This window comes from Drosophila montana, unplaced genomic scaffold (genome assembly GCF_035044405.1).
Source record: "Drosophila montana isolate Dmon_TW-CO22-7 unplaced genomic scaffold, ASM3504440v1 contig_2178_1, whole genome shotgun sequence".
Taxonomy (NCBI): Eukaryota; Metazoa; Arthropoda; class Insecta; order Diptera; family Drosophilidae; genus Drosophila; species Drosophila montana.
In genome coordinates, this window is record NW_026997075.1 from 1,631,083 (window position 1) to 1,753,353 (window position 122,271).

The 122,271-nt window shown below is 40.7% G+C and overlaps 3 protein-coding genes and 1 long non-coding RNA gene across 9 annotated transcripts; 3 read left to right on the forward strand and 1 right to left on the reverse strand.

Annotated features, from left to right (window-relative positions):
• Positions 1 to 3,665: 3,665 nt before the first annotated feature.
• Positions 3,666 to 61,312, reverse strand: Appl (amyloid-beta-like protein). 6 transcript variants are annotated; one of them, XM_064680857.1, is made up of 12 exons: positions 61,223 to 61,312; positions 59,664 to 59,928; positions 24,886 to 25,056; positions 9,397 to 9,535; positions 9,052 to 9,270; positions 8,341 to 8,978; positions 8,123 to 8,263; positions 6,128 to 6,277; positions 5,394 to 6,055; positions 5,162 to 5,306; positions 4,910 to 5,089; positions 3,666 to 4,127 (listed from the first exon to the last, which is right to left on the reverse strand). In XM_064680857.1, the coding sequence occupies exons 2-12, from the start codon at positions 59,736 to 59,738 to the stop codon at positions 4,020 to 4,022; spliced, it is 2,628 nt and encodes an 875-aa protein (XP_064536927.1). In that variant the 5' UTR covers positions 59,739 to 59,928; positions 61,223 to 61,312; the 3' UTR covers positions 3,666 to 4,019. The 6 variants fall into 6 exon arrangements, with proteins under 6 accessions (XP_064536927.1, XP_064536923.1, XP_064536924.1 ...); XM_064680853.1 differs by having other exon boundaries at positions 8,123 to 8,275; XM_064680854.1 differs by having other exon boundaries at positions 8,123 to 8,275; positions 8,353 to 8,978; positions 9,052 to 9,273; positions 61,223 to 61,311.
• Positions 61,313 to 66,022: 4,710 nt separating this feature from the next.
• On the forward strand, positions 66,023 to 66,814 carry LOC135427418 (lysozyme). The gene is made up of 3 exons (XM_064680931.1): positions 66,023 to 66,191; positions 66,259 to 66,408; positions 66,475 to 66,814. The coding sequence occupies exons 1-3, from the start codon at positions 66,047 to 66,049 to the stop codon at positions 66,618 to 66,620; spliced, it is 441 nt and encodes a 146-aa protein (XP_064537001.1). The 5' UTR covers positions 66,023 to 66,046; the 3' UTR covers positions 66,621 to 66,814.
• Positions 66,815 to 69,639: 2,825 nt separating this feature from the next.
• On the forward strand, positions 69,640 to 71,433 carry LOC135427417 (histidine-rich glycoprotein). Its single transcript, XM_064680930.1, has one exon. The coding sequence runs from the start codon at positions 69,790 to 69,792 to the stop codon at positions 71,338 to 71,340; it is 1,551 nt and encodes a 516-aa protein (XP_064537000.1). The 5' UTR covers positions 69,640 to 69,789; the 3' UTR covers positions 71,341 to 71,433.
• Positions 71,434 to 78,475: 7,042 nt separating this feature from the next.
• LOC135427528 (uncharacterized) lies at positions 78,476 to 80,441 on the forward strand. The gene is made up of 3 exons (XR_010436083.1): positions 78,476 to 78,796; positions 78,940 to 79,621; positions 79,674 to 80,441. It is a non-coding gene; the product is annotated as an uncharacterized LOC135427528 (long non-coding RNA).
• Positions 80,442 to 122,271: the final 41,830 nt, after the last annotated feature.

The following is a 122,271-nucleotide window of genomic DNA, read 5'->3' on the forward strand; positions in this document are numbered from 1 at the left end:
TATTTCGAAAAAGAACACAAAAATTCAAAATAAATTATATGATTATACAATGAAAATTATTTTGTTTGCCATTTAGTTTTTGTTTGTTGTTTTTTTCTTTGTTTTGCATTTGGTTTTTTATTTGGTTTTGTTTGCTTAAGTTGTATGTTTTGGTTTTGCATTTTTTTTTGTGAAACATTTTACAATTTGTATGCATAATTTGTCATGGCTTTTGTGTGTTTGTTTCTCCTCTTGCAATTTGTTAGCTGCATATTCCATTTTGCATTTGCTTGCCGCACTCGGGATCTGTTTGACAAATTCAAGATTTGAAATTCCAAAATTTTAAATTGCAATTACAATTTTTCAGCTGCATGGCGCAATGTTTACACTTTTCCACATTAATAATAATATATATAGCGTACAATTATTGTTGCAATTACAATTGTCTTGAGTACATTTAATATTTAAATTTTTCTTATACGTTTTCATTTCAAACCTATGCAAAAATCATAGTTGACAAAAAGAATTACACATTTTTTTTTTGTTTTTGGTTTTGCATTTGTTTTATTTTTATGATGAGACTACGACAAAAACACATGCGACTTATTACACGTTTTCTTATATTTGTGTGTTGTTCAATTTTCTTTTTTTTTTCTGAATTTTTTTTTTTTTTTTGTAATTTGTTTATGTTTGCTTTTAAATTTTGTGTAAATTTTTCATTTATGATATTTTTTTTATTTTTATGTTTAATTTTATTTACGCAGGACGGGGTTTATTTCTTACACATTTGCATTTTTGCTTTCATATTTTTCTCTTCTCTTTTTCTTTTTGCTTCACTAAGTGTAAATATCAATTGTTGTTTTTTTTTTTTTTTTTGTTGCATTCTCGCATTCTTATATATATGTATATATTTTGTCATTTTTAAATATTAATGAATAAATTAAAAAATATTCAAGCTTTGACTAGTTAGATTTTCTTTTATATTTATTTTTTCTGTGAGTGTGTGTCTTGAAATATATATTTTTCTTGTAATACTCTAATGCCATGTGTATGTGTATGTGCGCGTATATATACGTGTATGTGTGTGTGTGTGTGTGTTGTCGGTGAGTGTGAGTGTGTGTGGGTGTTCAAGTGCAGCGTTCATAATAAACGACTTCGCTTAACACTTATGTCGATTTGCTGCTTACGTGCCGATCTTGGGACTGAATATGACATAATTTATGTATATGTGTTTACGTATAGCGAAAAAAAAAAACAAACAAACATATGTTTAGCGTTTAGTGGTTTGCTTGGAGCGTAGAAAAGCTTTATTATATATGCCTTAAAGCATTCTGCCATGTTTGCGCAGTTAGCTAGATGGAGGTTATGAAATATTGGTGTCACAGCAATATCTTGTGGGTGGAGGAGGGGGAGGGGCGTGGTAGTTGCCTGAGAAATGCAACCGAGACGTGAAGAAACTAATAGATATGATAAATCAAAGACATATGGAAATCGAATAGAAATCATATGAAACAGCTTGAATATCAACATCAAGTGCTATTTTAAGTTATATACTCATTTATAATTGTTGCTTCACTTTATGGTTTTGCTATATATATACATAAATATATATATATGTATATATATATCAAATACAAATTAGTATATATATGTATGTATATATATATATATTTATACATATATATATATACTTTATATAGGTATACAAATAAAGTTACAAACTTTGATTTATAGCAAAAAATGTACTACAAATTACATTTATATAAATTGGATCTGCTCGTGTTTTTTTGATTATATATAACTGTATGGGTACATATATATATATATATATCATTGTGTATACACACACATACATGTGTGGGTGTGCGTGTGTGTATGTGTGTCTTTCTATTAAATAACAAAGCGTTTCGAATCAAGCATTCGGCATACACTTGTCCAATATTTGCCAAGCAATCGAGCTGAAAAATTAAACTAGCAATTTCTGTCGGTTTATCTGTAGCCCTGCCTATCTGTCCCACTGTCAATTGCTTTGATTCAGTCCGTCTGTCTATCTGTCCCGTCTGTCGCATGCAGCTTTACACTATATATATATATATAAATATATATTGATATATAAATTTGCCGTTATAATTGTTCTGCTGCCATTGTGCAATCGGCTTGAAGTACAACTGAAGAACTCGAGCGAACCCTGACTACAGCATAAGTATACTTATGAATGCACTCATGCGAGTACCCGTTTTGGCTGCATAATTTCAGTTCAAAAATTTGTAAAATTTATCAAACTATTTGATATAAACAAAAGCCAACATATACCAAATTCTAGCTGCATGCGCAAAATCCACATGTCTGTGTGTTGGTGTGGGTGTGTGTGTGTGTGTGTGTGAAGGTGCCTTCTGTGTGTGTGTTTGTGTGTGTGCTGAAAGAAACAAAAGCCAGTTACAAAAATCTGGAGAAAATGTTCTAAAAGAGCTTTTGCCGTTAGCTTTGCTTTTTGTTTTGAGTTTTGCGTTTTGCATTTTGTTGCTTAATTTGCTGCTTGTTATCTGCTTGTTAATTTTATTTGGTTGGCTTAATAGCTGAGTTTTATCATTATTTAATTCTTTTATATATTTATTTATTTTCTGGGTGTTGTGTATAGATACATAAATACATTTATGGACATTTTGCGTTTGCGTTTTTGCGTTTTTTTTTCTTTAAATATATGTGTATATGTGTATATATATACATATATATGTATATATAATTTGCCTTTTTGCCATTTATATAGCTGTATATGTGAGTATATATATGCTTAAATACATATATATATGTACATACATATAAAGTAAATGTATATGTATATATATATAGATATATATTTATATATATATGTTCATATAGAGATTAGTACGCGTAGGTAGCTCTTAGGTTCACATGTGTCTGTGTCGCTCTGTTTTGCAAGTGTGTATATGCTTGTATGTGTTTATGTGTGTGTTTAGTTGTTTGCTTACGTATTCGCCTTGCTTTTGCTTAATGCATTTAAATTTTTAGCAACTACTAACTTGCATGCAGCGCAGGTTTTAACTTTTGCTATGCTCAATAATTTTGTATAGTTCATTTTGTTTGCTGCAAAGTATGCAACACTTTGTTGCCTGTGTACTGTGTGTGTGTGTGTGTATTTGTTGGTGTGAGTGTGCGCGGTGAGTGTGTATTGACTAGGAATATATATATTTGGTTTCATATTGTTCGCTTCTGCTCAAATTTCTTGAAACGCTGCAATTCAAGTGTTTTACTTGGTTTTTTGATAATAATTTTTATGATGCCAGTTGCGCGGTGTGTATGTGTATGATTAAACTTTTACATTAAATATGCTTGAAATTTTTTCGCGTTACACTTTTAAGCTTTTAATACTTTTCTAAACAAGAACAACACAGTACGAAAGGAAACAATTCGTTTGACTTCTTTAGTTTCTCTTAAATTTCACTTTTAGCAAATGTTTTCTTTCTCCTCAAGTAATGTATGTTTGTGTGTTTATGTGTTTATGTGTTTATGTGTCTGTGTGTCTATGTGTGTGTGTTGCAAATGAAAGGTATTACCTTTTTCACTGTGGTTTGTATGTGTTGCACGTTTTCCTTATGAAACTCTTACATTTCAGTTGAAGCATTTTTTCATTTTCTTACGTTCAGAATGTGAGAAAGGGAAAGAGCTAGAGAGAGATGTTTATTTTTTCATTTTACTGCATTTTGTTAAACATTTAAATACTTAAATTTAATTGCTTGCATTATATTTTTGCCTTTCATTAATTTAATATATAGATGCATTACATTTCACGTACATTGCGGAACTGCGGTCCTTTAGACAAAAAAAAATTTTTATTTTGTTTATATTAATATCATTTAATTTTTGTTTGTTTTTCTTTTATTTTTTTTAGTGATGTGCCATGCTCTTGCTGATTGTTGTTGCCTTTTTTAGGTGCATGCATTTTGTTGTTGTTGTTGTTGTCGTTATTATTGTATTATTTGTTATTTTTATTATTATTTTTCTCTTTTTGCTCTAGGTGTTTACTCTTTCACTTCGAAATATTTGTAGGTTGGATTCTCGTACCCATTGATTTGCATATTGGGTACAATTTTCTCCTCTTGTACGATGGGATGATGTGTGGTTACATTCTGCAGGTGTAAAAGAGAGAGAGAGAGAGAGAGTTATTGAGTATTTGTGTTACAGAGAGAGAAGTAAGTGAAGGATACTTCACACAAAAGAGAGAGAGAGAGAAAGGTCCATTCTTAGAGCGAGTAGTTTGCAAATGCCTCAAACGCATAACCATTAAGCACAGTAAAAACTCTCTTAATAAACATTCCTATTGGGCGGGCATTCCTCCTAATATGAGTTCCTATCTGAAGGGTATTCCTTTCTAATGAATGGGAGATTGCCGGTTTTTACATTTTCCTATGTATAGTATTTAATAATTTAATAATCTGTATTTAACAAAGGAAATAGTTGTTTCATGTCTTCAAGTTTTGCATAGTAAACTTCATAAAAAACGTTAGACGAGTTTTCACTATATATATACACAGTCGGATGTCAAATTAAAGCCATGAAGGTTGCATAAAGATCGGACTATGAACACCGAAGTATTCCAAGAGTAAAATATTCATGATTTGCTGCGGGGGTAAGACGAAGCATGGTAAGTTATTTGACTCCTCGGATATGTGTATGGGGTATTTCCTGGTCGAATATTTACTGTTAAGTTAATGCTTTGCTCCCCATAAACTTTAATCGTTTTATCGAAGGATCTGTTCTCCCCTTAGCCACCCTTATCAAACATGCTTATATCCGCAATGCTTCTCTACGTGTTGCACAATGTTATACGAAAGAGCGTGCAGAAATGATCTCATATGGTACAAAGCTCTCTCTTTTCTCTCTCCGTGTAGAGATGTGCTTGGTCTGATACCTGATCGACTTCAATGAAGCCCTGAGCGTGCGGCGAGCGAGATGTTCGCCATTTGGCAACGGCCACGCCCACGAAAACGGCAGCCATTAGGGCGACGCCGGCAAAGGAGAGCGTGAAGTAGACGTTGCGTCCTTCCTTGGCCGCGTGCGCGTGCGCAAATTCACGTCGCAACGAGAAGCTCTGTAAGGAGAACGAGAGAGGATAGGCTTTAGGCAGATGCGACGTGAGATGTGAACGCTGCAGCACAAATACCGATTCACGGTGGCCCAGATCGTGGGTCATGAAGTGCTGCACCTGCGGCTCAGCCTCCTGATGGGCCACTGCGGCGGCCACATCCTCCACCGCGCGCTGCACGGCATCATCATCCACTGTTGGCAACACGGTCTGCACCTTGGTGCTGAGTGTTAACGCGAGCGGGGAAGAGGAGAGAAAATATGTTAGATGATCTGTAAAAAGGGGAGAGGCGTGATTAAGAGTAACTAACCTGACCGTAGCCTCGGCGTACTCGGCATCGGCTAGGTCCTTCTCGCTCTTTGTTGTATCGATGTTAAGATTGGGCACGGTAACCAAGCCGCCAGGACCCTTCAGCTCCTTGCTCCTGTCCTGCAACTGTTGCTGCTGCTGCTGCTGGGATTGCTGCTGCTGCTGCTCGGCCGCCTGCGACTTGAGCATGTCATCGACCTTCTTAGCCTCCATGCGGAGCTTCTCCTCACGCAGCTTCTCGCGCTCGGCGGCGCGCTGCTCCTTGCGCTGCTTTTCGGCCAGACGGAGACGCTCTTTTTCGGCAACCTTGCGCTCGATCTCAATGCGATACTTGTCCAGTATGCCAGCCTCTGCCTCCTCGCTCATGCCCAGGGATGAGCCGGGTATGTCATCCTTGCTGCGCAACGCCAAAATGTAATCGTTCATCAGCTGCGCTATCTTGGCCGACAGCTCAGGATAGCGCTTTAGCATGGTCATGGACTGGTTAACAGCACGATCGATATCAATTAGGCGCTCCAGGGTGCGTGGTCGCTCCGATGCAGCCGCCTCTAGCCCACCTGGTCCGCCCGAGTTCAATAGATGGCGATAGTGGGCCAAGGCATGAGCCCGATCCTTGTGCAAGGCGCGCAACAGCTTCTGCAGACACTTCTCCACATGATGTGCCTGCATTCACAAAAACAACAACGACAGCAATATAAATAATAATTTTCGGGTTAGGCGGCTGGAGATACTCACGTTCGGTGGCTGCTCGGTTAGAGCCTGGGTATAGCAGGTCATGGCCTCGCGCTTGCGCTGGTTGATGTGGGCGAGGACGCGCTGCTGGTGCATGGCCGCCAGCTGGTGCTTCTCGGCGTTGCCTTCTTCCTCGAGTGCCTGAACAGAAGTCTAAAATTACATTCCCATATAAAGACGTATTGCACACCAAGAGAGAAAGATTATCAGCATGAAGTTGAATTTTTTAAAACTTTGGATTGTTTGATTTATCGATAACAATTTATCGATTTCAATTTCGAATGCAGTTATGTTTCGTTGGTTTTTTTTTAAGTACAGTAACGTTTGGCTAAATTGTACAAATTCTTGGCTATAGCTTGTCCTTAGTTAAGTTTGTGTGTGTCTGTGTGAGTGTGTGTGTGAGTGGGTGGGGGATTATAGATCGTTCGATAAGTGCTGCGAACGTTTCACAATACTGTGCAGAGAAAAAGTAGATCGAGTCTGTGAATTGCAAATGCAATGAATGATACAAACAATCCCCAACATCTTCTATGCTCTATATAACATCATGAATGGGCTTAAATCAAGGCAAATAACAGTCATGTATCTGAATCGGAAACTGAATCGATTGACAAAAGTTGCAACAGTCAGGCAACCCAATGGAGTATGTTTTGACATGAGGTTGAATTGGAGTTAGGTTCTTAAGATCTACAATAATACATTTTCTATATAGGCATGAGTATATATGCAAATTATGTACATAACTATATAGGCGATTCATTCCTTACTAATGCATTCTATGAATTGATATATTTGTACGTTTTTTTTTTTAGGTTTATGCTAATGCAGAAAGCGCAGCATTTGAGGCATTTGATTTTTGGTTTAGCATTTAAGCGGCATTTGATTATAGCTGAGTATGCACTTATATGTATTATACACATACAGAGTTTGCGCGCGCGCGTGTGTGTGTGTGTGTGTGTGTGTGTGGGTGAGTGGGTGAGAGAGAGAGAGGGCAAGAGTCATTCATTTGTTTCTATTGAGTTTTGTTGAGTTAGTTGGTTTGTTAGTTGGGTTTGATTTTGGTTAGCGCTAATTGATTATTGGACAGAAATGAAAATGCGTCGAAAACTAAGGGTTATACGAGTACATTATAAAGCCAATCAGTTCAACTACTTAAGCACTTTTTGAGTACAATAAATAAATGTTTTCTTTCATTTGTTTTTTTGATGTTCTGTAGATAGTTGTTTGCTGTACTTGTGGTGGGTTTTGCTTTCGTTATAACGAGTATGATTCATAAATCATAATGCTTCTTTGCTGTTATTATTATTATTGTTATTATTATCATCATTTTTATGATTACAATCTGATGCCTCTTTCGCTCCCATTTGCCATACATGGATACACAGAGAGTAGGAATTACAACTACATACATACAGATACAAAGTTAAGGAAATTATAATTTCAGGCAGAAGTCGTATGTTAGGTACGGCTACAATCATTAAGTGGAAAGCGACAGGTGCATTGATATTGTGCTGTTAACTTAGGCAAATGATAAACCAACACTAATGATAATCATAATGATAGTGTTAATGATAATGATAATATGGATTATAGAATATAGAAATGATAATGATGGTGACTAGATAGAGAATAGCTACTTAAAGGGGGCGCATGGTTTTGCCAAGGCTTCGAGTTGGAGCCAGACACAACTGTGTGCCCCCTCCTAGAAGACAGACGCAGACGGACACACACACATACATACATACATAAAGGTATGTACATATATATGTAAGTAGTTCGATATACATACATATACATATGTACATAGTTTTCATCTTTTTCTTTTTATACAGATAGTGAGTTAGTGCGTGAGACAGAGATAGAGATAGCCAGAAAAAAACAGACAATAAAACTTGTGACAGGTTGGTTGGATTGGATTGGGTTGGTTGGGGCTTGGGTGGTTGTGGCCGGATGTAAGGTGGGTTGGTAGGGGTGGGGCGGGGGGATCGGGGGACAAACCTGGAAACGTGCGGTCATGCGCTGCTTAAAGCTCTGCGCTGCCTTTGGATCGGCCAGACGCATATCCTGATATTTCTCCTCAAGATCGGACCAGTCCTTCATGACACGTGTGACCTTCTCGCGATGCGATTCCTCAAGGCGCTGTTGAGCTTCCTTTGTTTAGAATACGTTTTTTTTTGTTTGATAAATAAACCTGCGCCCTCATCGAAAACACTTACTTTCTGACTTACTTTGTAGCTCTGATGCTCGTAGTGCGGATCGAAGTGGGTGAAATACGGATCTGAGGTGGGCTGTGCCGTCGATGGTGGTGCGCCAATTGGCACACCTGCAGCTACTGCTGCAGCAGCGGCGGACAGCTGCGGTGTGCCAGTGGACAGTTCCTGCTTCAGCAAAGACGGCTTATTACCCACTTGCTCGGCAACGGTCAGACTTGCGGGCGATGAGGCCAGGGCGGGTGCTTTAAGGGGGGGCTTGGCACCGCTTGAGCTGCCATTGGAATCCCAGACATCGGCAATGCCGGCCACTTCGCTATCAGAACCGGCGCCATCCTCCTCGTAGTTGTCGCTGTCCTCACCGCTCTCGTACTCGGCATTGATGTCGTCCAGGGCGCTGCTATTGGCATCGCTGGCAGCGCCAGTGCCGCCCACCGTGGCTGCCTCGTCGGCGACCATTTCGTCCTCTTCGTCATCGCCCATCAGGTCATCCTCATCATCGAGCTCATCGTCATTGGCATCCTTCGAGTAGTTCGAGTCGTTGCTGTCATCGTCCTCATTCACGCTCAGCTCCTCGTTGGCACTGTTCAGCTGTGCTGGCGGCATAACAGGAATATCGGTCTTCTTCACGCGTATCTCATCGGCTGCAGAAGCAGAAGCAGAAAAATGACAGTGAGTCAACAATATTATGCGCCTCAGCTGGAGTCAGCTACTCACTCTTAAAGTGCTTGGGGCAGCAGACGAACTCAACTCCCGAGAAGAGCGAAATACCGCAGGGCAAGAGCATGGCAAAGCTGCGCATCTGCATGCCTCGCTCCTGGCAGGCGGCGGCTCCGGTCTGATTCCATCTTACAAAGGGCCAGCAGCGTGAGGCATTGTGTATGTGGTCAAAGAGGCAACCCTCGGGCACCAGCAGCGCGTCCGATTGGAATGGTCCTTCTGAAGCCAAACGAGTTGCCAAATTGCCAGTTGGTTCGCAGCATTTGTGGAATATAGAAAGCAGATGGTTCACATTGGTGGCGGCCGTCCAAAAAACGGAAGGCTCATCCAGCTGCTACTTACCCAGGCAACGGAATGGCTTGATCCAGCGATGGGCACCCTTGCACTTGGCCGCATTCAAAGAGCCCTGACGACACCAGCCGCCAATCTTCTGATAGTGCGATGATTCCACAATGTTCGTAATATCTCGGTTCGGATAGGCCTGCAACAACAGAGCAGAAAGCACAAGTTAGTTATCTGTCCAACAAAAACATATGCTATATCTATCGTCATTGCTTGCGATTTGCGAATCTGTTGAGTATTGCGCAACGATTTATTAATCTCGATACATCTCGACATCGAAAAACGTAATATTCATCTTAGAATAACCACATTAAGTATTTTAGTGTACTTTCCTCAAAATAAATCTAAGTTTCATCTAGAATCGTTCAGTGTTAGACATTTAAAACACCTTTAATAATTGAATTTGCTGATTAACTGTTACACAACACTGATAACTGATGTGTGCCCATGTTTTGCTCTCCTTCAAAAAGTCATCAACTTTTAATTAACATAAAATATATATAATTTTCCTGCTCCACTACAGCTCTGATATCAACTGATGAAATAACAGTGTTGGGTAACAATTCACATTTCTGGTACACAACGTTGCGGATTGACACATATCAAATGTTATGAAAACTAATTAAACATTTTAATTACTTTCGAAGATGACTTTATGCCACAACCAGTGCACATTGTGCATGGTGTCCCATGACTTCGAAGCACACACATCTACAGAGATTTCAGTGCTGCAAGGTGCATGCATACGACAAGCCCAACACTAGACTCCATATGCATATGCAATTTCTCAGCCAGGCCTGCCAGATCGCCCGATAAGCTGTTGCCGACTTATGCAAGTGGCATTTGCCCCATTTTAGCACTTTGCTGACAAGTTGATGCGAAAAAGAACTGCAAGCCAAATAAATATTTGGCAAGAGTCAATTAGCTTGAAGTATGCAGTCAATGTGAAATTAAATGAAACAGGTTTTGAATTTCGACAAATTGATTTCCGCTTCCTGGAAAACTATAAACTCAAGCCTGACTGCTATTTCGCCTTGAGTCCCAGAAGTGGATTTGCTTATTGAATTCTTTTCGGCAAGGCATTCGTAAACGTTTCAACCTTGTTGGTATGCTATTTGTGAATTGGACAGAGCCACAGTCAACTCTCGTGAGTGGTTCTCAAGATTCAAGATTTTGGTTTTCCCTTTGAGTTGAGCTAAGCAAGTGGCCTTTTCATTATCTCTCAGGCGTTATTTCATGTGCACAATAAATTCGTCAACTAATCCAAATGTTTATCCCTACATGCTTGCGTCTCTGTTTATGCATGTGCTATTTTTGGGCCCTAGCAACAACAACAAAATTATCTCGTCAGCATCAAGAGTGAGTTGTGCCAAGTGGCAGCAGCTTCTTGTCAAGTGCGTGTGTGTGCGTGTTTATGCGTGAGTGCGTGAGCGTACTTGAGGGCACATGTAAATTGAGTGCAACGAGAAGCCTTGGCTTCGATTTTGACACCTGACTGCTGCATACACACACACACGCGCACGCACACGCACACGCACACGCACACTCAAGCAAAATTGGAGCACATACACACACATAAACACACAAGTACCCATAAGTGGGCAGATGAAAGTTTTCAGTACGTTTCGCACCATTGTTGTGGCTGCCTGCAACAAAGCGAGCCACTTGGCGTATACGTAATGTGCGCATTTAGCACTCAAAGATCTATGAAGAGCAGGCTGACATTAGGCCTAGCCGATAGCTCTTAATGTTGATTAGTGCGTATATTTACAACCTTCTGCTTATCAGTATCTACCCATATCCCATATCCTCAACCGTATCCGCATCCGCGTCCGCATCCGTAAGCGCTTAGTCTGCTTCAGTATATATCCATCGTGTGTCTGTGTGCGTGTGCGTGTGCATATCCTCCGGGGAATTTCGAAGTGGATAAGCGGTTAAATCATTAGATATTTATAGGTTCCAGTTTCATTGTCTGTGCCAATGCTTAGCCAAGCATTTGATGCGCTTTTGTTTGGTCAACGAGCAGTAAAACTTTAATTGGCCGCCCAGTTTGATTGACTGGCTAAATGACTGACTAACTGAATGGCCTAATAAAATATCACACACTGCCACGTGTTACCCACATGCATATACTTATGTGTGTATGCGGTATGTGAGTGTGTGCTTGTGTGCTTGTCTGTGTATGTGCACTACATTTGTTTCAAACAATTATGTGCCGAGTGCCGCGCACACACACACACACATACCCACACACACACACGTAACACCAACAGCTCATGAAAATGAGGCCTTTTTAAATGTTGTTTGAGTGTTTCGCTGCAAATAGCACACACACGCAACACACACAACAATGTATATACACATCACACTCACACATACACACAAAATGAGTGCAAACGGCACGTAGGCAACGAATCGCTTAGCGCTGAGCCATACGCCCAGACAGTTAGTCCCAACCGGATCCTCATAGGCCCCCCTTCCCGGCAGCGCCTACGTCACAGCTTTTGACGTCCAGTAGGCCTCCTCAGTCTGGCTGTGAGTATGCGATGTATTGCCGTATAGCTGTTGGCAACCGGGCTAAATAAAACATTAAAAGCACAAAATAATGATGCTGATGCATGTCAAGTCAAACTGAAAACCGAAACCCCAAAGGCACCCAAACCCGCTGAACACTGAAAATAAAACAAGACTCGGCAAGACCCCACATTGCGTGGCCATACATTCATGCAAATACATATACAGATGCAGACGTATACATATTTAAACATATATCTATATATGGCTGTGTGAGTAGTATGTAATACATAATCATATAATAGCACAGTGGCAACCTCTTGAATGGAGCATGTCCTCAGAATTGTTTCAGCGTATTCAAGTGCTTCATTTCAAATAAATGTATTCCATTTTGAAATTTTCTAGAAATATGTGATATTCTTACTATTCATTATTATGCTATAGATAAGTATATTTGAATTTAAAGTCAAGTATTTATTTTACCTTGGCAGCAAATCGGATTTAAACCTAAGCGGCTCAAGCTGCGACCTCTGATTTATTTTTGACTATGAACCCAAAACAAATTATGTGTCCAAAAAATAGCCGAACCCAAAATTGTTTGGCTTAAAATTAAACTCTTTTGAGGGAGATTCAGCTCCAAAGCATTTATAACTTAGGCCCCAAAAAAGGCATTTATTTTTGGTGGATGCCAATTTTGGGAAAAAATCAAATTTAGCCCCCTTTTTGTATATTTATATTATTATTCCAAAGGGCAATTATCAATTATAAATTGAATATGCCAATGCCTGGGTTCAAAGCTGTGGAAATCCTTAAGGCTGGGTTCTGGTTCGATCCGTGTATTGAACCATCTTAAGTTTTTCTTTGGATTAGCAGAATTGAATATATAAAATTTAAAGCCAAGAATTTGAGACACATTGTGGTACGACTGCCGCCCTTCCACGTTCATTAGTTTGCTCAAACTTAACTTATTTATTTGCCTCGATTAGACAAAAAAGATTGCTAGCCATATGCACAGGTGAACATATTTACAACTTAACTGGGCAGTTAACAATAAACTTATGCAACAGTTTATTGTAGTCATGATTTCCTCTCGAAAAGGCTTGCAAGCTCCAATTCTATTATTGGGCCTGGCAATACGATTGAATAGCTCCACTTGAAATCATGTGTCTATTGAAATGTGCAATTATTATTATTGTATTGTATGTATTATGGCAGGCAATATACGTTGTTACTGTCAACACAATTAAATACACCTGGCTGGTTCTTGAAAGCGGATCCACGCTGTTCAGTTGGCCAAGTAAATGAGTCAGTTTGTATTTGTCGCCCGCATTTGTGCTCAGTTAGCCGTTAATTGCTCAAGTGTTGTGTAATAGTTTACGTTACAGTCACGAATAAGATACGACATAAACTGTCAGGTCAATCAGTGGCATCGACTATAACTGGCCAGCTGTGAAATTGATGGCCCACTGTGCACAGTGCACAGTGTGTTAGGCTGTCGCTGCGATAGCGTGCGTGCGACTTGATATATGAGCACCCCTTCCATGCCCCACTTAGTTGCCATTTAAAGGAAAATATAAAAACGCACATCATCAGCAGTGGCAGCAGCAGTAGCAACAGCAGCAGCAGCGATGACGACGTCGACGGCATTCACACAACGGCCTCAGCCTGACCAGCAGCGGTCGCTGCTGCCGCTGCTACCGCTGCAGCTGCTGCCGCTGCTTTTGCTGCTGCTGACTGTGGGTGACTGTGAGTCCGTCATTTGTTTGGTCGTTGGAGTATATAAACGTGCCAACCGAATGCGCAAACCAACACACACGTACACAAACACAAACGCACACATTTACAAAACACACACAAACACATACAAACACACACACACGGACACACACAGAATCACTTTCACACGTACACGTGAAAGTGCGGCGGAGGGAAAGAGAGAAAACACTGTGAGTACTGGCTGGGCTCTTGGGTGTCCTGGCTACCCAAGCAGCCGCAAGCCCTGCCCAACCCGACCCTGTTAGCCTCGCCTCAGCTCGTCCTGGCTTGGACGGGCTTGGCCTAGCCCGGCACGGCCTGGCCGGGCCGGGCTAAAATGTGTTCGTTCTACTTGGCTTAATCAAAACATATTCAACCGAGCGTGAGGCTGTTTAAGTGCTTCGCTCGAGAGAGCTTGCCACAAATACACACGCAGCGAAATTTATTGTAACAGAATTTGATTCTTTTGTTTCTATAAGCATACACTCACACAGCCCACTTGCATGTGGGGTAAAATGAAAAGCAAATTTAATTGTATAAAATTAGCAAAATGCGCGGCTCCCATGTGAGTCTGTATATAATTGTGTCGGGCTGTGTGGGTGTGTGTGGGTGTGTGTCTGTGTGTGTGGGTGTGTGTGGGTGTGTGTGCGCTAATGACAGGCAAACAATTAAACTTGACATTTTCTCTATTGTCCCTCGCACAGAAACACGCATTTCTGCACACAGGACACGCGTGTTTTTCTATTGTTAATCGTGCTTATCCTTGAGCAATGCAATTAGACAAGTTTCAATACAGCAACCAGAACAACAACAATAGCAATTGAAACAACAACAACGGCAGTTGTCACAAAACATTAACAACAAGATGGCGTCTCCACATATTGAACACAAAATGGCGGCCATTGTTGTCAACCTCATCAGGAACAATAACAACAGCCACAGCCGCAGCAACAGCAACAGCAACAGCTTGCGCTCTGTCCTTGAAGGCAACATACTATATTGTTTTAGATATATTTTATTTTTTATTACTTGTGGGCTCACATAGTTGGAACTAATGTGCACACTTGGCCAGCAAAATGCAGCCAGACACAAATTGACATAATAAATAGTTAATATTAAATAAATATGAAGCACGCAAATCCCAGAAAAATTGGAAATTATTTACGTTTTCCGCATGGAACCAAATTCCTGTCTAGAATTTTGTTTTTAATTCAAATCAGGATTTAAGTTTTTTCATATATTCTTGATTGACATCGCTATTTGCTATGCAAAATAGAAACAGCTGCTCGATAAGAAGTTTACTGAAACAAATTTGATTGATTGCTTGAAAGTTTTCAATGTTCGGCTCAATAGATTGAAATTTTCTGCAAATTCCAATGCAATAGGATAAGTGAAAGCTCTTTTGCTCAACTTTATAAAGTCTGAAAAATGATTAATTTTAAACGCGGCCCATATTGATAATGCCAAATTGGCTGGCTTCCCTCACTTTGATTTTAACAAGCTATCGAATTTCGTTCAATTCGCTGGCTAAAAACAATTGCATACTGCGGCGCGCACACGGGCCACGCCCACATATCAGCGCCTGCAGCTGACAGTTGGCGGCTTGGGCTTTGAAGTCGCTGCGACTTCGTTTTGCGGGGCACGCCCCAAATGCCCCAAGTGCTTGACAATGCAGACCAAATGCAAACAATCAACTAGCGTGTGTGTGTGTGTGTGTGTGTGTGTGAGGCGCTGCAGCTGAACGCGTTATTGAAAATGATTTTTTAATGCGGTATTGACGCGAGGCCGCTCAGTGCCGTCATCCGCCGCCCTCCGCCGTCACTTGGCCACGTCACTCTTCAGGCCTTCATATCTAACGCCCTCTGGCCACCAGCGCACTCTCCTCCGCTTGCGCACACTCTATGCGTACGCTGGCAAATCATTTTGTGGCAGCTTCCTATTCGCATTATACAGTTGAAGGTTTTTTTCCTTTTGATTTTTTTGATTTTTTGTGCTATTTTTCGCGCTCGGGCTTGGCTTAAAGTCCGTTGGGCGTGCCTGAGCCGCCAGCGGCATTTGTTTGCACACGCCGAGCTGAGCTTGTTGTAATTTAAGTTCTACCTCTAACGCCACGCCACGCCACGCCACGCCGTGCCTCCCCTTGCCACAAAAGCCCTGCGGCAGGCAGCGCAAACAGTTTGAACTCGTGTCGTATACGTATTTTTAGTTCAGTCAACACTGACGTTAGTAAGTTACAGTTACGGTTACGGCTACTCATGCCAACCGTTGGCCTGTGGCCAACCACCAGTGACCGCTGCAGACCCCCTTCCTCCCTTCCACACACGCACACACACACCCATTCCTTAACTGGCCCCCGGAGAGAATCTGGGCACTCGGCCTTCGCGCGTGTTTGGGCCTCAACGCGTTGACATTGAAATTGTAAAAATAATTTTTCCTTTGCCACGTTTCATTCACACACCCACACGCACACACATATAAGCACACTCACATCCGCTGACACACACCTAAAGATACACATTCACTCGAAAACACACACACACATACACGCAAAGTAGCACACACACACACACATATATTTAAAATAATACGGGCAAAAGGCTAAATGATGTGTTCTTTCCATTTGTTTGTTGCTTTTGTTGTTGTTGTGGTTGTTGCTTTGGTGGAGATTTTGTAGTGTCAGTTCAAACTTTTGTGTCACAAAGTCATTTTTGTCAAATAGGCTAAGCAAACATATTATAAGTTGGGTCTTTTTTTACTTTGTTTCTCTCCTCTTCTACCTATCGCTCGATTTTTTCTCTCTTTCTGCATATTTGTGTGTGTGTGTGCATGTGTGTCTGTGCGTGAGTGTTATTTAAAACTCGTTTAGACATGCGTTGTTGGTCAGGCCGAGCATTTAGTTACACTTTTTAATAGGCTCTGCTTACAATGCGTATACGCCACGTGTCCTGAATAAAACACCTCAGTTTCACGTATACCCCTACGCCATGCACACACCTCGAGGTAAATTTACATATATGATGACTATTACTTGAATTTCTTTTATTTCTCATGATGTGCATGTTCATACTATGAGTTCGTTATGATTAATATCTTCTCGATATTCGATCTATATAATATCGAATTCCTGTTTTTTCTAACATTTTTCAATCATTCGGTTTTGTCTCACTTGCTCTATCACTTTTGCTTTCTCTATCTTTCGCCTGCTCACTCGTTATAGTATCAGTAAAGTCTTTACGACTTACTTGAATTCGTGAGAATCGCATAGTAAGGCAATCGCTATAGTAATTCATATTTATTGGCATATTGCATTAGGCTGATAAATTAATTATATTACTTGCAATTATTTATGAGACTCTTATATATATTGTTATACTGATTTATACTAATCTATTATATTGATGTAGCTGTTATAATTCTCTAAAAAAAAAATGTTAATGGCAACCCACAAACTGAAAAGCCCCACGCTTTCTCCACTAACCGCACAGCGTCCTTTGGTCCATCCTTGCTATCATACACTAATGTATGTATGTGTGTATGTATGTGAATGCAATACATCACCTTTAATGGGCATTTTGTGTTAGCAGGCATTTAGCCCTAAATGGCCCGGCAACGTTACAAACAATTGAATTAAGACTGGGCCGCTGCACAATTGTCCCTCGCAGTGGCCCGCCCTCGTGTTGGGCCTCGAGCAGCCCCCTACCCTTTATTCTTACTTTGTAATTTTGCAGCCATTTAAGGACCGAAGGTCCAGCCCATGGGCCTTGGCGCAGGCTGTGGCCCAGGCTCAGGCCCAGGCCCATTTGTTAGTTGTGGCCAAATGTTTTTATGTATCTATGCCAGCCTCTTTATATACTTATCTATTTATCTCGCTGCTGCTTCTGTTTATTGGCCAACTATATTTAGCTTTTGATATACACACGTCTGTGTATGCTTTGTATGGCTCGCTGGATACTGGGTAAACGCGACTAAACTACTTTTTGCCTGTTCACTGAGTTTCAATGGGCACGCGGCATTTAATTATAAACATATCAAACATATACGTATGCATATAAAATGTAGAATGAAAAAATAAAAACAACAAACGCGCACATTAGCTGTGTTCTTATAAGCCAAGTGGATCAACTTGGCGCCGAGAGTTGTGAGCGCCAACAATTTGTTGCCAACTTGAGTCAAGTACCAATTACAGACAGCAGCAACAACAGTCAATAAAATTATGCAAGAGTATGTGTGTGGGTGCGTGCGTCTGTGTGTGTGCGCGTGTGTCTGTTGCAGTCATATTTGTGCATATTATCAAGCAACTGCTTGCATATACAAATAAAGCGCCATTTTTTGATTCATTAATTTGCACTCAAAGTGCTCAAAATGCAGTCAAAGCCCGTTGCGCATACGGACTTTTAGCGTTTTGACTACACTACTCAAATCAAGAAACGTTTACTAGACAAGTACACTTGCGATTCGCATTTAGTTGTGAGAGGTGGGGGCAAGGCCTACTTATAGGGCTTATAAGGGCTGCTAACAATAAGCTTGTTAACGGGTAAGCTGCTTAACGATGAGAGCAAGTTTCAGCTGCGGGTAGAATAAATGAGTAGATTTGCCTAAAGACAAGTACCAGTACTTTAGAAGAGAGTTTCCGACTAGGGCATACTCCATGCCACAAAGCCTTAACACAAATTTTCCATTTTGGAAGCATTTAGGGAATTTAACAAAATAATTGCAATGCAAGGCGTATCTTTGGGTAATGCACAATAAGCTACATGCCTGACTGTTCCTGGATTTTTTAAAGTCTTCGAGATTAAGTTAAGGAAAAGTAGGTCGACAGCGCTCGACTAGAGAAGCCCTGTACCCATCCAAAAATCGTAGCTTAGGAGACCTTACTTAAAAATTTGGTGTCTCTAACTCTTAGACATGTTGAGCTGTTTAAAATATAAGAACTGCGAATGAAAGAGAGTATTTATATATTTCAAAGGAAAGAAAGACATTACTCCAGCGACAATTCAATTAAATTTAAGGACTCAAGGCGAGCGCAGAATAATTGTGTAAAATGTGAAACCTGTCTATAAGATCTGACCATTTAATGGAGAAGATTGGAAGCATGCGTTATCTAGTCGAACATTTACTCGCGCTGATATATGTATAGCTGTTTGTTTTAAGAAAAAAGTAAGCATTGGAAAATGCGCCACATTTCCTTCTCTAATTTACATAAGTGCACGAGACTCAAGATGCCTAAAAATATGATGCGAATCGACAATTTAAGTGTTTATCATGATTCGCATCTGTGTTAATGTCCTTGGTTTATGTAAGAGAATAGCATATGTGCGTCTGTGTGTGTGTGTGTTTGCCTGTGTGTATGTCTCATATTGCCTGTTTGTCCCCTGTCTGACTTGTGTCCTGCCATTAAAACGAGTAAATTGCATTTTGAAACATAAATCGCATCTAAATTCAATTAGCTGCATTAACTGCCAGCACTCGGTCAGCTTTTAGAGAGACTGCCTTGTCTGCGGAACGTGGACGGGGGAGCGATGTCAGGGCGAGCCTGGCGCCTGGGCTGGAGCGCTGCCCACATTTGTAAACTCATTTGCCGCAAAATCTCATTAACCGAGTGCGATCGAGGCGAGGGTCACGCTTCCTCTTTCATATCGTTAATCAGGAAGGTTCTGTAATCGAATACACTGAACCAAACCGAACTGTAATGAACTGACTTAACCGTTGCGATGCTCCCAGTTGCCCTATGAATGCCCTCCATTGTGCATGCTTATCGGCAACGCTTATCAATTTGCCATTAGCAACCATCTTGGTTGTACACACAAATTCTATCAAATGGCTGTTTATGCTGCTCTGCTTAGGCAAATCATATTTCGAATATGTTCTACACAAATGTATTCCACATTGAATCAAATTGAAATGCCTTGGGGAGCACTTTGTTTTGCTTGTAAAATGTTAAATTACACAAAAAAAATATGAAATAATTGAAGTATTGATAACATGTCAATCTCTACACAAGACCGCAAGCAAAAAGTGAGCTCAAAATATGTTTTTTAATAGACTCTAAGAAGTTGAAGGCGTAGAATTAGGCAAATTAAAGCAAATTGTTTAATGTCTAAAATAAATTAAAATAAATTTATATTGTAATTTTAACAATTGGAATTAATCTAGTTGTCATGTCCTAGCTGAGGTCATCTCGAAACAAAAAGCTACATCAAAGACTATTTGATTTTTTGTTCTCATTTTTTAAATTTAATAGTAATCGACTTTTGCGGTTAACACAATTGGGTTTTAATTAAATAAAAGCAGTGGCGATAAATGCACACGTTTACGTATGTATGTTAAATATTACATAGTCAACGTAATTGAATATTTTAAGCACAATAGAAAATGCCTGAAGAACTTTGTAAAATGCACATTAAGAAAATAAACAATATTGCATTTAATGCAAATGAATAAGTTAAATGATAATGAATAAGTTAAATTCCTCAGCAGAGATTACGAAACTCTGATATTACAAAATGTAAATTTTGAATAAATATTTTATAAATACGTGCGTGTAGGGACTGGAAGGGACAGGACATTTGTAGATATTGTTTGCAAAATGGCCAAAAATCAATGCTTGTTCAATGCAAATGAGTACAAAAGCGACATCAGCTTGTGCCATACGCTTGGCCACACCTCTCACGGCTTGGAATATGTAATTCAACTCATTACTAAAACCAAACAACAAACAAGAGCCAACTAACAGCAGCAGCAGCAGCAACAACAGCAGCAACAACAATAACAACTAAATGTGACTGTTCAAACAATTAGAGAGCAACAACGATTTTTGGTAGCCTGACACCGATGCGGCTAAGTAAACAACATTCCACCGAGCGACCCCAATCGACCCAGCCAATGGCCAGGGACAAACGTAACCACATGTTTGGTCGGCGGTCGTTTGGTCGTTTGACTCACGTTAAAGGCGCTGCAAATTAATTAATTTCCATTTGAATGGCAAACAGCGAAATGAAAACCAAAATAATGCGAGAGAAAAAAAAATACGGGGAGAGAAATCAACAAAGCGGGAAACGTACAAACAAACAAACATTTAAATATGCATATACATAAATGAATTTGTTCTGCTGCACTTGGAGAACTACGTCGTACCCCAAAAGCGCAGCCAGACCGACCAACAACTCAGCACCAGCAACAAGCAAGCAGCGACAACAACAACAACAACAACAACAACAACAGCAACAACAACAACAGCAATCACAAAGGACAACAGGTTCTTTTGTGTGAGTGTTTTTTTAATTAATTTCTTTTTGCGACCGCCATCAAATTTTTTGAACGACTGTTGAAAAAAATGAAAAATGTGTAGCATACTTTTGTGCGGCTTGATTTATTTTGGTTATAAAGGGTTGGTCGAGGGGATAAATGTGCGAAAAGTGCGAATGGTACGAATGAAGTGCAGGGGGAATGAATGCGCAGCATCCGCAGCGGCCTTCTGTTTCTTTGTATGTGTGTGCGTGTTGTGTGTTTGAGTGTGTACGTGTTTGTGTGTGTGTGTAAATTGAGTGTAAACTCTGCTCTGTATGCGTGTTTGTTTGGGGTCAGGGTACTGTCGCCCTCCGCATGAAAATAGCCAAATTAAAAAGCAAGCAAATGTTTAAGAAATGTACATACAGGCACACACACACACACACACACACACACACACACACACACCCACACAAAAAGCAGTAGCCCCTTGCACCAAAACGCAATTTGCTTGCCACGTTGCAGCAACATCAATTTGGCTTTTTGCACTACGCTTGACATTAATGGCCACCGAAGCTCGGCTTGAAAACGCTTTTATTTTTTATATACCCTGCATAAAGGGTTTATAATCAAGTTGTGCATATATGAAAGACACTGAATGCTGCCCGCCAGTCAAGTCGAACTGCTCTCCATCTCTCTCTCCCCCCTCTCTCTCTCTCTCTCTCTCTCTCTCTCTCTCTCTCTCTCTCTCTCTATCACTCTTTCTCCCTATTTTACGCGCTATCTCTCTAGGTTCACTCAGAGCCATCAAAACTTTTGGCATGTAGTTGTTCCACTCTGATGCAAATTAAAACCAACCATATTAAAAGCATTAAAATTAAAGTAACTAACATTATAAATTTACCTGCGGAATGCAGTTAGTGTTGACTCTCTATAAAAACAAAGATTAAAAAGTAGACTTCTAATTCAGCATCATTTTAGTTCCCTGGTAGGTCAATATTATACCAGGAGCTGTGTATTGTGTTCAATTTGAGGAGCACAATAACACTTTGAATAGATGAATTTGCTTTAAATACTTATCTTCGATAATACAAAAGCTGATGTCTAAACATATTGTATGACAGCTTTAACAAATACTGGTGTGGTTTGGCTGAGTTTTACGCATGACAAGTTTCATCAAGATTTTGAGGAGTGAATCATTATAGAGTATATATGTTATATGTTACAAATAGTAGGTAGTAAATCTTTACCAATTACAAGGACATAAGGAAGGGGTTCGACTAATACTAATACATAATATCAGCGCATCACCTAGCATGATACGCTATCATATGAAGACAGTTTCTCAATCAGAGTATAGTCAAGTCGAGTAACCTTTGACTATATTATTCTTACTCGAAATTTTGTTGGGTTCGTTAGTGGCACGTTTCAAGGCTATTGAGGCCATAGTCTGCGCCAAAGCCAAACAAAATGCTCGAATGGAAAATTGCGTGTACGTGAAAAATCAGCACAGGCGGTGGGAGAAGGAGAGTGGGCAGCAGCAGAGGAAGCAGCAGCAGCTCAGCACTGGCTAGCAGCTGGGATTTGTGTGGCTCTGGCCATTTCTAGTCGTTGCTATCGCAGTCTATGTTTCGGCTGTATCAGCAATTGCAACAACGTTGGCCAAATATTTCGAATCCAGTTGCTGCATCTTCTGCAAAAAGCACTCTGCATTCGCTGGCAAGTGCTTCCATTGCGCATTACGCATACGCCGCGTTGTGTGGCTTTCAGTTAATAGACGCATGCCGAGTGGCCTCCAGTGTGGTTGCTCTACCAATAGACTGCCAAAAAAACAGCATGCTCAATTTGCTGAGAAAAAAAGAAAAAAAGAAAACAAAGCAGGTTGTGCAGCTGTTGCTTGCTAGCATTAGATTCTGATGGGCTTGTCGATAGAAGATTTCCGCACGGTTAAGCTTGCTAGCATAAAATTTAAATTTGTTGTTTACTCGGGCCACGAGGAATTCTAATATTTGAATATTGAAAATCTTTGATTGTTTTGCAGTCAGTAGTCGGAAATGAGATAAGAGTATGTTTGCCATTTTGAATAGATATCGTTGCAATTTGATTAAAATACTAATTGCGCACGTATGTGGCCCATGTTACGCAATTATTGTTATTGTTGCTTGAAACGAAGCCAATTTAATGGGGTTCCTCTTGAATTGTCTGTTTGATATGGTTATTATTATTATTACGCGTATATTGCAATTTATTACATTTTGTTTTGGACACTGGCAACGATGGCAGGCGAGGCGATGTCATCAGTAACATGTTCACATAAATTAAGCATAATAAATAAATTAACATAATTATAAAATATGGCAAACATGGAGAAGAAAGAAAACACGCATGAAATAAACAACGTAAATTGCGGACTGGCAACTTTCAACCGGGTAAAAATAAAATGCAAATGTAATGCCAATAAAATATTTGCCGCAAAACCAAATATAGCCAGCCATATATGCGCACACATATATATGAGCACATTATTTCTGTGTAAGTGTACGTGTGTGTGTGTGTGTGTAATTTGATTTATGATGTGGCAAAGTGACAGCAACAGCAGCAGGTCGCAACAAATTTGCGTGTCAAATCAAGTGCGACAGTTTTGACAGCCCGCAAGGCTCATTAGAAACATCCACATAATGTTAAGGCTGTGCCTCTAGCGTCTGATATTGCTAGACAAATGCAACATGAAGAGCTTAACTTGAATTCAGTTCAGGGCTTAAACAATTGAGACATCAACTCATGCAGATTGTTAAATTGGAATTTAAGTTAAGATCTAATGCGAGAATCGTTTGCATTGTAATCAATAGATTTGCAATTCAAAACAAATTAGTTTAGCAATAACATTGTTATATAACTCTCGCGTACTTGTCTTCAAGCACTTACACTTACACAAACACAAACATGGATAGGGACTCGAATGCAATTTCCATTTATTCACATATTTCCATCCATATTGTTTTCGAGTTGTTGCTGTAGAGCATTAATATGAATGCACTCGATGATTCTGCCTTTCGATTTCATTGCCTTAGCATTTCACTTAACACTGTCGCCGGTGTCAACCGGAGGAGCATGTGGCATGCTTTGTCTCTCAACGCTCGACATCCTCCTTCCCATTCAATTGATGGACTATTGTGAGGCTCGATGCACGTCAGAGAAAAGCGCTACATTAGCCGAGTGGAGGGCTAGTGGAATTTAATTAAAAAGCCAAAGGCTGTCGTCAATGCCAATGGCATGCCAATTTATGAGGGCGTATGCGTGATGTGATGTGTGTATCAGTTGATGAGGGAAGGGAATGCACGAACGTATGCAAAAAGCAAAAAGCGAAAATTAATGGAAAATTAATTAAGTGTCGTTTAATGTTGTCTCAATGTAAACGCTTTCAACGCAGCGCAAATTAAATTGTTGATGCTCCACACACATCCAACTACAAAGTTAACTGCCCCAATCCGTCGTGCCTGATATGCCTACGAAATGCTGCTCTTACTGCCTCTTTTGATTTATTGCCTTTCATGTTGCTGCTGCATTTTGAGTGTTTCCTGAGATGGGGACTGCGGCTGGCGTAAAGCATGGAAGATGCTTACTGCCCTGGTTGCCAGGCCACAGAACCCTTTGCTGGTACTCCTGCTGGGGCTGCTGCTGGTGCTGCTGTTGTGGTGCAGCTTCCGGCTAGCCACTTGAACGTTAGCGTGGCCATAAAATTACATTTTGCAATGGGGCCACGTGGCGTATGCGCAATCTCTGCATACTTTTCATATGCAAAGTAAATGCAATAGTGACTGCAAATAGCAATTTTCATGCAGCTTCAATTCAATCAGCAGCGCATTACGAACACGTCTCCAACCAAAACCAGCCCCACTTCTGCCACCGTGCATCCTTTCGCCCCTAGCCACAATACACTTCGCATTTTCATTCCACTTGGATTTCAATTCGAATCGCAATCTCTTTACTTACCTTCTTGCAGTAATCAAGCAAATCCATTTTATCACGCAAACATGTGGCTCCCGTTGTCTTCTTGCTGAGGTCCGTTACCCAGCGCCCCTCCTCGGATAGATATTGCGGCTGGTAGATTTGTCCAGCTTCACAGAGCACGGCTATCTGTGGCTCCCAGCGCGGCGAGGCGGCCTGTGAATATTTGCAAATGCGAATGGACCAGAGATTAGATGATCGTATCACAAATATCAATTCAAAATAGCTACAAATATGGGCATGTGCACATTAAATGTGAGTGTATGTTCTGTGGGTGGGTGCTGCAAACAAATCATATGTATATAAATTTACGTTCATATTTGCCCGGGCAAGGGGCGTGAGTGCTTATCAATGCGATAAACAAACATTCATGTCACGTTTGTCGCAAACACTCTCGGCCAACAGTCGCCGCCACTCGAGTCGGGAACAACATGCAACTGGCCAGCTGTCAGCTGGGTGTTGGGTGTTGGGTGAGTGAGTGTGCGGATGGGTGTGTCTATGTAGAGTGTTGCTTTAATTGCTGAGCCCAACAGCTAGTAAAGTGTTTCAAAAAGGCAAAGGCACAGTGAGGCAAATGCATAAAAATAAGAATGTTCCCCAACAAATTTTATATGCCACTTATCTAGCTATATCTAGCTTTAGCTAGCACCAATCAGTCAGTCAGTCAACTATAGATCACCGATAAGTATAATATTTTCACCATTCAAAGCTTATCAATAGAAACCCCAGTAAATGCGTGAAGTTTTTTTCTCAACGCGCATTGCACTGTGCAGCATCAATTGCAGCGGTGCGTATGCTTAATGTGTCTGGGCCAAGTGGCAAGGACTCGACTCGCAGAATAGACAACAAGACATTAATCATACGCCACATTGTACAAGCGAAGCTTGCCGCCCAGAGCCCGTTTCAATGCTTTGTGGGCGGGCTAAGCGATAAAAAAAAAGCCAGATAGAGAGTAACAGAGAGAGGGGAATCTCATTTGACTATGGATATGACTGGGATACAACAGCAGGCGGCGCATATGGCAATCAAGTGAGACAACTGAACTCATTAGGCGGACCTGGGCGGCTAAGCAGAGGCATGCATGTTGACGACGGCAGCTAAACCTCAGCGATGTCTTAAATGGTTCATTACAGTTGCCATTGCCAGGCGGGAGGCAACAGACAGTTGGCAGTTGCCAGTTGCCAGTTGGCAGTAGGCATGTTGATGAATGGCCAGCTGAATTATGCACAGCAAAGCGGCCTCAACTGACGGATTGATTGAATGATTTCGCTCTGATTTAGATCGCATCTGTTGGCCATGAGTTACTTTGGCTCAATTGGCCCGGTCATCTTCATCTTTTTAGTTCGCAAATCTGCAATTGCTTTGAGGCGCTTTTCTCTGGCACTCTTTAGGGACTTCAACTCTCAATTAGTTGCTTTTGTTTTCATAGCTTTTGCTGTTTTCCAATGACTGTCAAAATGCACACACACTCGCACGCACACTCGCACGCACGCACGCAAAGGCGTGCACAGACATCAAATAAAACATTTCGGAAGCGGCTTATTTTTTGAACCAGTTTTTGTTCCCATTTTCCGTTCTTTTCCTCTTTTGTTCCCATTTCGCAAAACTATGGTAACAAACAGATTAATAGCCAGTCCAACAGCTAGCCCATTCCGCTTTCATTCATCTATCCAGGCTTTGGGCTCGTAATTGTTTTTACTGCTGCTGCAATTTCCATTAGTTGCTGCCATTGTTTGACATCAGCTCTGATAAGCTGCAGGTTGATGTTTCAACAAACTGAATGTTGAATGAATGCATGCATTTTCGCATCTGGTTCCATTCAAACGCAGCATTCATTCAGCCTGCCATGGATTCATTCGTTTAGTGTGCGAACTGAAAACTCGTCAGCGAAATGCTTTCAATACAGCACATGCATATGCAGAGAATGCTTTCACATAAAGCATTGTTTGGCCAGATAAAGCTAGCTCGTCCATAAACAAACTGTCAATTTTCACGTGAATTAAATCAAACTGTTTTTAATATAAATATATATACACATTTAAAAAAAAAAAAGAAGCTCTTTGCGTAGATATTCGGCTTATATAGGGCGCTATTGATTTAAAGTACTAAATACTAAATGCACCGCAACATTTCAATCATTTTCTAAAAACCTCAAACGAAATATTTTAAAATGTACATAAAAAGATTATTAATAAAAAGAACTGACGGATTAACGTAGCTCTATTCAATGCGTCGGCTCTGAAAGAGCTTATCTACTTAGGGCAGGAAAGTCGGTTGTTTTTTACAAAAATGTGTATTGCACATATTTTTAAAGAGTTAATGTCCATTCATTTAGCTTATCCTGCAGCTGCACGAGTCTAAACATCTTTCAGTTTCTTAAACACTTTCTCAACTCTGTGCCGTGCTAACTGATACTCTTGAGCGCTCTTGATTTCATCATCAACTCAATCAACATTGTGCCTTGTTCTCAATCTTTTGAGCTGCGAGCTGTAGCTATACCCACCCACATGGCTTAGCGTGGAGTTTATAATCTAAAATATTCAAGTTTGTTTTTGTTTTTATTATGTTATCATGGCAGTACGAAAATTGAGTTACCCTATGGCAGAGGGCGGGGCTCGGCAGGCGACGGCGTCTATGCAAACTCCATTATCAAAATGCATTTGAGCAACGTTACGTAGCTGCACATCAACTGCGTTAAATAAGACTTCCTGCCTGTCCCACTAATAAATATAATAATAGCCTGCGCCCCGGGCATGTGTGAGCGGCGCGAGGAACAGGAGGACTCCAGCCAGGACGTCGGCTCCAATGGCCCCAGTGCCCGTGCCCGTGCCCGTTTCAATCGTCTCTGTTTGACTAACTGGCTTCTCAGTTCATCCATCCAGCCAGACACACACCAATTGCCATCATTCATGTGCCTGTGTGCGTGTGTGTGTGTGTGTGTGTGAGTGAGTGTGAGTGAGTGTGTGTGCGCTCAACTATTTCAAAAGTAATTAAGTTGGCAAAAAGGCGGCAACATGGTCGTTCTTTAGCTCAACGTCGCCTTGTTTGTGACGTGCCAGCATTTTTCCAGGCAATCTAATAATTCACAAAACAGCACACACACACACACACACACACACACGCATGTACATAGGCAAGTATATATTTATATATGCATACAGATTTACATTTCGCTAGTTGTTTGCATGTGAAAAATTTGTTGGCCCAAGCTTTTGGCTTGGCTTGTGTGTTGCCTTTTCAACGTTATTATTGCAATCAGCTTTGTCGTTGTTGTTGCTACTGCCTTTGTTGTTGTTTTGGCTACTGTTGTCATCGGCGACACCCGAGTCTATGCCAACAAACAACAAACAGCATGAGCTGCAATTGCAGCTGGCTTTGCAGTAGGCGGCATATTTAATATTGCCGCTGTCCGGGCAACGCAATCTACCCAACATAGAGGCAAAGGCAAGCAAAGTTATTGCAAAATAACATTCGTGTCAGCACAGGGTATACCCTGTAAACATACTAAGGGGCTGCTTATCTGCATAGTCTTTTGAAAATACAAAATTGATATCGAGCTTTTTTTCGAATCAAATTCCTATCCCAAGATTCAATTCGCAAACCTGTTTTCCGCAACATTGAAGCCAGGAGTTGGTGCAATTCTTGGTGTGGCATTTATTTTAAAAATGTTGATTAAACAATTAATTGACATTCACAAAAAATAGACATTTGCTGAATATGTTTAGATGAATATAATGGTTTGGAGACCAAGTTATCTTCGCTCCGATGCTTAAGCTTCCTGCAACCAATGCATTCTTGAAGGCTGAATATGGTTCGATACAGAGTTCGGTCGGTTGGTTTTATTTGAAGGTTCGATCCACAGTGAAAAATAATTCAATTTTAGGTGTGATAAAAATGGAGTCTGTTTTATGACAAGTGAATCTTTGGCAATTGGCAAACGCAGGACATTGCGGATTACGACAAAGGTCAGATGCGGCGGCAGCAGCAAATCCTTAGCAGAATTGATGGACTTGAATGTAAGCGAATGCTGCCAATCATCGGAAATGAGTCGGCAACAATTCGCTGGTGGCATTTGCAAGCAGAGGCAAGCGGATGAGTGAGTCAATGGCAGGCGGCAATCCAAATCGAAATTAAACACATCACGAATACACACAAAAACACACACACGCGCGCGCACACAGGCACACACGCAGCAGGACGGGAGGCACATGCAATGCAGCGGAAACGGAAACGGATGTTGCAACGGGGTGGGCCAGGCCCACGGGCAAAAGGCAACGGCAATTGCATTTGCCAAAAGTCTATAGGCTCACATATTGCATATGTATGCAGCTCCGCAGAGGCAGCCCAGGCCGCCCAGGCAGGCAATCAGCCACGCCCACAGCTGTCCGCTGTGGGGAATCAAAGCTGCTGTCGCGAGCCAATAACAAGGCAACAGGGTAATCAAACGCACGCCTTCAATGCTTTTGGGCACATGGGCGTGGCATTTGTATACAGTTCGCGTCCATTCGCTCCCTGCCTGGGCTGTTTCGGCTGGCTTTGCTTTGGTTCAGTTCAGTTCAGGTGTCAGCAACAAAGACAGCCAGGGCGTCGAGTGTTTGTCTGTCAGCAGACAAGCAGATTGTTGTGGTCACCTCGAACCGACAACTGGTTCGAAATGTCCGCTAGAGCGCGTGTAATCATGGCCAAAGAAAGCGCCCAGGTACAGGTGCAGGCCACTTTGAAATAAATGAGTGCACCGTGCAAGTACATAATTATAAGTAGCACAAATTGCAACTGCAAATTGATAGCATATCAATAAATAATGAGCAGAAAAAGCAGAAGCAGCAACCATTACCTGCTGTGTGTAGGCGCTGCTTTTCCAACAGGGCGCACAAGTTTCCCTAAAGAGCTATTCACAGGATTCCGGGAAAAGGGTGCACAAATGTGTCCTGCATCGTTAGAGTAGATGTAAAAATAGATTTTCTTAAGGGGAAAAACAAAGCTGATATCATCCCTTTATCGACTCCAAGGATGAGGAGCACAAATTAAAATAGCTCCCACCCACACAAAGCCCACCCACCGGCAAATGGATGCAAGTGGGCTTTGCTGGAACTCGATTTAAGTCTTGCAATCAGTCTATTGAGAGGTTTTATGCTTGTTGCATAAATCTCAAAAGACTCACAAAGTATTAAATTTGTAAAGGCAGCACTCGCTAGAAGCGACCCCCAGTCATCTAGGCAGGTAAGCAAATCCACAAATCGGTTTGCAAACCAGGCCAGTGTGTAGATAAGGTATTGTCTTAGCCGAAGGCCATGCCAGTTGCCATAGCTACTCTGAAAGTTGGGTGGCTTGTTGCTATATATATATATGTGCTATACCTTTAACAATGAAAGTTTGTGTAATGCGCAGGGCAAAGCGAAAGTTCGGAGAATGATGTTAGCTGAAACTTTCAAGTGGATTAATTAATTCCACTGAAATTAAAATGAGTTTTCAGAACTCATTTTATGAAAAGAAAATTGGTTCGTGTGCTGGCAAATTCCAAGAATTGTAACACATATCCAGTGAAATGCCAGAGGACAGAAATTCTTGCTTAAAATAAATCCATGTCATTTATTTATACAGTTCCACAAATTGATTCCTGTAATCGAATTGTACAACAGTCGATTTTAAATCGAATCCAATCATAAGTATTTTACGCACAGCCAGAGACAGGCCAAAAGTGCTCCAAGGAGAATAGAAGAGAGCTGCAAAAGCAAACTGGGCATTAAGTAGATGTTACTTATAATGCGGCAGACGACGCAGTGGCAATGGCCAGAAACACAATTATGTTAATGTTTACTCGACCGTAATTAACTCAAATTTATGATATTTTAATTTCGCCCCTGAACGAGGGCGCAGGCCGCGAGATGTGGAGCGTGGGCCGACCGGCGACAGGCGACACTTGAGAGAGCGCACAAAAGTTGAAAACGTTTCAAAGCAAAGCGTATACCAAAAGAAACAAAAAACAAAAAAAAAAGAAATTGCGTTATAATGGAACACGTAATAAGTTTTTCCTTTCTTGCCCCATTTTTCCATTTCACATTTTGCTCAGCAGCCGGAACCAGAGCCACAGACAAATACATTTTTAATGCGGGCGCGTTAAAAAAGTAAAAAAAAAAAATAAGACAAACATGAAAACTTGTCTCCTTGAGAAGCCGAAATTTGAATACTCTAGCTGATATATATTTATATATACATATGTATACATATGAAAAGACTAATTGGTCTGATTTTGAATGTTGAGACAAATAAATTGCAATGCTTCTTATTTGGTTCATTGAGCTATTCATATGGGCTCATTATTTGAGTTCAGCCTTTAATGACAGAAATATATTGTATGCTGATTCCATTTAGATGGCTTGCAGAGTAACACACATACAGACAGACAGTGTATTTATATTAATAGATCCTTAAATTAAAAGGGGATCTCTTCGGTGTGCTACACGTCTGGCGACAGATACCTAATACCCCCTGCTAGGGTATGACAAATGTATTAAAATTGGAAAAAATGAGCCAAAAATTTATTGTTTGCCAAAGTCGCTGAAGAGGCGGCACAAAGTGCTGCAGCGTGGCGGCGGCGTTGCCACACAAAATATGTGTATGCCACCAGAAAAGAAAAAAACCCAAAAAAATAAAAGAACAAAATAATGGGAGAGAGGGGAAATGATGTTGTGCATGTTAAATGCGGACAGGCATGAAAACAACAACACGTAGCAAATGCAAGACAAATAGTGAAAAATAGCAAAAAGAAAATAATAAGAATGGGCGAAAATGGGACAGGCTAGCAATTGTGGGTATTGCTGAGGGGGTGAAGGGGTCGCCAAAATGTGTGCGGTGGTTATGGTGGGGTGGCGGTGGGGGGCAAACACACACACACACACACACTCACACAGAGAGGGTCGCCCCTTAAAGTAAGTCAGTTGAAAGTTTGCGACTACAGTGTTGCACTGCACATACACACACACACACTACAATCACCTACACACACTAATACTAATACAACCACACACACACTGTCACACTCTGTGACAATTATTTATGAGCTTTCTACGTTTTTGCCTTTTGTGCATTTTTCGCTTTTTGGCATTTAATTTTTTTTTTGGTTGTTTTTTTTTTTGCCTTTTTGTTTTTGTTGTGTTGCGGCTCAATTTCGAGTGTCAAAGCATTCCGCAGTTGTTGTGTTTTGTGTGTTGCCACTTGCTGACTCAGCAAGGCACAACACACACGCGCACACACGCGCACACACGCGCACACACGCACACACATAGGCGAACAGCCTGCAATTGCGTGGGTTGCTTGTTTTTGTGGCACTTTCGGCTTGCCCCTGGCATTTGCCATAAAATTTCAGCGCTTTGTCTCTGTCCGTTTGTATCTATGGCATCGAACTAGTAGCTGGAGACTTTGTATACACAGACGCACACGCACACTCACGCTCACAACCACTCACAACCACACACACACATGGTCAGTTTTGTGTGGCATATTGAAAATCTGCTTGGGCCCGCAAACATGAAAGAGAAGCCAGAGGAAGATGCACGCAAAACTGAAAAGCCACCAAAAACTCAAAATCTAAAACTTTGGTTCAAAGTTTTCTGCCAAGTGAAATTCGAAAATTGTTGCCTCCAGCTCGGCTGGCAGTTGTATGCGCATGGAAGGGGCATGCAGGTAAATCAGACAAGTGATTTCTTTGATGGAAAGCATACAAGCGGACACACACACACACGAGTGCAAGTTTAAATTTATTTTGCCTGAAAGTATGCAACATTTTTTTGGGCAACTCTCTACCCTGACTGTGTGTATGTGCAGAGCGATTGAGCGTGTGTGCACAGTACTTCTAATTGACGTTGCAAAAAGCAGTTTTAATTACATTTGCTAGCACAGCTTGAGTAGACGTAGGCTGAGGGGCTGTGACAGCTGCTGCCAGCTGCTGGTCTGATTTTTGCTCTATTTTGGTTATTTTACTTTGATTTATTTCTGATTTCCTTGAGAGTGTGCGCGTTTTTTCTTCTAACAACTGCCTGTCGCTAAGTAACATTCTCATCATCAACATAATTATTTTGCCAGCGAGTGCACTGGATAGAAGTGATCGGAAGAAACGCTGGCATTTCAATTACTTTCTTATCAAACCAGAAATGCACTTTCCACTTGCTGCTATCGCAACGTTCATCTAATTGATTTTGCATAGTCCTCTCGGCAGCAGCTGCAGCTGCAGCAGCACTGAGGCAGCTCTTCAATTATCCAACTTTGGCCAAATGAAATTACCTCGGCTTCTTTTCAGGCGAGCGGACTGGGCTGCAGGGAAGGAAATAGGGTGCAACTTTTATTTAATTTTTTCTGTTATCTGAAAAACCAGTCCTGAGCAGTCTTCGTTTCGGATTCGTATTGGATTTTGAGTCTCCCCCTGCATTGGTGTGTGGCTTTTTAGCTGTAGCTATACCCACCTACCGCAGTGTCACAGCTTGTTATTGGTCGATTTGGCAGAGGTCACCGCGCCAAATTGCCTGCCGTTTTACCGTTCTCCCGCTTTCCCGTTTTTCCTTTTATTATTTTGTCTCTTCTCTTTTTTTTTTTTGGAGCTCTGCATCGAACTAATTGAGTGTGATTTGAATGTTGGAAGTGAGGGCAAATGGAATTGTCCTGTTCGTTTAATGGTTATAAAGTCGCTGATGCCGAAGCAATGCCAAGGAAAAGTGCGAAAAAGCGAGTTATTGAGTTATCTCTGGCATCAGAATCTGATTTGTGGCACTTGTGGATGGATGGAAATAATAAATTTCAATTTACCTTGCCAATTGAAAGCGTGTCAACATTAATGTTTTGGTATGGTTAGGCATTTTACAACACTGCTTTATTTAAACAGTGTTGCAGAACGGAGACAGGCAAAGCGGAGGCTTATAGATAAACTACTGAATCTCTAACTACAATCTGTATATAGCTTCATATCTCTATCTGCAATCGATTATCTGTATACGTATCTACAATCTGTATTTGTATCTATGTATGCGTGTCTATATATGCATATTCATCTGTACTTGTGTGTGTATCCTATCTGTATCTGCTTTTTGGATCTACCTGCAACCTGCACCTGTATATGAGCTTGTCAGTCAATGTATCTGCAAGTCTGTACCTATATTTCGAGTTAATTTGCTTGCATATGAAACATCATTAAAACCTGTCAGCTTTGGGCTCTACATAATCAACGTACCGAACAATGAACTGCCCAAATCTATGGACCGCAAATGGACGTGTAAGACAATACAAAACACCAAATATATATACAATATATTTGAAAAAAAAAACCAAAAACACAAAATATAAACTGTAAATTAAGCGCACAGCAAATTAATGCTGAATCAGCAAACCAATCAGCAAAATTACGCAACGAAAATGCGTCTGGTGCGGTTCGGAGTCGGTTATGGATCCGGTTCCGGCTCGGACCCAGTGCGAGCGGGGCTCAAATTATTTGGTAATGGTGCGGCAAAAATGTGAGACCACGACTGTGACCACGTCCGTATGGGATATACATGGACATAAATGGGCCTAAAACGTTCTGCAATGCATTAAAATAAGGCTTACAAATTTTAAGCTGGCCACAAATTGTTGGGGCTTAAACGAGCGGCCCCTGGAAAACAAAAGCGCTACATAATAAATATGATTAATTTTACAGGCTCACTGCCAGCTTCTCTTTATATTTATTTATACATATAACTATATTTATATACATGTGTGTGTGTGTGCGTGTCTGTGTAGTACAGTTTGCCACAAAATTCATAAGCGCTGATGTACTTTGCATGCAATGCATTAAAGCTGGCCACAGAGAATTTCGAATCAAAGAAATATATGAGTGCCGCAAAATGCTGCAACTGCCGCCTGGCCGAGCCATTAGCGTATAATCGAATAATAAAAAACAAAGTAACAAAAAAAAAAGAAGAAAGAAAGTGCTGCTCGCTTTTGGACGCTCTGTCCATGACAAGGCACTGCAATTCAATTAAGTGTAAAAACTAATTAAGTGACTCTGGCAGGCAGCGCGAGGTCGGCCCGAAAATGTTGCCTGAGCCTGAACGCAGCTTTTAGGGGCTTTTAGGCATGGCCACGCCTACAATCCAGATGCTGGCGTGTGTGTGTGTGTGTGTGTGTGCGATTTTGTGTATGTGTGCGAGTTTGTGTGCATGTGTACATTGTGTGCTGCATACTTTTTGGTAAAACTTTAGCGTGCGTCAAAAATAAATTGAAACCGGAAGCAGCCACACACACACACACACATACACAGAGCGAGGTTGTGTGTGCGAGTGAGCTCGTGCGTGTTTCAAGATGGCGACTTTGACAACACTTGGGCCTAATGGCAGTCTGACAGTCTGGCTGGCAGCCTGACAGGCAAAAACTTTGCCCTGACAGCGACTAATTCTCATTCTGTTGATGCACAGTCACCCCTCGGCTCCACTCTGCTGCCACTGCTGCCTCCGCCCGAACGTTCCCAGCACCGGCGCAACCAAATCCATTTCCATACTCGCCCCTGCCCCCTGCACCGGTATTTTGCCATTCCCCCAATTCCCATTTTCATTTTAATCGCAAGCGTAAGCGTAAGCCAAATGAAAAGCTTTTTCAATTTATTTTCTCACATCTTGCCTTACCTAGCAGCACAGTGTAAACCTTTGATGCTTAATCATTTGGCATGGCAGAGGAGCAATGTCTCGACTCCGGCGCAGCTCAAGCTGCTGCCACACTTAATATCCTGCATACACACACACACACATTCAAACACACAAACAAAACCAAACACACAAACACACACACACTCACAACAATAACAATGGCTACAAATCGGTAGATTGTGTTGGCGGGTAGCCTTGGTGTTGCTTGGCATAATTTATGCTTTTTACAATATTAAAGCGGATTGTTGGCTTTTAAAGATTGCAGTGAGTGGAGCTTAGTGCAAATTGCAAAATGCAGTCTGGGCGATGGCACAAGGATGCCAAATTGAGCGCCTCTTATAACTGTAAACATAAAGCTGCAACTTTGTAAGCTTAAAACGAGGTTCCGATAAGCTGGCTGCCAGGCAGCCAAGCAGCCAAGCAGCCAGTCAGCCAGTCAGCAGGACTCTCGAAGTCGCCAAGCCAACGCTCTCCAACTACTAATTGCATTGCCTGCCACTCACACGATGATGCAGCTCAGCTCTAGCCAGATAATTGCAAAGACGAACCCAGAGTTACCGCACTCACAGTGGAGCACCCTGGAGAGAGGGTAGGATGAGCGAAAGAGAGAGGGAGTAGTTGTCAGAAGGGCGCGAATAGACAGAAGTCATTGCAGTGGCTTCGATAAGCGCTGATTTAAGCTTTAGTCATTTCGCGCTCATTATACTTAAGGGCAGCCGCATACACGCACACGCACACACACAAACGCATACGCACACACACATGCACACGCGCATTCAAGTGCTCAGTTAAAGGCAGCTGAAAGCCATGATTGGATCGCCTAAGAGTGGCACACAAGTTAGTACATTAAATCAGCTTGTGCCGTAGTGCGGGCTTAGCTAGTGTAGCATTGTGGCTGTGGTTGTATCTATGTGTGTGTTACTGCAATTATTTATCTGTGTATGTGTCTTTGTTGATCTGCTTATCTGCTTTATCTTGCTGTTGTTTGTCTTCGCACTTTGCTTGGCATTTCGATTTGCTTTGCTGTTCCGTTGCGCTGGCAACGTTTGCGTTTTTCTCATTATCTCGTTGAAGTAAAGTCAATGAATTACACATACACACAAACACACACCCACACCCACACACACACGCTTTCTTGCATAAATTACAAACAGACTAGCAGCAAATGAAAAAAAAAAGAAAAAGAAAAACTCTATTCGGCACATGGGGCGTTTGCGCAATTCGGAAAAATGTTAATGGCAGCAAGGTGTTGCGTAAGAGGGCGAGGGGCCACACCGAAGCAGACCGAGAACGAGACAGAGTGCAGCTTACGCCCCAGTGCAAGCCGAAACAGCAAGAGCAAAAGGTTCCAGAACATATAACACATAAGGTAAAGGCCACAAACTTCTGCCATTGAATTTTGCGGTTGCGTTGAAAACTGGGGTTAGATAGCAGGGGGCAGAGTGCCAGAGTGTCAGAGGTTGTCTCCCAGGCGTCTTAATTAAATGTAAAAAGTGCACAGCCGGCAGCAGCAGCAGCAACATCAGATAATAATATGACCCAGCCAGCGGACAATGGTGACAATTTAATAATTTCGTATGCAAGAGTTGAATTCGAGCACTTAGGTATTTGTGTTAGTTTCGATATACGATAGCCGACACCAAGAATAATATGGAAATGTATAACAAAAAAAAGAATACTAAGCACAAGCGAACTGGAAGTCAACTCATATTGCCAACAGCCTATTCAGCAGTTGGATTTCAATTTTCTAATATGTATAGCTTAGATCCCCACTGGCAGCAACAATAACAAAAGGAATATATAAACGACACATTCATGACTGCAAATCCAACAAACGTTCATGAGCTCAGTTTTGAGTTACATTTTTGTTTCTTCGAATTTTAATGCATCTTCAGTAAAACTTTTCAAAATGTTTCCTACCAAATTATTAATATTATTTAAAATCAATTAAATCTTAATAAAATATAAATAATTCAAATCTAATTGAAATGTTCACTTCTAGAGGACTAAATCTGGTTCGTTCCAGGTTTAATTTCGAATTCGAAGTGGTTCAGCTCAAAAGAACCTCGATTCCTATACCCATTCAGTTCAATTCTAGCTAAAATATTTGACATAAGAATATGGTTTTTTAAGATTCCTTTCAATTAAACTGTAATTGTAATAATTTGCAAGCCCAATATCGATATATAAAGATATATCGATATTAGCATTGAAAAGTTTAATTTAAAATGTAGATCTGCTTCCACGATTTGAGCCCATTGTGCGAGAGAGTTGATGCGGCGTCTGCGTTCCGACTAACTTGGTTTGTACTATGTGTGTTAATGGGTCGTCGGGGGAAACAAGGGGTGGGGAGGGGGTGACGACGTTAGAGCAGCACGCGTTGCCATCTCAAGACTCAAGCATACGAACACATACACACACAAAACACATTGAGGCAAAAATGATGATGATGATGATGGAGTGCAATTACTTGAGGCGGAAGTGACAGTAGTAGCTGCGTCTTTGACAGCATTGCTGGCTGTGGTGCGGCATGGCGGGGGCGTGGCATGAGGCAAAGTGCGCCAACCAAATGAACTTTAATTAAATTCTTTATATGCATGCTTGTGCGTAAATTTTTTGCTTCTTCTTTGCACAATGCCATTATAAAATGGCATCTGGTGTGGGTAGCATTTAGCAGAAACAAAGGGAAAGACTGCGAACTGGCCTGTCTGCCTGGTTGCCTGTCTGCCTGTCTGCCCGCCTCGGCTTTAAGAAGTCGCTGCTGAATTAAGCTAACAGCTCGCCGCCCCCTCAATCTCAAACTGACCAGAGGCAGGAGCAGTGGCAGGCAAGGACACTCATTTAAAAATATTTGGGCATGTTTTCAATGGACGACTGGCAGCTGGGAGTTGTGCTGCGACTCGAAAAATTTCCAAGGTGTAGCAAATAAATTAAAATTGCAGCTTTTGTCAACTTTGCCGTGAAGTTTTACACTATTTTTTTTTATAATTTTTATTTTTAACAATAACTTTGAGTGCATTTTCCGGCACCGACACAGAAAGGTCGCACAACTTTTCACTTTTCTATTCTAGCTATGAACTTTTTGTATACCTTCCCAAAGAGCGGGCATTGAGAGATTGTCACAAAACGTGTAACGGCTTGAATGGGATAGATGCAACTCTATATATATATACATATAGATACTGTATATATATGTATAAATATATATATATATATATATATACACTCATGAACAGACTGTTGCATTGAATCGAGGTGCTGGTTCAAGTAACTCTCAGCTGCTTGTTGGAAATATTTATATGATCGATTTATTTACAATTTTAATTTGAAAGAATAGTGGAAAAAGTAACCGACACATTAGGAATTCCAGGCCACACATGCATTTGTTTTAAAGAAAATTCAGGATGCAAGTAATTTTCATAATCCTATTTAGACAGCTCAAGAACATTTTCTTTAAAATTCTTTTCCTTCTTGGTTTCTTAAGAAAAAATCATCTTTTTGTTTCCATGGTTATTTTAGTTTTCAGTTAAGATATTATTATTGAAATACATTTGACTTCAGTTATAAATTTTGGAAACGTGAAACCATTTATAATAAGATTTTAAGCAAATAAATTATTTATAAATAAATAAATATATTATTGTTTCATATATTATGGCTGTGATGTACTCATACGTGTTAATACCATGTAAGTATGTTTAGTCAAGAGATCAGAGACTAACGAAGAGAGTAGAGACTAGTTCAGATCGAAGATATTTTAGATTTAGATAAGGATTATCCCTAACGAAGAACTGACTTGGCCTGCCTAGGACCTGAGACCATGCACAAGATCGATTGCATTCCAAATTTTCACATAAATTAATTTTTGTTAAAGTCTTACTAAAGAAAATCTGTTTCTGGAAGGGCGTTCGGGGTTCGGCATGCTCAACGCAGCTCCTTCCGCAATGTCCGGGGTTGTCCACTCAACCGCCTGCTGCTCATTATGCGCGAGTAAAACAACATCAGGAGCAACAACAATAGCAACAAACTTCTGTTTTGATAAAAGTAAACGAGCTTCATTTTTTGCCGAATAAAATAAAAAAACCAAATTATTTTCAAATGCAAAATGTGCAAAAGTTTTGCCCTTCTTCTGTCAGCTGCCTTTTTTTGTATTTACTTATTTCTCTTAGTTTTTGGTGCTGTTTACGTTTTGTCAACATGACGCCATTTTGTTTTCTTGTTTAAACGCCCTGTTACCGTTATAGTTTTCGTGATTGTCGTCTCGCTCGCACACCTAATATTTGTGCATAAGTATTCAGCAAAAAAGATGCACTCAAAAAAAAAAAAGTGCAGCAAAAAGGAAATAAAAGGGAAGAGCGCTTAAAAATTAGTACAATTAAGTTTAATAGACGTAATTTTTAGTGATGCCAGCGCCAGAAGGACACGGCGAGTGAGTAGAAAACCCGCTCGAATAGCTGGCCAACTGTTCTCGAAGCAACTGGGCAACTGGGTGCCGGCCAAGTTGGAACTGTGGACTCTGCTCTTTTGGGCCCTGAAACTGAGGCATTAACAAGTTCATAATGGCAAAATATGCAATTTGAGCAGCGCGCCTTAACAACAGTTGGACACTTGAATGGCACCCAATTACAAAGTGTGCAAAGTTAACCAACAAGCGGGGGGAGTTGCAGGGCGGGGGGGGGGGGGTGGTGGTGGGGACTATAAAGTGACCAATCATATGATATGAGGGTTACCGAAGCAGAGCAGCGACTTTTGTTATCACATTTTATAGCTGTGTCCTCTGACAAACAACATAACAAAGGGCTGGAGAGAAAGAGAGACAGAGAGGGTGAGAGCGAGGAAGGCAGAGCAAATGTGAGCGTCAAATAATGAGTGCTACCATTATTTATGTACAAGAAACTATTGAGTACTCTGGGGACTTGTTTTATGACAGAGGCTAAGCGCAGGATAACGTGCTGCCAAGGGTATAAGGGTTCGATAGACGTGACAGGTTCAGCACTTACTTAAAAACACGTTCTGTGACTTAATACGGTTTAAAGATTCAAATAAGCCAAAAAGAAACAAAGGATTTAAGCCAATGCAAAGTAAAGCGAATATTGCAAAATATAAATTGATTTCGAACGAATTTAAAGTAAAATATAATCTCACATTTAAAAAGGTTGCGGACCGATTACTATTATCTGCATTCACACTTTATCGATAAATATCGATGACACAAAAGTCAGCACTGGGCGTTGAGTTTGTCGACAGAGTTGCCACATGACAAAAAAAAAACAAGAAATTGTTGCCCTCAGACTGTTAGGGTTGACAGCCTCATTGTAGCCTGTGATGCGAGTTGCTTGCAATTTGCTTTCCCTTGACATGTTCTTTGTGCTTTGTTTTATCATTGTCTTTGTCTTTGGCTTTGGCTTTGTTCTGTGCGCATCTTCATTCATTAGACATCTCGAATTGGCTTTGTTTTGACTTGTCCTACTTCTTTGGGTTTTCTTCTTGTAATCTGTAAAGTCTGCATTGCTTCAAATCCATAAAATACACACGCACACACGCGCGCGCTCTCAGACACAGATAGAAGTCGAGTCCAACCCCAAACAGGAGACAAATGCCCCAAACCAACGCGTAATTTTCTTTCTTTGCTGTCGCGTTGTGGCGTATTTTTTGTTGTTGCTTACTTCAAGAGATTGGCGGAAGGAGGCGGCGCGGGTGGGTAGCGAGTGGGCGTAGATGGGCGTACAGCTCGGCACGGCCGAAAGGAAGTTTACTTTGTCGCAGTGTCATTTATTTTGGCATTTTTGCCACTGACGTTCGTCCTGGCTGCTGTTGTTGTTGTTGCTGCTGCTGTTGCTGATGCTGATGCTGATGCTGCTTTTGTCGTCATCATAATCGTTAGTTTCGCCTTTCTGTCGCACTCACTGGGACTCCCAAGCCTTGTTGTTTTCCCCTGCCCACCCTCCCCCTTGTGAGTTAAGAAAAACCCAGAGCATTGCTCCAAGTTCTGTCTCTGTGTGTGTGTGTGTTGGTGTGCGTTTTTATGACTCTTATCTGGTTGTTGTTGTTCCAGCAACCACACTGCCAAACCTCCCCTCTCAGCCACTCAGCCGCTTAGGCAGCTCATCAGGCACAGCGGCAAGCCACTTACTTTCCAACCCTGTTCGCCGCCCAGTTTTTCGAATTTTCCACTTTTGCATTGCATATTTCAAGGCGCAATTTTTCGTGTCAATAAAATAAAATCGATTTTTTTTTGTCCATGTTGTGTCGCTTATGTTGCTGTTGCTGTTGTTGGGCTGCGGTTGCTTTGGTTATTTTATTTTTGTCTATTTTTGCTGTGCATCGATTCAAAGGGTTCAACAACTTTGTGCCACATACACAAATTAACATGCGCCTGGCAATGACAGCCACTTGACCTGTGCCAATAGCACAAACATGTCAAAACAATGGCAAACAGGTATGCCTGTGTGTGTGTGTGTGTGTGCCTGAATGTGCCTTCATATTGCTATTTGCAAATTAAGCGAGTATATTGTATCAATTTCCTAATTAAGTTGTGGACCTAAACGGCAGCAGGAAATAACAACAACAACAACTGCATTGAACATTGGGTCGACCCATTAGCCGCAACAGCAGCAGCAACAACAACAACAGGAACGGCAGCAACGAATCGGCAGCAGCAAAGTGCGTACAAATTAAGAGCATATAAAAGTAAATTTGAAGCGTATTTAAAATAAAGTACAACGCGAACACAACCAACAAACACCCGCAACAGCAGCCGAGCCAAACGAAACCACGCGGCATCAGCAACAGCAACAACAACAGCAACAACAACAGCGACAGCAACAACAACAGCAACAACAACAGCGACAGCAACATCAACACCACGCAACACAGTTATACAATGACCCAACAGTGTTTTTGGCCCTGGACGGTAAAGGGGGTGGGTTTAGTTAGTGGGAGCTAATGGTTTTGGGGTGGGGTCAGGCGCTGTCGTCGCTATGCAAAAGCGCCACGTAACTGTCAGCGTTGAATGCCTGTGGCAAAAGGAGCCACACGGCAGCAGCAGCAGCAGCAACGGCAACCCTCACACACACACATAGAACGAACAGCACACACAGCACACACACACGCATGCGGACATTGCAGCCGCTAAAAGCAACAAAACAAGAACAACAAGCGAACACCAAACAATTTTCAGCTAACGTAAAATGCTCGACAACAAAAACAACAACAACAACAACATCAAGGAAATCCCGTAGCGCCTTGAATGAATGCTTGAAATTGGTTTTTTGTATTACAGGCGCTGCCAGCAGAAAGGTATGCTACAAAATATACCAAATCCACACACAAGCACGCACGCACACAGACAGCAATAGGAGGCCGAAGCGCACAGCCAGGGACAGGGCCTCAGGGAGGAGGAGTGGCGCAAATGGTGACAGGCAGCCAGGCAGGCAGCCAGGCAGGCGGACAGGTAACCCGAAATAAATTCGAAATAATTTATGTAAAATAGACGAGCAGCAGCAGAGTGCGGGGAATCAAGTAGCAGGAGAGGAGCGGGAGACAGTGAAGCGGTCACCTGCGAGCTGGCTGTGGTGAAATTGCCGGCGGCAGCAGCGCAGAACCTACCACAAAAGTACAAAAAAATCCACCACATGCCCTGCAGCTCACCTTACGAGGCTGCCCAAAATGTATATCACGACAAGGCCAAAAGAGAGAGAGAGCGAGACAGACAGAGAGAAGGGCATTGAGAGAGGGGGAGAGATAGCGAGCGAGCGAGCGAGAGCGGGCGCAGATAAAAGAGGAAGAGAGGCGATGCGATGCGAGTGCGAGTGCTTAAGCCCTGGAGGCTCATAAGCAGGCACAGATAAAACGACTGGCATTAGCAGCTCTTGAGAAAGTTTCGCTGCGCCAAAGGCGCTGAGGTAAGTATACACACACACACACCCACACACCCACACACACCCATACATATATAGACTATGGCACACTAAACTGACTTACTGACACTCACAAACACATTCATTTGCATTCATTTTGCGCCCACCACACATCGATTTGTTTCCAAACGGGCCCCTTATTCATTTTTCTGTCATTGACTTAATTTAAGAATTCGTTTAAGCCAACAACAACTTGTACAACAAGTCGGCAGAAAATTGAATAGCTCGCGTAATGTTTTTCTTTTTTTTCTGGCCTGCGGTCAGCATGAATACATATATACATATATATATAAGTATATATGTATATAAAAATGGCAAGAGGTCGCACGTTAGCTCATTTCAATTGGGGATAGGGCATCGGCAACAGCCCAAAAAAGATTATAAACCAAATGCGGGAAATCCCGTTTCCGTGTGCTCATCAAAATCTTTTTGGACATTATTCTTCTTCTTGAACATTTTCACATTTCACTTGGGCCACAATAAAACGAGGGGGAAAATATTTTGCTGGCCCAAAAATTATTTCTGCTCTGTAATTTCCTATGCTACAACTGGTAAAAATAAAAAAACAAAATATTACTATGTACTATAATAAAGAAGAGAAATAAAATACACACCCAACCACACACACACACACACACACCAAAAGGTCAGAAAAGAAGGCAAACAAGCCAAATGCAAATAAGCGAAATAACTAAGCATGGAGCAACAACAAAACGAAGGCAAATGCCGAATCGTGCGAAACGAAGCCTGCCAAAGCGGGCGAAGTTTAAATTAAAAAGACTTTCACATAAACATTTTGCCAACACACACACACACGCACACACACACACTCGAACACGCCCCAATACACACACAAAACTGGCCAAAAACTGTCCGTGAGCTGCCGTTCATTTGGCTTAGGTCATTGTAAGACAACAAAAACAAGAACAACAGCGGCAGTAGCGACAGCATTAAAGGTAGCAGCTACACCTTGCACGGGCGTGGATTCTTAGCAATGCACTGCACAGTGATACAAGTTTGTGAGACAATTGCCTTAATTTTATATAATTAATAAATCAAATAATAATATATAAATAAATCAATAATAGATCTTATCAATGTCAATTTTCGATGAAATATGCGCCAAGAAAATTTATTAAAATTTTGTTTACTCAATGGAAATAAAATAAACATTTTGTATAGTAATAAAAATACCCAAAGAACCTGATATTTATTTTATGATTGACAATTTAATATGTGTCAGAATAACAAGCACATAAGATGCGTACTTTATTTGAACTTAATATCGTGAATTGATTGATATTTTATACATTTAAAATGAATAAATTACGTACTATAGGTTAAGTTTATGAAGAAAACTCTTTAAAATATTGAAACCTATTATTTTACCAAAAAAAAATTAAAATTTGCATATATGATATGCATACTATATATGTATGTATGTTTGAATGTATATTTACATATTATATGTAACTCTATTTCATTATATATTAACCAAAATATATTAATTAAATAACCAATCAAAAAACAGTAATCAAATAACTTATCGATTAAGGCGCATACAAAATCGATAACAAACTGAAAAGCGATTTGTAGACAAAGCGACCGTTATATTAACTAGTTCCTATGCAAAGTACAGTTGCCATAAGACATTCGATGAAAAAGTGGCATGCATAAAGGGGATGTGGGGTGTGTGGGGCTTGGGTAGCCTAGGGTCGGCTAGTTATATAGTCAGTTAAACGTGCTGTGCTACGAGTGCTAACCACTTAATTTTCCGTATCATTGAAAGGGCATATTAAAAAGGATATGCCAATAAGTACCCAACTATACCCTTTGCCATCCACACACAATTTTACATACACTCCACACTCCACACACAAACACTCACACACATACATGTGTGTCACACACTCTCGTTTATTTCTTTTAGCAAACAAATTAACTTAACTGTCAACCGCAAAATCACAACAGATGCAGTCGACACTCAATCACAGTGCGCGTATTTGTGCCGCTTCGAGTGCCATGTGCGTGTGTGTGACTGTGAGTGTGTGCAAGTTGGGGAAAACTAAAGCGGCTGCCGACCCCAAAAAATATGCAGCACACACACACACACACACATACACACACACACAGAGACACACTCAAAAGTCTGTTGTGTGTGTGAGCAAGGGGTTGTAATGCTGGCGATAAAAAACACTTTTTATGCCTCTGGCCTGAGTTCATAATATGACAGCGTTCAGTTTTCAGTGTGGCCCTCTGCGGGCAGACACTCAATATCAATAGCGCTTTATTTACGTTAAAAATCAGGCTACACACACTCGCAAACATACACTACCGCACACATGCGCGCGCCCGCTGGAACGCATAAACAATTTTGTAGCATACTTTCAAGCGCTCTTTTTTGTAGTCGTTTTCGGCTTTGCTTTCTGACCAGATTCGCACGAGTATTTTATTTTTGGCGCTTTATTTATTTGCCAATACGTCAGTCCCACACATTTTTCACAGTATGCGTGTGTGAGTGTGCGATGGGCGTGCCAGCAGAGGCGGGCAATGTCTTTGATTTCAGCAGAAAAAAACATGCATAGAAATTGAATGGAAACGCCCCCTCGGCAGTCATGAGGCTTTCAATTCTAGTAAATTTATGATTCTGTGTGCATGAGTGTATGCATGTGTATGTGTAAGTGCGTGTATGTGTGTGTGTGTGTGTGTGTATAGGTAGTCTTTGGGTGCACACACATGACCCTGGCGACAGGAGTTGTTTGCTGCTTGGTTGCTCATACGACACGTTCGACCATAATTTTGGGCAGCAGCAAGAACATTTAATAATAAAATAAAAAAAAAAATATATATAGAGATAGAGCCAGAGAGAGAGAGAGAGAGGGAGATTGCGAGAGAGAGAGAGGGAGAGGGCAAATATGGAATGTCATCAAATTTAACGCCTGACTAGTCATCAAGTGGCCAAAAGTGGCCAAAAAGTTGCTACAGCTTATGTATATAAAGAAATGCGATTGGTATAGATTCTTTGCACACACACACACCTACACACAGTCGCACACACGCATATCGATAGGCACTTATCGATGATGCGCGCATACAGACGCCGCATTAATCAATCGAGCGCACAAATCAGCGCTTAACTGGCAATTGAGCTTAATGGCGTTCCATATTACCAACACCCCAGCCCCAGCCCCAGCTCCAGCTCCAGCTCCAGCCCAGTGTGTGGCTAACACGCCCAAAAAAAAGAAAGAAAACAACAACGTTGCCTCGCCAAGGGGCGCCACTAACTACGCAGAATACAACTGGCGAAACTGGTTGAAAATGTCATTACTTTGGTTGTGCTGCACCACTAACAATTTGTCTTGCCCCTTGGTGGCTGGGGCTGAGACTGAGGCTGGGTCTGGGTCTGGGGCTAGGGCTAGGAATAGGGACAGTGACAGGGCTTGGCTCTGGGGTGGCGGGATTGGGTTGATTTGGTTTCGGTACGGCGTCTGCTAGTCATTGTCGCATACAAGTGGCACATAATGTGCCATGCCACGCGCTGCAAGCCGCATGCCGGGACATGACGATGTTGTTGTTGTGTCTGTGGCACACTTGAAATATTTAAACGATAAAGCACCAAGCAGCAGCTGTGTGCATCTGTGTGTGTGCATACTTGTGCCTAATAGAACCCAAGTGACAAAGGCATTAACACACACACACACACACACACACACACACACACACACACACACACACACACACACACACACACAAACACACAGACAGTGAGCTGAGAAGTGAAAGCGCTGCTGCAAACAGTTTGGGGCACGAGCGGGGCATGCTGTCTCGTTGGTTTGGCTTTGGCCATTAACTTTTTGCCACAGCTGCGCATAGCTGGCAAATTTTAGCCACAAGCGGCAGAGTTTAATGGAGCTGCCCACACAGGCAACTCACTTGCATGCAACAACATCAAAAGCAACAATAACAAATGTTAGTCGAGTGCAAACAACTAGGAGATACCCTGTACCATTCAAATGCGCATCGGCTATACTACATTTACCCCGCCAGCTTTTGATCATGAAACGCGCATTCTTTAATAAGCCGAGCAACATAAAATTATCTAGCCAAAAAACGTCGAAACGAACGGGGAGAGTAAATTTATTGTGTGTGTATATATAATATACGAGAACCAAAATACCAAATGTTGCGCAACGATATTCTGTCTCTGCGTATGCGTTTAGGTTTAGGGACAGATCAACATAATGTTTTCTTTAGGGGTTCGACCTTATGCTTCACTCTGAATATAACATACATTTCCACAGAACATTCGTACCCCATTTTTAAAATGGGTACAGGGTATAAATATGGCATCTAAAACAAGAACAAGAACAACAGACATACATGGCATTGAGTGCGTCGTTGTGTGTGCCTGTGTGTATACGTTTGTGTGTGACAGGCTAACAAATACAATTACAGTTGACACCAAACACACACATACACACACACACACACCTAGTTAAACAGGACTCGCAGACATTATGCGCCGCAGCGCATACAACGTTATTTTATTAAGTGCGACGGCGGGTCGTGGAAGAGGGGAACATCACGTTGAAGTGTGTGTGTGTTGTGCCAGGCGAGGGAAAAGCGGGGGGTGAGTGTGGGAGGCTTGACAAGGAAGCACAACAATGTGCGTTGGCTCGTTTTGGACATGGCTGGTTAAGTGTCACAGCGCGGCGCGCGAAGCCGCAAAGACACGCGACACGCATCACATGCGGCAGTGCGAATGCCACAGGCTACACACACATACACGCACACACACACACACACACACGCACGCACAAAAGTAGGCATCAGCTAGAAAATCTCCTTCGAATTTTTCAGTGTTGTTTCTTTTTTTGTCAGGTTATTCATACGCACTCTCTAGTTAAGATGCTGCGTGCTTGTCAAGACGTGGAGAGGGGGCGACGGGACAGTTAAATTGTTGCTTCATTGCCAAGTCATGTGACTCAGGTTGAGCTGTCGGGAATCGAATCATTTGGCGCATTCGCTTGAAATTCAATTTGCATGAATTTAATGCAAATGTATTCAATTTAAAGTCAAACATTTTATTTACTTTTTGTTCAAGTTGCATTTCATATGACATATAAGTAGAAACTTTTTTTGTGTGTAAATTGAATATATAATTTATGCTAAATGTTTTTTTTTTTGTTTCTTTTGTCAATATTTAATGCAAATGTTTGCTGCGCTTGGTTTATTTAAACAATAAGTTGAAATTGATTATGTCTAATAGACATGTGTCCGTCCTAGTTTACCAGCTAGCTACACTTTCTTCTTTATGCTGCCAGCTGCATTGTAACTTAATGTCAAAATTATATTTGCTTATTGCACTGTGCATCTCGAACATTATTTGTTGCTTTCGCTCTCTTTTATGCATTTGCTGGAGAGGCGGCGACTTGCATTCTCTTGGCCGGCAGTCTGATTAAGCAAACATAAAGCTTGGCAGTTTGCTTAACCTAATGTTAGCTTTACAATGAGCTTGACAAACCAGCTCTTCGTTTATTTATACAAGATTGTCTTTGCATTAGTTATATTCTTGGCTCCAAATTCTTGAAATCTGCATTGCTCAGCTCAGAAATGGCGCCCAACTATGCTATTTGTAATTCTGTCTTCCTGTCTGTCAGTTTGTCTGCCTATCTGTCTGTCTGCCTGCATGTCTATCTGTCTGTCTGTCAATCTGTCTGCTTGGCTGTATTTCCTTGCCTGCTCGTCCAAACGTCTGTCTGTGTATATAAATTTCATTATCTGCAAACGCGCTCGTAAAATTCAATTCTTCTAGCAGATGGGCGACTTTCGTAGCCCAGCTCCACCCCGCTTTGCAACTTCAACTTCAATCTTCAGCTTGCCCCGTCCGACTGCGCTTTATTTGCGTGGTGTTTTTTTGTTCCCTATGGGGAATATATATATATATGTATATACATATATATATATATATATGTATATATATATTGCTGGGTGTACTTTGAATGAATGTGCAAATAAAATTTAATTTAATAGCGAATTTTATGTCACAAATATTGCGCTTCACTTGACACAGCCAACACATGCCCCACGATACACGCACACACACACACACACACAGGTTCCGCCAGAACCACAACAATTGCAGGCAGCATCATCCCGCCCAGTCAGCGCATGAGGCGCACTGCCCAATTTTATGACCCTAAAATGGTTTGGGGTTTTGTCCGGATCTGCTCGTCGATTTGACAAACAACTCACACCCTCGCCCACACCCCTGCCCCTGCCCCTGCCCCTGCACCCGCAGCCACCATCGTCCACATATCGTGCTGATAGCCAAATGGGATTTGGGGAATACGACGAATGATGCCGTGGATATGACCGCCCCCCCGGCGCGGCATTCGTATTAATGTGTCAAACTGGAGTTGGATTTGGGATTGGCCTTTGATTTGGTTGCATTGTTTGTTGCTTGGACCAAAGCTGGAGGCAAGTGGTGCCAAATTGAAGCCAGACCCCAGAGCAGTATTGATAACTCCCCAGGGTATTTTCTGGCTATCCACATGTGAGCAGCCGAGCATTCGATCCGAATCAAATGAATACATTTCAAAATATTTTCTTATAAAATCCTATTTTCAGCTTGAGGTTCATAACAAGAATTTATTTAGTCTAAAGTAGAACTCAAGAGGCAGAAAAGAGAGCGTAAAAAAAAGACAGAGAGCGAGAGCGAGCGGGGGTGCAGAAGGCAGCAGAGGGTAAAATTTCCGAAGAAAAGCCAAGCAAGCGAAAACTATGCCAATTGAAAAATAAGCCAAACGAGAAAAGCTAAAAAAGTGGAAAATAAATGGAAATGGAAATGGGAAAGGGAAAGGGAGCGGAAGTCAAAAGTGGGGATTGGCTGAGGCACCAAGGCAAGCAGCAGTCCAAAAATGCAATATTGCGATTTTATAACACAAATTGCTTATAATCACCCAAAAACAACAACAACAACAACTACAGCAGCAGCAGCACCAGCAGCAAAGGCATCAGCAGAGGCAGCAGCAGTAAAATGTTAAAACGGAAATGCACGTTGTAATGGCCTGGAAGTGGGCGCACAAGGCGTGGCTGGGGGCAATGTGGGCGGGCGTTGGGCTTGTAGCAGCTGCTGCGTTAACTGTGCCACGGGTCGCCATTTTGCATGGGAATGGCATAAAAATCATATTTCCGTTTTATTATTTGCTGTTAATGAAAATGCAAATAAAATTGGATTTTCCGTGCCGCACAAAAAGCCAGCTAAATAATAATAAAAAAAAAAATGGAAAATGCTGCGAAGTGCAGGAGGTAGGGCAGGGGCGGGCAGGGGGCAGAGCAGGCGAAATGCTCCAAATGTATTTCCTGGCGCACATTTCAAATAAACATTTTGGCTATCATCGGTTTTTTTTCTCTTTTTTTCCTCTAGCTGTTAAAAGCAAAAATTTTAAAAGCCAACGAATATTTCTATTTGTGTGCGTCTCTGTGTGTGTGTGTGTGTGTGTGTGTGTGTGTGTGTGTGTGTGTGTGTGTGTGTGTGTGTTTAGTATTAATTGGGTCACGTAATTAGCAGCTTGTTTGTATGCTTTTTATGCAGTATGTACGTAGCCGAAATTTGATTATTTGCATTTAAGCGGAGTGTTTAATGGCAGACCAGGGCAACCTGTCAGACAACCCAAGTACGGAATTGTAAGCTAACCGAAATTCCAAATCCCAAGTCGCAAATCGAGCGAATTACATGACTCATTTGCTATGCCCCGGGCATAAAATTTCGTGAACCTCAACAACGAAGGCAGCTAAGGAAAAGTGTGGAAAAACCCATGCTACGCACAAAATAATAAAGTGTTTTGTGCTTGAAATAAAATATGTATATATATATAAAAAAGATCAAGTGTATATTATATATGAATACTGACGGCCTTGCCTTTGTACATCACATCCACGAATTTTCCGCTGCGCTAGAACTGTATTCTGCGAATTTCTCGAACTTGCGGTGGATGAGGGATGGCGTTTTTTTTTCATTTTAATTAAATTCTAGAGCAGGGCCTTAAACGTAAATTAAAATCCGTTCGGGTGAAACTTAGGCATTCGTCTATAAGCCTTGGCGGCCCATATTCCACCCACGGGAGCGGATTTATCAAAAAGCGTGAGACATGTCTCAAAAGAATTTTTACAATGAAGCTGATCGTTTTTCACCCAATGGATGGAATTCTTCATAATCCCTGGCTAGATCTTACGGCTTGGGCAGCATAATCAAGCATTTAACCTTTTGCAGTACATTGCAATTCGAGCTGATTGTCAAATAAGAGTGGGAAACATTCAACTAGAGTAGTTCAGATGTGGAACAGATGGGCCCAACTATGTGCAGCTGAAGGACTTTCTGTAGCAGAAACCTAAAGTACTAAATGGGAATAGTACCTATTAATTATTCTAGTAGAGCAGATGGTAATATGTAATTTGGGTAGAAGCGTTTCATTTGTATGCAAGAGGCTAATAATTGATTCATTTATTCATTCATTCGTATGCCGCATCATCATTTATCTATTCGGTTATTTATCAACGGACTGGCCAAAGTGCCTAGCCCAGCTCTCTCCCTCCCTCTCTCGCTATGTCTTTCTCGGTGGCAACCACTCGTCGTTGAATGCTCGACACTCGACCCATGGCTAATGACACCATCGATAATGATGCCCCTTGCCGCATGCCGCGTGCCGCATGCCGCATGCCTCATGCCTCATGCTGCAGACGAAGTTCGCCCAAATGTCTTACGAAATCTCACAAAATCCTCTGGCAAAACAATTCGCGTGGAAAAGTCAAGACCAGATTCATTCGCAACGTATGCAACGGATTGTCTGCCACACCTTCTGGCTTCGCATTAGGTAAGAAGCCGACCTCCTGCGTGCTCGGCAACCGGCAACTGGCAACTGGCAACGTGACTCCTGCGAGCCGATTGAAAAGTGGCATGCGACTCAAATGAAATCAGCGGCGAACTACTTCGAATCTGCCAAAGGATGAGGTTGGCGTTCACATTGCGCACCCACTACAAACCACTTGAGCAAATAATGCATGCGGCTAGGTGGCATGTGGACAGGGTTATGTAGTATAGGAGGGTCGGGGCATATCACAACAAGCAAAGTCGTTCAGGCTAAGTCAACAAAATGCCAAATTCAAGCACCTGCCACAAGTTTCAGTTTGGCACGTTGTCGCTGCACGTTCCGAGCAGTGCTTTGGCATTTTCCTTTAACGTTCACGTTGCTCCTACTCCCTATTCCCTATTCCCTGTTCCCTGTTGCCTGTTCCTATTACGTATACGCCTATATATACGTATGTATAGGTATATGTTTATATAAATATACTTATATATATGCTTACAGCGACGTGCAATACAAACAAACCAGACGAGCCGGACGAACTTTTATTTTCAGCTTCAGCAGCTTCTTTCAGCGCTACCGCCCGTTGTGCGCCCCCCTACCACCCCTCGGAGGTGGGCGAGGGGGGTGCTATCAATGAGCCCGCGCCCACCCACATTTAGCAGCTACTGTTTGCATAAGTTGAATCCCCGCTGGAGTTTCAGCTGGATGGTGCACCCTTTTTGAGCCTGGCAAAATGGCGCCCGAGCGGGTCCCTCTTACACACATAAACACTCTTTCTCTCTCTCTCTCTCTCTCGCTCTCTCTTTGTCTTTGTCTCACTTTTCTTTCTGTCTCTCTCACACACTAAACTTGTGTCATGTGACAGCTGTGTGCGTGGCACGTTTCTCGGCTTGCTTATTCGACGCCTATTTGCCTTTTATATACTTGCTAAGGGCATTCTAATTTTTTCATATTCTTGATCAGCATCATCAGCCGAGCTGATATGCCCGTCTATTACTCTGTCGCTTATTATTAAATCTGAATAAAAATCGCCTTTGTTATAAAAATCATAATCTATGTTTGCCATAAAAACGATTGATCGACAAATGGCTTGCGTTTATTATCGCATTTACGGTAAGGGTATTTAATCGTCGCCAGTCCAAAAAATACATTTTTATCTTGTCGTGCCTTCCGCTTCGTTTACTTGTCTATTCCAGGACCCCTCCATCGCCTTCTGGTCGCACATTTTTATACCTTTGCTTTCGCGTTTCGTTTGCTTCATTTGCTTAATTGTGTGAGTCATCATTACAATCGTCATCATTATCATCATCATTATGATCATTTTGGCCGGCAGCAGCCTGAGGCTCCTTTGTGGTGGCAGCAGCTTAGGCTTAACTGAAGAGCCGTCACCTTGCGGCTGCCGCAGGATAAGTGTTATTGACCCACGTGGCCTGGTATTGCTTGTTGGCCAAGGGGGGAATGTGTGTGTGTCTGAGGGGGAGAGCTTGGAGCAATTGCAAAAGTTCAAGCTACCAATAATGGCTCAATAACGTCCGTTTGCCATGTGAAATTCATCTTTTTCTTTTATCCTTATCGACGATAATTTTGTCACGGAATAGGCAACTCATAGAAGGGGACATCTACGACCCTATAGAGCGTTTATATTCTTAATCATTATGAACAGACTAGTCGTTACAGCCATGTGCGTATGGCTGTCTGTCTCGTAACGTAAGAGCACCTTTGCTTTGGTTCGCCTTTCTGTTGGTTTTTTGAGATATCATAACCATGCTCTGATTCTAAGAGCTTTACTTGTGAGATAAGTATCAAAAACTTCGAATTACTAAATCATAGAAAGAATCAGTCAAAAAATGAGTTCTGAAAGGAAAATTGTTCTATTGCCCCCGAAATTTTGACCAAGTTCAGCAATAGTGGGAATTACTTTAAACCAAACATATCTGCAAAATCGTATCAAATCGGTATACTATATCATATGGCTCCTATGGAGGTTGGAACTATTGCTTTAATTTAAAAGCATTTCTTGTCCATATCCCGGTAAGGGTATTAAATCTTCGACGTGTCATGCTTTCCTATTAATGCAGACAAGGCACTTAACCCTATTTCAATAGCCTATGCCTTAGGCTAGACTTTGGCTTCAGCTCCAACTCAATCTGAGCCAGAGGCTCCGGCAGTGATTGTGGCTTAGGACTTGGCTTCGGCTATCGGCGGTGGTGCAGAAGGCAGCGACATTAGCCTAAAACAAAGCCATCGCGCTTGGTTGGCGCTGGGGCAGCCGGGGATTGGATGGGGGCTATATAAATGGCTGGCGGGGGTTGCGCCTTTGTCAACGTTGAAATGAGCAAAATGCATAATCGAAAAAACCATTGAGGCGTAAACGCTTTGTAACTGGATATGGGTGCAGATATGATAAAGGGGACTGGCGGCATGCCACGAGCAGCCGGTCAGAAGAGTCAGGAGGCAGGACGTAGACAGGACATAGTCAGGACTAACATAAAAAGCAAAGCTGCACACAAGCAAGTGACAGCAGAAAAGTGAAAGAAAAATAAGAAGACAAATAAAGCGAACCAAATAGCGTAACGAATTCAAAACCAAACCAAACGAATCGAAACGAATCGAAACGAAACGAGTCGAGTTAAGGATTCGAAATGTGGCTGAAGGACACAGCAAACAATGATGAAGGCAAGGCTGAAGCCAGCAAAGGCAGCAAGAAAACGCAAAAGGATTCCAGCTCTGGCATGGGAAATTGAAAGGAAGTGGGGTCAGTGCACAGTCCATTTGTCTGTGTGTGTGCGGTGTGTGTGTGTGGATGGGGGTTTTGTGGGTGTGGATGTGTGGACTGTGACACCACAACTAATGAATGTGCACGTACAGCAAACGACTACAACAATGACAACAACAACAACAACAATGAGAACGACGAACTGGCTGTCAATGTGGACGAGGACAATCGTCAGTGAGGCAGCAAACGACAACGCTGACCAAGTTGTTTGGCATTGCCAAGCCTGATAAATGCTAACGTATACCGATGGGAGTGAAGCGGCCAACTGGGAAAATGGGCGGCGGGGGGTGGGGGGTACTGCTAAGGGTGCATACAGCAGTCATAAGAGGCGTCACACTGAGCCAGGGGCGGGAACGCTGCATTTGCTATGCGAGTGACTAAGTGCATGCAATAAATGCAAACCTCCGGCCAGCCATGATTAAATGCAACCAGAGCGACAGAGAGAGAGTGAGAGGGCGAGAGAGAGGGAGAGAGGGGTGAATCTATCGCTAGCAACAACAACAACAACAACAACAAATTGCAGGCAACAACCAACACATAAACCACGCACAAAGCCAAGTCCTTATTGCCCTGGTAAATGGTACCCATTCGATTAGCGGGAAATTCAAATTGAGCACTTTGTGGTTACGTCCAGTCAGGTTGGCAGCCCTAAGGCACATAAGCTACAAGTGTTAGGCTTCAAATTCAAAACGGAAAGCTAATTATCTTCTAGATGCTTCTGAATATCACACACACATGCATAGCCTAATGGTGCAGAACTAGTGCCGAAGTGGTGCCAAATGCAGTTGGTTTGTGGATAGGGAAAACCAGACTAACTACAAGGCAGGGATTTGGCTTAAACCCCAATGTTCTTGAGGCCTTGCAGTCTTGGTGTTTATTGCCAATTGCTAATACAAAACTGATCAATTTTAAATGTTACTTGGTGAAGAACTACTTACAAAGTAATAATTGAATCAGGAAGTTCGTGGATAAGGAAATTCAGATTTATGAGCCGCAACCAAAGCCAGCTACTTGTTTTGAGCCCCCGAAAAATATTTCCAAGGTTTGCAGCCCTGATGCTTACAACCAATTGCTAATAGCAAATTGAGTAATATTATATAGTAGAGTAGACGGCGTAATTATTTTGATGAGACAAGTTTTTATAAATATTTGTTAATATTTTGTAATAAATAAGTTTTAAGCCACATCGATTGCGTACTTTGTTTATATTGACTTTGTTTCAAGCTGACCTAAGCAGACGTCAATAGGCGAGGGAAGAGTTGGTCAACATAAATATGCCGCCCACTGTACATACAAAGGGTAGTAGTGCAGAACTAGTGGAAAAGTGGTGCTAAATTCTTGCTTAGCCCGCCAGCACCCACTCGATGTGGTTTTGCACAAACAGAAACTCATTCGCAGCTTTATGATTCATATTTGTGGACTTGTGCATACTAAAAGAGTTGCAAGTTAAAGGCTCTAACTGGCCATCAGGCAGGTTTAGTGGACGCGACCCTAGCACATAGTGTCCCCAACCCCGAACTTAGTTTAGCTGAATTACCGTAAACACGGCATAGGGGTTGCTTAAGCTGAGCGGGCTGCGAATTGACAACTAGCTGCCTGCCAGTTGCCAGTTGCCAGTTGTCAGTTACCAGTTGTTGCCCCGACAATCAAATGGCCAACGCCCCCACACCGGACCTCCCGCTAACATTGCGAGGCTTGATACGCTCGTAACTAGAGGGGCTTACGTATGCGACTAGACTTTGTATGGGTTGTGCCAGAAACAGGATCCAGGCTGTTGGGTTGTTGCGTGGTCGCCTGGACATATGGCAGATTGTGCCTGCCCGCTTCGTAACTGTCTGCATGACGCATGAGTCAGACGCGCGTGCGACGAGTCCTTTGAAGCGAAATATAAAAAAAGGACACAAAAGAAGGGCAGAAAAATAAAAAAAACTGGAAAATACGCACAGCTCCCCGCAATGCAAGTTGTATAAGAAAAATAGAAATGTACGTAAGCAACCACCGACAACAGCAGCAGCAGCAACAACAACAGCAGCAGCAGCAACAACAACAGCAACAATAGCAACAGCAACCACAACACGAAAAAAACCGATATCCTGGACAGACCGAAGCTAAGATTCCCTTAATGAAATGATATCATATGAAAGCTTGTTACCCAAGTAATTATATTAAGCTCGCAATTGCTGAGTTTGGTCAAGATATCGTGAGATCAATAGATTTATAGAATAGAATATATAAATTCGATGTTTATAGTATAGCTCTAACATTCAGAATTTGCTTAAGATATCTTTTAAAACCAAAAAGTTGTCCATGCAATTACTTAAGTTCGGCCGATTTTTCCTATAGCGGCTATATGGTAAAGTGGACAGATTCGGTAAACTTTCCTTTATATTTAGTGGCTGCAACAGAAGGACAAATCTATGCGGACCGATGGATCTACTCGGCTGTTGATATTGATCAAGAATATATGTATATATGCTTTATAGGGTCGTATAAATCTTCTTTTATATGTTACCCATTCCTTGACATTATCACAATACCCTCGACAAGAGTATAAAAACGGTGGAGAGCGATGCGTGGGTCTGATAACGTGCACAGCAATGTTGACGGCTAGCTGTCGAGCGCTGTGATGGGGGGTGGCTTGAGGGCGGCGGCGGTGGTGCTGATGGTGGTGTTACTTGAGGTAAATATGGGTACAGAAGTGTAACTGAAACTGGCGCTGCAAGTGGTTGCCAACTGTGACTGTGACAGCCAGAGGCAGCAACGTGCCCTGGGTCACTCATAAATTGCTAGGAACAAAGACCGATATGAATAGCGGCATTAAAGTATCAGGCAACACACACACACACATATATATATATATATATATATATATATATGGAAGAGGGACATTCATTGGGGGCCAGGGCAATACAAATTGCAAGCTGCATACAAAACAACGGGCCTGAAAGGGACAGACAGAGCGAGAGGGACAGAACGAGAGCCATACTAACAGCACCTGAACATAGACCCAGAATCGGAAGCAGCAGCTGGCCAACTTATAAATCAGCTTAGTGTTGCCCGCCTGCCCCCCCAGCGGGCCCCGGAAAAACCACCCATTTGGCGCCCGCTCGTATAATAGCTCTTTGAATGTGCTGTGTGTGTGTGTGTATATGAATTTGATAGGTTTTAGTTTTTATTTTTTGTTGTTTCTGCTTTTGCCTTAGATTGCAAGCTCTCAACGATGTGTGTGCGTGTCTCCAGAGCTATCCTGTGATATCCTTTCTGTGCAAATTGTTTAAGTATGGCAGAAATTGCCATGGCAAAACACGTCAATAGGTGGCAGTTGGCAGGTGGCAGCTGCCCCTAAGCCAGGACTCAGGCAAATTGTTTTCTGAATTCATTTGAATAACATTTTCACATTGAATATTTATCCTGGCCACACACACACAATACCCTGAGATATCGATGAATTGAGAAGCTGATGAGTGCTTCCTTAAACGAGTTGAATGGCAACTATGGCGTCTCTATGCATCCTGATTGAGAGCCTTCTGTATGCCGCTTGTGGTCAGGGCAACGGCACAAGCTGAAGCTGTGCACAATCTGACGTTCAACAATACTGCCAAAACCTTGCCTTTGTGTGTGTGTATGAGGGTATTGATTCAATCAATCCATGGCGGATTATTAAATTAATTAACTGCGCCAGCACAGAGCTGAAATCCCAATTTTCTATCAAACACGAACCGTACCTTAAATTAAAGCCGAAACAAATATTATTTTAAATTATATTTTTGCCATAAGCAAATAATATAATAAAACTGTAAATAATTGCATTAATAATTTAAGAAAACAACATTTAATTTGTGATTTTCTAAATAGTTCTCTTGAAAATTGAAATTATATTGGCGAGTCAGGCTTAGAAAACCAGTTCCGCGAACCGAAGCTTAGGACTTGGCCTTCTTTTTTGAACCGTGAACCGGAGCAGTACAAACGTTTGCTGTGCTTGCAGCCAGGATATGTATATATTCTCCAGACTAACATTTAGTTGGCAGGATTAAAACTTAAATAGCTATCATTAGTTAATGGGTTTTCTCGGCCCTATTTTCGTTTTGCTGGGCAGCTGGGCAGCTGGGCCTTACTTACACCTGCTGCCCACCAGGTGCTGCTTTCATATGCAAATTGCTCGGGTGCGTGTTGTGTAAGTGTTGCCTGCGCCGGGGGCGACTGCCGGCGCGGGGTCTGCCAAAACAAAAACCCCAAAAAGAATGGGTGAAAAAAGAAGAAAAACAAAAATGAACAGCAGAAAAAAACGGTTCAATTAAGCCAATATTTGCGCACACTCGCGTAACGCTGTGCGTCTGTGTGCGAGTGTATGTGTGTGTGTTTGAGTGTGTGTGTGTGTGTGTGTGTAAGGACAAGCGGCGAGAACTTAGTCTCTTTTTGGCTGGCACATTTTTGCGGCTCGCTTAGAGCAGCTAGCAGCTTGGACTGTGTGTGTCTATGTCTGTGTGTGTGTTCGTGTGTGTGTTAGGATTTTTGGTGTTGCATGACTCACCTGCACTGTGCCAATAAGCACAACGGCGGCCCAAAGGCTCCGCAGCAACAAATTACGACGCAGCGAGGCGCACATTTTTTTTATTTTTAGCACTTTTTGGCTTTAGCGCTTCGTCGAACGGTTTCTCGTTGCCCTTTGAACGTTTCTTTATTTGTGTGTTTGTTGTTTCTTTATATCGTTTGGTTCTCTTGCTTCGATTACACTTTGTGTCTGCTTCGGTCTGTTTGTTTTAAGCACTTTGCTTTGGCTGCAACTGCAACTGCAACTGGACAACAACGAAAGCCAGCAGAACAATTGCGATAAGAATGATGTTGATAATAATAATAATAATAAAAGGGTATAGCAATAAAACAAAAGAAACAAGACGATCGAATTCGCTGGCGTTCTGTTGTTGTTGTTGCTGATTCTTTGCGATGCCCCCAAAAACTATGCAACGAAATATCGCGCGTGTGTGTGTGAGAGTGTTTGTGTGTGTGCGTAGTAGTATTTGATTGTAGAACGTAGTAGAAACTGATGTGAGCAAAGCAGCGAGCAGAGGATATGAGAGCGACAGAGAGAGAGAGAGAGAGAGAGACTAAGTGAGTGAGAGAGGGAGGGAGAGAGAGCGTCGCACGTCACGGAGCACAAAAATACGTCTGAGCATTTGCCTTTGGATAAGCCACAAGCACACAACTCGCCCCGCCACCCGCACATCCTAATCAAAGTACTCGCTACTCGCTATTGTCTGTACTCGTTGCTCGTAGCTGGACATAACTTTGCGTAGGCCCTGCTCAAGCTCTGTAGTTATCTGTAGTTACAAGTCGATTCAATTCTATACATAGCCCGCTTGGAATGTATCTACATGTACGTTTAGACATGGGTAAAACCCATTAAAAGAGGCATACTACTTGCCACCAGAAAGACTTCTGGGCGGGCAGTCGGAGTTCGTGGAAACTTATAGAAAACAGCTGCAGTCAGTTTTGGTTACAGTATTCAGGCTTACGCAGGTTCACACCCCGCCAACACATCCCACATTTGTTCACTCTTTCTCTGCTGTCTCTCTCTCGCTCTCTCTCTCTCTGTCTAGCTCGTACTCGTTTCATCTGAAACAACTGCGCACGCACAAACACACACACACACTCTCACACATACTCACACACACACTGACTTCTCTTTCTCTCTCCTTGCTTTCTCGCATTGCGCAAAAGACACAACAAAAAAAGAAATTTACAATCGAAGACTGCACAAAAAATTGGAAAATTTTGTTTTTTTTCACTTTGCTTAGTTTATTAATTTTCTTTGTGTATTTTTTTACTTTATTGCACTTTGTTTCTGTGTTTCTTTTTCATTGATTTCAACACGCACACGAAAAAAAAAAACATTTTCAAATACAACAACAATTTTTAAGCCGACACTAGAAACGGAAAAAAAAATGTTTGGAATTTCGCCACACTCTCTGTGTGGTATAGAACTACAGCTTGTGCTCTTTCAAACCCTCTCTCTCTCTCTCGCCGTCTCTGTTCCTTGCTCCCCCCACTCTGACGGTCTCTGTCACTCTATTTCTGAAGCAGGTTGACAACCTTGCGCTGTTCAGTCACAGTTATGCTTCGAATGCGCCAGGAAACTTGATGAGTACCTAGCGCTGCGAACGCTCACAAACGACTGCGAGTGGCGTTGACTCATCGAATAACTCGTCGCCTTTGGTGGACTCGGTTCACGGTTCTCGGACTCGGAACCGGACTCGGTACTTTGAACTCGCCAGCGTGTTCGACCTCGGACTCCAGCTTGATGGCGACTGCGACTACAACTGCGCCTGCGCCTGCCTCCGGATCGATATTAAAGCCGAAACGGCGGTTGCAACTTGCCACAGGGGGTAGCTACATATATTTATAGATGTGTGTGTGTGCGTGTGTGTATGTGTGCATGAGTTTGAATGTGTGTTACTTCAGCAGCAACAGCAGCAGCAGGTGCTACGCTTGCTTTTAGGGCTGCTGACTATAAAGCTCGGTTTGCGTTCACAGATGATCCAGTTCATCTCTAGTGAAAGCAAACCACTTAAAGAATATTTATATATATATTATTAATTAAAGAAATTTGTTCAGAAAAAAATCAATTTTCTAGACTTATCCAAAATAGAGGTAGTATGGTCGATTTCTAATCACAAAATGTGGAAAAAATAATGCGTTTTTCATTTCTTGTTTTTTTATACATATATATAGAACTTCAATCTTCCCGATTTGAATATTTCACGTAGAGCAGAAAACATAAATAATTAAGTTTTCTACAAGCTAACTCAGAATGACAGAATATACACAAGCAGTACGATATATGAGCACAACTCCCAATTCCTCCCAATTCCTAAGATGCTAGAGACTATAGGCTATATTGAAAGTTTGCTTTGCATCCCTGAAAATCGATTAAATGTTCATATGTAAATAATTCATCTTCGAAAAATGGTATGTATGTAAACATGCAGAGGCGAACATTCGCTCAGGGGTTATCGTTCGAAAATAGATCATGCAAGTTTTTAGGAAAACTATAATGAATGAGGCGCAGCCTCTTGGGCTTCGCAAGAAAATTGAGTCTTATCAAGAGAGTACGGTTATTAGCTGAAGATTTAATATCCTTGCATCTTTAGAAAACGATAATTTGGGTTTAGGCGCCAAAATGATCTACTACTCCGATTCGATAAGGTTTTGCAGATATTTTAGGAGAGATATTCAAATTTAGATATTTTTATATATTTTAATATATCTTGATATATCGTCAAGATATATCCTCGAGAGAAATATGATTTATGATGATGAACTACCAGTTCATATGTTGACAAGATTCGGTTAATATATAGGGAGAAAAGTGCAAGGGTTGGGCATGATCATGATCATGAGAAACAAAAGGGTTTTTCACAAAGAATATTATTCTTGACAACCGAAGTACTATTTTCTATTGGCCTATGCACTTGCATTCAGAAAAAAGGGCATTTTGTTCAACAACAAAATTAAAGTAAATCGAATAAATCTATATTTAAAACATTTAATTTTACTATAGAACATGTATATTCCTTCAAACTGAGTGCGCGCAGCAAACTGAATGTTTGATATGCGGAAATACCATAGTTATACTTTTCGAAAATGATAAATGAACAAAGTACTAAAAGGAAAGTCGAAAAAACTAACTTAAACATATGATTTCCCAAGAAAGTTGCCTTAACTGAACTTATTGTTTGCAAGTTGCATTAGCAGAGTCTACAATGTCCGGGATTCGGGTGTGTTGAGTCGAGCGAGCGTATACTGTGTTAGTTCTCATATTAGATCTTAGTTTATATTTGCTATAAAAACAAACAGCTCAAAAATAACTATTTGCGAATATTTCAAATAAAAAGAAATCGAAAAAGAAACTATGCTTACTGCGTATATTGAACAAAAATATATTTAAATTCAATGTATACATTTTAAATATGAATCGAAGAATTCATACAGGTAACTCTTCGCCTCTGCGAGTTTGTGACAAGCACTCAAAGTCATTCAAAAAATAAATTCGAAAATAGGTCATTATAAAGATGCTGAAATACAATCTTTATATAAAATTTTCAAAAGTTGTAATACTTAAAATAAATAAACAACAAAACACACTTTAACACTTTTTACTGCAATTCATTTCGATTCTCCTCGAGAATCATCATTAGGGAGAAACACTGCATTCGCTTCGTCAGCTGTGGGGTTTGACGATTCTCGAGGAAAGTTGAGATATCTGAAGGAATTAGTGATATATTGTGTTTTAATAAAACCACAAGAAAACCTAGACCTTGCCTAAGGTCAAATCAAAAAAAAAGGTAACAAATTCTCTATACATTATAAATATTCTATTTTATAAATCCAATATAATATATAATAATATCCCATATTGAAAAATAATATATTTTCCACACCCGGCCTATCACGTTGTAAGATACGTACTCTAAATAGGTCCGAAAATATGTATAGCTTTCAATCATAAAAAAAGCCAAAAAGCAGGTCCTAAAATATTGAGTTTAGGTATTACACAAATGTAGGAAGCTATCGAAAAATTAGGTTATCATGTTTTTGCTTTAATAAAAATAATTAAATTTGTTCGAAAAAAATGTACAAAATGGAAACAGACGGAACTGGGTGGATATGCACAGTTTGTCGACCTGAACATATCCATATATATGTATATATTTATCTATATACATATATCATACGCACTGTCGAAGATACTTTCTTTTACATTTATTTGCCAAAATCATTTTACCCTTTTATAAACCTATTTTCAATGTAATGCACATTGCTTAGGATTTGGAGTTGCCTGATTTTGTATTCCTCAACAATTGCATTCGATATCTATATCTATTTTGTTCATATTTTACATTTTGGTTGGCGCGCTCATATACACTTGATAAACCTTATAACTTCGAAAAACGCCCAGAGCTTAGTTTCCACTCTCTAATTATACTCTATTTTCGAATAGATAAGGAGTATATTAGCTTTCGAGATTTCCGTCTGTCCATCACTTTTACTTTGACAACAAATCCCGGTCGCCAAATTGAGAAGAAAGTAACTCGTACTTATTTAAGACAAAGCAACAATATTCGTTTATTATATTACCTTTATAATTCGTTTTTCCGCCAACCTAATTAACTAGCTTTTTCCCAGATACAGTGTATTTAACAGTCGGTAGCTGTCAATTCAATAACTGCGGACGGAATAGCAAAACTTTGCAGAGCTTTTAATAATTGTGAACAGTTGGGTGCAGGGTGCGTGACTTGGATGTGTCCTTGAGTTCGGTTTGTGTCTATACTTGATTATTTTCGACAAGTGTATCTTTTCGTTTAGTGAGAAAAAGGTAGAAAGCTATCGATGCATAAAGTTTAAAGTTTGGCGTTTAGACAAAAGCTTTCAGATTTCAAAAGCTGGCAGCCGTATTTATCTTTATAATAGTATCTTTTAATATTTCTCCTTCACTATATGCTAAGCTGACGATACGATGCACTTATCCAATGCAGCAATTAATATCAGAGCCCCTATATCATATTATAACATTACAAATATATGGCTTTAAGATATTATGTTTCACTTGTGACACATTCATTTGCTACACCTTTTCATATAGCTTGTATGCTTTACATTTCTGTTATTATTTAATAATATAATTTATGATATAAAAGAATTGTGAAGAGCAGGGCGCTTTGCTTTCTTTTTAGGTTAGGGGCGTTGGGAGAATGTACGCAATTCGAAAAATATATAGAGATAAATCTCTATAAATAAATACTGTACTGTACTTACCAAACTTTGTATATCCAGGTCCTGTAGTATCCGAGGCATTTCTAGTCGTAGTTGCCGACAAACAGATACCCAGCATTTAGTGCCAAACTTATTTTTCTCGTAGGCATACACAGTTTGCAGCAACTGTGCATCTTCTGTCTTACATAGTCGGAAATGCATTCCTGTATACGTTGTAATCCGATCCGTAAATCAGTGCATAAAAAGGTGTGTATATACGAAAGCGCAAGATGTTTTTTTCCTAAACGAATATTTGATATGTGTATATGCACTTACCTTATCTCCGAAATATGACTATAAACTTGTTTTAAAATGGTTATGGATTGATAAGATATATGTATATAAATAATATAATTAATAATATCAAGTCTTTAGTCGGCTGGGTTTGCAGATGTCACCCTCTGCCTCAATTCTCTCTACAGGGTATTCAAATACTGACACGCCCACGGCTAGCCGCGTTTATCAAAACTGTTTTATATTTGTCTGGTACATTTTTTTTGGCACTTATGCGCGTTTTCTTGTTGCCGGCTTGAGCGGGATTTTAACTGGGAAGCTAGTTTAGCCGTCGGCAGCTCGTGATTCCAATACCTCAACATTTATTACGAATGCGGAAGTAATTAGTTAATTAATAATCAAGAGAAAAAATGTAAATATATGGCAAGACGAAGCTTAAATACCCTTCTGCGGCTGGGAAGTGCTATTGTGCGAAAGCTTGGGATGCACCGATTTGGGGTTAAATGTGTATATGCATATGCTCGATTCAATGCCGCTATGATTATATATACATATATATGTATATCCTATATGCTTTCGGAGACTTCTTGTTCTGTGCGACAAACTTGCAATACCCTCGACAAAAGGAGGTGAAGTAGGCCCGTGTGCAGCAAGTATTGCATCAAAGCTGGCAACTTCGGCGGCCCCCATTAACCCGCCGGCAATTGGTTCTATTACATATTCGTTTAGAACAACGCAAATGAAGCTTATCAGCAATCAGTTGTCTAAAGCAGCAGCAGCAGCAGCAACAGCAGCAACAGCAGCAGCGATGGCAGAGATCCCAGACTCGAGTCCAAGTTCAAGCTCAAACAGTGGGCTGGCAGTCGCAAGATGAGATCGGCGGCGCTTGCACTGTTCTATGTGAGCTTGTGGGTGAGCTCGGGTTCTCTGGTGCTGGGCAAGCGCTATATGCGCTGCGAGCTGGCACGGAAGCTGCTGGAGCAGCACGGCTTTGAGCGCAGCCTGCTTTCGAGTTGTGAGTAGCGGGGCGGGGAAGAGTTGCGAGTGGATGGACTCTTAACATTGGGCTCTTATACACACAGGGATATGCCTGCTGGAGCATGAGAGCGATCTGGACACCGCCAAGGTGACAACCAATCCAAATGGATCCCGCAGCTATGGCTTGTTTCAGATCAACGGTCGCTACTGCCAGGAGGCGAGACGCGGCGGCGTTTGCAATGTCAAGTGTGAAGGTGAGTTAAAAAACCTCGCTTTCTTGCTACTCCCGCTTGATCAACTAATGTTTGTTTAAATTCAAGAGCTGCTCGACGAGAATCTGCGCGAGGGAGCCGCCTGCGCGAAGCGCATTCAAGCTGCCGAGGGCTTTCGCCATTGGAACGGCTGGCAGCGCTATTGTCGCAACCTTCAGAACCTGCCCAATCTGAAGGTCATATGCGGCATATAACTTATTTTACTGCTCTAAGAATCTCTTAAATACATATACATAAATATATGAAGATACAGTGCCGAACAAAAAAATCAGTACAGTGGACTGTCTCATATGTATATCTATTTTTAAATTATCGTATAAAAATGTGATCAATCGTGTTGGTAATTCAATATGGAATGACAATAAGTCCCTTTATGTAAATCCTTTTTTTTTCTCCGTGCCTCGGATAGAGCATTATTTCAAAAAATAATTAAATAAAATAAAATATAATATGAATAGTTTATAAAGTTTTGGCATAATCACAGTTAAGGCGGCTGTCCGACTTTTGTGTCTACTACTGTAGATAGTTATGTGCTTCGAGGCTTTATCAAGTATATATACATACATATGTAAATATATTCATACACAATCACACAGCCGAAGCTTTTTGGGCACCTTTTCAAGTGAGTCTCGCCGCGATTCTCACACGTACATGCATACTCTCTCTTTCTCTATCTCTCACGCGTTCTCCGGTTTGTCCGCTCTCTCTCTCTCTCTCTCTCTTTGCACACGCTTCGACGCCGTCAGCTTATGGGGCTTTTGGGCCTCAGTCCGCTTCAGGGGGATTTCATTAAGTGACGCCAGCTGTACCGAGGCAAACGTTTGTGGAACGTTGTCCGCCCGCCACATTTCAATTTTGATTGTTGTTGTTATATTTTAAATACGATGTGATGAAATGGAAAACAGAGCAGAAACTAGTGCGCAGTGGTTGCATAATATGCCTACACATATGTATACATTATATATATATGTACATATATGACATACATGTATTTGCAAGTACTTTATAATATGCACAGCATATACTCGTACTATTCGAATAGATGCAATGATCTATTCAATGTGTGTTTCCTAGTGCCTGAACCTGAACCTAACCCCCGAACCCAACCCATGCGTCTGTGACTTCAGCAACCGGTTACTGAAAGCAACTCAAATGAGCTGTTCATGCATATGTATGAGTGTGTATATATGTACATATTATATATGAGTAGCAATCGAACTTTTGCGCAGTCTCGAAAGATTGTGCTTGTGTCTTGTCATTCAGTCAGTTAGCTACCGTGTGCCAAAGCTGATGTACATACAATTAAGTGGACCCCAAAAGAAAAAAAATCTTGTAGTATTACAAGAAATTGTGCTATTAATTAAACCATGCAAAATCTTAATTTAAATTCGTAGAGCATGTCCTCCCACTTACTGTGTTTAATTGAAATATGACTAAATTGTCAGAATATAAATATATATATATATATATATATATCAAAAACACTTGAGTGATCTACTTGATCGAAATGTGAAGTTAGTTTATGAAAATATATATGAATGCAATGTACCCCTGTACCATGTACCAAAAGTACCATACGTGGCCCCTTTAAGACCAAAGAATAAAAAAGGAACAGAACTTTTTCTTTTTTTTTTTTTAATAATTCAATTGTGTATACACTTTGTATGTGTGTCTGTTGAAAGGAGCCCAATATAACCTCAAAATGTAGCATAATTTAACAATGATAAATTTGCTAATAATTGTTTATAAAATATAATAAATATATGCCCAAAGTAACTAGTAGAGGTATTAAGTTGCATTGTGCAACTGTTGGGAACACAAAAATAAACCGTGCAAATTTAACTTAGATGATTGAAGTCTTCAAATTATTCTTCTTCTCAAATACATATATGAAGTTTTAGTGTTCGATAATTATATGCCTAGAGTCAAAGCCAAATATTAAGTACTACTTGTGCGTACAGTGTGACCATAATTGAATATGATGGAAGTCTTCAATTTCTATATAGCCTCAATATAATCTCATCTTTCAAGCTTATGCTGTGTTTTTTTTTTATATTTTCTTTTAATCTAAAAGTGAAGCTCTAGTGTGAAGTATAAAGTTGTATTGAGCTACTGTTGGGAACAAAAATAAAAATAAAAAGTGTGACCCCATTCTTAAATGATTGAAGGCTTCAATTTCTATATAACCTCAACGTTTGGATACTTTGGAGCTTATGCAGTTTTTTTTAGTTTTTTTGTTATTGTGAAAATGAAAATTAAACAACTAAAGGAAATAAAAGCCCAAATACACAGTTAAAATTCTGTCAAATAAAGTAATGAGTGGAACGTTACCTCGACTTTAATTCCAGATGAATGTGAATGAAGAAGGATATAATCCCAAATTGACTTTTGCATGAATAGCCTCATATACAAGGTATATGTTGAGCTGTGGAGCATTATGTTGATTAGCCGATTATATATGCACATGAATATGAACCAGTTCAACTGTTTGCACATGACTATGAACCAGTTCGACTAATGCATGAACAGCTTTACATTCTGAGCTGTGGAGCATTATGTTGATCGGGTCATTTCAGATGAATTATGCATGCTATGTAAAGTGGTGCAAAGCCTTGATCCACTTGAATTCTATTTACTCTTCTTCAGTAAGGAATATTCTAGATTTAAGAAACGTTCGAAGGCAATTTCATCAGAATAGAAATAAATTTCCCATTGCTGATTCATTATATTGCGTGCCGGCGTGGCACCGCTCCAGTCTAGTTGAATATATTTCACCATGTTGTGAAATTGAAAACAAAACAAATCAAAAGGTGCCTATGTGTGTATATACAATGTAGGGTACATATATACAAATGAGCAGATGTGTGTGTATGTGTGTACATATAAGTATTATGCGTGTGTGTGGAGCGGGCTATTTTTATCGGCTGCAGCTCTCAGGTTTTTGCTGCGACGCATTAACTGGCTCCCCACTGCTCCAATGTCAGTCAAGCGTGCCCGCTCTCGTGCTCTCTCGCTCTCGCACACTCTCTGTCTATATTTATGTTTATCTTTTTATCTCCCTCTCTCGCTCTCTCTCACTCTCTCTCACTCTCTCTCTCTCTCTCGCTGGCGTTGCGTCGCTGCCAGCGTTAAACGTTTACAAACGTTGAACGGCGCGTATAAAAGTTGCCGGCCGGCAAGCGTCCATCATCAGTTAGAAGCTTGAAGCTTTGTGGAGCAGCCAAAGAGAGAGAGAGAGAGTGAGACGCAGCAAGAGAAAGGGCATAAAATACAATAACGAATCGCAGAAAAAATAACAATTGAATATTGTTTATAAAGTTGAACACAATTCGAAAGGATAAAGACAAAAGAAAATTGTAAACAATGGCAGAGTTAGCTAAGCGCAATGAGACGCTGCTGGACGAGCCGACTGAGGTCGTAGATTGCGACATTGACTTCGAGGATGTGGCAGAGCAGCCACAATCCTCGCAAGCGCCAGTGCAGAAGAGCGGCAAGCTAATCAAGAAGGCGATCAAGAAGGCGTATAAGGCGCAGCGCATGCTGCAGCAGGCCATGGATCAGCTGGCCGCCGAGCGGGCCAAGGACCAAAGGGCTCAGGTCAAGGAGGCCAAGAAGCTGAAGAAGCAGCAGAAGAAGCAGAACAAGAAGGCCAAGAAGCAGCAAAAGGAGCAGCAGGCTCAGCAGTCAAACCTGAACATGGAGCAGAATGAGCAGCCACGTCCGCGCTCTAACAGCGTCAGCTCAACGTCCAGCTCCTCGAGCTCATCCAGCGGCTCGTCCAGCTCGTCGAGTAGCTCGAGCTCCGGTTCGGAGCACAACTTTGGCCGTCATCCCTGCCATGGCTGGGGCCGCAAGTGGGCTGGACGCCATGGTCATCATCATGGCCGCAGAGATCGTTCCAGATCTCGTTCGCACAGCCGCTCCGATGAACGCTGGCGCCGGCATGGACATCATGGACATAGGCACGGCCTTGGTCCCCATTACTTCGGACCGCATCACTTCGGGCCGCATCACTTCGGGCCGCATCACTATGGACCGCATCATTTTATGGCGCGTGGCGGCTTCGGTGGCTGCCCCTGGCCAGTGTGGGAACATCAGCAGTTTTTTCGGAACGGCGGCCTGCCGTGGGCCCTGGAGACGAGCACGGTATGGCCGAGAAACCGATCGAGATCTAGGCCGCGTTCACTTTCCCGGCGCAGAGGTGGTAGACATCACAGCATTGGACACAAGCGATCCGGACACGGACACGGACATGGCCACAAGGGTCGTCACCATGAGCGTCGAGTGAATCGCTCTAGCTCCAGTTCGAGCTCCAGCTCTAGCTCTAGCTCCAGTTCCAGCTCTGGCTCCAGCTCTGGCTCCAGCTCTGGCAGTGACAAGGAATGGGGTCCTCGACGTGGACATGGTCACCATCGAGGCCCCCCTCATTGGCCACACCACGGTCCGCATCATGGTCCCCATCACGGACCACATCATGGTCCGCATCACGGTCCGCATCACGGCCCACATCGTGGTCCGCATCCTGGCCCGCATCATGGCCCACATCATGGGCCGCCTCATGGACGGCATCATTGGCCACACCATGGCCCTCATTTTGGCCCACCTGGACCGCCAGGTTTTGGCCCACCGCCATGCGGTCGCCCCAGCCGCTCACGCTCGCGCTCCCCTTGCAAGGATGGCAAATCAGCTGAGCGTCCGGTGAGTCCCACTCGCGATACTTCGAAATCTGGACATCACAAGCACGAGAAACACGGCAAGCACGAGAAACACGGCAAGCATGAGAAACACGGCAAGCACGGCAAGCAAGGCAAGCACGGCAAGCATGGCAAACATGGTGGGGGCAAGGACAAGCACGGACCGAATCGGGAAGGTATCCTATTTGACGAATTCGGTCCTTGGAATAGATTTGATTGAAATAAGAACGCCTTTAATTGTGCATCGAAAACAATTTCTATTTACATTTCGCATATATCAACATATTATCTTCAATCTATACCAAAAAAAAAAACAAAACAGAACAAAAAAAATACAAAAGGAAAAGGAAAAATAACAAAAACGAACAAAAAAATATTTACAAAAAAAAAAATTAAGCAAAAAAAGTATTACATAAAGTTTAAATAAATTCCAACCAAGTAAAATTGCATGTAAACTTATATCAAAATAAATATATATATTGTAAAGCCAAAGCAAATAATTGAGTTTTTATTCGGGGTGTATTGGGAATGTTATCGGGAATGAAACACATGCCACTTTAAATTGCCAGCAATTCGCGACTAATCGGGTAATCAGCTCGCATTATTGCTAAGCCAGCGTATTTAGGGCTTGAATCGATATAATAATATTTATTTATGCTCAATTCACGCTGTTTAAACTCTAAATAATTCACTTGTGCGCAACAATAGTTAGTAAAAGCGAAATAAATATTTAAAATTAAGCTTGCTAATCAATATTAAAACCAAACTCATGTTATTTCAGTCATATTAGACTACAAGCTGCCCTCATATTGTGTATAGGGTTACAGCTTGGAAGCTGCTTAGAAGCTTCTTTAGCGGTTTAATGTGTTTTTAAGCAAGGCAGAAAACCTGTTCTTATCCGAACCGGTTCGAGCTCGGAACTTCAATGAGCCTATTCCACGAAATTAAGACCAAAATACGTATTCCTTACAAATAAAAAAATTGTTTTCTTTAAGAGTACACGAGAGAAAGGAAGTTAGTAACATATTCTAAACTCGCGCTATTTTAACTTACCGAACCGGTTCAAGCCAAGAACTTCACATTGTTTTTTGCCAGGAAACGAACCTTGACCCAAACCAGTTGCTCGTTAAGCGGCCGAACCGAAATGAAATGTTTTTTAACCCTACACGAAAGAAAGGGTGTTGGTGAAAAAAACTCAACACTTGCGCTGATTCAATTCCTGTTGGCTAGTGTAATCAAACGCGCGTAATTAATACGTCTATTGTTATAGTACAAAATAATAATGGCAAAAAATAAAACAAACTCAATTACGCGTCGTTTCATGCTGCAATTTGAATGTTTCGAGACCGCAAAGTTGATAAATGACAATAAAAACTAATTTTGCTGTTCGAAATGCTAAAAATTAAATACCCGATTCGATATATATACTATATTATTACATATTAAAAAATAAAACTGAGCAGATTTGGGCCGATCTAGAGTCTCTTTCCGCCGAAACGTCTAAGAAACGAGATAAGATAGAAAAGAAGAATAAATAAAACAAGTAAGAGGTTCTAGTCGGGAGCTCCCGACTAGGGGATACCCTGATACCCTCTTCTTCCAACAGGCGATAAGTATAAAATGAAAGATACTTGATATATATATACTATTCTAGAAGCTACATGTCAAGTTTGGTCATTTTGGCTCTTATTATTTACCAAAATTGCTCAAAAAACAGAATTTCTATAGCGCTTTTTATCGATTACCTGGAAACGAGGAAAGTTATCGAATATCGGAAACAAACTCGATCTGCGCGGGTACTAGGACGGACGGACGGACAGACGAACGGACGGACATGGCTAGATCGACTTGGCTGTTGATGCTGATCAAGAATATATATACTTTATGGGGTCGGAGATGCTTCCTTCTGCCTGTTACATACATTTGCACAAATACATTATACCCCTTTTACCCATTTTCAATGGGTTCAGGGTATAAAATGAAAATACTCGCTTAAATCAAACGAAATGCGTGTTAATTTATTATTGGTGCAAGCGACTTTTTATAAACATGAACACATATGCATTGACCATACTTTAGTTCGTTTCAATTGCGAAAACAACAAGAAATTGCAGCGTAATTTGTTTATACTTATTAATTATAACGTGACGTGCCGCATTGAAATCCAGATAACATTCCGGGAGTGGCAAACAAAGTGAATTACTTAGCTGGCTTATGGGCTTCCTATCAGAACTACGAAAGACATAAGATTGCCTGGAGAGGTTTTCCCCATATACCATGATACATGCGAAAAAAAACACGTTCGATAAGGCGATCGATAAGTCGATGCCAAATTCTGACTAACTTCATAGGTGGTTCCACCGAAATAGAATTTCCTTGTCCAACCTCGCGCTACGTGTTTCCAAAATTGTGCTGCCTAATCTAATTTATTTAGATGACAGGGTTTTCTAATAATACCATAAAGCGCTAAGGGGGCCGGTAAAAGGCTGCTAGACTCCAGAGGGGCATGCTTGGGCAGAGCACACGGCACTGTTCCCAATGGGGAAATGTGTTCTCAACTGCTGTGTGGTCGACATAAGAATGCACCTAACTGAACCACAGCTTATTTAGCTACAGATATTGTAATAGTTGAGACTTTTCAAGCAAATATATCAATATATAGGTAATTCAAATAAACAAACAACTCACAAACCTAAAATACGATCATGAAATAAGTTAATTCAACTCAATTTTATAGCATGGAAATAAATGGATATTTAAGTAAAACAATTAATTGAATATTTGTCGGCATTTACCTAAAGCGCAAAACCTTTGCTCATGGCTGTGCCAGTAGGCACAGATATTTCGGAGTAGAGTACTTGCCTTGTGCCAGTTAAGAGCGTGTCTAAGAGAGACAATACTGGGTACAGTTTGCCGGCTGTGGGAACAGCCTTACCCCTTATCAATTCGAATGGGTACAGTTGCTGTGCTCGTGGCTTGCATTCTAGCTGTGTGTTACGGCCAAAAGGCGGCTGCCTTGTGGCCCAAGTGAGGTTTAATTGTAATACACACGCGCACAACCACACACACACACACTCACACACACCTACACACACACATGCGAATTTACATTGCATGAGATATATGAAAACATAGCTGCAATTCTCGGATTTCACATTTTAATTGGAGGTGATGTGTGTACATAGACATCCCACGCAAGGGTCGACTGATGGACAGAAATTGTTATAAAGGGCAGCGGGGTGGATGGGGTTGTTGTTTGCGGGGGGAGGGGGGGGTCGACTAGGAACGCGACTGGGCCCAGGCTCAACGGTCTTTGGCTAAGCGCTAAAAGCTCATTGCGCTCGACGTTGTTTTATTTAATTTAATTTTATTTTTGTTTCATCAACAGGTGCGTGTGTGTGTGTGTGTACACGCGCACAACACACACGCACACACACACACGCGCACAACACACACGCACACACACACACACACACTCACACACACGCATTAAACCACTATATGCGGGAGCATTGAAAATTTCAAAGTGAAACTTTATTCAATTCTGTGACAATGTGACAGGAGCAGGATCCACCATCACGTCCTGTTGCCTTTTTCAGTTATTTTTGTTGTGTTTGTTTTTGTTTTTGTTTTTTCTTTCTGGCATTTGAGCAGTTGGCTTTTGTGCATTTGGGGTCCTTCATTGTCAGCGGCAGGCATCAACTTTGCCCAAACCTGTATAAAATCTGCCAATCTGTGATTTATTTTAAGCGCCATTTTTTCCAATTTACTTAAAACAAAAAAACACAAAATAAAAAAAAAAAACAACAGCAAAACAATAACACGAGGAACAGCGAATGCGGCGAGGACATAAAATGAGCAGGAAGTGGATTTTTGAGCGGAAATAATTTTGCCACATGTTGGCAAATAAACACAGGCAAGGTGAAGGCAGGCCTTATGGAAAGGCGCTGGGCAGGCGTTACGCTCCCAGACAATCAAGCAAGCAGCCAGAGCCCGCCCAGGCAGTCTGGCAGCTGTTGGGAGGCAGCGGGCGGTGGCTCAAATCCATCCGCTTTTATCGCCAACAGCTTAAAATTCAATATAAGTGCACAATTCTGTTCTCGCCCCATTTGTGCTGGTGTGCGTACGCACTTATGTATATCCGTACATATATGTGTGTATATATAAATATATGTATATCTATTTTTTTTTCTTTCGTTTTAATAATTTTGTGGCAGCCAAGCCGAGTTTTCCCTGTCTTTTGCCCTTTGGTAAGTGCGTGTGCGTGAAATGTAATTTTGCGGCAGGCGAAGCTAATGCATAAGCTGCCCGCCCAGCAGACCCTGCCAACCCTGCCACTGCCCCCGCCCTGCCCTTGTGGTGTGTCTGTGTGCCGCACGAAGAAGCTGTCGCAAGCTATGCAACAACAACTGGCATCCATATGCCCATTGATTGATGATGAGCCAGAACTGAGGCAGAGCGAAATCTACGAGTTTTAAACGATTGACATCAGCTTAGTTTTAGGTGTCCAAACGACCAGCAGGACGACTTGCTGCTACAGGAACTTGGCCTGCCGGAGCTAGGGCAGAGCAGTCTGAGACGTTGCCATGAACAGGATATACCAATCAGCTTGCTCTCATTTAAATTTCACGCACACTTAAATATACTTAATATAGTTAAATTGCTGCGACTGTCTGTAGAATATTCAATTAATATGCAACGTTAAAAGTTTTCATTTCAGCCAAAAAGTATGCAACATTTCTAGGTTGTAGCGCGTAATAAAAACATTTCGCGATTGCTGTTAGAATAATTAACTTTATAATTATGCAACTGCATGTGTGTGTAGCTCTGCAAAGCACAATAGAAACAGGAACAACAATCGGCAACGGCAAGCGGCAGGACGAAGCAAGCCTCAGACCTCAGAGCTTGGCAATTGGGCAAAAGTTTCGTGCAATGGCACGCAAATATTACACAATAGATATTGCGCTAGCTGGCAGTGCGAGGCGAGACTGTCACGTGGAGTGGTGTGGGGAGGGGGGGGGGGCTTTAAAGGGCATGCTACGTGTGATAAATGCCATGGCAAGAGCAGCTACAACAATGCACTGTCTGAATAAGCCTGGCCAACTGGCCAACCGGCCAACAACTTGCGAGCGCTTCCCGAACACTGCCCGCAGATCCCGTGGCGCATTTGGTATGCAACACTTGTCCGGCAACCTTAACAGTGTCAGCCAGCAAAAGCAAACACAAAACAAACCAATACACGACCACTGCAGCAACAATAACAGCAACAACAAGAGTCGCTGACTTCATACTGCGAGAGGGGCGAGTGCAGCAAAATAAAGTGCAGCTGCTGCGAAGGCAACGCTGCGTATGCGCAATGTGGGCGCACACAGTGCAAATCTTTGCGACCCACCTCCCCGACCAGACAGTTGCGAACGTGCGTTCGTGAGAACGTGCCTTTTGTATGTGGTCGGTGCGGGGGCGTGGGCGCGGGCGCGGGCGCGGGCATAGGCGTTGCTGTTGACACTGCAGTGTGTGTCCCATTGCTTCGTGCTGAATATTTGAAATGCAGCTTTACGCATGCTACGGTATCCTATTTTTCGTACAATTTTTCTGTCATTACACATACCCTGTAAAATGCTCAAAATAATTGGTAAGCGCTTAATAACACATCCAACAACCGTAGAAAAAATTAACAGTGAATTTTATCAATTTCCATTCCACTTATTTTCCACAAAGCTTTGTTTCGCAAAGCTTTGTAAAAAGGCTATTCAATATTTTACTTCTTGATAGAGTCCAGGGTGCTGCCAAGTCGAGCATTGTCAGCTATAGCTTTATAAACATTTTTTTCTTTCATTTTTTATTTGGCTCCAATCGGCAAAAAGGGGAAAACGCAATTTCCCATGTCGCATTGAAAATGCATTTAAAGTGCCAATAAATATTTGACTTAAATTGTCGCTGATTAAAATATCGCTAATTAATTTGTATTTTCCTTTAAGTCCAACCAGAACATGCGAAATTAACACCCATTTTAATTGAAAAATCATTTCACTCTTTAATTTACAATTTTTTGTTTGTATTAACTGCTTGAATTGCGCTTAAAGTTAATTTTAATGAAATATTTCAGCACTTTTTGAAAAGAGAAAATAATGTTAATAAATTAATTAACTAACTTTTGATTTGATTTAAGTTTTGTGCTCCTCTTTAACATGCCCCAAACGATATCTTATTATATTAAATTTCATAAATTGTGCTTGAAAGGCTCGCCCTGGGGTTCAATTCCTGGCGAGCTTAGTTTCCTTAAAGTTTTTACAACTTTGAAAAGAGGAATTCTGTATGTTTTTAAATATTTTCATGTATATTCAATTATTGAAATTAACTACTTATATTTTACTCTTTATTTAACGCCAAGTCGAAGGCCTTAATTTAATGCAATATCATTTGAAACATGCCAAAAAAAAACAAGTAAATGGCTCTAGTCGGAAGTTACCGACTAGGCGATACCCTGAACCTTCTTCTACCAGCACCAAATGCAGCTCATTTGCTGTTATACAAATAAATTCAAAAAGAAAAATATTCCCTTCATTGGATTCTAACCCGACTCGAACTGCCTGGACTTCCTGCAACCGCCTCTACACGACAGCCATACCAACAACTTCTTTCCAGCCAAAAAATCGATATAATTTAAGATACTTGATCTGGTAATACTTTTCTAGAAGCTAGAATTTGGACCTGCGCTCAAAATTGCAGTCTCTAGCTCTTTTAGGTTCTGAGATCGACGCGTTCATACATTCGGACAGACGGACGGACAGACAGACGGACATCGCTAAATCGATCCGGCTATTGATTCTAAAACAAAAATATATATAATTTATGGGCCTGTTATATATTATACTCTTCTCACTTATGTTCAATCGGTACCGGGTAGAAGTATGCATCGATTTAGTTTAAAAACTGGCTGAATTTTGTATCCAACTGATACACTTGAAAGTTTTTTTTGTTGCCAGTGTAAATATTAAAGCCGAACTTTGGTGTAGTGTGTATATGCATTAAATAACACCCTGTATTCAAATGCATAAGTATGCGACACTTTGTTGCATACAATAACAAACACAAAGCCAAAAGCGCAGAGCCGCTTGAGTTTATTGACTCAGGCTCATATTACGCAGCGCGGACCGCTAGTACCGCTAGCAGGCTGTTTAGCTGACGGCGCATATCCCACGCTTGTCTTATATACCAAGACTACCATATATGTACTCACTAATGCATGCACATACCACAAACTCTCTCTCTTTCAATTATGCTCTGCTGCGACAGAGCTTTACATATAATAATACCTATATCTTAGGTTTTGAAGCGGACAGAGTTCCGAATAAAGAACATTCAAAATATGACTATAAACCAGCACTGACGTGCAGCGTGAACTTTTATTTCTACATTGGGTTCCAACCCTTCAGAAGCCTTGATCTGAATAAAAAATGTCTCAATTACATTTTTTTATTATATTATAGGGTATATTGCCGTGGCTATTTTCACTTTGTCTGAAATTGTGTAACGCCCCAGGGAAACACATTTCTGACGTGCAGAAACAACTCCTGCTCAGTTTAATTCATTTACCACAGAGCTCTGAAATGGATCAACAGGAGAAAAGATTTTTGTTTTGGACAAATATTTTACTTTAATTTGGCAAGGATCAGGTGACTATGGCATATAAAGAAATGTGATATATCGTAACTTTGCTGGAGAATCTATTGCGCTGATTTTCATGCAAGGGTATCAGGAGTTCGGCGTGTCGTAAGTAGCCAGGCATTCATGTATTTTGTTTTGTCTACTCGCACAGATTGTGAGCAGAAATGAAATCAAAATCTTTGTGAAAACATTTCATGCAAATGAATAAATAAGCAAGTGCCAAAGAGGCTTTGACTGACAGCAGACGAGCGCAGAGGGAAGCAGGATGCAGGACGCAGGGCAAAGGACGAGGTAGGCAACAGTTACATATTTACATAAATATTACACGGCTATTACGATATGCCTGTAGCACGCCCAAAGGCAGTGCGTGCGTGTGTGGGTGTGTGCTACTTGTCACAGGCAAATATGTAGTTAAACATGTGTGTGTGTGTGTGTGTGTGTTGTGTGTGTGTTTGGTCTGTGTAAATAAATGTATGTTACTTTCTGTCATGCATTACAATAATATGAAAATTATTTGAAATGTAATTTCAACTTAATAAATTTTCATAAAAAAGGAGGCGTCTCCTCACAACCCAATTGACAAACACTCACACACACACACACACACACACACACACACACACAGATACGCATACACACAGAGAGATACCAGCATGGCTAAGTGTTTAAACAGCGCCGTAGAAAGCAGTCGAGACGCCTGCAAGGGCTGCCTCATTACGGAAGCCAGCGATGGCGAACGACGAAGGAAATGCTGAAAGGGAGACGGCGAGGAAGGCGCAGGACAATGAGGACGCCGGTGAAAATGGCGACGACAGGAAGTGAAGTTGTCGAAAGTAAATTTGCATAAACGTATGAAAAATTTTAATATTTACGACAAATTTGCAGCTGCGTTCCCCTTGCCTCTGCCCGCTTGCCTTTTATCCGCATATAACTTTTTATGCTGCACAGCTAAAAGCGTGTGCGATTGTCTCTGCGAGTGTGTGCGGGCGTGTGTGTGTGTGTGTGCGTGTGTGTGTGTGTGTGTACGCAGCAGGGTGGGCCAGAGCAAGGCTGGCAGAAGAGCTACTATTTAAGACAGACCTAAATGAAAGTGCGGCCTGCAGCTGTAGCTAAAAATGAGAAGGCAAAACTGAAACTGCGAATGGCAGTGGGTGTGGCAATAAACTGGGCATGGGCAATGGGTGTGGGCGTGGTCCTAGGCCAGCTGTCGAATGTAGACTAAATCAAGTTAGCACACTGAATGGCCAATGAGCAATGAAAACGTTCCCATGGCTATGCACTTTCACAAGTCATTTTTTTGCGTGTGTGAGTGTGAGTGTACATGTCAAATCTCTTTCTCCGCCAATTCGCCAACATTTTTATATCATCAATTTGGGCTAGCGCCAAACTTTGCCAACTACTCTCGTGTTATGTGGAAAATAAGGAAAAAGGCAAAGCATTCCACACACACACACACACACACACACACACACGCACACACACAACTTTGTGGCCAGTTGCCAGGATGAGCTTTTGTTGGTGCATTTGAATTTTGTTCTATGGGATTGGCTTATAATATGAATGCACTTAAATTAAATTCCATATTTTTATGTAGTTTTAAAACTTGAACCGTAATAAAATGTTCTCGACATGAAATACACAAAAGCCCCTCAGCATTAGCTAATTAAAACAAGTAAATGCCATGTGAGTAAAATCTAGTTATGTGTGCAGCATATTTCTAATATATTTATCTTAATTCATATCCAAATCTATATCTACATGTTATAGTCTGTGCACAACATTTAACAGTTAAATAGCGCAGACAGTTTAAAGTAAGGAGTGTGTGTGTGTGTGTGTGTTTGTGTGTGTGTTATACACATGCACGTATACATAATTTACATTTGCATATGCATAATTTATGCATATATTTAATGTAAATGTGCATTTGTGTAACCAAGATTCCTCTTAGGAACGGCACTCATATTTTTTCATTTTCAACCAGAGTTTTCTCTCGTTGGGAAATGCAATTCTTCACAGCTAATGGCAATGCGCACTAGGCCAGGGCATTTAACACACGTAAACAGAAGGCGGGGGGCATTCGCTTTGTTTATTATCACAGCACTGAATGGTCTTTCAGCTGGATCTGTGGCTATGGAATCGGTCTGGCCAATTGACGCATACACCTAAGCCCATTATCTTGTTGGCCATTAGCAATTAGCGCTGTCATTTAAATGATTTTTAAAATGCCAAATGCCTGGCTTCGTGTCGATATTCAATTGTCTTGCTACCCTGGACAATATCAAAAACGAGCATATTATTGTGCAAGCGTGGGATAGCTATATTTAGTTATATAGAGTGGCGGGAGTTGGTTCATTCGATATGCAGATCTAAAGCTTAGGGTATTATACTCTCTATAATATCTCTTTAGTATCTCTATACTCTCTCTAGAAATTTTGGAAATCGATCAGGCGAGGTAGATGTAATACTATCGATATAGGCCAGCTTTGACTGTCGAGAGACGGCACTGTTCCATTAATCGATAGTTTTAAAGAATCGATGCTATCGATAATGTTACTCTACCAACAAGGATAGTCTTCTATTGTGTCTGGCTATAAGGGAAAAGCTAATTTATGTAACAGTTTGTTCAAAAATTGCCTCAAAGGTATTTAAAAGTCGGCACTTAAAATTTGAAATTTCTTTGCGTTTTATTTGACGACTGTTTACTTAGTGTGCATTTAATTGGAGAAGCGCCGCACAAATGCCAATTTAATTGAAAGCACTTGTAAATACACTTACTCTTGCTCGTATTGGTTCCCACCGATTGTTGCAAACATATTTTGATTTAATTGAGGGATTCTTTATCTGTAATCGTTTTAATGTATGTTTTCAATGCCTTTTAATGGTGGTGGCAAACTAGCAAATGGCTCTCGGCTTGCTTAGGGCACATTAAATTGCCATTGGCCACGTGGCTAAGCCCCTAATTGCCCAAATGATATGTTGCAGCCTACGATATAATAAATGTATATTTCACTTTAAATTTATTATATATATCGATTTTCTAGGGGTATAATCAATTCGGGATGCTTATAAAGAATGTATGAGAAGTCTTGCAGAATCAGCAGCGACTTGTGTAAATTACAGTACTTAAAGCCGAACCTAAGACATGAAAGCTCGAGCAACTCTATCGATCACATTTCAATTGATAATTATCGAGAGATTAAGATCTTTAGATTATAATCCCTATGATACTCTCTTCTCTGCGAATTCAACAACAGTCGAAAAGGAATCTTCGTGTAGTAAACATAAATATTATGTTCATATTCCTTTACTATCCTATGATCTGCAATTGACTTGCCAAATTCGTTATTATTACAATTACCGTAGACTTTGCAGCAATTATTTTAAGCATTCTTGTCCTTTGTCCTTACAGTGTAATCGAATAATACAACAGTCTGGTGAAATGTCATTTCAACAGTTTCCATGAAGACCTGAATGGATAATCATATAAGTATTTCAACGCCACGCCGAAGCCTGATGATATTTTACGGAGCTTCATCATGCTTAAACGCCTTGTCAATTCGCCAAGTCGTGTGCTCAGCATGAAGCTGTGTTTACCTGCGGGGATTACATGCCACATTTTGTAGTATGTGCAACACGTGCATTAAGTGGATTCATGGGCAGACAGCTTGTTGATGAGGCCCTTTTCTTGTTTCTGCCTGTGCCTGATTGTAATTAAAACTGTTTAATTTGTTGTCAGCTCAGCCACACACTCCCACGCACAACCACACGCCCACACACACTCACATCTAGGAGAAATCAGTCAGTTACCGGACTTAACGCCTGCACGACTTCATTGTGACTTTCATAATGCTCATCGGAAAATGTAAACGATGCTTTGTCTTACGTCAAATGAAATTCCATATTCCGAGTAGGGTTCGTTCAATTAATTGTATTTCTTCCATGTTAAATATGATACCCTGCCGTTGATTGCAAAATGCAAGCGACTGTGGTCAACTATTTTTTAACCCTAGCGGGATATTAAGTTTAACATCACGGATTTTATTTTTTGATTATAAAACACTTAGTCTTATGATTTTAGCTGGGTCAGAAATTGAAACCTAAGAAGTTTTCAATTATTAGATAAAGCACACAATCGCACAGATAGAATGCACCTTCCGCCACGCCTACATATGATGGCACTGACGCAGTTAGGATTGCTTAACATTTGAGCTGCAAGTCAATTTCACGTGGCACTGTGTGCAACGACGGGAGCGACAGGAGTTATGCGAACATGCAAGGCTCTAATTACATTTACCCAAAAGCTGCCAAGTGCAGCGAGTGCAGCATAAGTTACCTTGACACGTGGCCCCTCGACAAAGCGGACAGATAGACCAGAATAGGGTGAAATATAATAGGTAGCTGGTCGGTGAAGAGCTCACTTCGCCAGGCACTTTAATTCACATTTTATGGTGCTGCTCAAACCTAAAGTGAATTGCAGTTCAGTTATAAAAGAGCCAAGCATTTGCACAATCATTGATCAAATGCATTAATGCTAATGGTGCTCAACGTTTTGTAAATCCTTCATCTACTCAAAATGTGTACGAGAATGGATAATGAAGTTGTACAAATGTTTGTATACGATTTCAGACCAAACTTTTCATATAGTTTCTCCTCAATCACTTGCAGATTAAGTTTATTTCAATATTTGTATAACTGAAACTCTCTTAAATTCGATCAACAATGAAAGAATTAAAATAAATTTTAGCATTATTGCGAGTCAATAAATTGGCGCTCGTACTATTACTTTTCCTCAAACTCCTTCTTTTTCTCTCCCTCTATCTTTTTATCTATCTATCTGTCCATCTATATAAGTCTCCCTCTCTCTTTCTTTCTCTATCTTACACGTAACCATTGAATTCTCTTTCCGACTCTCACTCTCTTCACCTCTCTCTCCTCTCTCTCTCTCTGACTTATCCCACTTTCTCATTCACTCTGCTCTTCGCATTCTCTTCGTTATTTTAAATATCGCTTTCCTATGCGATTCTCTTTATTACAAGGGAAGTTTACAAATGTATATGCTTTTAAACGTAGTCTATAAAAGTCATCGTCCAAATTTACTGACTGATTGAGTGACTGATTGGTGACTGATGGCCAACACACAGCCTTAACGGAAAGGGCTAGCAAGCTGAAAGCTTGATGGAAGTCTTCTTCCTCTCACAAAAACAAGCTTTCGAAAAGCATACAGGTATTCGGTGGTTCGTTTGCGGGGCAACCCAAATTTGATGTGCATATCTCTGTTTTCCTCTCTTGCTCGATTTCTCGGCTTTCAAACAACTGCGAACATCAGTTGCCTTACATCTCCATCTTTGCCTATATACATATATGCATATATATTTATTTACTCATGTATTTGTGAATCTTTAACCGATGAATTGAAAAGCCGCGACGGAGGCATTTAATTCAGAGCTGCCCTTTAAACTTTTAGCCAAATCAAACAAGCGAGTTCTTGATTAATTACTTTTCAAATAAACCAAGTCGAAGAACGCCTCGTCCGACCCTCATTCGAGCAAATCATACTGAATACTTTTTGTTAGGCATTTACTCGATGCCTGAAGGAGTCTAATCCATATTCTCGTATGGAGATGGGTGACATCTCGAATGGCATTTTAATTAACCAAAAGCGTTTTAATGGGTGCCTGTTTAATGACAGGACACAGGACATGGGACGGCTGGCAGGCAGACTGTACAGGACGAGGCAGGTTAGGAGTGAGCAAGTTTGAACATGTCATTTAAGTACATAATTTCATTTAAATCTTGACTAAGCCTGCTGCAATGCGAAGAGTCGAAACAAAGGACATTAAATTGTAATGAGGGAGCCGCAGAGTAATTTCCATTTTGCCAATGGCAAGGACAAGGTCATGCGCTTGCCAAGCCGCTTAAAACGTTAACTTATTATTTTTGTTGTTTTACTTCTTTTCGGGTTTTTATAAAGGCAACAACAGCCACAATAACAACAACAGCAGCAAAGAAGAGGCAGAGCAGTGGCAGCTAAGAGAAAATTGCTTTCAATTATGTGGCCCAAGTCTATGCCTGGCTCGTCCGTTAGACTAAACAAATGTTTGAAGTTATAATTGAGGCGACATACTTATTATGCTTGGAAAGACTGAGCTCTAGACTATATACATATGCATGTGTCAGTCTTCTGCGTGTCTAAATATACAAATTTATGAGAGCCTTGCTCCGATTATAATCAACTGCTAATTAAGTAGAGTCCAACGACTTACATCTTGCAATTGATCAATTGACAGCATTAATTTCCAGCTCAGTGATTAGCTCAAAGCCATCTAGAAATTGAAATTCCATTTGTGAGCATCTCCAACTGAACTACAGGTCGGCCCACATACTGATATTGTCATATGGCATGGCTAGGTCTGGTGGCCTGGTCTTGTTGGGTCTCGTCTAGCCTGCGGGCAAATCATTTCATTTTGATGGCTCCACAAGAAACAGATGGCAAACGGCAGGCGTCAGAAAACTGTGCCACGTGCTAATTGCCAACGTGAACGGGCTTTCAAAGCAAAATCCTTGCCAGTTGTCAGACAAGCGCTTACCTCGTCTGCTCAACAGGCGATTCGAAAAGCTGGCAATTACATTACGCATACGACACGTTGCCGAACGGAACGTCACGCAAACGCCACCATAGGCTTGCGTGTGTGCGTCTGTGTGTGTGTAATGTGTGTGTGTGTGTGTGGCGTGTGTTTGGCATTGCGGTGCTGTAAATGGCATAGCATCTACTTAATCAGACAATTATGTGTCGCTAATATTGATATAATCTTGAGCTTAATGCTTTTAATTTAGCTCGTTAGCTGTTGAGCGGCATATATTTGTGCTTCGTAATCAGCCCTAACCAAGGCACTTTCCGTCTATATTTTGGACTTTATGCAAGTTACTCAGTCGGGCGCATATATGAATGCATACTTCCGGGCCACCATTTTGCATACATTTTTATTTGGTTTCACTTTTTTTGTTTGGCATACACTTTAAATTTGAATGAACCGCCATTTCAACTTTTTGCTGCATTTAGTTGCGCAATTCCAAATTCTGTTTATGCAGCTGAACTTGTAATTAACTCGACTGTAATGGCATTTGGGCACAACTTCCGCTGCGTCCCTGCTAATATATGCCGCTTTATGCGTCCATAAAGAAAAAACCCTGCTAAATTTTCGACAATAACAAATTTATGGTTGCATCACAGGGCTATATATGTAAGTATATGCTTAAGATTAATGTGAGAATGCTCAGTCAATATGAAGGCAGCTCTTCTAATTACATAGAATATAATATTGAATATAGGAGATAACCATCTCCCAGGTCTGAATGTGTTCGATATTCTTACATATGTATCAATATATTTTCAAAATTGCACTTACCCACAGCTCCACATACATACGCATGATTATTTACTTGTTATAAAATGTGCACATGCGAATCGCATAGTATTAATATTTGTTCATCATTTTTTTCCTTTCCTTTTTTATTTAATCTGCGATTGATAAAAGAAAACATGTTTGTATACAAATATGTATATATATTTGAATATGCATATTTATAGGACGTAAAAATATAAGAATAAACATACACACATGCACACCAACATGCATTCATACACACATACGTACATACATACATACACGCATACATGCATACATGCATACATGCATACATACATGCATACACATGCATAAATACACAAACGACTCTTTTTAGAACAGGATGAACAGAGAATGAAGACCTGCAAGTCCAACTTACATTCATGAGAATCATGTAGTAAGGCGATAGTGTAATAAGTGTATATATATGTTCAGCATTTGAAAGAACATGCATACACACACACACACACACACACACACACACACACATATGTACATACGTATACATACGTATGTATGCATATATACACGCATAGCATGAAACAATACATGCTTATAGATTTGCTAGCACAAATGCATCTTAAATACAAATGTATGCGTGCATTTTCACATGAATACAAATTTAAATATGTACATACATAAATACATACATACATACTTATTATATACATATAACCATCTATGCATTAGTTTATTATTTAAGTATTTATTTAAGACACGAGCGCATTTACCCGCCCATTCGAAAATCAACGTATTCTAATAACTTTGTGATCAGTTTATCTTTTTCATAAAGAAACCCTATTAAACACAAACTATTTCTGTTTCTACATCAAATCATCATCATTATTATAAAAAAACTTAAATAAAACCTTACACAGTCAAAATAAATTGATATATTGCAGAGTATCTGCAGTGTTTTAAATTGACATACTCATGGTTTATAGAAATGGAACGAAAGTTAAATTCACGTGCAGACCACAACATAAAGGTCGACTTTAGGTTTGAAGCAATCGCAAACACTTATATAAATGATTTGTCAACAGAAAAATTCATGTGTTTGTGGTTGCACTCAAAATGTTTGTACAACATTGTTGTTTGTATTTTATATGTACTCGAGCTAGCTCTACGCAATTGCCTAAATTGTCTAAATTGTCTTGGTTAATAAATGGGCATTCTTATTTGGGGCGGCTTTTACCTTTGGCATTAAATTCAAATTCGTTTAACGTATACATAGGTATTTTGCCTTTGATGAGCTCACATGTCAATTACAGCGTTTTTCGTAAGCAAAAATGGAAATACAAATGCGGAAATACTGGTGCCAGCATTGAATACCCTGTAAAAGCTGTTCAGTTGCAAGGACAGTTGAGGCGAATTTTTCGGTCTGACTGTCTGTCGATAGTTGTCAAGCGAATTCTCCTAAGTAGCGCCCGATACCAACGATCAATTATCGATACGATACTATCGATAGCAATGGCGATGATTTTGTTATCTTTAATCGTGGCATGCAAAATCGCAAGTCAATCAAGGTTCTGATAATCTTTGTACAGGGTATCTGCTAGCCGTACATTATCGGCTGCTGTCATTCCTACTTTTTTCAGTGCTTGTTGCTGCTGATAGCTACCAACTGAGCCAAGCACAAATTTGTCATATACGCCCTCACACCACCCTCCACATCAGTCTGCCCCACCAGTCAAACTTGGTCTGGGCTAGTTCTTGGTCTCTTTTTTAGTCAACACACGCCCAGTGGGTGATTGGAACGCAAGCAGCATAAGCAAATGCACGCACACACGCACGCACACACTCACAGAACAATAAGCAAGATAAGTAATAGCAAATTGCTGGCCAACTCCGCTTCTTAGCTTTGGCTTGTTGGCTCGCTGGCAGCTTGGAATGCCTCGTACACAAGATATCCGGCTGCAATCTTGCGGGTATTTATGCCAGTGGAGTTGGTGGTAGTGCTGCTGCTGCTGCTGCGTCTCATGGTGGTGGTTGGCAGTGTGTTGGCTTTACTGGCTGCCTGGCTGCACGTACCAAGCTCAACAAATATGTATCTCCTAATTACTGCTGCGGAAAGTCATGCGGCGTTTGCTGCTGCCACAGCTACTGCTACTGCTGCTGCTGCTACTGCTGCTGCTGTTTCTGTGGTAATCATGATTTAAGCGCTAAGCTCCCTTACACTTACATCCTCACACTCGCCACTGGGTCAGGCTGCTGGCTCGACTTCAATTTTCTGACACACGCTTCATATGTGCGCTACGTGATGTTGAAGTTGAAGTAAATCACATAACAGTCTTCACATGGCGTTCGCAGCGCCGTGAAGTGGCTGGCTTTAAGCTCAGGACCAGCGCCGCCACCAGCAACATACCAGCCCAGGGTCAGCACAAGAGCCACGCCTCGCGTTGCGCCCCCAGCTGCATATTAAATATGCAGGCGAAGAATATTTCAAGTGTTTAACGGAAAAAGGGGCATAAAGGCGTTTAAAGCAAATACGATAAATTCAATTTGTAACTAACACACACACATACACACACACGCACACACACATTCCATGTGCTGGGGTTAACTGCTGCGTGCTACGTTGGGCAGGGTGGCAGAGCATTTGGCCGCAAAGAAATGCCAATAACAAAAAAACACGCGTTACGCCAGATATTTTGAGGCTACCCCCAGCCTTCGGCGCCGTTCATAGCCCCATATTGAGCAAAACAACAAAGTCGTAGAGTCAAAGGGTGCGCAGCGGGGGCGATGGGAATGGAGGGGCACAGCTGAAAGGAATAACAACAAAGCCATTTACGTGCGGCAAGGCAGAATCTTTGAAGAAACCCAATAGGAAAACCTGCAGGTCAAAGGAAAAAACATAGCACAAAATAAGCAAAAAACCAAAAGATACAGAAAATACAAATCAAAACTGAAAGCTAGCAAATACCCTGTACAAATATGATCAATATATATTGTACGATATTTTCACAATTTGAAAAATAGTTCTATTTTTTATATTATATATATTATCAATCTATATTATATTATATTAAAAATTTTAAGAAAGGAAAATATGTACAAATTCTATATACCCTTCTCATATATGTATATATATATTTGCATGTATTACAGATAGATATAACTTTAATATTCCAACTCGGACACAACATGCTCAAGCTTACAGAGCAGCTAATTTTCTGATTACACATTTTAGTGCGTATGCCAAATGTACGATAAGCACAACTTGCACATACCCTTTTGTGAATTTCTTTTATTTATTTTGCTTTTTATTTCGTTTTTGCTGCGCACTCTGAAAAAGGTAGAGCCGAAGGCAAGGCCAAATCATTGAAAATGGATAACCCTACACATGTGAGTCAAGGATATTACCAGCTCAAGCAGAGCGTTTATATACATGTGTGTCCCCTTGTGTGTGTGCGTGTGCGTTTTTGTGTATCAGGCTGATGGCATTTTGTTATTGCCTCAAGTGATTTACAACAAAATTTGAATTCGAAGAAGATAACACAGCTGCTGCAGCAGCAGCAGCAGCAGCAGCAGCAGCAGCAAGCACATCTAACCGGAAACGGAAGTGATTGTAAGTGTAACTGAAAAACGTGACAGCGGCGACGAGGGCTTGAACCTTTCAACTTTCTTATTGCTGGTTACATCATAACACACATCATAGCTGTCCGCAACGTGGTGGGAACCTGTTAACGAGCATTCGATGTGCATAACCTGGCTGCACACATGGCGTATGAGCAATAATCAGAGGACACTTCTTCTGCGAGGCGACTCAATGCAAATATCTATTTTGTTATTGTAGTCAATGTGAGTCGAAGCACGCAAATGTGTTCAGACATGCACAAACGGACGGCTAGCAGCATAAATATGAATCACTTGATATGACTCTGATTTGCAAATGCAAATCAAATGTAGCCAAAAATTGTTGCTTACGAAATCTCAATAGACTGTTAGAGAAACGCACAATTCCATTTCTCGCCCAGTGATTGTTGATCACGTCCCAGCGCACAAAAATGCAATTATAATGGCCCCGAATGTGGTCACTCTCAAAAAGAGCATTTCAAAGAATCGGCTACCCTGACGTGAAATGGCCCTCAGCAGCTGCTGCCAATTGGAAGCTCGTAGCTAAACTAAGCCAATCACCATGTAAATATTATCCAATTCAAATTTTGTTGAAGCAAATTGCGCAATTGATTTGTTCAAGAGTTGCAACGAAATATTAGATTTCGACTTGATTTACTTTCATTTATTTTATTTTTGCGTCTAAGCTAACTACTTTAAGATCTTTTTGCCAAAAGATTTGAAAGGGTTTCTAATTGGCAATTAATATAAACCTTTACCTTAAGCGCACATTAATATGTTTTATTCTTTCGACAACTTGTTTGTACAATTATGAATAAAAGAATTCATTTAAATTAACAGCCTCAACAGAAAGGCGTAGCAAATTGAAAAAGGGAAGTGCTTCAGCTCTTTTGAAATTTAATAAAGTGTTTTGCTGAGACACACATAAATATTGTCTACATTGAACCTTTTCCTTATTTGATTAGCAATTTCCACAATGCAAATGTACAGATGGGCAAATAAATCTTATTTACCTTTACTTTTTATTGCGTATCGCCTTTCTATTCGATTCACAAAACGAGCATATTGGTTTTGAGGAATGTTCTTTTTGCTCTCCGTCCGCTTCTCTGTCTGTTAGACACTTGAAAGTAACTTTCGCATATTTTTATAATCCCATCAGAGCATGTGTTACCTTTATTGGGTCACGCCTACCAGAGGCGGGCAAACCACGAATATCTCTGTCTGCCATTGTCTTAATGCTGGGAGACTTTTAAGGATGTTGTGTAGTCGGTGGCAGCCGACTGCAATGTTTCCACTGTATGTGTGTGTGTGTATATAGTAGGTATATATATCCGAATACAGGCTCTATTTTTATGCATATTCACGGCGTTGCCATGGAAATTTAAATTAAGAGATACCAGCCTACATTAAGTGGCACTCACATCATGAGCATCATTATATGATGCGAATGTTTAGAAAGGAGGCAGCATCATGAAACAATCGACTACACAGACTTTCGATTGCGGCCAAACAAAAAAAAAAAAAAAGACTTCAATGGACAACAGGAAATCAGTTTTGCTGAATTTCACAAAGCATTTTTTGTCTCGGGTGGGTCGTGTGGGTCGTGTGGTCGGTACTCTAATAAAAGTCATTCAACTGTAAGGTGAAGTGAACTTCTAATTGTTGCCCATATGAGAGAGACGCAGCTGACATTGTAACCAGCAAAACGGGACGAATATTAGGCATTACGACGACAGCAGGAGGACAACAATGATGATGATGACAAAGAAGCAATCAAATTCGTTTATATATACTTATAATCAAATAATGGTTCAATAGAAATCGTGCACAAGAAGGGGGGCTAAGGGCACAGGAATTAATAGACACAACAAAAGTCATAAATAAATCTATGAAACTGATAAGGAAATTGCATTTGTTGAGGCGCAGCTACAAAAATATCTATTGAAATATATATGTACATATATATCTAAAGCTATGTACACGATATGGTATGGATGTATTAAGTATATGGAGCACGCATAAAAGTTAATGACTTTTGACATCTTTCGCTGCAAGTCAATGGCCAAAAGTCAAGACAAGAAATTAAATCAAAAGCATAAAAACAGAACAACAACAAGAAACACAACCGACGCACAGTTAAAACCATAAAGCAAATTTTACATGCACTTTAGCTCGAAATGGGTACAGCGAATATGTTGCCTGATATGTCAAAAAACACTAAATATCTAATAAGGTGGAATTAAATTAAATTTAAGCTATTGAAAATAGTTACAAGATTATTATTTATATATTAATTATATATATTATATATATGTATAATAAAATTAGTAATAAATATAATAATAATACGTATAATAATAATGATAAGATTTATTAATGCAATTATTAATGAGAAGTTCCTGATGGAAGGAATATATCGATTATTGCCGCGCCCCCAACGCAGCTTCTATTAACAGAAAGTCTTTTTTTATATCCGTATTAAACAGTGCTTAGATTAAAGAATTCCAATTGTAAGTAAAAGATTTAGACGAAAGGGTATTAAAGAATCGATGCTAGCAAAACGCGTTTCTAGCGCAAAGTTGTGATTGACTGACTGACTGTTTGGGGGAGCCAACAAGTAAGCGAGTGAGTGAATGAATATTTCGTGTATGTTGCGGTAAAGTGTCAAACACCTAAAGCAAAGCAACGCAGCTGTCGGCGGGTCGGCGGACGGCGGCGCCAAACAGCAACAGCTGAGCAGAACCACAATGCAAGAGGCCAGATGTTGCTGTTGCTGTTGCTGTAAAAAACAAAGCGCTGTTCAATGTGTTAAAAACGTTTAGGCAGCCTGCACAAAGAACAGCAACAACAATCGCAACAGCAGCAGCAGCAGCAGCAGCGGCAGCGGCAGCAACAAACAGCAGGCAATCAGTTGTTGGCAGCAGGGGCGATGTAAACAAATCGCAACGCGCAGGCGCGCGGATAAAACATGCTCGTGGGTGGCGTACGGATAGCCGGATAAAGCACTGGCGGATACAGTAATGCTCGGCGCTGGGAACACTGCCAAGCAAAGCGTCGCGACACAACCAGCAACAGCAGCAGCAACAACAACAGCAGCAGCAAAAGCGCCAAAACCACCAGCAGCAGCAGCAGCAGCGGCAGCAGCCGCAGATAAAGTCGTCGCCGAGCGCTAAGCACGGAAAACTGTTTCAAATATAACCGACGAAATTTGTTTGTTTTGATTCAGTCGTTGCGGGTTTATCAAGGCGAGCAGTTCAGCCAGGAGCGAGCCAGAGCGGAACACGTTCATTAACATTTAACAAAACACAACCAAAGTCAAAAAAAAAAAAAAATAAACACATAAATAATTAATTTTTTTAAACAATTGGCAAAGTGCGTAGTCGAATCTTTTTCTTGTTTTTTTTTTTTTCTGCCGGCCACCCAAATGTGCCAAATCAAAAAACTAGCCAAAAATAAATGTTTTCAAAATGTTTATTTTTGTTAATTCTTTTAAAAAAGATTCGTACAAATGCTAAAAACATTTTTTTCAAATTGTTCAAAGAACAATAAACTTTTTTTTTTTTTTGTATTTCTTTGGTGTCAAAGTGCAGTGCTTGAAAACCTTTTGAGGAAGCAACTATACACAGGTAAATTAACATGAGAAATGAATAAATGTGCACACTCATTAATATTTATTGGCAACATTTTGCATAACAAGAGCAATTGTTGTCGCATTCAGTTGACAATTTAAATAATGACCCGAATATATTGTAAGATTATCCCAACTTGACCCAAGCATTTAACTTAACCAGATCATATTTAATTAATGGCATTTAAACAAATTTAGACAAATATTTCCGTGTGCCTCTGCTCAGCTTGAGGCATGTGGGTAGGCAGGCTTTTGTTGCCTTGTCTTTGGAGTGGTGGCAAGTTGTCTTTGGCCCTTGCAGCATGCAATTAAGCTCTGTGAGTCGCCTAACAGCCTTTGATTGCGTGCCACACATTCCATTCGTATGCCGCTTCCGCCGTCTGTCGGGGCACGGAATTTGCTTGGCAAATGCCGAATGTTCAATTCTCCGCATACAACTTGTTGTTTTCAATAATACAAATTGTTTGTCTCAAATTATTTCCAAAATATTTAATTTAATTTTCTTCCAATTAAACTTTGAATATCCTGAGAGCCGTTCTAAATTAGCCTAAGCAGAAAAGTTGTTCATTGTTAATAAATTGTTATACTGAAGAAAACTTTTAAGAACTCACAAAGTATGCTATAGAAAATGCTAAGACGGCCGCTTGCCTTAACTCATTTTGGCTTATTATAATTCCTGCAACTCCTCGAAAATGTTTAAAATATTTCCATTTGAAAAGGTCTCATTTCAAAATGTATATTATCACAATGGAATGCTGCACCTGCTGCTGTTGCTATTGCAGCAGCCAGCCCAAGTTTTAAGTTTTACGATTCGCGCATAGTTGACGGTTCTTTCGCCCCACCAAGCCCATCCTGCAAGCCTTGCTCCTTGCATTAAAAGTTAAAAGCCGCATAAGAATAAGAGTCCAAAATGTAAAAAGCAAATAATAAAAACTCCGATTCTTTTTGGTTTTTTTTTCGGGCAAAAAACAGCAAAATAAAATTAAGTAAAATAAAGTCTTGTGTTGCAAACTTGTCGAGCAGCAATTTTGGCTTGAGTTTCTTCTGCACTCTTAATTTTTGGTCCACGCGCTTGCTTAGATAGATAGATAGATTCAGATGTACTCAAATAAATTAATGCGTTTTTAATTAAAGAAATTAATGAGTTTCATTTGTATATTCATTTCAAATAATTATTTTGAAAAAATTTAGAAACTTATTAGAGATTCATTTATTTACTTCGAGGCTAAATAAAATTTTTAAATTAACAAATATTAAATTCGTTATATGACATTAGAAAATTCTTTGAATCGAAAGTTGTTTTTCATTTATGAAAAGAAGCCCAATAAATGAACAAAAATTTTTTAGGCAAAATTAACAAATCTTAAGATAGACTTGGACAACTTTTTTTTTTTATATGTTACTGTTCAAATTGAGAAGAACTATTATTTAGATAGGATTTAAATGGGATTCTCGACGCATTTAGCAAATGAAGAGCATTCTAGTTTCGACTCGATGGCGGAATGGATGGAATTTCTTGCTCTCTAGCTTTTCGTGTCATGTTGGAAACTGTAAAACTGTCGAAAAAACGCATTTCATATGACAGGATGTTGCCCCGTTTTCGGTACAGTTGAGCGTAACATTTACTTGAGATAGAATCAAGTATTCTGTCGCTTATTCAACGTATCGATTTTCAAGCCAACTACAATATGTAGGGCATGGTTGGGAGACTCGACACAAAAACCTATTAAAATTACTTTCAATGCATTTTAATGAAACGCGATTACGACAAAGAATAGTGTTGGGGCTTGGGATTGATTAAGCAAGTTGCAAGTCAATTGCAACGTTGCAAATTTTCTAAACTCAATTGCCGGAAAATACGTAAAGGCCAAAATGTTGTGGAACCTGCAGAATTCAATTCGAGCTGAACTGAACTGAATCGAAGTTCATATAAGTCGAGTGCCACACGTGCCACACATATAAATCAATATGGTCATTAACATTAATGAGCCAAACGGCATTAAACTGCTTCGCCGGACCTTTGACATCCTGGCTCAGTCGGCCAAAAAGTTAGTCACAATACGTCCACTGACGCCGAACGCCAAGCATATGCAACTAGCCTAATACCCTGCAAAAAAATTTATTAAATGGAATAGCTAATAGGTGCTTGGCAGGCGGCAGAGACATGGCCCATTTGTTAAAGTTTTCGTACAGGCACAAAAAATGAATTTATTGAATAAAAAACCAAAATGCCAGAGCATAAACATTTGATTTTTGACCTGCGGACAGGCCACAGAGCACATGACCAAAAAGAACAAGTAAAAATCTGCAGTCGGGTACTCTCGACTGCGCCATACACTTTCGAGAAGATAAAGACTTTCCGCCCTCAGGTGATAATTTTGAACCATCTATATATCAAACTGCAAAAAATATAGATTTCTAACTTTGCCACTCGTCCATTGTGCATATCCATAGTTAGATATAAATAAATAGATAGATTTCAAGTCTCCAAGTTCGAAAGACGGACATTGTAAAAGCCCAATATACTCGCTTACACCTCCTGAACTAGTACAAGAAGAAAATAAAGTAAAGTAAAGAATAGAAGGCGAATATAAGCGATTGGCAAACATTTTTGCAAGCTTGACGCAAAAATACAGCACAAAGGCGAAAAGTCGAAAAGTCGAAAATCCAAAACTGGAAAAGAAACCGAATGAGCAGCAAAAACCTAAACGAAAACCAAACTTAACCTAACCAAAGCGTAAACATAACCATAAGCATAACACAAGCCAAACAGAACCCTTTGCCGGTGACCTTGCGCCCTGTCCTCTGTCGGTTTGTCCTGGAGGGCGGGTTCCATGCGCGAATTATTGAAAGAAAAACATTAAGAAGAAATAACTCGGCACATCTCCGACTGCCCCTCGGTCGTACTGCACGTCATAACTTTGTTGCTTGTTTGCGGTCAGTTGGCTTATTTGCTTTTGCCCATTTTTAATACCCTCACAGAGGGTGTTATCAACTTGTCAGGAACTGTGTAACGTACTAGAGGAGACGGCCCATAAAATCTACGGATTCTTAATGAGGCAGGCAGCTCATATATCGGAAAAGTATATTTGTCCTTAAAGATATCTTGTTCATCTACGATCTACTATAGCATATGGCTTCTATGGAAAATCGTTTTGAAATTGTAAGGGTATTCAGTAGTTGTTGCGCCGTAGACAGCAGCTATCGCTTGCTGCTGCCCTTTGCGGGCAACGAGTCCACATTGGCGCCCCAATGTGTGGCCTTTTGTGTGTAATTTTTCTCTTTCATATTGTGTTTTGCTTTCTTGTCGGTGTCGGCTCCTTGGCTGGTTGCGTTTAATGGCACCTGTGGCTGCTGGCTGCTAATCATGATTTTAATGACCTTCAGCAGCGGCTCCACTGAGGGTCAGCCGTGCCCATTTTGGGCCACAAGACTGATTTTTGTGTTTACGAGAGCCGTCGCTGAAAGGTTTATCAAACGTCGCTGCTTTTGCCCACAGGCTGCAATTAATTTTTTAAATACTTTACAACTTGGCCAACTCGCTGCCTGAGTAAGGAAAATTATAATTTAGCCGGCGGCCTGTTGGCTAACTGGGTGTTGATTGAGTACAAAGCACATATTAAAGTTAACTCGCATTTTAAAGACAGCTCGAAATTTGATCCATTACAAACATAAAGAATAGGGATTGCAGACTTTTTGAATTTCTGCAGCCACAACAAAGTTCTTCACAATATGTACAAGATTCTGACTTATCGAAAATATGTTCTCCGAGCAGGAAGTTTCTGTTCGCCAGCCGAAACGTTCTTCCATCATCAGAATAATTAGTATTCAAATTATTTTCGTTAAATTTTAGAGAATAATTTACACCCAGTATCCACTGAAAATAGATTAAAGAGGATTTTTCATTCTTAGTTTTTATATCCTGTCCCAAATCTTCGATCAAGACAAAAAGCCGACCCGATATAGCCAAGTCCCTCCAGCTATATGTCTGTCCGGCTGTAAACCGACATCAGACGTGATATTAAAAATAAATGCCCCCGTATATCACACTTCCCATAAGCTTACCCTCTTTTGTGATAGTTCCCTACATTTGCATAATATCGATAAATATCGATTTCCAAATATGTTTTCCTATCGGAGTATATATACCAAGCACTTTAAACATATGTATATGCATGTACTCATTAATTGCTCAACATTTGGACATATGGACTGCAACAAGAAGTGAGGGAGGTCCGCTCAATGGGCTATCATATGACAAAGTTCACATTGAGATTGCCAAACATTGGATTCCTTTCGCGTAGTGTCCCATTCCGTTTCGATTCGGTTCGGCCCGCTGACGGCCTTGGGTAATATAATCGCCAAAATCCGACACCACAACAAACAGACAAAAAAATATATTTTATTTCAATAATTTCATTGTGATGTCTGATGCTTTATGTGCCTCATGTCGGATGTCGGATGGACGATGGCTGATGGTCACTGATTGGCCAGCTGCGATTGGGTTTCGTCTTGGTCTTTGGTTGTCGTAGATGACGTAGTTGCAGACGTAAGCATAGCTCATGGGCTCTGTCAATATTGGCACAACACTTTGTTTACTCGCTCACAAAAAATTGAAGAAGAAAACACACACACATGCACACATAGAAACGCAACCGTGGAGCGAAATATGTTAAATCGACAACATATTGAATTTAGATTTAGCATCGCTGTGGTGCAGGATGAATTGGCACCCATTGATAGGGCATTGGGTTAGGCCGGGCTAGGGCGGGTGCGGTGAGTCGCTGTAACGGTGGCCTTGTAGAGGAAAATGTAAACACAAGGCACTGGCTGCGAGGAAGCGCAAAAACGTGCCACCGCAGGTTCGTTGACATCTGCTCCAAAAATGAAAAGATAACAAATGAGAGACGCCTCAGCCTTGGCCCGTCACACGATACCGCATCCTGCGCCCAGGGTTGCCAACTTATGCAAATGTATTCAGGCGGCGTGAGGCAATTACGGGCACAACAATAATCACAGGGCATCCGCAGGCAGCCGGCAATGCAGCGTGCTAATACGTTCTGGGAGCGAGAGCCAATAATGAAAAGAAAGCAGCTAGGAAAAAAAAAAGAAAGCAGCGCAGGTATTCCCTGTGATGCCCCAAGAAACGACCCCAAAGAAAATGCTGCAAACAGCATACGGCAAACACAGCAGCCGTTGAATTATTGTGCAAACAATGAAAGGATTCCGAGCATTGCCAGTCATTCCTCTACCGCTGCTGCTACCCCTCACCCCTCCACCCCATCTTCCTGCTTCAACTTCTAATTCAGCTGCTCTTATTGGCTGGCAGCTGCCTGTGGTCTGTTCGTGCAACAGGTTATCTACTGCTCCCGCCTGTAGTCCCCAGCCATCGGTCGCCTGCGGTCGAGAGAATGTGGGAGACTGCGGCGCTCGCTCCCATAGCGGGCTCGGAAGCATGTGGTTTAGTTTTTGCCTAGCTCTAGAGGGACGGGGCCATGTAATTTAACACTCTAAAGCAGTTAACCAAACAAGTAAAAAGTACCCTGAATGCTCAAATTTGAGCGGAAATAGTTGAAGAAGCTTAAAGCAAATATTTAAGAAACTTGAGAAATCTGTGGCAAGTTTGCAAAGGTAGAGCACGTTTTCCAAACTAGCCACAGAAATGTTTGCAAATATGCTAAAATAGTTGTAAAATATTAGGTGAAATACCCCTACAGAGGTCAAATATGTAAGGTAGTGTGAAGGAAACTAAAGGCCCGACCGATGCATTAACCATATTTGCTAGATGACAATTTTGGGTAGAGATCAAATTTAGCCCGCATCTTGTGTATGGAAATATGTATGGCTGGCAATATTATCAGTCCAAAGGGTAAAAGTAAATAAAAAAGTGCAAATTTTAGATTATCTATGAGATTTGAGTTGTGGTAAACTAGATTCACGAACCGAACGTCAAGGCAGAGAGTCAGCTAGTAAACCGAACTATAGGCCCTTTCTTTTTGGTATGCAGTCGTAGTGCTGGCCATCTAAGAATTAAGTTTGTGCCTTTATTCTAGCTGAGCTTTCTTAATGCAGAATAAGAAATAAGTATTTAATTAAAGTCAAATTTGTGTGTCATTAGGCAAGCAGCTTAGCATAAATGACTTCTTAGCTTTTTTTGCTATAAACTATTGAAACATCTTGAATTTCCGCATTGTTTGTCAGAGCACATATACACATAAATTACTTATTTTATTGACTCGAATGCTAACTAACTGAGTTGCTGAACCCTTTGGCTTGAGTGTTTGCATTGGGTCTTAAATCTGAATGCAATTAGCAGGGAGCAGGGATAGAGCATAGCTGGAAATTTTGATTACTCAAATGCTAGGGAAATACGCAGCAAGTCGATAGCAGACGTTATTCGATCTGAATCGCCTTCATTTGCGGCTGCTGCTCTAATTTGTGTGTTGTCATTTGTAATTTATGTTGTTCGCATAGAACAATAGAAATTGAAAATGGAATTTACACATGCGCATACATATAATCTACTACATATAGAATATATATTTGCCATCAATTGCGCTGAAAACTGTTGACTAATGTCTGCAATTAATTAAGCCTGCATGTGCGCATACACACCTGCCCACCCGATACAGCTGGGCGCAATTAGGACACCTGCCGCGTGGCAGGGGTGCGTGCTGAGGCCCTGCTAACTAGCGCTGCAAAACGAAGCGTTTATAATTCATAATTGTTGTGCACGCATACAATTAACACATCATTAGACAATTAATGTCTGCATGTGTGTGTGTGTGAGAGAGAGTTTATGCTATATTTTAATAATTCTTGAATCACAATTAACCGCATAACATATCTATTAAGATATAGGAATGCGCCAGCACTGACCCAACTGCTGTGCGTTATAATTATTTATCGCGCTGTTGATATCGCCAGAATAACACGCATACGCACTGTTTGCCCAACTCACATTTATGTGCATTTTATTTTTATGTTGCGCATTTTAAATTGCTGCGAGCATCGATCAGAATAAAAATTGAATTAATCAATTAGCCCAGCATCGCAAAAGATCTATGCTGGACTGTCTGTTACCTCAAGTAGTTGTCACAGTTCTTCGAGGAGCTCAATTTGCAATGAATTCCTCTAAAGCTATTTACAAGAGGCCCAAGGCATTTAAGCCCTTTTTGCTTATTCGCAAAAACATTTTCGGAATGAACTCTTTCGATTTGGCTAGAATGTGAAGTGCCTGATGATGTTTTTATTTTAGTTAAAATTGTATTGATATATGTACAAAGCCTTGGCGGAGCTTGGTAGCTTAGAGTGAATTTAAAAGATTAGACAATTTATGATGAACTTTTGAGTGGCACATAAATTCGGCTAAAACCAAGATGTTTGTATATATGTATGTTGGTAGACATCTGGAATGCGGTACATACTTTAAAGAGCAACATTCGCAAGTTTTGGACTCTGGCTACCTTACTGCTAGGCTATCATATGTCATATCATCTTTCGTATCAAGGGCATATAAAGCATATTTTTTCATTTATAATTCCAATAAAAAATATATGCATATACACAGACACAAACACACTCTATGCGCGGTTGCTTTTTGTTGTGTTACATGCATTTGCATAACTTTATGATACCCTTTTGGCTCATTTTTATTGGGTATAAAGGCATAAAAATGCCGCAAACAGCCAGACAGAAAATGCCATTGTAATTGCTGACTGCGGCTTGGTTTATGAGCTCTGCTCCTGTCGTCGTCGTCGTCGTTGTTGGTGTTGTTGTCGTTGTTGTCCACTGTGCATCCATCAAACTTATTTAATCAGTTATATAATCAAATTTACTGATTATGCAAACATGTACATATGCATATGGATATGTACAATATGCATATGTAAACGCGCTCTTACCTTATAGCCGAGCATACTAATATATATATATATATATATGTGTGCATACATCATATATCATATCTTTCGTTTATTGATATGCGCATTTTTGGCTGCCACTGTCTGTCTGTCTGTCTGTCTGTCAATCTGACTGGCACACACCCATAAAACGCCCACAATAAGGATGGGCACGCACACAAATCAAATAAAATAAAGTGCTTCTTCTCGTTTTTTTTGGGAACCTTGTGATACCCTGTAGCTAGGGTCATAAAAAGCATACCATAAAATATTGACTTGCAGCACTTGTATGCTGCGGCGTAGATTACAGGGTATTGCGAACATGTTTAATAAACTCGATAGCTGCCAACTCAACGCATATTGCCTTGCGCCTGTTGTAATTAATGTTGTTGTTGTTGCTGTAGTTGTTATTGCATATGTTTTGTGGCCCCTTTTATCAGCAACTTTATCGACAACAGTTGTTTCATCACCTAAAATTCTCTCTGAATTTGGGCATTCAATTTTGTTTTTGCCTTTCCTTTTCCAATTTTTCCTTCAGTGGGCCATTTTATGTTTGATCATTGTGCTTTTTGGGGGGCTTTTTGTGTTTTTGGCCTAAGGATTACTGAAATTTCTCAGCAACGAGAAAACTCTTTCATGAAAACAATAAAGATGCTACCAATTAACAATATACATCCCCTGCCCGAGGTTAGATTTCGCCCAACTCTCGAATTAAGCGCATTGGGATTTCGAGATTATTTATCCATGCATCTAAACGTAAATACTAATTGAATTGATGGGTTTAATGTGAATTAATTGTCATTGTTTATTGTTTATTATACCCAGTCGCAGCTCATGGCAGCTGGCGAGTCCCTCAGTTGAGAAAATCTAGACTGCAGCTGCGCCCCCATCCTCCGTTTTGGCAGAGTGTGCTGGGAGGGACATGACTTGATGGCTGGTCAACAGCTTTGATTTATTGATGATGTGTCCTGCTTATGGGAGTGTGATTTATGCATTGCGCCACTTCTTTAGCCATCAATTCAGTATTTATATGTTGAGGCAATTGGCTTATGACTTGACTGATTTTGTATGCGAGGCGAGAATGCAAAATGTGATCTTAATTAATTTTGCAGCCAGAGACGTGAGCTTATAAGTATTGAGAACCGAGCTACGGCTAAGCTGCATTATGTAAATAATTTGATTTAGATTGATATTCTGCATTTTCCCAACTACGCTCGTTGCAGCTGAGAATGTTTTGTTATATTAGACAAAAGGATGCGCTCAAATTGTTTACAGTTGACTTATTAAATACAACTGACTTTGCTATGAGTCGTTATTTTGTATTTCTTATAATGGTACTCAACTTGTTAAAAGTCTCGATATGCTTGATTCCTTTCACCAAGTCCTCTATCGCCTGATAGCCTTCGGAGCAGCAAAGCCAATGACAGTATACAATAAACGATAAGTAGTAAACAATAAGCCATAAACAATACACAAGACTGTGACACTAACTGGCTGTGTGCAAGGCTCTTGCCAGGTCGGCGCACATGGCGTATGTGTAACATTTGTCGCATGGCTCGCTGAATGTTTTAGTGGCTGCGTACGTCGACAGCTTAAATGAATAACAAAAGCCACTAGCCAGAGAGCAGTGCACCCACACGAACAAGCGAGCACACACACACACAGCTGGCGCACATAACGTATACGCCATGCGGCCGTTTAGCCGCTTTGTTGCTTTGCTGCTTTGTCGCGTTGATGCCGCGTCGCGTAATGAATACTCATTAAAAAAAAAAAAATATGCAGGTTGTGGCAAGTGGTTAGCAGGCTGCATAGCTTGGCCGCGTATCTTGAGCCGCTTATGCTAAACTCAACTTATATAAGTTTTTATCTTGCGTTCGCTGGCGCGGGCTGACCTTGTGCCTGGCTGCTTGTCAGCACCGCTGCGTATACGTAATGTGCGAACTTTCATTGATTTTATGAGCTGCGTACACAGGTGTCTGTCTTTTTTATGACCCAGCCGAGCACCCACTCCCCCCGAACCGGACCCAAAAACTATGCTGTTATGTGTTAATGCTTGAGTTGTAGTTATCGCAGCATTTAATGTGCGCCACATTCTGTGCCCTGTTGCACTTTGTTTGGGCATTTTAATTTGTTTTGATAAAGTTGCGTAAGTTTGGCTACGCCAGCAGCTGGATGTTGTCAATGGTAGGGTAGGGGTCTCCAGCTTGTCTGTCTTTTTATCAAAGTTATTAAGTTGCCGCATAAAACTAAGCTGTGTGTATGTGTGTGTGCAATAAAGCATAAAAACTTTGGCCAGAAACTTGTCGACTGGCCAGCCGCAGCTTGATTAAGACTTAGTTCCAGCTACTGCTTTAATTATGTTCCATAATGATAATGTAGATGCTGCTCAAATTATGTCATTCTTATGCCCGCCTTGTGGCTGTATTCACGTAAAATTAAGTAAATAACATTTAAATTTTAATGGCTAAACTGATACAATGAAAAGACATTTGATTTGACGATGAACAACAACAACAACACGCATCAAATACGAATGTTGCCAAGGCATTGGGGGCTCATTAAAATACTAAAAACAACAAGGAAGAGCAACAACAGCAAACGCAAATAAGTAAAAAATCAACAACAACAGCAACAACAACAAAAAAGGAAAAGACGTTGGAATTTTACAGCAGTGCGGTAACATTTGAGTGGCTGCCCAGAAGGCAAGTAATGAGTATTGCGAATATTATAGCTGAACAAACATCAAAAAAGACACACACACACACACGCGAGCACACACACACACACACATACATACGCAACGTGCACACAGCAATATATTAATTTGTGTGTGTAGGTTGGCAAAGTTTTATGAGGCTGGCTTCAATTATTTTTTGTAGTTGCCCGGGCCAGGCCCAACAGTAAAAATGTACCTAACTGCAGCCATTTTCGGCTTCTTTTTACTTATTTATTCATTTATTCATTTTGTCTTTACAGCCACTCCCCAGGCACACGCACACACACACATTCGTACACACATACAGAGAGAAGGCTGGCAGAGCTGACAATTAGCCACGCCAATTAGTTGCAACATTATTATTTTCTACAATTATTCGACTTAGGTGAAGAAAACAGTAAGGAGCTTATACAAGCATATAGCCTCTTTTACGCCTCCTGCTACACTCAGTACTGTTTGCTCGGCTTTATTGCCATCTGCATCACATTTTGTATTGGGCATTGTGAAACGTTATGTCCTTGGCTTATTAAAGGCAGCTTCTGCCCACAATTTGCATATGGGCCGCACGCACAGCAGCCCCACAAACCCACATTGCGTATACGTAATATACACACATAGACTGAGAATTTTATGCTGTGCCAGCTTCAATTTAGCCCATCTGTCTGTCTGACTGTTTGTCTTTTATCCTTGCTTGTCCCTCGCCCACTTTGCATGTTTATTATTGTTGATTTTATTGCAATTGAGCGACATTTGTTGCGTGTCGCGGTCGCTGTCAAAGGTACAACTATCATTTCAAGTTTTATATCTTGTAGCTTTTGTATGCGCATCGTTATCTAGCTGCAAAACTACAACTGTAAAGTGGACAGCACTTTTCGCACATAAGTGCTTCCAAGCATCGATAAGTAGCATCGATTACATTTAGTTTTGATCTTTATTTGTTGCTGTAAATAAGCATATGCACAGCATAAACAACGATTTTAATGAAAAGTGTAAAACTAGGGATATTCAAAAGACAATTTTGGGTATCATGTTATTTTATCGAATAGTTATAATTCGAATTGCCGATATTCAATTAAAATGATAAATTGTATATGTCCAACACTAAGAACAATAACACACAAAAAAACAAATTTGTATTGCTTATGAACGGCAGCTCATAACTTTATAACTTGCACGTTAACCCAGTGAAATCTCATTTGGGAAATCAAATCAGAGATTAAATATATAAACACAAGAAAGAATCAGTTAAAGAAACTCTTTCTCTCTCTCTCTCTCTCTTATTCATTTAAGGAATCAAATAGTCAATTATATATATATGGCTATAAATAATGAATTGTTGAGCAAATGGCAAAAAATCGCATTATTTTTCGAGCGAAAGGATCTCGAATGATGATCTTTAAGAGGCTGCCGAAAGCCTTAATCACATATTACCATTCTCGCACAAGATCGCATGACGTGAACTTATCGTATGGATATTTTGCATATTAGATAAATTATATACATTTTATGCTCAAGCTTGGAGGAATTGTTCTACGACCTATGTTATCTGCAAGCAATATTTGTAAAAATTTTAACACATGTACTTAACATATTTAGAGTTTTAGGTCTGAAAGAAGCGTTCTTCTAAAAATGACACAAAAGGTTAAACATTCATAATGTCATCTTAAGCTGTCACTCCATATCAACGGCGCATATTTTAATAAGATTTTAATGTAAATCTACTTTATTAAAAAAACCTTGCATATTTCTAGATGTTCACCCTAAGCACACAGATTTGAAATGGTTTATAACGTGTCTTCGTGTTGGCTAAAATGTTGGCCGCTCTGCAATGCAAATGTTATTGCCATGCCGATTCTTTCTTTGCATTAATTTAGCATTATTTCAAGCAGACTGCCTCCTCTTAATGCCCAACTTAATGCCCGCCTGTGCTGAGCACAGACTACGCCTTGCATCCTGCGAAATGGCAGCAAACATTACGTATACGCAATGCAGCTGCGCTGCAGGTAATCGCATATTTCACTTGTGCATTTCGTTAGCTATGAATTAGCCTTTATATCGCATTTATATGTGTTTTGTGCTGTTGCTGACTCTTATGCCAATTACCACAAGCATTATATAAAAGAGTACGGGTCCTGGTAAAAAAAAATATATAATAATTTATAGAAGTGGCGACACGCGCGGCCCAAGCCCAACAGCCAGAGGCCAGCAGGAGCAGCAGCAACGGCAGCGAACAACAAGCATATATGTGCTTAGATATGAGAACTCTTCAAAAAATTATTATTTTTTATTATCCTGCAACAAAAGGGACCCGAGCAGACGAAGCTGCGACCTGTGATTTGCATTGGAGAGTCGTCGCATCTTGAAGTTGACTTCACTTGTGTTCAAGTTGTGCCATAAAAATTAATGAATTTCAAGAACCACAGCCAGAGCCACCCGCAATCACAATCACAGTGACTGGCACTGGTTGCCAGTGGGCGAGTGACTGAAACATTTTAGCTGCTACATAAGCCAGATGAGCACTGGAATTACGCTAATACAAGTGGCCGACTTGGGCCAGCAACAGCAACAACAACAATAAAACATTCACATTCACATTCACCGCACCCCGGGCGGGCAACCGAAGCAACGAAGCACCGAGGCACCCAGGCACCCAGGCACCCGGAGACATGAAAAACAATTGAAAGGAAACACTTGGGGCAAGCGAAGTGCAGCTAAATCCAAGCAAAGTTCCTGCAACGGAAGTAAACGCAAACCAGCTGAAAAATTACGCACAACTTTGAGTGGAAGCGCTGTTAAATGAGCGTGTGGCCAGCAGCAACAACAACAAGCACAGCAACAGCAAAAGCAACAACAACAACAACAACAACAAAAACAAAATATAAGTGCGTCTGCAGTGCAGCTGCAACTGTTAGTTGTAAATTGTAAACTGTGTGCCACTTAAGTGGCAACAAAAAGCAATTCAAGCTGATTGGCACAGATAGGGCCAAGACCGAAACATTTTTCCGCTTGCTGAATAAATACGCGAGCAATGCATTTAATGTAGGCTCTCGCTTGTATACCCTGCATTTATATTTTATTTCGAAAGAAAAAACCAAGCTGAGTCAGTCTAGCGAAAGAACGGAAATCCCAATGGCATTCTATTTAGTTTCTGGACAGCACAAAAGCTGTTGATATGAGAATTTTTGTGTAATTTCTGCGCATCCATTGTGAGACCCTTGCAGAGGGTTGTTTCACTTCGTTCACAAGTTTCATTGGACAGGGTAGTAAACATGCTCAAAGCTATAAACAAAATATATTTGTATATAGTGGCAATATACTTTTGCATTCAAGTTTAAGCCCGTCAGGCTACTTTGCATACAGGGTATTTTGATGTAGATCAAGTAGGACTCGACTAACTTGTATTTACAGTATCCATTGTATGTCAGGCTGAAACAATTGAGCTTCGGAAAATCAATTGAATTGTATACAGATGAGGCACAACAACAGCGCGCCGTCAATTCTGCACAATTTCTTTTGGTTCGATTCCATTTTGCCTTCATCCAACACGAGCTGCCATCAAGTGCGAGTAAACAAATTCTAGTTAAATTGAACAGCATAAAAATATGTAAATTTTTTGGTTTTTCTAACAGTGCCATAAAATGTCTATATGTAAAGAGAGGCACACATACACACAAACACGCACATAGAGAAGACACGAAATGAAGCCGAGAAACAAGTGGTGCGTAAAACTGATGACGCGACACGTTGACAATCGACAATAGATACAACAACAATAATCAGCACAACAATATCGACAACAACATCAGCCATGGGCTGTTATTAAAATGTGCGTCAGCGAGGCGTAAAAAAAAAAGAGGCACCTTTGGATGTTTAATAATAATCACACACACACAGGGACACACGCACACTCAAATATAGGCTGGCATATGCTCGCGCATTTAAAAAAAACATTATTTGAAGGTTTGTCACATTAGATTAGTCAAATTGATTTTAGCAAAACAAAGTTCCTCATTTATTAAAATTTAAAAAATGCATCACTTTAATAGTCTGTCAAAGCTAGCAGGCACTTTAACTTGTAGTTAAGCAGAAGTTGTTTTTTTTTTAGTTTTTAGCAGTCATTTATCGACTGTTAGTCAAAGCTAGCAGGCATTTTAACATGTAGTTGGGCGGAAGTTAATTCTTATTAATTAACAATCATTTGTCAAACATTAAAGCCAGAAGATAAATTAACATGTAGTTAAGCAGAAGCTTATTTTACTTAATATTTTATGACTTCTTCAATTAGTGAGTGGGCAGTTCAGCTAGCAGTTGAATATATGTCAATTATTTTAAATTATTTTAATTTTTAAATACTTTGTGGCATGCTGATTAATTCACTTTATGCTTCAGCTTCTAATAGGAAAATTTTCTATTTATAAAACTAATTCGTTCTTCAAGACATGCCAACAAAATTATGAAGCCATGTATCGCATTTATATATGAATACAATCTCTTTAATATCGAACTAATTTTCATATAGCAATTATTTAATATTATTCAAACTTATACTATCTGTGGGACTTCTTGGTGTCTGCATATAATATTCTGTTATGTATCTAGACCTAACCATATACTAATCAACATTGTTCATTTAAAAGTCTTATAAAATAGTTGACAGTGCTAAAACTATGAATACGAATGGTTACATAAATTTACCCAGTATATAAAACTTAAGCAGTTTGATGTGTTGTCTAAGTGACCCAGTTTATTTGGGCAATTAAGCGACGAGGATCCGGGTTCAAAGGCCACGCTTGTGGACTTACATCAAGTTACGTGTCTTAACAAGATACAAAGTTAGTTCTTAACTTTGTCTGCATGATGTCGGAGATTATCGAAACTGACCAAAGAGAGAGATAAAGATAGAGACAAAGAGAGAGAGAGAGAGAGAGCAACTGAGAGACTTCCGTGTCACCTACAGGCTCCAATGAGGTTAATTTATAGTATCCGATACATTCATCTTCTTGGTTAGTTGAAGTCGAAATACGACAGCGCCCTTCTTTTAGGCCAATGCGCCATGTTGTTGTATGCTCCAAGGCTATATGCTTGTATCATATAGATATATATATATATATATATATATATATAAGTATGCATATATGTATGGATTGCTGGCTAGTGCGGCCCGCCCACTGGACAAGCAGATGCTAACTGGGGCACGCCCAACAACTTAATCAAAGGCAGGGCCGCTGTCGAAAACAAGAGAGCGAACAATAACAGTAGAAGTAATACAAATACCGATGCGACCGTGACAGTTAACACCTTTGGGAAAGGGGAAAGGGGTTTGGCTACTGGGTCAGGCATGACATTGGGGTCGCAGCCAAAGCCTACGCCTCACTGCCCGCTGTCCGCTGTCCGCTGTCCGCTGTCCGTTGTGTCCCGCCCCCTGCCCGCTTGGCATCTCATTTATCAAGTGGCAAACAAACAAACGCACGCCCATTGTTATTATTGGCATTATTGCAAAATAAACGATGGCTCAGAGACGGAGACGTTACGCTGGCGCACAGATACAAATTGCTCTATTCAAAAATATGCTGTTGTGTAATTTAGCCTGTCACATTTGCCACGCCCCAAACATGCCACACATCAGACCGGCATTCACCTATGGCATTGTATATGGATGATTGTGTGACCAAAAAGCCTTTCACAGTGCCAACATAAATACATTGATTGTTATGGCCGCTATACAAATAAATTATCAAGCAAGGATACATTTCACCCACACTCATACACACACACACACACACACACACACACAAAAACACACAGCCACACAATCGAGCGGTAGATAAAAATATGATTATTTTAGAGGGCTAAGGTGGGCCTGTTGTCAATAATATCGCGTTTTTATCGCTTTGCTATCTTCGAAAGGATACAAATAGTATTTTAGCTAGAGAATAAGATAAATTCGTAAAAATAAATGAGGTTAACTTACCACAAATATTCACTAATATCGCCTTTTTATGGCCATCTCATCTTACAAATAGCTTCGTATGATTCGACACGTTTTCGTATTGTCTGAAATAAATATAGTTATACAACATTAGACATATAATTTATAGTTTCCTATATTGCTAAAATAATTTCCAAAATGCTGCAATAATATTTTTCTGAGAATAAATTTCCTTGGGCTTGATTTTGACGATTTTTTATTTAATAAAAAGAGATTAAGTGTTTTATTTTGAACAGATTTTGACAATTGCTTTATTCCTTCGTGTCTTTCTTTATTTGTTTGTTTCTTTCTGGACGCATAAAACATTAAGCATACGCACCGTGTGCCTTTGCCTTTGCATCAATTGAGACATTCAACAAAGGGCCGACGCTGCCATTTACCTTTTTTGGGTGTGTGTGTGTGTAATGAATGTATAACATGCTCTGCATTCCCTCCCAACAAGCACAGAGCACAGTGGGCTAAGTTGCATTTGACTATGTGTATCTTAACAGCATTTGGTCGCAAATGGTGTTGACAGTTTTGTTAGATGTTGCAATAGCTATTCTGAAGACACGGGAAATCCAAGTGGTATTTCACTTTATGCATACGAAATATGTGCTTTTTTTAAGTTTTCAGACCACTGTGCAATGTTTTTGCTTTTCAAAAAGGTTCCTTGCGTTTTAGTGCCCAATTTTCTATGCGCTGCATATGCAGATGTGTGTGTGGGTGTGTCTGTGTGTGCTTAAAACACTGACCATCTAAAGGTTCGCACTGACCCCTCCTCCTCTCCCACTCCCACAACACCCACTCATTCACATACTTGCACCATTTTTGTTTTATATTATTTATTTTTTGTGTTTTTATATATATATTTCTTTTGTTGGTCAATTTCTTTGCTGCTCGTTCAACGCTCGTTTAGACATCGTTTTGTCATTTTGCTACAGCACTGACCCCTAACCCGCGTCCCCGCCTATCAGCTAGACAGTCATGGCTGAGGGGGGAAGCTAAGTGCTGGACGTGTGCCTTAAATGTCAAACCCTTTTCAAAAATAGTCAGACACGCCAACGAATTTTTTTCGGCCAGACTCCCTGCTAGAGTAAGCAGCACGCATCGTAAATTTTCGGCTCGTTTTTGCCGCAATTTACATACACACTGAGCGCGCGTGCGTGTGTGTGTGTGCGGGTGTGTGTGTGCGTGATGCGTTTGTGATGTTGCGTGTGCCACATAGGCAGATAAATAAAATTGTATTATTAACACGTTTGAAATGCCAGGCAATGTTTGGTCAAACGTTGCTAATACGAGCAGGTCAGAAGATGCAAGACGATTTCCATAGCCATTTGAGACAGCCCCTACTAGCCAGACACTCCTGCTGCTGCTCCAGCTCCTGCCCCTGCACCCGCATGTGTCCAAGTGTATGTGCGCGTGCTGGCGCCTAATAGCCTTTCATTGAAATTGTTTACTTGTCAGCCTCGTCTGTCTGTTTGCCCAACTGCTCCATCAAATCGCAGCGTCTGCATATTAATCTTCAGCGCACACAGATTTGAGTAGCCCCTGGACAGCCTCTGGAAAAAAGACTGGATATGTTGTCACCCTTGCCAAGCTACTTGTCCTCCGTCCTCCGTCCATCTGTGTGCCTGTCGGCCTGTCGGCTTGCCTGTCTGTCTGTTGTGCTGTCTAGCTGCCAACCTCAATATAATGCAGCGACCTCCTGTCCAGTCTACGGTTGAGAGAGTGCAATTACTTTCATGTTAGGGCATAGCATATCAAAGCCAGAGACCGGAGGGACACGCAATGCTGAAATTACTACGCCCACCATTTTCAATGAAATTGCAAATTCTTTATCAAATTAAGTGGCCTCCTTTGCAGCCGTCAAATCTGAGCCAACATTTCGAGTTCAAGCGCAAAATGTCAGCGCCCGATAGAAGTCAGTTGAACTGCTCGACTTTAAACTCATACTCATAAAAAATTAATAAATCAATTAATAATTGAGCTAATTAATAAGAATTTATAATAAAAATGTTGACAATATTAAAAAAATAATTAATAATATTTATAATAATATGACGAAAATAATAATAGTAGTAATATTAACAAAGCTAATATTATAATGAATAAAATAAAAATAGATAAAGACAACACGAGACGCATCTCAAGATAAAAGCAAACAAAATCTTAATTAGTTCACTTAAATGACGACAATCAGGACAAAGACTTGGCATTTATTGGTTTTGTTCTTCAAGTGTTTACACTTTGTCTGCAGTCGGCTAACTTTTCTATATACCTATATACGTCTAGCATATATATATATATATACTTATGCCTGTAAAACAGTTTTAGCTTGGGGCAGAAACTACGTCAATTTGCTAATTAAAGAAAAAGCAATATGTATAATAAATGCAAAGAGAAATATACAGAGTGCTTGGCTAGAATATACCCTATATTTCTAAAAGGCAGGGATTGAAATTGACTGAGCAGACTGAATTTTGGGTCGGTATAATTTCAAATACTACTTCCTAAGCCGAGCTTACAATCTATGTATTAAACACAGACGAATCGAAATTATTTTCAATATTGCCAACAGTCTGGCTTAAACTCATATCACATTTCCTATCTTCAATTTCATAATGCCCTTTTGAACACTGTTTATATACAGGGTATAAAAAGAAAAGGTACAATCCAGAAAATCAATCACGCGATTGCATGACATAAAAAAACAAAGACGAAATCAAGGTTAAAGGCTTTCAATCTACTGAGTAGCCTATAGTTATTTATGAAACTGAATTGTACTCTTAGTGGGTGGGCTTGGCCGACAGGCAAAAACTCTGATAAAGTTGCAGCTGCTCCTGCTGAGGTTATCCGGACTACACAAAGGAACAGGCAATAGGCAACAGGCCAAAGTCGGTGCATTGCACTCCCAAAGGGCCCGGTTCGGGCAAGTACTAGGTATTATCAGGCTCAGAGTTTAGAGCTTGGGTGTTGTGTACTTTTAGGTTTTATTGTTTTGACCGTTTTTTGTTGCATGTTTACTCGAATGTCCTCGCATTGACCCTCATTTGCGAAAGGGTCCCGTATATATTTATGTATGGTATGTGCGGTGCTCGGCCAAAGCTTTTGGCAATTAGCAACAGCTACCGTCCCCACCAGAAATTGTTGACCTTACTTCAAATTTAATGAGTCGCGGCGCGAGCTGAAACCGAAACTGAGCCGCGGCTTTTGCAATTTATTTGAGCTCAACATTTTAGACAGCATGTACCCGAAAACAAATTAGAAATCGACCCCCGGCCACCGAGCCCCCTACAGCTATCACAAGCCCAATGCTCAAAGTACTCAGCACATTACTCATCGTCAGCGGGGCTGTTGATCAACGCGAGCTCAAAGCCTGCAAGTGACAAAATTATGCAAAAACAAAAAAAAAATAAATAAAAAAAAAATAACATAAAAAAAGTAACAGCAAAATTAAATGTTTAGCTGGGCTTCTGACCCCGAAGGTCGTTGCTGGCCCCGTTTTGCGCTATGTATGCATCGGTTTGATTAAATGCCACTCCTTATAAGCCGCCAGCCAGCCACCCAATCGGGCGTATGCGTGATAAACGAGTTGAGAACTGAAAGCAGAAGGATGACAGCTTGGTCCTGGCCCAGCACAAATCAATAATAATATAGCCTGAAAAAATTACTAATTACACTTTAAACTCAATTATATCAACCTGCCCAAAAATAACAAGGTTTACGTACTTTCAGCTTACATCAAAAAGCACTCGAGTATCCGGCGAGGAGCAGGACAAGTACTTGTATAAACGTGAGTGTCATCATAAAATTAATACTTGAAAACAAATCAAAGTGAAAACCGAAAGTTTTATCTAATTCTTGTGATTTATGCACCCATATACTCAAAGACATTGCAAACACGCAACAATCTGCCAAGTCTTGTTCGGAACTTGGGTCGTAAACCGTAATATTTGTGTTCCCATTTGATATAATATTCATTACGCAGCCACTTGTGAGTACCTCAATATCGATTCGAGTGCACTTGCGGGCTATACTCGGGGCTAATTTAGGGCGTGGAGGGTCTATAAGAAATTCAGTTAAATGAAATATGGCAAGAAATTCAATTGCAACATTTGCGTGGCAGATAAAAGGGAATGAAAGCAAAGCGAAGGCACCAAATATTAACAAAATCTTTAGCTGCAGTCAGATTATACAGCTGTTGTTGTTCTTGTTGTTGTTGTTGTTGTATAAGGCTATTGTTGTTGTTGCTGCTGCTCCTTGCTGGCCAATCGTAAATCGTGAGCTCGTATCTTGATTGGCATTTTGAATGCCACTTGGCTTGTCTTTCAACAGCAGCGACAGATGTGGGCGTTCATTTTTAGGTTGAGGGCGACAACAACAACAATAACTACAGCAACAACAGTAACATCAACAGTGACAACAACAATGACAACAATGAGCAGCACTGGACAATGAACAGCATGACCTTTGCTGCTATTGTTGCTGTTGCTGTTGTTGACGAGCGCTGCTTTTTCGATTTTAAAATGCTTAACAAGCAAGTGGCAAGTGCTGAAATCACAAATAATAATAACAACAACAACAACAACAACAGCAACAACAAAGAACAACAAATTTATGTAGCACACGCGCCAGTCTGGCCGAGATTTTTGGTGGCCTCTTAATGGGAAATTGGTAATTGATGTGTGCGACTCCAATGCAGAACCCATTAAAAAACTAACTAACTAACTGACAAGCAAAGGTCGGGGTTGTGCTTTAACATGATAATCGAGTTCTTAATTCTTGCGAGGACAACGCAATTAATGGGAGTTGCTCGTGTTTATGTGTTGGGCTCAAGGCCCTGGGAATAAACTTGCAAGTCAACTTTACGACGTGATAATTACGATACGCAGGGCAGATAATCACAAAGTAAAGGAGACAGAGAGAAGGAGAGAGAGAGAGAAAGAGAGAAAGGAAAGAGAGTCAGAGAAAGTTGAGCAGCCACAGAATTTGAGAAAAAGATAGAGAGCTGTTAGTTATGCTTTCTAGGATCAAGTGCACTGCGATCACCTAGGCTAGGAACACGAATCGCCTTAATCATTTAACGAATAGGTTACCAATCGTAAAAGCCTTTGAAGAACACCTGAGAACATCTCCCCTCTGCCCTGGGTCTGTTTTGCATTCTGCTCCTTGCTCTCGCTTGTTGCCCCCTACCCGAATATTGTGGGTATCCATATGAGGCCTGCTCCGCTCTGCTTTAGTGAATCTTTCGGTCCGACAGGCTAATCAGATCCGGCAATGCAATAGAGACAACTTTTGGCTGATACCTCTAGAGGGGCTTGGATTTGGGATATTTTGTACTTCCATTGGACAGAGAGTAGGAAGGAGTAAGAAAAGGAGATCTCTCGACTTTCGGTAATAAATACGGTTGTTCGAATTGACTCTTTATGTTTTTCAATATTTATAAAGTCTACGATTTAAGCTTAAAAGAATTAATATGATTATTACCTTATTTGAAATATAATTTTGTCTATTTTATGTTTGCTAGCTAAGTAAATATTGGAATTAATGAACCAAAATATCTACAAGAGTCGAACCACAATCAATGGTTTTTGAAATCTAGCCACTTTCTATTCATTTGCATGCTGCTATTGTGTGAGTGTGGTTGGGTATTAGTGTGCCTATTATAAGGAACTTTCGGTTGCAACCACCTATCGGCAACGGTTGAACGCACGCAATTATCTCAGTTTGGCCACAATGCTGCCATAAAGCATTAAATTGGCCCCATAAAGCATGTCCGTGCCAATGCCCTGCCCTCAAATCAGCGACTTATATATAGTGTATATGGGGTCAGACTTAAAGGGTTGGCGGTGCTGTTTGCGGGTGCTACGAAGCGCAGACGGGGCTCGGCAGCTTGCCAGCTATGGGAATGGACTAACTAACAAACTCTTAACTTTTTTGATGCACAACTTTTATGTGCCGGCTGGCTGTAAATTTGGGCCAACTGATTACGAGCATAGAGACCAGAGACCAAAGAACAATGGCCAAACAATGAACCGATCCCGGCCAGCATCGGCCTGCGGCAATGGCCCACAATGTTAAGTAATCAGCATTGAGAATGAAAATTTTACGTATGTTGGGTCTTTAATGGGCTCCAGTTTCCAAAGTGTTGGCAATTTACACACAGATACATGTGTGTGTGTGTGTGTGTCATTAATATGAGTCGAAGGGTTTGCTTGCCTCGCTATGATTTATAGTTGTAATTAAAATCTATGCGCGCCATCAAAGGCGTCAGTTCCATTGTAAGTCTTTGTGTGTGTGTGTGTTTGTGCGCGCTTATGTGTGTCGCCGCAATAAGCCGTTAAGACTTTTGTTAAAAGGCATAAAAAGACGACCACACACACCCACGCCAAAGCGCGCATAGCTTTAACCGAACCAAAAGAATCCTTTTGTGCCGGAATTTAATTAAGCCAAATCTCACTAAACACACACACGCTTAAGCACACTCACACACAAACACGCACACACGCACACACGCTCACATACAGCAACAAGGGAACCATCAAAAGATGACAATGCCTGTCCAGCCTCATGCAATATTGCGTTATTGTTTTAAGCCCTCGGCTATGCCACACCCGCCATTTCCGCTAGCCACCATATAGGGGCGACCTCGCCTGCTATCTTTTGCGTACAGCTTGCGTGAAAGTATTGCCTGCTTGCCACACAGCCCAACGAGAACATCAGCAACAACAGCAGCAACAGCAGCAACAAGCTCTAAGTCACAGCAAAAATAACAAAAAGCTGAAGCGAATAGCCAGTGCCATGTTCACGCAGATTAAATACCCTTCCAGGCATATTATTTTAAAGTCTTGTTCGGACTTACTAAAACTGCAACAGTTCTCAGCTTGTGACGCCATATACTGAGCCTTCCTTTGTTGGAAAACTTTTCCGGAAAAGCATTCGAGTCCAGAACTATTTTCTTTTGCCTTGCAATCAGCTTAGGCTACCTTGTTTATGCCATTAAGAATAAACTTTAAGCTGCAAAGCTACTCAGGAATGCATTTCGCATACTGAGAGTACTGGGTATATACAAGTCGGACACTCTTGCTTGTTTAGAGTAACAGTGTATTACGCCTGTTAGAGCTGATAAACGTTAAACTATTTAAAGCTACTTTGTTAGTTATTATCACTTGTTGCAGTTCATTCTAGCGTGCGAAGCAATTATAAGAGAAGCACTTTTAAGAAACAATGTCATATTCTTGGAATTAGTAGAGCTCTAGTGCATAGTTTTATATTTATAAGAGCTTAGTGTTGGAAAATAGAAAATCTGCTACAAATTCTACTTTTCTAACTCTACAAATTACACAATTACTCTCTTAACGCCATCAAAAGTGCCCACAAAGAATATACTTCAAAATGCGTCGCATGTGGCGTATGTGTAATATTTAGTAGAGAGTGAGAACATGTTATTCAAATGAAACAAGTAGAGTATGAATTATATGTATTTTTTAGTAAAATAATATGACAATAAAAATCATTTATTGGCAGCTCACTGAAACTAATTCTTGTTTGCAACTAACTTGTTTGCAACTAACTCTAGGACTAAGTCAGACTACATCACGAAAAAGCTAACGAGCAGGTCAACATTGCTTCGACTATGCGGCAAGCGCAGCAACTTAGACGCATCTATTTGATTTGGTTAAATAATGAGAGTTTTCTCTGCTTTTAAATAGTTAATTAATAAGCTGGCACTTGAGACAACGCCGACTGAGTGTTGACCGAGAGCTTTACGCCTTTGGCGTCTGTCAATGAACCCATAGCAACAGCAAAACAGCAAACCCTAGTCCAATGCCCGTTGTCTAGTTCTGGCTTTAGTTAGTTGGACTCCGCATTAGAAAAATATCGTACATTGCATAATTAATACTCATTTCATATGCTGACAAATTGTCAAATTGTTATTTAATTACTGCATAGTAATAAAAAGCCAAGCAAAGAACTGGATGGAGCGAGGTAGAGAGCGAGAGAGAGTGTGTGTGAGAGCGAGATAGAGAGAATTGCCCGGATAGACAGGACATTTAATTCAATAACCGTTACCCGGTCTGCCAGGCGTCTCTATATAAAACTCAATTTAATGGGTGCCAAGTTTGTAGGGCTTTTGTGTTCGTCCTGTTGGGAGCCTGTCAACAACAGTCGCCGCTGCACAAAAGCGAGAGCAGCACGTAAAACTAAAACGTAAATACCCTGTACTAAAAAACACCTAAAAGTCAAAGCTGTCCAATTTCTTCAATTCTTCAGGTCAAAATAATAATTATTTAATATAGGCCCACAGGAACAAGCGCAAGTGTCGAGTATATATTAGATATATAATTTATGCTTACTGCGTACAGGATATTTGCTAGACGAGCACATTCGGCTGACGCACTTTCGCTTGCTTTCCATGTACTTGCCTCAAAATATGCAAATCTATTGTGTCGAGTTGAACTTTAAGTTCCTGTTAACTTTAACGATACTTGCTTAAAGGCAAGACAACAATTCCCGATGAACAACAACCGACAACAACACAAACAACAACAAATAACATTGAATTTCTATAGAAATTAAGAGGTCATGAACCCACACGACATGTAATTATGCCCACTTGGCGACGCTTCAATGAAGTGGAATCATTCTAAAGATGTACTTATACATATATATATATATGTATGTGTGTGTGTGTGTGTGTGTGTGTGTGTGCGCGTGCATCAGTCAAGGGAATTTGTTACGATTAGGAGCAGCAATGGAAGGACATAATCGTACCTACAGGGGGTACAAGACCTACCCCGCCCAGCTCACCTTGCGCCCTCTAGGCGAACGTTCGACGACCTCAGGAGACATCAGGAGAACATCAGGAGAACATCAGCGTCGGAGCCAGTGCTGCCAAATGATACAATTGATTCACTTCGATTGATTCTGGCAGGTTGTCTGCGTCTGCCTAGGAGCAGTACACTCTGTCTATAAGAAGTGGCGAGTGGGGGGCATAATAATGTCGAGGCGACAAAGGGAACACATAATGACGTGCCGGTAAATTCAATTAGCTCGTTATGAGCAGCCCTGCGAGTATTTGTTTTGTGTGGTATAAGATGGCATTCGGATCGGAAAAATGAGAAACCATTTTAATAAGCGTAAGGTTAAATGTCCAATTAAATATATATATATATATATATATATATATATACATATATTGGTCTGATTAACTGACTGATTTGTCAAAAATATCAGGTCCAAAGTTGGAGAGTGTACGGTATACCATTTTATGATGATATTTTGTTTTTCACCCATTTAGCTTTAAGCTTATTTTCATATCTATGTGAAATCGTATTAAAGACAATATTCGCATTAAGTGCTGGTAATGGAAATATACAGGAAATGTTCTTAACAGATCGAGTTAAAAGATCTAACCACGTTCCTAGATTAATCTCTCGGACCTAGGGATACCGAAGTTGATACAAGCTCGATTTGTACGCTAAGCTAATGTTTTTAGCATATATTTGTTTACAGGCTATCTAGATATCGATTTGATGGAACAACTCATCTTGTAGATAAGTCAGGTAAATATGTTGCAGCCTTTGGTATCTGGAACTTATTAAATGTGTCTCCAACAATGGCAAAAGGCAAACATGGACATCTGTTGTACGTTATTTGGCGACTGTCTGGCCCATGGTCAAGTACCAACTGGTAACTGGCAATTAGCAACAGGGGACAGACATCTGGCTACGGCTGGGGCATTTGACCGCCACAATAGAGAGCTCTACATTTTGGCATTATGCTCCAACTCCAACTTAAACTCGAACTTCAACTTCAGCTAAAATACTGAAAGTTGGCTGAAGGGGGCATATTATTATTATTATGTTGCTCGACTCGTGCGGGCCCCGTTCTCTACTCTTCTCACCATCTATATCTCTCTCTCTCTCTCTCTCTCTGTATCTCTCTTTTCTTCTCTTTCGCTCGCTGGCTATTTCAAGTTCATATTTATGTTGCCAGTGGGAGCTGTTTACCAAGACTTAAGTGATTTCATACGCAATAAGCAAGCGTCGCCCCATCGGACCACTCGCTAGCCCCCAACAACCACCCAGAAACAGAAGCTACAACAGAACCATCATCACCATCACAGCTCCAGCACTGATGTTCTTGGTGCTCTGTTCCCTGGTCTCTGGCATTTGATATTTTGAGACTGGGGCATGGCGTGTTGGGGGGACTGGACAAGCCTGCCCGTCACTTGACGTGCCGTTTGCCTGATGTGTCTGCTGAACTGTATTTGGATTATTATTATTATTATTTTCGCTTTCGTTTTCATTTTCATTTCCATTTGCAGCACCCAGCCGCCTTTCTGGCCAGGTATTTATGAACGCTCCATAAACATCATGAGGCTGGTGTTCGAGTTGGAGTTGGAGTCGATGTAGGAGCCGGACGGCTTGTCGCCAGAGATGATTCGTTCTGCTGCCAGTTTGATTCTTTTCTATTTGGATGACATCTTAACATCTTTTTCATCTTTACTTCTGGCTTAATTGTAACAAGAGCGAGGGCCACGTGCCAAATAGGAACCAAATATAGACCGTGTATATATATGTGCATATATATACATATATATATATGTGTGTGTGTGGGTGTGTGCATGCGTGTACGGTACCAAAATTAGGTCACATAGGCGTCTAATATATGCATGTTATATTAAAACTTAACAGCTTGATTTGATTAGAACAGTTCAGTTCCATAGGGTTTGTTTTCTCAATACAAATATATAAGGATGGTTATATATACGAATATATAGGCTTTTCGTTAAATCGACTACAAAACATGCATCACAAATAACGATTCTTATTGCTGAATTGAAATCTCTAATTTACATATCTTCAAGAATTATGCAAGCTCAGTTTCAGTTTTGAATTAAAATTTTGCTTAATGTTTGTCACATTATTTACATGCTTTTCTTCGAAATGTTCTTCAGATTTCCTCTCATAGCTTTTGTTTTTCGGAGTTCATTATGATGCAAAGTCTTGTCAAATGTGCATAATTGAGTGAAGTGCTTATGGCTAACCGCGAAGCAACTTCTGAGTAACTCAATGGGGATTAGAGAGTTGACAATGATACACTACCCAGTCCCCATTCCGTCTCAGGCACTCACTCAATCTGCTGTCTGAGAGCAGAAAGCAGCGCATAATTAAATGCAATTGACATAAAACTTTAAGCTTTTGTCTGTGGCCAATGAAACCAGCAAGAAGAACAATGCAAAACCACAACAGCGAAAATTGTCTGAGAAGTGTGGAATATGCCAGTGACAGCGGCACCGCCAGATTCTTACACAATGTCAATCAAAACTTGAAGCCAACGACGTGGCGCGTTGGGCGCGTGAGGCGTGTGAGGCATGGGGCATGCAGACAATAACAAAACGACGCGCCAAAAAGGAAGACTAATTGGAAGCAGGCGCACGAAGCATAAACTAATTAAATTCAATTATGTTCTTTCACCAGGCGCATATATCTTTGACAAGATCGTAAATCGCTTAGCGCCCTAAACAAAACAAAATAAATAATAATAATAAAACCAGGCCAAATCTCTATATATAAATAAAGATATTAGTTTGCACATACATATATATAGAGATGTTTACTATCGCTCTTCTTAATATGCTGCCCATATATCTCGTGTGCGGCTAAAAAGTCTTTGATTTTGTTTACCCGCCGCACGTAGTTTACCCGCCACTCTCGTCCTTACCCAATCCCGATCCCAACCCCATTCCCACTCCCACTTTCGTTTCGATTGCGAATGCTCAAATTCATTTGATGCTGCTGGCTGATTCGCTTTTTCTCTATTCAATGGACAGTGACGCAATCCAGCTGCACTCGCACTTCAATTACACGACAGCCAAAAAAAGAACACGATATCAATAAAAAAATATAAATAAAAGAAAACAAAAAACTCCCACCACGTGCTCTTGGACTATTTATTGACGCAATCAGCACTACAAACAATGACGGAATTTGTGCGCCAATTAGGGCGACGATGCGAACTGAAAGATGAGCCATGCACACACTCACTTGCATACTTAAAATATGTTTTTCAATAAGGTTAAATAAATATTTGATTATTTGGCTGTGTTTATGAATTCATCAATATTCTTGACAAGTGTGCAGAATAATTTTTGATCAACATTGGTGTTGATTTATCAATTTAATTGATTTTTATTCCAATTTTAATTCAAAAGAACTTCACAGGCATTATTATTATTCGGTTTATTATTATTATCATTATTATTATTATTGTCATTAT

Excerpts from the sequence above, each read along its gene's own strand:
- Appl (XM_064680852.1), bottom strand. The coding sequence starts at position 59,738 with ATGTGCGCCTCGCTGCGTCGTAATTTGTTGCTGCGGAGCCTTTGGGCC. Across the intron at positions 8,979-9,051 it reads CTGCCCCAAGCACTTTAAGA|CCGATGAGATACGCGTGAAG; the intron begins GTGAGTAGCTGA and ends CTGCTTCTGCAG. Across the intron at positions 5,307-5,393 it reads TACGCCGAGGCTACGGTCAG|CACCAAGGTGCAGACCGTGT; the intron begins GTTAGTTACTCT and ends GTTAACACTCAG.
- LOC135427417 (XM_064680930.1), top strand. The coding sequence starts at position 69,790 with ATGGCAGAGTTAGCTAAGCGCAATGAGACGCTGCTGGACGAGCCGACT.
- LOC135427418 (XM_064680931.1), top strand. The coding sequence starts at position 66,047 with ATGAGATCGGCGGCGCTTGCACTGTTCTATGTGAGCTTGTGGGTGAGC. Across the intron at positions 66,192-66,258 it reads GCGCAGCCTGCTTTCGAGTT|GGATATGCCTGCTGGAGCAT; the intron begins GTGAGTAGCGGG and ends TTATACACACAG. Across the intron at positions 66,409-66,474 it reads TTGCAATGTCAAGTGTGAAG|AGCTGCTCGACGAGAATCTG; the intron begins GTGAGTTAAAAA and ends TTTAAATTCAAG.